Consider the following 121,896-nt stretch of genomic DNA (forward strand, 5'->3'; position numbering starts at 1 on the left):
GACCCCAGTCAGTTGCTATGTAAATCAATCCTTTGAATATCCACATTTCAAGTGAAGGAGATCTCCGCTGTCATCACTCTCGCTCCTCACTTTTGTGTGTGTGAGGCATGTCAAGATCTCTCTTGAGAGGTGGATGTTCACCAGACCGGACCATTACTGAGAGCTGTTTCTCTTTGCCCTCTGTCCACATTGAACAGGCCCCATCGTCTCCGCCTCTCGCCCCGGCCCCGGATTACCATACAACTCTCCGGATTCAACGCCATCGCAGAACCCCCTCTCGCTGATGATGTCTCAGATGTCCAAGTACGCCATGCCAAGCTCCACGCCGCTCTACCACGATGCGATTAAGACCATCGCCACTTCCGATGACGAGCTGGCCCCAGAGAGGTCCATGTCCATGATCCAGCCCACCAGCGTCTCTGGTGAGTGAGAAGACAACTTGTGCTTCCAAAGCAGAGGGCGGTGAATCTGTGGAAGTCACTGCCGCGGGCGGTGGTGGAGGACAAGTCAGTGCATGTATTTAAGGCGGAGATTGGCAGATTTGTGATTAGTACGGGTGTCTGGGGAGATGGGGAGAAGGCAGGAGAATGGGGTTGAGAGGGAGAGGTAGACCGGCCATGATTGAATGGCGGAGTAGACTTGATAGGATCGATGACCTAATTCTGCTCCTAGAACGTACGAGCTTGTGAAAGCATCTCTTGTGGCCAATGTTGTGCTTCATGACGGCGATGTTAGAAATCTGTCAATTTGTACACAAATGGAAATGGTGTATGAGCAAATCATCTCTGCCATTAAAATTGGTCCAAAGATAAATAGACAAAAGGTGCAGGAGTAGGCCATTCGGCCCTTCGAGCCAGCACCGCCATTCAATGTGATCATGGCCGATCGTTCTCAATCAGTACCCCGTTCCTGCCTTCTCCCCATACCCCCTGACTCCGCTATCCTTAAGAGCTCTATCTAGCTCTCTCTTGAATGCATTCAGAGAATTGGCCTCCACTGCCTTCTGAGGCAGAGAATTCCACAGATTCACAACTCTCTGACTGAAAAAGGTTTTTCTCATCTCCGTTCTAAATGGCTTACCCCTTATTCTTAAACTGTGGCCCCTGGTTCAGGACTCCCCCAACATTGGGAACAATGTTTCCAGCCTCTAACGTGTCCAACCCACTTAATAATCGTATACGTTTCGATAAGATCTCCTCTCATCCTCCTGAAGACCGAGCTATGTCCCAGGTACTTCTTCCCTTACCGACATCTTTGCTCTGTAAGCTGTCCTGGGCCTGAACAACAGAATCCCCATCCTCACAATGGGTTTACTGTTACTTCTCCTTCTATGTTTATGATATTGTTTACGGTGCACTATGTTTATATATTCTGTTGTGCTGCTGCAAGTAAGAACTTCATTGTTCTGTCCGGGACACATGACGATGAATCACTGTTGATTGTCCCTTGATGATGCTTCGATAAACCTGATTAAGTATCTCGTTGCCTGCCATAATTTCTTGTTCAGTTTCATTTGGGTTCTTAGTAGGGTTGCCAACTTCCTCGCTCCCAAATAAGGGACAAAGGGTGATGTCACATCCGCCCCGCGCCCCCACGTGACCTCACCCAGCCAGCGGCCACGTGCTCCCGCTCCACCAATGGCTGCCGCCATTGGTGGAGCGGGATCACATGGCCACTGGCCGGGTGAGGTCACGTAGGGCGTGGGGCGGTGACGTCACCCTTTGTCCCTTATTTGGGAGCGAGGAAGTTGGCAACCCTACTAATACGGGACCAGGGCGGACACGTTAGAGGCAGGAAACATGTTCCCAATGTTGGGGGAGTCCAGAACAAGGGGCCACAGTTTAAGAATAAGGGGTAGGCCATTTAGAACTGAGATGAGGAAAAACTTTTTCAGTCAGAGAGTTGTGAACCTGTGGAATTCTCTGCCTCGGAAGGCAGTGGAGGCCAATTCTCTGAATGCATTCAAGAGAGAGCTAGATAGAGCTCTTAAGGATAGCGGAGTCAGGGGGTATGGGGAGAAGGCAGGAACGGGGTTCCTGATTGAGAATGATCAGCCATGATCACATTGAATGGTGGTGCTGGCTCGAAGGGCCGAATGGCCTCCTCCTGCACCTATTGTCTATTGTCTATAAAACCGATTTGCCCCAAAATACGGGACAGTTGGCAACCCTAGTTGCTATAAATTGTGACCGGGGGGGGGGGATTTTAGTCGTGCACCATGGAAGTTAGATTTAAGATGGCCGCCGAGAGGAATGGGACTTGTGTGTTAACTCCCCTTTCCGATTGCTTTGCAGGGATGAGCGGAGGGCAGAATCCACAGCAGCACCTGGTGTCTCAGAGCGTAGTGGGGCCTGGACCTGCCAACAGCCCCCTGGCGCTGGGCATGGTGGGGCAGCCCCTGTCCCACGAGCCCCCGGCATCCATGATGCCATCGCCGGGCATGATGGGCCCCAGCCTGGGCCTGCACGAGGGCCACGGACCGGGCATGGGCGTGCAGAGCCCCATGATGGTGCACCCGTCCCAGGACTCGCTGGGCCAAGGCTGCGGCCCTCAGATGCTACCTCAGAACCCCATGGTCCTCCAGCGGATGCAGCACCAGCCCCACAATCCCCTGCAGTCTCCGGGCTCGGGGATGCAGCAGCAGCAGCAGGTCTACCCTCCAGGGATGGCCATGTCCCACGACGACGGGGTACCTCCGCACAGCGTCGCCCCCGGGCCGGCCCCCGCCCCATCACAGCAGCAGCAGCAGCAGCCTCAGCCCCCACCTCCGCACCTGATGACCAAGATCGTGCCGGGACGCTTGGTCGCCGAAGCCTACCATCTCTCGGGGGTGGCCTCGGTCCTCAACGACCCCGAGCTTCAGGACGTGATCCGGCCCTCGGCCAGCGGCATCCCGGAGTTCAACCTCTCGCGCATCATTCCCTCGGAGAGGCCCAGCAGCACGCTGCAGTACTTCCCCAAAGTAGAACCCCAGGCGCCCAAAGCCCCGTCTTCCAACCCCCACCTCATGAACCTTCAGAGCATGATGCTGGAGCAGGGGCCTCCCAGCAGGCCCAGCCTGGCGGGGCAGCAACACCAGCAGCAGCAGCAGGTGCAGAGAGGCCTGAGCATGCACATATTCCACCCGGGGCAGGTGCCTGGGCCCATGATGGCAAGGACAGGCATGCCAGGCCAGCACGGCATGATGGGCAACAGCCTGCACCAGGTCCTCATGTCTCCACAGCAGAGCCTGATGGCCCAACAAAACATGATGCTCCAGGCCAAGCAGAGAAGCCTCTCTCTGTCGGGGGACATGTATGGGCAAGGGGGACACATGCTGCCCCCTCAGGTGGGCGTGCTGGCTGCACTGCCCCACCAAAGTATGATGTTCCCCCAGCAGTTAAGACAGAGGAGCATGTCCTTGGATACACCCATCACCTTTGTACCAGGGCCAGGGAACGCTGCCAACATGCCCTTCTAAGCTCTTCTCGTCGGCTTTTCGTACAATTAGGGTTTATGCAAGTCACGGAGCAACAGTGGTGGGAAAAATACAAATGATAATTTTATTGCGAAAAGTGGGGCCCAGAAAACTGAGGAGACGAAGAGTTTATACCGAGGAGGGGCTGGGAAGTGGGGGGGAGGGGGGGAGGGAGGCGTGGGAGTCAAAGATTATTTTTTAACAGAGTGAGCTCGGCCGAAAGACTTCCAGACATTTGCGTTTTCGATTTTTTTTAAATTTCTCTCTCTCTCTCTCTCTCTCTCTCCCCCTCTCTCTCTCCTTCTCTCTCTCCCCTTTTGGTTTCCTCGCCCGCTGTTGTGCAAAGGGATTTTATTATTGCTGTAAATATTCCGCCTCAGTCTGTGATTTTGTTTTTACGGTTCCTGTAACTCTGTGTTTTCGCTAGAGAACCATCTAGAACTGTGACTGGGAAATTCCAGGAAGGATCTCTTCCACAAGAAGGGTCTGCCGGGCTCGTCAGGGTGTTGGCATGGTCCTGAGGTCAGCAGGGTGGTGGTTGAGGGGGGGTGGAGTGTGGTCATAGGGTCCCGGCCCCAGTCATCACTATCCCCACTGCCCACACCTGCCCATTCTCCCAGCACCCCTCTGGGTCAGCCTGACCACAGGCCGAGAACGTACCTACCCTTCACACCGAGCCTGTGTTTCAACGCAGGGATACGGTGCGATGAGGGATTAGCGACGTTAGCTCTCCAGAGCTGAGGAACCACACAGTGTTTCCCTGGGTCCGATTCGATCAAGGTTTATCTCTGTCCTAGGGTAGACGCAGCCTCACGGTTACTGGGGTCCACAGGGCAGTAGGTTGGGAGGGGGAGAAGGGAGGAATGGATCGGGGGGAGGTTCACTTGCAACGCAGCAGGGTTTCCAGAGACCTGCGTTGGAAATAGATCCTCTTGGGTGGAAGCCAGACCTCCTTCCCATCTCTTCGGATCTCCTGAAAGGAGTGGGTGAGGTTAAACCACTCCCCCAAAGAAAAACAGAAATTTAAAGAGCTCTGGTGGCAAACGCTCCAGTGAGTGGTTCGCAGGGCAGCCACACTGGGCTGGCAGCTCTGCCACCTGCTCAGAAGGAACTGAGGAATCAACAAGGTGGTCGGTCCTCACCTGTGAGCACACCTGGATGGATGGGAAGGAGAGCAAGTGGGTGGAGGGCGCTTCACTGATAGGGGGTGGGGGGGGGGGCGGGGGGAGGGGATGGGTTTAAAGGAGAGGTGAATGGAATCACGGGACACCTGCCCGAAACATAGCACAAATCCGGAGGAGTCCTCAACTAAAGCACGAGGACTTGTCAGCCCAGAATTACCCATCAATTGATTCGTCAGAAGGGTTTGGCGTTTCTACTGTAGCTCTCACTGAATGCAGCCCCAGCTCCCGGCTGCCATTACAAGCCCGTTGCTTGACCCAGCCTGCAATGTCTGCCCCTCGGGCTTGGTGTTTCACCCGCTCTCTGCAAGGCTTTTACGAGTTTTGTCCGAGAACGCGCTCTGACATTGGGCGTTGGGGACTTGCAGGGCTGGGGTTGGGGGCATGATCCCATTGTACATCGTTCTCTGGAGATGTACCCGAGGGAGGGGAAGCTCTCAGAGGGAAGGGGACGTGGTGGGAGGGAGACTATCATGAGATTGGGGTTCGTCGAGGGAGGGTTTCTTGGACAGATTTAACCGTCACAGGTCTTCATTTGAAACTATTTTTTGCACCTTTTGGTCCAGAGGCTGGTTTTTGTTTTTGTTTATATAATACAGACATTCATAAAATAAATGAAATTTTAAAAAACTGATTTTGCAAGGAGAAACATTCTTAATGAGAATTGAAAAGTGTTTTTGATTGTTTTTAAAAAAAATCTATGGACCAGATGTGTAAATGGAGGCCAGGAATCTCCTGCTGCTGGGGAAGAGGATCTCACGAATGAAGAGAAACTTCCCGGGAAGTAAAAAGATAATAAAGCAACGAAGTGTTACATCTTCAAGTGTCACAATATCACCCATTCCTTCTCCCCGGAGATGTTGCCTGTCCAGCCGAGTTACTCCAGCTTTTTGTGTCTCTTCCATTTAACTATATTGACATGAATTTGCCTTTTGTACACCAAAACCTCGTGGTTAATAATGGAGCCTTTGAATAAATGAAGCAATTGATGTACACGTCCTGACACCCAGCAGTGAAACATCACCAACAACATGTACAGTCAAAGTAATTATTGTCAACTCCTACTCTGTTTTCAGTGTTGAGTCTTATTTATTTGGATGCGGTACTCTTTGATTGTAAAGCTTCCGATCTTATTAATCAGCCTACTCCGTGGCCTGTGTTCCCTTTAAGAATAATTAGTGATGCTTGGCCTTATCTTCTGATGTCTTAATCAATCAGTCATTTACAGATTGTCAATGTGTTTCTACGACATTTGAACAAATATTCCATTATTGTTCCTTCCACTGACATTAACTGTGATATATATGGGTGCCACACCTTGATGCTGGGAAATGAGTCATGGGAGGTCAGTTTCCACCACAGGGCATAATCTTGAGTCATTGCAAGGGTGCAGGTGGTGGAGAGATGTATCCGTTTGGTTCCACCGCTCACAGCAGAGATTTTGTTTTTAGACTCTTGTACTTCCCGTCTTCTCACAATGCATCAGTCCTAAAGAAAATACCGCTGACCATCCAAAACAAAGGCAGAAAGTGTTTGAGCCACCCAGCGGGTTCGGCAGCATCGGTGGAGAGAGAAATACGAATGACTGGGTCAGGCTGATGTGGAGAAAGGAACTGCAGATGCTGGTTGAAACCAAAGATAAACGCAAAAAGCTGGAATAACTCAGACTGTAGAAAGGTCTCGACCCAAAACGTCACAATAGACAATAGGTGCAGGAGGAGGCCATTCGGCCCTTCGAGCCAGCACCGCCATTCAATGTGATCATGGCTGATCATTCTCAATCAGTACCCCGTTCCTGCCTTCTCCCCATACCCCCTGACTCCGCTATCCTTAAGAGCTCTATCCAGCTCTCTCTTGAATGTATTCAGAGAATTGGCCTCCACTGCCTTCTGAGGCAGAGAATTCCACAGATTCACAACTCTGACTGAAAAAGTTTTTCCTCATCTCCGTTCTAAATGGCCTACCCCTTATTCTTAAACTGTGGCCCCTTGTTCTGGACTTCCCCAACATTGGGAACATGTTTCCTGCCTCTAACGTGTCTAACCCCTTAATAATCTTATACGTTTCGATAAGATCTCATCTCATCCTTCTAAATTCCAGTGTATACAAGCCTAGTCGCTCCAGTCTTTCAACATATCAACATATCAGTCCCGCCATTCCGGGAATTAACCTAGTAAACCTCTGCTGCACACCCTCAATAGCAAGAATATCCTACCTCAAATTTGGAGACCAAAACTGCACACAGTACTCCAGGTGCGGTCTCACTAGGGCCCTGTACAACTGCAGAAGGACCTCTTTGCTCCTATACTCAACTCCTCTTGTTATGAAGGCCAACACTCCATTGGCTTTCTTCACTGCCTGCTGTACCTGCATGCTTCCTTTCAGTGACTGATGTACTAGGACACCCAGATCTCGTTGTACGTCCCCTTTTCCTAACTTGACACCATTCAGATAATACTCTGCCTTCCTATTCTTACCACCAAAGTGGATAACCTCACACTTATCCACCTTAAACTGCATCTGCCATGCATCCGCCCACTCACACAACCTGTCCAAGTCACCCTGCAACCTCAGCATCTTCCTCACAGTTCACACTACCACCCAGCTTTGTATCATCTGCAAATTTGCTAATGGTACTTTTAATCCCTTCATCCAAGTCATTAATGTATATTGTAAATAGCTGCGGTCCCAGCACCGAGCCTTGCGGTACCCCACTAGTCACTGCCTGCCATTCTGAAAGGGACCCATTTAACCCCACTCTTTGCTTTCTGTCTGGCTGGGTGAGGAGGTCACGTGGGGCGCGGGGCGGTAACGTCACCCCTTGTCCCTTATTTGGGAGGGAGGAAGTTGGCAACCCACTAATACGGGACAAGGGCAGTCCCCATACGGGACAAACTAATTTAGCCCAAAATACGGGATGTCCCGGCTAATACGGGACAGTTGGCGAACCTGACTCTTACCACATACTTCAGGAATGAGTATCAGGCTTCAGCCCAGGTCTCAAGATGATGAGCTACTTGGAAGGAAACCTGTAAATAATTGTGTTCATGTCTTCCTGCTGCTCTTGTCCTCCATGGTGGCAGAGTCTTGGACTTGGGAGGTGACCATCTGTTCTAGTTTAGTTTTGTTATTGTCACGTGTACCAAAGTACAGTGAAATGTATTTTTTGTTGTGTGCTATCAGTGGAAAAACTATACATGATGAAGTTTCTCAACCCGAAACGTCACCTGTTTCTTTTCCCCAGAGATGCTGCCTGACCCGCTGAGATGTTCCAACATTTTGTGTCGATCTTCAGTGTAAACCAGCATCTGCAGTTGCTTCTATAGACATGATCACAATCAAGCCATCCACACTGTGCAGATACAGGATAAAGGGAATCATTTTTAGTGCTGATTAAAGATAGTCTGAGGGTCTCCAATGGGGTAAATGGTAGCTCAGGACCGCTGTAGTTGCTGCCGTTCAATAATTTCATAGCCGATGCCCTAGCTCGACTTTGCATTCATAAACGCTGCCCGTATTCCTCAAGTCATTTCCTTAGTGTTGAAACACCCAGCACATTCTGACTTGAAACTACTAACCGCCCAGAGCCCTTGCGAAGTCGAGAATAACTAAAGAGTCAATTCTCGGTATATTTTTTTAAATCTTTATTTCTGATGCAAGTGGCCAACCCTTTATCAGGGAGATCATCCTGCCAACACCCATTTTAGAAAATACAGACTTTGCACAATCTCCCTTTTAGGACTATCGCTCGTGAACCTCATTGAACTTTGTTTCAGTTCTTTCCAGGATTAATATACCCGGGCAAAGCAGCAATTCACTTGCGTTTTTTGCAACCCAATTTCCAGCATTTGGTGTCCACAACGTGGCCTCCTCCAAGTTGGACAACCCAACACACAGATTGGGTGATTGTTTTAGTTTAGTTTCAAGGTACAGCACAGAAACAGGCCCTTTGGCCCACCTTGTCCGCACCGATCAGCGATCCACACACACTTGCACTATCCCACACACACTAGGGATAACAATTTGCAATTATACCAAGCCAATTAAACTCCAGACTTGTACGTCTTTGGAGTGTGGGAGAAAACCGGAGCTCCCAGAGAAATCCCACACTGGTCACGGGGAGAAGGTACAAACTCCGTACAGACAGCACCCGTAGTCAGGATCGAACCCGGGTCTCTGGCGCTGTGAGGCAGCAACTCGACCGCTGCGCCACCGTGCCGCCATAAATTGATTTTCAGGGCTAGTTTCCTGCCACTTTAATTCACCAGCCCACTCCCACTCTTGTCGATGACCCCCTGCACTGCTACATCAATGCTCAGTCCAAGCTCACGGATCTGTGCCTGATCTTACAACTGGGCACGTTGTAACATTCTGGACTCCCCACCTCGAATTCCCAACTTTAAACAACTCGCTCTTCATAAGTTCTTAAGTCATAGGAGTCAAGGTGAACGTCGATGATCCAGGCCACAAGTATCTCATAGAAACATAGACAACAGGTGCAGGAGTAGGCCATTCGGCCCTTCGCGCCAGCACTGCTATTCAATGTGATCATGGCTGATCGTCCAAACTCAGTACCCCGCTCCTGCTTTGTCCCCATCTCCCTTGATTCCTTTAACCCTAAGAGCTGTGTCTAACCCTCTCTAGTGAGTGAGCCCGCCCGCAGCAGACAGACAGACAGGGAGGGAGGGAGGTTGTGCTTCCAATGCACCTTTCACGCACAAGTGTGGCTCTCCGTACATCTGGACCAATAATGTGCTTTGTGAGGTTGATGTTAGAAATGTGCCATTTTGTGCACAAACGGAAATGGTGTCGTAACCAAATGTTCTTCCCCAGTGAAATTGGTCCAAGGATAAATATTGAGCTGAACATCGGAGCAATGTTCCAGACACTTTTTCCCTGATGAACATTTATTCTCTTAAAGCTGCCTTGGGCCAAAGCTACAGATTCCTCCCCTTCACTGCAGGTGGCTTTTTACTGTCATTTCTCCTTCACAAGTCCATAAGGTCCAGCAGCAGAATTTGGCCATTCGGCCCATCAACTGTACTCTGCCATTCAATCATGGCCAATCTATCTCCCTCTCAACCCCAGTCTCCTGCCTTCTCCCCATAACCCCAGACACCCGCACTAATCAAGAATGATGTCAGGGCTCTGAAGAAGAGTCTCGACCCGAAACGTCACCCATTCCTTCTCTCCAGAGATGCTGCCTGACCCGCTGAGTTACTCCAGCATTTTGTGATACCTTCGAATTGTACCAGCATCTGCAGTTATTTTCCAACACAAGAATTATGTCGATCTCTGCCTTAAAGTACGTTCTGCCCATATCAGAGATGACACTTCTGCCTGCCGTCATTTCTGTTTATTTACTTTACTGCTGTTGCATCTAAAGTGTCCCAGCCACAAAACCTTATCATTGGCAACTCGTTACATAGAGAAAGAGGCTTAATCTGATTTTATAAACTGCGGCATTACATAATCTGAGTTAACCCTATCAGGGATATTTCCTCTAGTTTACAGATGGATCCTTTGTTCAGCACTTGGGCTAGTCATGGTTGCAAATGCTTCAGTTTTTCACATCAGAAGCAGACCTGGTCCTAGATCATGGAGGATGGGGATTTGCATGGAGTGCCTCTTCCCTTTAACAGTTTAATTGTCCGCCAGGACGGCATATTAAGGATGTAATCCCGAGGCTTTTTCGGGTGCTGGTGAGGCCATATTTGGAATATTGTGAGCAGTTTTGGGCCCCGTCTCTGAGGAAGGGTGTGCTGGCATTGGAGAGGGTCTAGAGGAGGCCTAGGGAAATGATCCTGGAGTGATTGGGTTGACATGTGAGAAGCTTTTGATGGCACTGGGCCTGTACTCGCTGGAGTTTAGAAAGATGAGGGGGGATGTCATTGAAACCTACCGAATAATGAAAAGCCTGGATAGAATGGATGTGGAGAGGATGTTTCCCATGAATGGCAGAGTCTAGGACCAGAGGGCACAGCTTCAGAATAGAAGGACCTACCTTTAGAATGGAGATGAGGAGTAATTTTATTATCCAAAGGGTGGTGAATTTGTGAATTCATTGCCACAGACAGCTGTATAGGCCAATTGAATGGGTATTTTCAAAGCGGAGATTGATAGGAAGGGTGTCGAAGGTCATGGGGAGAAGGCAGGAGAATGGGGTTGAGAGGGAAAAATAGATCAGCTATGACTGAATGGTGGAGTGGACACAATGGGCCGAATGTCCTAATTCTGCTCCTATGTCTGGTGGTGTTATGTGGCAGGTTTGCAGAGCTGTGATCTGATGTGCCAGTTGTCTGCCGTTCAGCACAGGTCTTGTTGCTTCTGCACCAGGCTGCCATCTCATGTATTAGAGCAGCCGATGCTGTTCCTACCCTGCCTTCTCCATTCGTCATTGACCCCTTCAGGGTTGATGCAGGCATCTTCAGTGTGAAGACATCTTCAGTTGTCTCCCCAAGGGGTGTCATTGTCTCTCCTTCAGCACCTGGCCAGCATCTCTGCCATGGACAGACTGGCGGGGACAAGGTGGGCTAGTTTTATGGGAAAGAAAACTGCAGATGCTGGTTTAAATCGAAGGTAGACACAAAATGTTGGAGTAACTCAGCGGGACAGGCAGCATCTCGGGAGAGAAGGAATGGGTGACGTTTCGGGTTGAGACACTTCTTCAAAAGAAGTCTGAGATTTTAACCAGCATCTGCATTTTTTTCCCCACCAGCTTTTTGTGTCTATCTTTGGTTTAGATACCCAGAGAGTTGTGAATCTGTGGAATTCTCTGGAGGCTGATTCACTGGATGTTTTCAAGAGAGAGTTCAATTTAGCTCCGAGGCCTAAAGGGATATGGGGAGAAAGCAGGAACGGGGTACTGATTTTGGATGATCAGCCATGTTCATATTGAATGGCGGTGCTGGCTCGAAGGGCCGATTGGCCTACTCCTGCACATATTTTCTGTTTCTGTGTAAACCAGCATCTGTTCCTTCCTACACAGTCTACATTTCCCAATTTATTTCCTGTTGTTTCGCTCAATGACACGCCCACACTCCACGTTTCCTGGATTTGCCACTCTGGTGTGAGTTAAGACGTGCGTTTGCACTTTCCCTGGGTGGAGTGTCAGAACCTCACCCACTCCCTGAGCCGGGAACAGCACCTGCCCAGATCTAAGGCCAAATGTGTTACCTCTGCCCCCAACACTCTCAAGATTACATGAGTGTGCATTGTATCTCTAAGTCATTTCAGGTTTCTCGTCTGAATTCAAGATCTTGAGATACCACTCACTGGAGATGTGCTGATCAATAGTGGGATCAGCTTCATGCTGTCTTATCAGATCTGACACCGGGTAGTGAGTGAAAACTGAAGCAACCAAGTGCACTGCAACAGAGACAGGGTTGGAAGGCATTAGATAACAGCTAAACTCATCTACTTTGCTCCCCACTACTTCCTTTGTTTTGATTAGCATCAAAACTTCAAAGGTTTATTATTTTTTCTTGCAATGACAGGCTGTGAATCTTTCACAAACTGTTATCCACACTAACCACACAGAAGACAGACACAAAGTGCTGGAGTAACTCAGCGGGTCAGACAGCATCTCTGGAGAGACCGAATGGGTGATGTTCCGAGCCGGGACCCTTCTTCAGACTTTTAGCTGAATTGAGAAATTAGTCTGAAGAAAAGTTCCGAACCGAAACGTCACCCATTCCTTTTCTCCATAGATGCTGTCTGACTCGCTGAGTTACTCCAACATTTTGTGTCTATCTTTGGTTTAAACCAGCATTTGCAGTTCCTTCTTACACATTGCAATCTTGCATGGGTCTTACAATGTACTAATGGGTCTTACAATGTACTAGTACATGGATAGTACAGGTTTGGAGGGATATGGACCAAGCGCAGGCAGGTGGGGCTAATGTAGCTGGGACATGTTGGCCGGTGTGGGCAAGTTGGGCCGAAGGACCTGTTTCCACACTGTATCACTCTGTGACTCTAATGCTAAAATGGTCCTTTTCCGTCTGCTCAGCTCGAGAATTGAGGACAACTGGCTTTCACTTCAGTTCTGTGGGGTGTGAGGTGGCTGTTTGGGCCATTGTGGGGCCTGCAGTCTATGGCACTTAAGGTTGCCAACTGTCCCGTACTAGCCGGGACATCCCGTCTTTGGGCTAAATTAGTTTGTCCCGTACGGGACCGCCCTTGTCCCGTATTAGTAGGGTTGCCAACTTCCTCACTCCCGAAAAAGAGAAGGATGAGGGGGGATCTTATTGAAACATATAAGATAATTAGGGGATTGGACACATTAGAGGCAGGAAACATGTTCCCAATGTTGGGGGAGTCCAGAACAAGGGGCCACAGTTTAAGAATAAGGGGTAGGCCATTTAGAACAGAGATGAGGAAGAACTTTTTCAGTCAGAGAGTGGTGAAGGTGTGGGATTCTCTGCCTCAGAAGGCAGTGGAGGCCAGTTCGTTGGATGCTTTCAAGAGAGAGCTGGATAGAGCTCTTAAGGATAGCGGGGTGAGGGGGTATGGGGAGAAGGCAGGAACGGGGTACTGATTGAGAGTGATCAGCCATGATCGCATTGAATGGCGGTGCTGGCTCGAAGGGCTGAATTGCCTACTCCTGCACCTATTGTCTATTGTCTATTGTCTAAAGGATGACGTCACCGCCCCGCGCCCCACGTGACCTCACCCAGCCAGCGCCCACATGCTCCCGCTCCACCAATGGTAGCCGCCATTGGTGGAGTGGGAGCACATGGCCGCTGGCTGGGCGAGGTCACGTGGGGGGCGGTGATGTCACCCTTTGTCCCTTCTTTAGGAGCGAGGGAGTTTGCAACCCTACCAACACGGGACCAGGGCGGACCCGCGCGGGACAAAACCAATTGGGACCAAAATACGGGACGTGCTCCCGCTCCACCAATGGCCGTCAAAAACCAGATGGCCGCCATTGGTGGAGCGGGAGCACGTGGCCGCTGGCTGGGTGGGGTCACGTGGGGCGCGGGGCGGTGATGTCACCTTGTCCAGTATTTGGGAGTGAGGAAGCTGGCAACCCTAGTGGCACTAGTCAGGTGGAGGCCCCTGAGATGCAGATGTGGGAGGTGGCAAGTGTTTCATCACTGTCACTGGGCATCTGTGTGCTCTTGACTCCTGGGTCTCGGTGCCACCCAGCCACTGCTCCTTCATTTGGAGTGGTAACGGGACAAGAATGTTTGCAAGCCCGTGTGGGAGCCAAGGATGTGTTGAGAACATCCGTTAAGAATTTCCTCTCATCTCCAGGTAATTGTGTGTCCCATCGTTGGAGCATCTTGGTCGGCGTGGGCAAGATGGGCTGAAGGGCCTGTTTCCATGCTAGCCCTTGGTTCTTCCCCCCACATCTGCTGCCTGAGCTGCTGGGTGTTTTCTATATATATATTTGTATGGTTTTGCTCTAAATGCCTCAAGCTGATTTAAAAACAGAAGTAGACAAAACACATGGTCAACAGTGCGTGGAAAGTAGAGAGGTTCGGGGTGAATGAGAAGGATGAGTATGTTGTACATTTCCTGAACCAGCAGATGTTACATGCCTCCTAGCTCCACGCTGGACTGCATACACACCAACGATCACCATGCATGTAGGCAACTATAAATGACACGGAAACTGACTAAAAAACACAAGCAGACAAGATGCATGATCGGCAGTGTGTAAAATGTGGAAGAGATTCAGCTGGGTGGCAATGGGGTAGGGGGAGGGGGGAGTAAGGGGGTGAGGAGAACATTCATTGACTATTTCATGCAACGGCTGTCGAGAAGGGTTGGGGTGTCGTGGTACACCAGTCATTGAAAGTAGGCATGCAGGTGTAGCAGGCAGTGAAGAAAGCGAATGGTATGTTGGCATTCATAGCGAGGGGATTTGAGTAAAGGAGCTGGGAGGTTCTGCTGCAGTTGTACAGGGCATTGGTGAGACCACACCTGGAGTATTGCGTACAGTTTTGGTCTCCTAATCTGAGGAAAGACATTCTTGCCATAGAGGGAGTACAGAGAAGGTTCACCAGATTGATTCCTGGGATGGCAGGACTTTCATATGAAGAAAGACTGGATAGACTCGGCTTGTACTCGCTGGAATTTAGAAGATTGAGGGGGAATCTTATAGAAACTTACAAAATTCTTAAGGGGTTGGACAGGCTAGATGCAGGAAGATTGTTCCCGATGTTGGGGAAGTCCAGAACAAGGGGTCACAGTTTAAGGATAAGGGGGAAGTCTTTTAGGACCGAGATGAGAACGTTTTTTTTCACACAGAGAGTGGTGAATCTGTGGAATTCTCTGGCACAAAGGGTAGTTGAGGCCAGTTCATTGGCTATATTTAAGAGGGAGTTAGATGTGGCCCTTGTGGCTAAAGGGATCAGGGGGTATGGAGAGAAGGCAGGTACAGGATACTGAGTTGGATGATCAGCCATGATCATATTGAATGGTGGTGCAGGCTCGAAGGGCCGAATGGCCTACTCCTGCACCTATTTTCTATGTTTCTATGACTTGGCCAATCAAGTCAGAGCTACATTGTACAGATGTTGGATTGGCCAAAGATCATAAGTGAAAGGAGGAGAATTAGGCCATTCGGCCCATCGAGTCTACTCCACCATGGCTGATTCTCTCTTTCCCTCTCAACCCCATTCTCCTGCCTTCACACCATAACCCCTGACACCCGTACTAATCTAGACTCTGTCAATCTCCACCTTAAAAATATCCATTGACTTGGCCTCCACTGCTTTGTTTTCTGGCACTGTGGGTTATTCTGCACAGGATTGGATGGAAAGATTTCACAAGATCATATGACAGAAGAGCAGGTATTTATTTCACAAAATGCTGGAGTAACTCAGCAGGTCAGGCAGCATCTCAGGAGAGAAGGAATGGGTGTTGTTTCTGGTCTCGACCCGAAATGTCACCCATTCCTTCTCTCCTGAGATGCTGCCTGACCTGCTGAGTTGCTCCAGCATTTTGTGAAATAAATACCTTCGATTTGTACCAACACCTGCAGTTATTTTCTTACACTGACATAAGAGCAGAATTAGGCCATTCAGCCCATCCATCCTCTGCTCCGTTTGTACATTCTCCCTGTGACCGACCGGGTGCTCCGGCTTCCTCCCACACTTCAAAACGTGCAGATTTGTAGCTTAATTGGCTTCGGTAAAATTATAAATCGACCCCAGTGTGTAGGACAGTATGAGTAGTGTATGGGGTGGTCGCTTTTCATGTTTATTTTTTTAATTTTTAATTTAATTAATTACAGTGCATATAACAACAACAGTAAATCCCATCCCTCCCCTTCCCTACATAATCATGAAAACAAACAAACAAACAAATAAATAAATAAATAAAAATACATTTTAAAAAAACATAACTACAATGTGACAAAAAAAGACAAAATCACAAAAACATGAGTCAAGGTAATTTTCACAAGTCAAATATTTCAGTATTTTCACTGCTGGATTCACAGGAGGTACAAAAGCCTGTGGCATTGAGGGGATAGTTTTACTTGTCCTGAATATGCTGCAGCACTGGGTTCCATATGTTGAAGAACTTCCGAGGGTTGCCAGACAATTCATATCTCAGCCTCTCTACGTGTAAGATGCCCATTCATTCTCTTAACCAAGTCTCAAACTGAGGAGCAGAGTCTGATTTCCATAGTTTCAAAATACATCTGTTGGCAATTACCATACCATAAACCAAGATTGTGCGAGCATTATGGTCTAGCTTCTCAAGCGTTGTGGAATACCCGAATAGAGCAGTTTCAGGGTCCGGAGTTAAAGTGACGTTTAAAACAGTAGAGTACCATTGAAATAAAAGACACCAAAAGTTGTGAAGTTTTGGACAAGTCCAAAAGTGGTGAGTGAGTGTACCCTCAGCGGTCTTGCAAAGGTGAGAGACCAGGAAAGATTTTATGCAGTTTAACCTTAGAGTAGTGTAATCTGTGTCTGAAGCTCGGTGCAGCCAACGCCAAGGCCCTGTGGGGGAGGACCACAGTCTAGGGTCCTTCCGCTGCTGGACATGGGGGGGGGGGGGGGTGGCAGGGTGTGGTGGAGAGAGACGCCCCTCCAAATAAGGGATATGTATGTAAATGTATGTAAATGTCTAAGTAAATGCCTGTATTGAATATGTAACCTCCGGAAATGTCGGATGGGTTTGTTTAAAAAAGATGTTTTGTAAATGATATTTATTACTTGAATAAAGTATTTTTTGATATTAAAAAAAAGTGTAATCTGTGTCTGTGTATAACCTTGAATTGAATCAGTTGTAGCCTAGAATTAATAGAACAGGATTTTATACTTTTCAGTACTACCTTCCAGACATCGTCATCAATTTCAATGTTAAGGACTTCTTCCCAGGTTTGTTTTATTTTTAAAGTAGATTTATCTAGTTTGTTTGAAAAGATACCTACAAAAGATGAGATTAGGTTCTTTGCTTCCGGGGGACCCAGCAAAATTTTGGACAATGAGTCGTCTTCGGGCAGGGACTCAAAAAGCGAATTGTTTTATCATCATATCATATCATCATATCATATCATATATATACAGCCGGAAACAGGCCTTTTCGGCCCACCAAGTCCGTGCCGCCCAGCGATCCCCGCACATTAACACTATCCTACACCCACTAGGGACAATTTTTACATTTACCCAGCCAATTTACCTACATACCTGTACGTCTTTGGAGTGTGGGAGGAAACCGAAGATCTCGGAGAAAACCCATGCAGGTCACGGGGAGAACGTACAAACTCCTTACAGTGCAGCACCCGTAGTCAGGATCGAACCTGAGTCTCCGGCGCTGCATTCGCTGTAAAGCAGCAACTCTACCGCTGCGCTACCGTGCCGTACCGTTTTGTCGAACATAATTTCTCAGCTGTAAGTACCTGAAGAATTGAGTTTTGGGCAATGAGAAATTGGATTGTAGCTGATCAAATGATGCAAAGTGTCTATTTATGTAAAGATCTTTTATTGTAACTATCCCTTTACAGCTCCACTCTGAACGCTGTGTCTGTAAATGATGGGGGGAAAGCGTGGTTATGCCAGATTGGGGCGTGCATTGACATATTCGGAAGCTCACAAGCTTTCCTAATTTGGTGCCATATTCTCTGAGCATTGGACAGAGTGAAGTGATCCTCTCTAAGAGAGGTGAGAGATCTGGGTAATGAAAAAAGGAGAGCAGGGAGAGAAGTTTTTGGGGTTAAGCTTTTTTCAATCGCCAGCCAAGGGGGCAGGTCATATCCAACTCCCCGTTCATATGCATACTGCCAGTATACCATGATTCTAACATTGGCCGCCCAATAGTAATATAAAAAGCACGGTAACCCCAGTCCCCCCTGTTCCCTCATTTTTTGAAGATAAGCTTTTGAGATCCTGTGTGCTTTATATCCCCAAATAAATGGCATAATGATAGAATCGATTAACTTAAAGTAGGATTTGGGGATAAAAATAGGGACATTCTGAAATAAATACAGAAATCTCGGCAGGGAGACCATCTTTACTGCGTTCACGCGGCCAATCAAGGAAATAGGCAACGTCGCTTTTCAATGTAGACCCGGTGGTTCCGAAAGGCCTGTTTCTGCGATGTATCTCTAAAGTTTAAAATCTAAAACAGGCTTAAGGGGCAGAATAGCCTCCCTCTGTTCTTCTATTTGAATGCTTTAAAATATCTTTGGAGTTTTTAAGGAAGTTATGGTCTTAAATAAAATGAGCAATGACGTTATTCTTTTTGACGAAGGTAGACACAAAATGCTGGAGTAACTGAGCGGGACGGGCAGCATCTCTGGAGAGAAGGAATGGGTGACATTTCGGGTCGAGACCCTTCTTCAGGCTGAGAGTCGGGGGTGAGGGAAACTAGAGACATGAATGGGTAAGGTGTAAAAACAACAGATCAAAGCAGACAATGGTCAAGGGAATATACAATGGGTCATTGTTGGCTGGGGGGAAGGTGACAATGAGGCACGCAAATAGGAAATGAATCAGGAGGTCTCGGGTGCTTGTTCTGGGGGCGCAACAAAAACTTTTCACTGTACCTCGGTACACGTGACAATAGCCCACACTGAAGGGTGGGGGAGGGATGGAGAGAGAGGGATGGAGAAAGCAAGGGTTTAAAGTTAGAGAAATCAATAGTCATACTGCTGGGGTTGTAAGCTGCCCAAGCGAAATATGACATTTAGATTTATTTTGCAGCCTGATTTATTTTCCATAGGTGTTTTCTTTGGTCTTTTGTTTTTTACAAAGTGGCTCATTGCAGCTTGCAGGTGCATCCCTCATGTGGTGGCAATGAGCTCTTGGCCCAGTAGTATCGTTACATGAAAAACATCCTTAACGTTCAACTGCTCTCATTTCCTGCTTAAAAATTCAAGTTGTAATCAAAGTGTTTAACGCAAAAAAATATTGTTGTTTTTAGACTCAATTCCGATGAAATTTCACTTAAAAACATTAATTCCGTTTCTCTCTTCTTCTGTTGCCTGAACTGCCGAGCAGTACCAACATTTTTGATTTGATCTTGTCCTCTCTTTCCATTAACAACACAACTATGAGTGCCCTTCGAGGTACCATGTGCAGTGTTGTGGAGCAAAATAGACCATCACAAAAATCACTTCATAAGGTCATAAATAATAGGAGCAGAATTAGGCCATTTTGCCCATCAATTCTACTCTGCCATTCAATCATGGCTGATCTATCTCTCCCTCCTAACCTAATTTTTAGATTTTTTAAAATATTTTTTTTTAGATTTAAAGATACAGCGCGGAAACAGGCCCTTCAGCCCACTGAGTCCGTGCCGCCCAGCGATCCCCGCACATTAACACTATCCTACACACACTAGGGACGATTTTTTAAAACATTTTACCCAGTCAATTAACCTTTAGGTCTTTAGAGTGTGGGAGGAAACCGAAGATCTCGGAGAAAACCCACGCAGGTCATTGGGAGAACATACAAACTCCGTACAGACGGCGCCCGTAGTCAGGATCGAACCTGAGTCTCAGGCGCTGCATTCGTTGTAAGGCAGCAACTCTACCGCTGCGCCACCGTGCCTTCTCCTGCCTTCTCCCCATAACCCCTCACCCGTACTAATTAAGAATCTATCTCTGCTTTAAAAATATCCATTGACTTGGCCTCCACAGCCAACTGTGGCAAAGAATTCCACAGATTCACCACCCTGTAAAGAAATTCCTTCTCATCTCCTTCCTAAAGGAACGTCCTTTAATTCTGAGGTTTTGACCTCTAGTCCTAGACTCTCCCACTCTCCCATTCAGTTCTTGAGTCAAAACAAAATAATTTTTATTCCATTGATCTCCCTTCTGCAGGAGAGAGAGTGGCATGAACACATACAAAGCGATCGGCACCTTCCCACTTTACAAAGCATGGCATTTTTTAATATGCATTTTGGAGGCCAATGTATAGAGGTTCGTAATCCAAAGCAAAAAATTGTATGGTCTGCTGCTTCTGATATTACTTTCCCTTTGTGACCATCAAGTACCTCGGACACACTTGCATCCGATCAATATCTGATCATAAGAAGACATTCCTTTGAATAAATTAGCCAATACTTGATTGTTTACCATGTCCTTCAGGGGGCTATTTGTACTCATAAGGCTGGCTCTACCCAGCACATTCCTTCTGGTCACTGTCTGTTTCCAAAAGCAAGGGCGTGCAACGGTAGAGTTGCTGCCTTACAGTGCCAGAGACCAGGGTTCGGGCCTGACTACAGGTGCTGCCTGTATGGAGTTTGGAGTTTGGAGGTTCTCACCAAGACCTGCGTGGGTTTTCTCCGGGTGCTCCGGTTTGTTCCCACACTCTAGACTTACAGATTTGTAGGTTAAATGGCTTCTGTAAAGATTGTAAATTGTCCCTAGTGTGTTTAGATAGTGTTAGTGTATGGTCAGCACGGACTCAGTGGGCCGAAGGGCCCGTTTCTGCGCTGTATCTCTAAACTAAAAGACTTGTCATCTTATATTACTGCAAAGATTAGTTGCCTCAAAACAAACTGACAGGAGCTGTTCCTTTCAGGAGAACCATTAACGTTTCATCCACATTCTTTTGGTCATCCACGATCCTTCAGTTGACTTTAGTTTATTGTCACGTGCAGTGAGGTACAGTGGAAAATCCTGATAGCAAACCCAGAAAAACCATTGAACATCTGGAGGGAGCAGGAATAGGCCCTCCCCCATTCAATGTGATCCATTCTCATTTGTACCCTGGTCCCTTTCTCCCTCTATTCCTTCATCCCATTGCATTAAGATATACACTGATCAGCCAAAACTGTATGAGGCGAAGTGAATAACATTGATTATCTTGTTACAATGGCACCTGTCAAGGGGTGGGATATATTAGGCAGCAAGTGAACAGTCAGTTCTTGAAGTTGATGTGTTGGATGCAGGAGAAATGGGCAGGAGTAAAGACCTGAGCGACTTTGACAAGGGCCAAATTGTTATGGCCAGATGACCGGGTCAGAGCATCACTGAAATGGCAAGGCTTGTGGGGTGCTCCCGGTCAGCAGTGGTGAGTACCGACCGACAGTGGTCCGAGGAGGGACAAACCACAAACCGGCGACAGGGTGTTGGGCGCAAAAGGCTCATCGATGTGCGAGGGCAACGAAGGCTATCCCGTCTGGTCCGAACCTGACAGAAGGTCGACTGTGGCACAAGCCACAGAAAATTTTAATGGTGGTCACGGGAGGAATGTGTCACAATACACAGTGCATCGCACCCTGTTGCGTATGGGGCTGCACACGGAGAACCAACAGCATATTAGGCAGGTGGTCATAATGTTTTGGCTCATCAGGTCATAATGTTTTGGCTGATCGGTGTGTAAGTCCACCTCCTTGAGTACATCTAACAGCTTGGCCTCCACTCCACTGGATGGAGAATTGTTCACCATCCTCTGGATAAATACATTTCTCCTGGTTTCAAATCAAAAGGGCCTACCACACACCTCGAGGCTATGATCCCTGGTTCAGTGCTCTCCGGACTCGGGGTACAATACTTCTGCATCTAGTCCAGCCAGTCCTGTTGGCTGTTTATAGGGTGGCAATGAGATCCTCCCTCATTCTTTTACTCAGTGAATATCGGCCAACCTAACCCAATTTCTTCTCATCCGTCAGTTCTGCCATCTCAGGGATCAGTGTTGTAAACCCTCACTGCGTTATCTCCATGGGAGGAGCATTGTTCCTCTGATCAGTTATCTAAACTGCCCGCCAAACACCAGGTATAGTCTCACCAAGGCCCTGTGCAACTGCAGCCGCACATCCTTGCTCCTATATTCGGATCCCAACACATCACCTTCTTCCAAGAAGGGTCTCGACCCGAAACGCCACCTATTCCTTCTCCCCAGGGATGCTGAGTTACTCCAGCATTTTGTGTCTACCTTCTGCCGACCGTTTGCTTCACCTGAATAATTGCTTTCAGCAACCGTGTTTACAAGGACATCCACGTCTCATTATGCTTCCCCTTTCTCCAGTGTAGAATCCAAAAATCCAGGCACCTAGTGTTTTACGCATGTTTGATTTACTAGTCTAATTTACGTTTAATTACTATTATTGATGCCTGGTAGACTTGCACATCAGCTTTCAAAGATATCTTGTAAGTAAGTTCAGTTTTGCTAATCGGAAAGAAAGTGCAAATGAGTGCCTACATCTATTGCATTATATGTTTAAATGTATCTGCCTTTGGGATATATTTTCCCAATTAGAGCACAAACAGGTAATTTTCTCAATTTTTTGCTCCTCCGGTTAGCATCAGATAAAGCATTGCACAGATGGTAGGGAGGACTTGGTAATGTTGTATGATGTGATTTACCCTCACTTATTTCAAATGGCTGCGTAATTGCGATAGGTGTCTGGCATATGTTGGACTTATGACTGTTTTCAAGCCTCTAGCCCCCCTCCTCCCCCCCCCCCCCCCTCCCTCTCAAGGGCACTGTAGACTATTTTTAACAAATATATCTATCAAGTCTTCTCCGGTGATACATACAAAATGCTGGAGCAACTCAACGGGTCAGGCAGCATCTCTGGAGAAAAGGAATAGGGGACGTTTCGGGTCGGACCCTTCTTCAGACGGAAGTCTTCACAGGTGTTCCCCTTGGGGTCCTTGTTCAATGCCAGGCTATCAGTACAGCAGAGTTACTACACAGACTGCTATAATGCTGTGGCCTCTGAGAAAGAGTGGTTATCTTGAAGATAATATTCAAGTGGATTGATCTTTTAGCTCAACAGGAATGATTTACGTCTACTATAGGTTTTTACATTGTTATGTGTAAGTTGACTCTACACAAGTGATATTCTGAGTTTGTTAAAGTTGACGTATTAGTGGAAGTTTGTAAATAATGTGTGGCAGAAATTTCAAACAGAAGAACCTGTGGCCGCCAATGTATGAGCTACACACCAGCAAAGTTAGAGGGCCACATGTACACAAAGAATTCAAGACTCTGAGCAATGTAGGATATGTCCTTCATCACTGAATAACAAAATGCATCAACAATGCAAGTATATTTTTATTGAGATTAAATCACAAAGCTTTAAGCAGTTTCCTATAGCCTATCTATGCAAATTCTTGCCATCAGCTTACAATCATCGCTCCCTTAGTGGTAGTGCCAGCATTACCTTCCAAACAGGCAGAATTACGCACTCTTTCATCGTGTGATGTGTTTATGGCAGACGCAGGTGACTTCAAGGCCAAATGGCAATTCCTGTTCCAGGTTAATGGCAATAAACCAATGTGTTCTGTATGCATAAGGATTCTGCATATTCATCAAGAGATTTTCACAAACATCATTGTAGACACTGCAACCAATTTCCTGCCTTGAGGCTGTTTGCAAAAGTTCTATTGAAGTTTCTTCCATTTTGGTGATGTTTGATGATATTAACCATTTTGTATTTCCATGCATCTGTAAATTCTGGGTGCTTTTCAAAGATTTCCACTGTTAATCGTTTTATGAGATCATTTTCACCCAAAACTGTGGCATACTTACAAGCGGTCATGATGCTTTGTTTAATTACCCAATTTACTTCATAACTCAACAGCCCCTTGTCTGCCTGCACAGTGGACAGTTGTAATCCTACTGAAGGAGTGAACATTTGTCTATCATAAACATACAGGTGCTGGGCTGATTAATGGGACTTAATGACAGCAACTTTTCCTAATATGCAGAAGATTCCACAATTCCCACATTAGCCTCATTAGTCATCCCAGAATTGACATCCTTCGAGTGGAAGCCAGTCGTTCTCGATCCCAAGGGCCTGGTGAGCAGAAAGAAGGAGCTGCCAGAGGAAGGAGTTGGGGCATTTACGATAACGACATTGAAAAGACTGTTTTTCCCCCACAAAATGCTGGAGTAACTCAGCAGGTCAGGCAGCATCTCAGGAGAGAAGGAATGGGCGACGTTTCGGGTCGAGGCCCTTCCTCAGACTGATGTCAGGGGGGCGGGACAAAGGAAGGATATAGGTGGAGACAGGAAGATAGAGGGAGAACTGGGAAGGGGGAGGGGAAGAGAGGGACAGAGGAACTATCTAAAGTTGGAGAAGTCAATGTTCATACCGCTGGGCTGCAAGCTGCCCAATCGAAATATGAGGTGCTGTTCTTCCAATTTACGGTGGGCCTCACTATGGCACTGGAGGAGGCCCATGACAGAAAGGTCAGACTGGGAGTGGGAGTGCTCAGCCACCGGGAGATCAGGTTGGTTAAGGCGGACTGAAAGACATTTGAACAGGTACATGGGTAAGAAGGGTTGAGAGGGATATGTGGGCAAATGGGACTAGCGTGAATGGGGCATGGGCAGGTTGAGCTGCAGAGCCTGTTTCTGTATTGTGTGATTATGAAAACAATCTTTGTTTGGCAAAAGTTTGAAGTGCTACAAAATCAAAGCCGGTATCTGGATTCCAAGACGCAAACTATCAAATGCTAAAAATAGGCTCAAGGGACTCCATACATTCATTTGATAGAACCCAAAAAGTTGGAGTAACTCAGTGGGTCAGGCAGCATCTCTGGAGAGAAGGAATAGGTGATGTGTGGGGCTGAGACTCTTCATACTGAGAGCCAGGGGGAGAAGGGGAACGAGAGATATGGAAAGTACATAGAACAAATGAATGAAAGCAATGATGATCAAGGGAAGGTGGAGCTCACAATGGTCCATTATTGGCTGTGGGGAAGGTGATAATGAGTGTTACAAATATATTCCGTTGTTCTTTGTGTAGCAGAGGGAAGAGAGGCAGTCATCCCTGGGGTGTCACTCATCCATTTTGAGCGTCTCAGAGCACCTTTAATAAAATCAACTGTGAAGTCCCCTTGATTAACTCAGCGGGACCAGCAGCATAGCATTTCTGGAGAAGGAATGGCCCGAGATGCTGCCTGTCCCGCTGAGTTACTCCAACATTTGGTGTCTACCTTTGATTTAAATCAGCATCTGCAGTTCTTTCCTACACATGTGAAGTCCCCTCTGTTCCTTGAGGAATGTGGAGACTATACCCATTGGTATCCTATTCTGTGATTAACGAAGAATAAAATCCTGTGGGAAGTGCCCACATGTGCATTGGAGACAATTTGTTTGATGTACAATATCATGTTGGAAAAATCATGACAGAGTATTTACATTTGTTTTCACGCGTAATGAGACAGGTTTATTTAGTGATCACAGTTATACCACCAGGTGACGCCAGCAATGGCTGCCTCGCCAACAGTCTGGCCGTCCTTTCCTTCATTGTGTTTAAATTGAATGTATTAAAATGTATGTTTTTAGTGTTCTTTAGCTTGTTTTATGTGGGGTGGGGGTGGGGGGGGGGCGGGCTGTTGGGGGAAACAAATACATAAATGAGGGAGAAAGTGAGCTAAAGTGGATTGGGAAAATTAGGTACTAAAGAAACATTTAAAAATTCTTAAAAAGAGTGCCTTTCCTTTGAGAAATGCTAGATCCGTTGCGAAAACAGCATTTAAAGTTGGTATTAGATTAAAACATGGCTTGTAATCTTGTAAAGAAGTTCATCAGTTTTAGGAGCAGAATTAGGCCATTCGGCCCATCAAGTCTACTCCGCCATTCAATCATGGCTGATCTATCTTTCCCTCTCAACCCCATTCTCCTGCCTTCTCCCCATAACACTTGAAGCCCATACTAATTAAGAATCTATCTATCTCTGCCTTAAAAATATCAATTGACGGCCTTCACAGTCGTCTGTGGCAATGAATTCCACAGATTCACCACCTTCTGGCTTGAGAAATTTTAGAAATATCTCTAAATTAAAAACTAAACAAATTTTGATGCTGAGAGGGTTGCTTTGGATGGAGAATTCAAAGAGAATTCAAGGGTCAGTCTGGACAAGGGGTTGAGCATTCAATGATCAGGCAGGAGAACTCTCTTCACTGATGCTTGTGAATGTGTGTAATTTCTCATCACAAAGTATTGTGCAAATTCAGACAATTGAACCCAGAGATTTATTTATTGTTTTACAATCCATGGATTTGAGGTCAAGAAGGGTTATGCTGAAGAGAACAGCAATGATCTTGTCAAATGATCTTGTCAATGGACCATGTAGTCTACTTCAGCTCCGGTTAAAAATGTTTTTAAGGATAAGTGGAGTTTTTTTTTAATCCATTGAGCTATTAATTATTATGATTTACCTGAAAAGATGGAGGAAGTGGATTTAATAGATATTTTCAGAATACTTTTATTTAAAAAAGGAAACTTATGGTATGTGGGTATTGTTGGAAAGGCCAGCATCTATTGTCCATTCCTATCTTCCCTTAAGAAAGTGACAGTGAGTTCCCACCTGGAACCATTACATTCAATATTGTGTGGAGAAACTCCAGTGATGATGACCAGATGGTGAAATATTTCTAGATGAAAAAGGTGTTGAATTGGATCAGCACCTGTCAGTGGCAGTGCCCCATGTGCCAGAATGACTTTGTTAGCCGATGTTGTGTCTTATAATGATTTTTATAACCCTACCCTTGAACCAATTTTGTCTTCTATCGTATTTGGGCATCTGTTTGCCAAAGATAGATGACCAACTTCTGACTCTCAATCTTTCTCCCCGTGACACTTAAAGTTCAGTGAAATTCATGACTCGTTTTTAAAATCCAGACTCTCCCCTTGTTGTTGTTTATTACTATTCCCTATTTTGCGGTTGCTGGGCTGTTTTAAATATTGGACCAGGACGTGGTATTGTCAAAAGCAGAACTACTCCTATTCCTGTCGGCAATTTTCTGGTGGAGGAGGTTGTCCAAGGTGGTCTGACTAATGCAATGCAGTTCCCTGAAGAGTTTCAGGATGCTGACTCTGAACTTCATCCCAATAAACACGTAAAGAACTGGATTTAGGCAGCTGTGGATGAATCCAGTGCTCTCTGACACCACAATGATAAACGTGAGCTTTCTGTAGAAATCGCAGTCTGGTGTAATCACGTGTTGATTGCACAATGTCTTTATGAAATTAGCCACGTTGTAGGGGGCCCAACAAATGCAAAACATCACAGTGACTGTGAGCACAACTTTAATGGCTTTGTGCCTGCCGAAGGTCTGGGTCTTGTATAATGTCTTGATTACCATTGCATAACAGTAGCACATCACTGTGAGTGGTAGGGCAAAGCCAATTCCATGGTCGAGAAACTGCTCAAAAAGCAGCCATTCATGGGCCGTAACTGGTAGATAGGTGCATTTGGTTTCATTTTCATGATCATTATCAGCGTGCAAGAATATTAGATTAGGAATCTGTAGAATGAAACCTATCACCCAAATAGCTGAACAAATCAGGTGGGCATACTTGGCACTGTGCCTTTTATGTGTCTGGACAGCATAGACGATCGCCATGTACCGGTCAATGCTGATGCACGCCAGCAGTAGGCTGTTGCAGACGAGGTTGAGTTTGTGGATGGAACCTAGTATTTTGCAAAGGAAAGTACCAAAGAACCACTGAGAAATACGCTCGATGGCAAAGAAGGGAAGGACCAAGACCAGAAGAAGGTCAGCCACCGCCAGGTGAAGCAAATAGCTGTCGGTCGGAGACCTTGAACGCTTGTAACGCAACAAAATCGCCAATACCAGACTGTTTCCAATGGTCCCCAACAGGAAGACCAGGAAATAAATTATTGGCATAATAATCTTTTGGAAATAGTGCGGAGTTTCGTCTTCTTCTGGACAGAAAGTTGTTTCAGAAGTCGGAGTGGTCTCTTCATTGTCATAGGATAAGTTTCCATACTGAAAGAAGTAAAAGACACAAACAATGAACATCAAAATTGTTCTGGAAATATTCATCTTACAGATCTGAATGTCAAATAGAACATCACATAAATAAATTACTCCATTTTCTCCCCCAACAAGATTATTTAAAGGAAAGTTCTGATGAGGTTGTCAACCTGAAATGTTCATTCTCTTCTGTAGACACAAAATGCTGGAGTAACTCAGCTGGCCACCCATTCCTTCTCTCCCGAGACGCTACCTGACCCGCTGAGTTACTCCAGCATTTTGTGTCTACCTTCGATTTTAACCAGCATCTGCAGTTTTTTTCCTACACATGTTCATTCTCTTTCTCCCTCTATAGATCCTGCCTGATCTGTCAGATAGTTCCAAGTTATTTATGCTTATTCCAGGTCCCAGCTTAGACCCGTTGCTCTATGAAATCCTGTTCTGGGGAGAATAAATGGCTCTTATGAATCTTGTAGTTAGAATGGAGGAACTCAGCCACAATTCCAAATATAATAATTGAATCCTGTTCAAATCTGCAACTGCCTGGAGGTTGGGTGTGAGTAAAGTCGTAAAGTCAAGGCTCCCACAAACCAATATTTGGTGCACTTAGTCTGAAGAAGGGTTCCGACCCGGAACATCACCTATTGATTTAGCCAGAGACGCTGCCTGATATGCTGAGTTACTCCAGCACTCTGTATCTAGATTGGTGTACTAATCTGGATAGTAGTCTTCTCATCACCAAACAGTCATGCCTTACAAACGTGACTGAGCTTTTAGTGGAGGTGACAAAGGTGATGAGGGCACGGCAGTGGACCTTGCCTACATGGACTTTAATTAGACGTTTGATAAGATCCCTCATTGTAGGCTGAAGATTAAAATGCATTAGCTCCATAGTAACTTGGTACTTTGGATTCAGAAATGGATTACCCATGCAAGGCAGAGAGGAGTGCTGGAAGGGTGTCTTTCTGGCTGGTGATCTGTGACCAGTGGTGTTCTGCAGGGATATGTTGTTTCTGATATATATAAAAGACTTGGGCGAAAATGTAGATGGGTTGGTTAGTCAGTTTGCACGCAAAGGTTGGCAGAATTACTGACAGTGAGAAGGCTGTCAAAGAATACTGCATGATTTAGGTCAGTATGGGTGGAGAGACAGCAGATGGAGTTTTCTCTGGGCAAGAGTGAGTTGTTGCACTTTGGGAGATCAAATGTCAAGGGAGAGTTACTGTTAATGGCAAGACCATGAAATGCATTGGTGTACAGAGTGACCTTGGGGTCCAAGTCCACAACCCCCTGAAAGCAGCAACACAAGATGAAGAGTGGTAGAGAATGCACTCATTGATCAAGGCACCGAGTAATAAAGACAGGATCTCACGTTGCAGCTTTATAAAACTTTAACTAGGCCACATTTGGAGTATTGTGTGGAGTTCTGGCCACCCCATTACTGGAAGGATGCGTAGAGGGCGCAGATGAGGTTTACGAGGATACTGCTTGGATTAGAGGATATTAGCTATCAGGAGAGGTTGTAGAAACGGATTGTTTTCCGTAGAGCGTTGGGGCTGAGGGGTGACCTAATAGAAGTTTATAAAATTATGAGAGGCACAGATAGGATAGACGATCAGAATCTTTTCTATACTAAGCTACAGAGAGAGATTGAACAGGTTGGGTCTTTATTCTTTGGAGCGCAGAAGGTTAAGGGGGGACTTGATAGAGGTTTTTAAAATTTTAAGAGGGACGGACAGAGTTGACGTGGGTAAGCTTTTCCCTTTGAGAGTGGGGAAGATTCAAACAAGGGGACATAACTTCAGAATTAAGGGACAAAAGTTTAGGGGTAACATGAGGGGTAACTTTTTTACTCAGAGGGTGGTGGCTGTATGGAATGAGCTTCCGGTGGAAGTGGTGGAGGCAGGCTCGATTTTATTATTTAAGAGTAAATTAGATAGGTATATGGATGGGAAGGGATTGGAGGGTTATGGTCTGAGAGCAGGTAGATGAGACTAGGTCGGAGAAAGTGGTCGGCGTGGACTGGAAGGGCCAAACTGGCCTGTTTCCGTGCTGTAATTGTTATATGGTTATATGGGATGGAATTATCAAATACTAGAGGGCATAGCTTTAAGATGAAAGGAAGAAAGTTGAAAGGAGATGTGCAGGGCATGTTTTTATACACAGAGAGTGGTAGTCACCATGGATGGTGACTGAAGCAGAAACAATTAAAGCATTCATGACGCTTTTAGATTCTCAATTCGCAAATTCTCAAATTTATTCCTTAAATGTTTTCCATCGGGAGTGGTTGAGGAGGAACCTTGGGTTTACCGTGTGAACATGAGACAGAAATGTTGAAGGAGACGATAGAGGACTAAGGCCAATGCAGCACACAGGAATTTGCTTGGGATCGATACCGGGCTTGACAAGTGTGCAGAGCTGAAGCCTCTGGATATAGGCTACCAAAGCTGCTTCACAAAATCCTTCAAAATTCATTGGAAGGATAAGTGAACCAGAGGTGGGGTGGATGCAGATGTAATAGTGGCATTCAAGCAGCTTTTAGATAGGCGTGTGAATATGCAGGGATTGGGGATGTAGATCATGTGCAGGCAGACAAGTTTAGTTTATCTTGGCATTATATTCGGCACAGACAATGTGGGCCAAAGGGCCTGTTCAAGTGCTGTACTTTTACATGTTCCAACATCAGGTGATGATTTAAAAAATTGAGCGTGCGATCGACCTTTGGGGAGGAAAGCTTTATTATGCTGAAAAATGACAAATGGAACTTCATCCAGAGAAACGTGAGATAATGCATCTAGGGAGGTACCTTGCCATGCGGAAAAATGGTGAAAAAAATTGAGTGATGCCGAAGAAAAGATGGTTCTTGGAGTTTTTAGCCCCCGACTTTAACCGTGGCAGGGCAGATCAATGTTGGTTAAATCAAAACAAACAGGAGGCTATCCTTTATTAGCCGAGGCAGAATAATAGAAAGATAGAGAGATAATGCGCTCAGGTTTAAGGTGAAGGATAAAAGATTTAATAGGAATTGGAGGGGTAACTTTTTCACACAAAGGGCGGTGAGTGTATGGAACGAGCTGTCAGAGGAGGTAGTTGAGGCAGGGACTATCGCAATGTTTAAGAAACAATTAGACAGGTACATGGATAGGACAGGTTTGGAGGGATATGGGCCAAACACGGGCAGGTGGGACTCGTGTGGCTGGGACATTTTGGCCGGTCTGGGCAATTGGGTCAAAGAATGTAAGACTCGATAACAGTGGACAAGTTATTAGGTACAAGGGCAGATATTTAAAATGGAGGGGAACAAGAAACAATATCATCCAGAGGGTGACAGAGGTCAAGAACTCTACCTGAAAAGGTGATTTAGAGACAGAAATCACTACCATATTTAAAGAGCACTTGGTGTGTGCTTGAAAAACGGTCATGCAAGGGTGTTTAGCCAAGAAGGTGGGTTAAAGTTGGGAAGACCTTGTTTTTTTTGATCAGCAGATATTAAATGGGCTGAATGATCTCCTTCTAAACCAGAAGAGATTTTATGGATCTAATCTTGTAAAGAATATTATTAGGCCTGAAAACTGGGAGTGTTTTAGAAGCCAGCGATGAATGCCAAAAAGATTGATAAAAAACAGAGAAAACAGAGATAAGAATAGACTAAGAAGGAAATGGAGTTTCTGCATGTACTGGAAAAATCCAACAGCAAGAGCATGTATGGTCACTTAGCTGACATATGAGAATTGATCATGAAGAACAAGGAAAATAAATTTAAAGTCAATTTTTAAACACTCTTTAAAAGGCTATTAAAGAGTATTTTGCCTGCCTCTTCACAGTGGAAGTCACCAAAGCATACCAAACACAGGAGATAATAGGATTAAAAAGGGATGGAAAAAATTATTATCACCAGATTGATTTCTGAAACAGAGTATATGTCTTAAGTTAAATGATTGCATTGATTGGCATACACTTTCTCACGCTTAGAAAAATATGTGATTTTATTGAAATAGTCAGAGTCATACAGTGTGGAAACACGCCCATCGGCCCAAAGACGTACCGGTTTATAGGTTAATTGGCTTGGTATAATTGTCCCGAGTGTGTGTAGGGTGGTGTTAGTGTGCGGGGATCGCTGGTCGGCGCAGACTCGGTGGGCCAAAGGGCTGTATCTCTAAGACTAAAGCTAAACTACAGGCACCATACTGAATTCAATTTGTGAAGTCAAATATGATACATCGCTGGTTCTTGTTTATCCATCCTATTAATCACATCCTCAGAGTCTAATAAATTTAATGAATACCACTTTCCTGATAGAAGACTACATTGACTTTGTTTAATTATGTAATGATTTTCTAACAGTCCTACTAGGACTCAGAGTAACTCAGCGGGACAAGCAGCATCTCTGGGGAGAAGGAATGGGTGATGTTTCGGGTCAAGACCCTTCCCCCACCCAAATCGCACCAGCTTCTTGCTAAACAGCTAACAATGGCCTGTTTCCTTTATCATCGTTACTTTTTTGCATATCTTTCATTCATTGTTCCATATCTCTCTACATCATTGTCTATATCTCTCGCTTCCTTTCCCATGCCTTCCAGTCCGAAGAACGGTCTCGAACTGAAACGTTACCCATTCCTTCTCTCCAGCGATGCTGCCTGTCCTGCTGAGTTACTCCAGCTTTTTGTATCTGTCTTTAGTCAATTCCTTTCTTTGATCTTGTGTATTTCTGGTACTGCAGATTTTGTCATTCTTCATCTTGATTTAATGTTTTCGCATTATGTCTGACATACTCTTTCTTGATTGTAAATACTAAAATAATATATATTTAAAATCGGGCTTTTCCAAACTTGGAGCCAATGTTAGGGTATGACCAACAGCATTTTGAGTAGACTGAAGTACATGTAGTGTGAAAGATGGGAGGCCAGCTAGACATGTGGTCAAGTAACAAAGTCTGGAGAAAACAGATGTATTAATGAGGGTTTCAGCAGTACATAAGCCCAGACATGGCCAGACTAGCTAGACATTACAAAGATGGAACAGGCAGTCTTGGTTTCAGATATAAGATCATAAGCTTATACCTATGAAACAATGCAAGATTTTTCCAAACTAAAAAGCTTTACCTTACACTAAACGGTATCCCCTTATCATGTATACACTGTAAATGGCTCGATTGTAATCATGCATTGTCTTTCCACTGACTGGTTAGCACGCAAGAAAAGCTTTTCTGTACCTTGTGACAATAAACTGGACATAAATGCAATTCCTGGTAATAATACACAGATTTGTTATCACACATCTAGCAGCACAAACTTGCAATGTGTGAGATCAGTTCATATTATATAGTATAATACTTAAATATACCCAATATATTTGCACGTGGACTACCTATACTCCTGTAAGTCACGTAATGGAGATCACAGGTTTTGACAATAAATCTTAAAGAATTATGGCTATGATTTCTTTACCTGTTATGGGATTATATTGCACGTGGTTTAGCAAGCAAGCTATATTTACAAATGAGAGGAATGGTAAAATTGGGGACTTTTCACCCTCAAGTTTATTCCATTATGCAATGAGAATGTGCTGACTAGTATTTTAACTCCATCCGCCCATTTAAATTCCATGAAATGGTTCTGTTGGTGTAAAGGACTAAATGCAATAATACAACCTGTTGGAAGGTCAAATGTAATCCCAATGCATTACTTTAGCAATGAACAATTCAAAGTCTGGCAAGTAACTGAATGGGGAATAAACCCATGAACAATACGCCCTTCAGAAATTTGCTCAAATCATTAGTCACATACCAAAACCATCGATGTGAATAAAAAAAAGTTAAACTAAATTGTTGCTTTCAATATCTAATAGTCGCTCTTTGCAAATGTGTATCATTTTCATTTCTCACACTTACAATCGGTTATACTGCAACAATTAAAGGTTTTTGAAAGTTAACTTAAAAGGCAATTAGAACTTTTTTGTCACAACTTGTTATCAATAACATTCATCATGGTCCATTAAAACCAGATGAGGATTACTTACAGGATAGAAGTCATTCGCGTCTAACCTCATTTCTGACATTTATACCAAGGCATTCAACTGCATTGAAGAGACGGTAACTCAACAGAGAGTTTCATTAATGTATGGATGTCAACTTTGAGAATGCAGACGTTCCACTCAAATGATAAAAATCTAATTAGATTGTCTGATTTTTTTGAACTCAAGCGACATCCTTCCTGTTAGTCAAATTTAAATATTGTGAAGTTTCCCTTTTTTATTTCTTGATTTGCATAATCAATATATATTATAACCAATCCCATTGTCAGCAGCAGGTCAAATTAGGAAACATTTAGCGTCCTGTACAACTTCAAACTATACTCAAATACCTTACGACCAGTGAAGTTAATCTGATATCAGTAGTAGCGAAAACACTGGAATCTATTATTAACAAAATGGTAACGAGCAAATAAGAAAATAATAATGTTGGGCTAAATCATCTAAGATTCATGAAAGGAACTCCATGTTTCAGGTCAAGACTCTTCTTCAGGCAGAGTCAGGGGAAAGGGAAGCCTGGAACAGTCTGTCCGGAAACGTCACCCATTCCTTCTCTCCAGAGATGCTGCCTGCCGCGTTAAGTTACCCAAGCTTCTTGTATCAAAATCTGAAACTTCAACAGCAAAAGATAGAGCAATATAGATATGGTGGGCTAGTTGATGTGGTCCATTTAGACCTTCAAAAGGATGTTGATAATGGGTCACATAGGCAATAATTAAATAAAATTATATTGGTGTGGAAGTGAATTCGTTAAGAGAGAAAACAGTAGGAATAAATGGTCACGTTTGGTTGATGAGGCTGAGGCTATTGGGGTTTTGCAGGGTGCAGCATAGTGCTGGGACCCTAGCTATTAACACACAATAATATATACATTATAACCAAAGATAGACACAAAAAAGCAACTCAGTGGGTCATAGAAACATAGAAACATAGAAAATAGGTGCAGGAGTAGGCCATTCGGCCCTTCGAGCCTGCACCGCCATTCAATATGATCATGGCTGATCATCCAACTCAGTATCCTGTACCTGCCTTCTCTCCATACCCCCTGATCCCTTTAGCCACAAGGGCCACATCTAACTCCCTCTTAAATATAGCCAATGAACTGGCCTCAACTACCCTCTGTGGCAGAGAATTCCACAGATTCACCACTCTGTGTGAAAAAAAACTTTCTCATCTCGGTCCTAAAAGACTTCCCCCTTATCCTTAAACTGTGACCCCTTGTTCTGGACTTCCCCAACATCGGGAACAATCTTCCTGCATCTAGCCTGTCCAACCCCTTAAGAATTTTGTAAGTTTCTATGATCCCCCCTCAATCTTCTAAATTCCAGCGAGTACAAGCCGAGCCTATCCAGTCTTTCTTCATATGAAAGTCCTGCCATCCCAGGAATCAATCTGGTGAACCTTCTCTGTACACCCTCTATGGCAAGAATGTCTTTCCTCAGATTAGGAGACCAAAACTGTACGCAATACTCCAGGTGTGGTCTCACCAATGCCCTGTACAACTGCAGCAGAACCTCCCTGCTCCTATACTCAAATCCCCTCGCTATGAATGCCAACATACCATTCGCTTTCTTCACTGCCTGCTGCACCTGCATGCCTACTTTCAATGACTGGTGTACCACGACACCCAGGTCTCGTTGCATCTCCCCTTTTCCTAATCAGCCACCAAATCGGTCAGACAGCATCTCTAGAGAAAAGGAATAGGTGATGTTTGGGGTCAAGACCCTTCTTCAGACTGAGAGTCGGGGAAAGGAAAACGAGAGATATAGACAGTGATCTAGAACAAATGAATGAAAGATATGCAAAAAAGTAACGATAATATAGGAAACAGGCCATTGTTAGTTGTGGGCAAGGTGAAAACGAGTTATAGACAAACAACATCATAATTTCACAAGGTTGAAATAGGTTGATTCTTGCAAAGACGGTTTTGTTGACATTTCTTGCCATCATGTCCATTTGTACGCTCTGCAAACTCCTCCCTTTGCAGTAGTCTCTTTGCAGCTGGCAGGAGATGGCTTATTTTGCAGCACTGAGCTTCGGCCTGGTTTCCTGGAGGTCACATACAGTATCTGTTGGCACGTTTATGAAGAACTTGCCAGGTGGAAATATATGCGCTGTGCAAGATGAAACATTCAGAAGTGAACATTTTACTTTGCTGTTTCACTCTGAAACTTTCACTTGCAATGTTTCTCACTATCGGCAGGCCCTGGGTTATAAAAGCCCAACTGATGGACAACCGTACATATGAACAAACTCCCATAATATTACATTGAAAATTCCAACGTACATAAGTTTGAGGTTTTGCATTTTGGGAAGCCAAACAAGATCTACAAGGACCTTCACAGTGAATGCCAGGGCCCTCGGGAGTGTTGGAGGGGGGAGCTAGGAGTGTAGGTGCATAGTTCCATGAAAGTGGTGCACAGAAAGGCAAGGTGGTCAAGAAAGCTTTTGGTACATTGGCCTTCATTAGTCAGGGTATTGAGCATAGAAGTTGAGATGTTGTTACAGTTGTACAAGGCATTGGTGAGTGCATTTGGAGTATTGTTTGGGTCACCTTGTTATAGGTAGGATGTGGTTAAGCCTGAAAGGGTTTAGAGAAGCTTTACGGGAATGCTGCCAGGACTTGAGGGCCTGAGATAAAAGGAGAGTTTGGGCAGGCTAGGACTTTATTCCTTGGAGCTCAGGAAGATGAGGGGTGATCTTATAGAAGGTAGACACAAAATGCTGGAGTAACTCAGCAGGACAGGCAGCATCTCTGGAGATAGGGAATGGGTGATGTTTCGGGTCGAGACCCTTCCTCAGACTGATGTCAGGGGAGTAGGCGGGACAGAGATAGAATGTAGTCAGAGACAGTAAGACTGGTGGGAGAACTGGGAAAGGGGAGGGATGGAGAGAGAGGGACTATTTGAAGTTAGAGAAGTGAATGTTCATACCGCTGGGGTGTAAGCTACCCAAGCGAAATATGAGGTGCTGTTCCTCCAATTTGCGCTGGGCAATTGGACAATGGAGGAGGTACTTATTGATCAAGAGATAAAAATAACCATGCGCAGCTGCTTTAAATCAAGAAGAGATTGTTATTTACCCTTCAGACTTGCATAACCCTTTTACTTTGTCTTGCTATTATTCTAAATAACCATTAATACATTTTGCTGCATTTCTAAGTTGGTCTTTGATCGGATAGACTGCCTTCCCGAGGCAGCAGCATGCAATGTAGTTGGAGTTGATGGTGGGGAGTCTGGTCAGTGTGACTCTGCAATTTCTTGTGGTCTTGGGTGGAGCTGTTTCTAAGCAAAGCTGTGATACAACTCAATAGTATGCTTTGCATGGTGCATCTAGAAGTTGATAAGAGTTGATGGAGACATAGTAAACTTCATTGGTACTCTGAGGAAGCAGAGGCATTGTGTGCTTTGTTGGTTATTGCGTCAATGTGGTTTGTCTGGGACAGATTGTCGGTGATATTTACATTTTGGAACTTGAAGCTCTCGACCATGATCGCATTGAATGGCGGTGCTGGCTCGAAGGGCTGAATGGCCTACTCCTGCACCTATTGTCTATTGTCTATTGTCTATTGACCATATCCTCTTTAACACCATTGTCTAAAAAACTGTTACAATGGTTTTGTTTCGTTGGGTTGCTGTTAATTACTTAAATTATTGCATCGTATGGGAGGCGCATTCCCAATCTCGTTGTACCCCTGGGTACAATGACAATAAAGATATATTGTATTGTATTGTATTGTATTGATGCTGATTAGGCCGTGAACACCAACAAGCCTCCTTCAGTCAATAACTAGCTCCCTCGTCTTGCTGGCATTGAGGGGTGGGCTGTTGTCATGACACCATGTCCCTCTATCTCCTTCCTGTTCTCCGCCTCGTCATTGTTTCAGATTCAGTGGTGTCATCTGTAAACTTGTAAATGGATGGAGTTAGAGCAGAATTTGGCCACACAGTTGTGAGTGTATAGGGTGTAGAGTAAGGGGCTGAGAACCCATCCTTGTGTGAGGTGCTGAGCATTATTCTGGAGGATGTTTTGTCATGTACCCTCACTCACTGTGATGGTGATACTCACTAGCTCCCAAAACTTGGCCTTTAGGGCACTGTGACTCCAGGAAGATGAAAGGCTGCCATGTCTTGTTAAGAAAGAACAATCCATGGGAATACCCAACATACTTAGAATTAACCATTAGAACAATCCTCTGCTGCTCTGCTATTATACATATTGACAGAATGCATTTCTCTAACATTTGTCTGTTGAGAATGGGAGTTGCAATGACCACACGAGGGCAGGCAATAAGCAATTTTGGGACACCCGCAATGGCAGAAAATCCTCGCGTCCTGCCTGCTGCTTCGGACAGATGGAGAAGCAGAAGATGTCTCAGCTTGTGGAATAGAGTGTTGATTACCTGTCTAATGCAGCAGCCATCAACAGACAATGATACACATCATAAAAACAGTAGCCATGGGCTTGAATGATCCTGAGATCAAGCATAAGGATGGATTACCTTGACCTCAACTGTGAGAGTAATGCAGGCATGTGCATTAGGCGATACTTGAGATTTCTTAGAGTAATACTTTGTGCATAGTCTGTGGATAAGAGTTTTGCACCCATTGATCCTTAGGTAGGCAAGGTGATGCCTTCTCTCTTGTATGCCTCCTGTGATGTGATTCCTGTGAGCACGTGGTGTCTGAGAGGTCTCTTTAGTATCCATGAAGAGGACAGGCTTTTAAAGGTACATAGTGACTGCAGCAACATGTTTGATGATGCAAAGAACAATCAATTTTCAGTGTGAGCAATTAAAAGTCTGATGAAGGGTCTCGACCCGAAACGTCACCCATTCCTTCTCTCCCGAGATGCTGCCTGACCTGCTGAGTTACTCCGGCATTTTGTGAATAAATACCTTCGATTTGTACCAGCATCTGCAGTTATTTTCTTATATATAGAGCAATTAAAAGTGATCTGTTCGCATGTAGGAATCAGTCTGGCTATCAATGCTGGTTTAGTGCAATAGACCCATTAAGTAACTTTTTTGAGCTTTTGTCGACAGCAATAACTGGCTCATTTAACAATTGAATAATCAAAATTATTTTTCACATTAATATCTGAAAAATTGTCACTAATCATGAATTTTGGCGTAAACTGATGATTGATGTCAAGTGGGCAAGTTTGGTGCTGGAAGAAGGGAAATTATGAAAAATCTCACCCAAAACAAAGAATCGATATCAGTGACTGGCACTAAGACACTCCACATTCACACAGCTTTCATTTCACATTAACACAACTCTTATCTGCGCACTGCTGCTTTTTGGCATCGTGCAAACAATTTTTTAGTATGTGGATTTTTATCTGCATCATAAGAGAGGAAAGAGATGCTGACCAAGGAAATTCCGTAATGGGCTGCAAGGCACTGAAGGCACAACTGCCAATAGTGGGGTCTTGAAAATCAAGGAGGCGCAATAGTCCGTGATGAAAGGAATGAAGAGATCCCGTGTGCTTGCAGTGCAAAATGTCACAAAGATAGGAAGGAGAGAAACCCTTTGTTCAAAAAGGATTTGTAATTTTAAGACTGACGACAAGCATAAGAATTTGTGCTGTACAATAACTGATAACTGAATCTGTTGTAAATACTCTGAAGAGCAGGCATTATTGTTGGAGAGGAAAACAGTTATTTCAGAGTGAAATGCATTTTATGCTTTTCAAGATCAGTGTGTGCATGGTAAACAATGATTTAGATTTAAATCTCCCGTAATAATATGAACAATGTGGTTAGCAATGAATTATGAGCTCTGTGTACTCATTATGTTGTCGTCTGTAGGAGATTTAATTTCAGGAACATTGCTGTTCAAAAAACTCTCTTTGTCACCCCCTTGTGGATTCACAATTGGTTATTTCACAGTTGACAGAAATTAGGTGTCTTCTTTTGCACAATATTTTCTTAAATAAAAAGATAATAAACACAAAATTGAATTCTGCCTTACCGCACAATTCTCCCCCTTGTCAGAGGATGAGCAAATGAAATGGGGCTATTAAAGAGATGCTTCCATTTTGCTGTGTTCTCATTACACTAATCAGCTGAAACTTCAACAGCAACAGAGATTTAATTTTAAAAAACAACATAACATAAAGAAATACAACAATTAATCACTGATTTTCACTGAGGATTCACAAAGTATTCTAATAACAAACACAGGCATACATTTAAACACCGATAGGACTTAGTTGCACATCCAAGTACATACGCCACTGGATAATGGCAACGTAGGAGGGATTAAGGAAGATAAACACAAAATGCTGGAGTAACTCAGCGGAACAGGCAGCTATCTCTCCTGGATAGAAGGAATGGGTGACGTCTTGGGTCACTTTCTTCAGGAGGCTTGCTTGACGATAGAAATTGAGGCTCTACTCAAGAAAAAGAGGAGGCATGGGACAGGCAAAGGAAGCTGGGATCAAAAGTAGCCCGGCGTGAATTTTGGGAACTGAGGAGCAGGCTTAAGAAGGAAATCAGAAGGGCAAAAAGGGACAGGAGGCAGCTCTGGCAGGTGATGTTTGGAGGCTGAGATTAGGTAGGCTCAGGTAGTTATTTGTGTAAATATTCTGCGCAATGCTGCAGAATCTGTATTTTCTGCATTATCACAATTTAAGGAGGGCCTTAGTAATCCTGTAAATTCGTTCTTCTGCAGTAGTTGCCTTAGGTTGGCACAACTAATCATTTGTTTTCATTTCCCTCTAACTTACCTGCTTTAGACTAAACAGGATTCCTGGAATCTTGACTTTCTCGCTATAGATTTGAAACTATCATTCTTTGTATTCATTTAGTTTTAAAATATGGACAATTACGAATAAGCTAACATTTATTGTTCAAACATTGTTGACCCGAAGGCATTAAAAATCAACATCACAAACTGCAGTTATATATAGACTGCAGAGTTTTTTCCTTAATACTTAATTGTGGAAAAGTTGACAGAAAGACCAGATGGAGATTTTTTTCAATTATTAATTGATTCTTATCTTCAGTAAGACGGTGGCAGACACAGCTAGAGCTGAGTAATCACCAGTGTTCCTGTTTAATTGATTTCACCACTGAAATGATCTTTGGATCATTTGAAACAATACATGAATGTCCATTTCCCTGCAGTGATTTGCATAATGACACAGTTGAGTTCTATCTTGACTAATCTCAGAGCCTACAGCCACACACAAACGAGTTTCTCATTTTGCCTCAAGTCTTGAATGCACCAAAGAACTACAGAGATCAGATTAAAAAATGGGACTTTCAATTAATTAGCCGGCAAGGAAAGTAACAAGAGTCTGTGTTAGCTGCTATAATCTCGGCTTCTAATGCTGATTCGTTAAGGATGAGACTGTCAGAAACCCTCAAAACCCTGTATTTATGCCAACACACAAACTGTGTGGATTGGAATGCTCACTCATTATTAGAACCCCTCAAATGATTAACTAGGCAAGTGGTTAAGATACAGCTTCGCCTCAGGCAACAGTCCTCTTGAATCAAACGGCTGTAAATTCAAGTCCCTCTCTGATGCCTTGAATTAATAATCCAGGCAATTAATAATCCAGTGGTCAGGGATACCTGCATGATCAGACATGATGCCTTTCAGGTATGGTGTTAAAATGACCCTTCATATGCCTTCTTAGTTGGATTATACAAATTATCAGGCAGCGCACTGGAATATACGGGCGATACTCCAGGCATGAGTATGACTCTTTTCCAAGAAGCTATTTCAGAGCACCATAAGCCAAAAATGTAAGGCCATTCTCATATTGATACATGTCTAACTAGTTGCATTTTATGTACGAATAGAATTTAAAACTTCTTTATGACTGCAAATGCCCTTTCCAGTTCAGGCTATTCTTTTGTTCTAGAGTTTTATAGATGTTTTAGAGATACAGCAGGGAATTAGGCCCATCGACCCACTGAGTCCACACTGACCATCGATCACCTGGTCACACTAGTTCTATGTTATCCCACTTTCTCATCGATGCCCTACAAGGTCCCACATAGGAGATTAGTGGGCAAAATTAGAGCACATGGTATTGGAGGTAGAGTACTGACATGGATAGAAAATTGGTTGACAGACAGAAAGCAAAGAGTGGGGATAAATGGGTCCCTTTCAGAATGGCAGGCAGTAACTAGTGGGGTACCGCAAGGCTCTGTGCTGGGACCGCAGCTATTTACAATATACATTAATGACTTAGATGAAGGAATTAAAAGTACCATTAGCAAATTTGCAGATGATACAAAGCTGGGTGGTAGTGTCAACTGTGAGGAAACTGCTATGAGGTTGCAGGGTGACTTGGACAGGTTGTGTGAGTGGGCGGATGCATGGCAGATGCAGTTTAATGTGGATAAGTGTGAGGTTATCCACTTTGGTGGTAAGAATAGGAAGGCAGAGTATTTTCTGAATGGTGTCAAGTTAGGAAAAGGGGACGTACAACGAGATCTGGGTGTCCTAGTGCATCAGTCACTGAAAGGAAGCATGCAGGTACAGCAGGCAGTGAAGAAAGCCAATGGAATGTTGGCCTTCATAACAAGGGGAGTTGAATTTAGGAGCAAAGAGGTCCTTCTGCAGTTGTACAGGGCCCTAGTGAGACCGCACCTGGAGTACTGTGTGCAGTTTTGGTCTCCAAATTTGAGGAAGGATATTCTTGCTATTGTGGGTGTGCAGCGTAGGTTTACTAGGTTAATTCCCGGAATGGCAGGATTGTCATATGTTGAAAGACTGGAGCGACTAGGCTTGTATACACTGGAATTTAGAAGGATGAGAGAGGATCTTATCGAAACGTATAAGATTATTAAGGGGTTGGACACGTTAGAGGCAGGAAACATGTTCCCAATTTTGGGGGAGTCCAGAACAAGGGGCCACAGTTTAAGAATAAGGGGTAGGCCATTTAGAACTGAGATGAGGAAAAACGTTTTCAGTCAGAGAGTTGTGAATCTGTGGAATTCTCTGCCTCAGAAGGCAGTGGAGGCCAATTCTCTGAATGCATTCAAGAGAGAGCTAGATAGAGCTCTTAAGGATAGCAGAGTCAGGGGGTATGGGGAGAAGGCAGGAATGGGGTACTGATTGAGAATGATCAGCCATGATCACATTGAATGGTAGTGCTGGCTCGAAGGGCCGAATGGCCTCCTCCTGCACCTATTGTCTACTGTCTACACACTAGGAGCAATTTACAGAGACCGATTAACCTACAAACCCGCAAGTCTTTGCGATGTGGGAGCACCCGAGGAAACCCACATGGTCACAGGGAGAATATGCAAACTCCACACATACACCACCCAAGATCCAATTCTAACTCTACCAGCTGTGCCACTTTCCTGCCCACGTGTGTTTATGGAAGGAGAGTGGAGTTTTTAACCCGCAATCTGACCAATATCATTATCAGTGACAAGAGCAGAATTCGGCCATTCGGCCCAACAAGTCTACTTTGCCATTCAATCATGGCTGATCTATCTCTCCCTCCTAACCCCATTCTCCTGCCTTCTCCCCATAACCTCTGACACCCGTACTAATCAAGAATCTATCTTGATGGGCAAAAAGGGGGAGCATGGACATAGTGTCCCGGGGAGTCGAGCGGGCCCGATCCACCTGCCCGACACCGTGCTGCCGCCAAAGACCGGAACCCGCCCTAACTCACTCCACAGGCCTCGCAGGGGACTGCGGTGAAGCCGGGCGGTGAGGCCTAAATGGGCCGAAGGAGCCTCAGCGGAGGTGGCGATGGGAGCCTTGGCGGCGGCAGCGGGGCCTCGGTAGCTGTGGGGCCTCGGTGGCAGCAGCGTGGGCCTCAGCAGCAACGTGGGCCTAGGCGGCAATGGGAGCCTCGGTGGCGGTGGGGCCTCATTGTCGAGCATGAGGGGGGAGGTCAAGACAATGGGGACCCAACGTAGGGGGACCGCCGTGAAGAACAATGGGGAACCGATGGGGGGGAGGGGGAAGCCCTGAAGAACAATGGGGACCCGGCGGGGGGGAACCGCTGTGAGGGACAGTGGGAGAACAAAGGGGGACCCTGTGTGGGGGAGGGGGGACACTCTAGTTTAGAATCCTCTGTCCAGGGCATGTCTGTGTTTGTTTGTTTGTTTGTTCATTTGTTCCGGTGAAGGCGCTGTGCACATAGTGGCTTGTCTTTTTCTTTTTGTTTTCACTTTCAATTTCAAGTTTTCGTGTACCTTGTGTGTTGTGACTGTCGGCAGACCAATTTCCCTCCGGAGATGAATAAAGGTTTATTGTATCGTATCGTATCTATCTCTGCCTTAAATATATCCACTGACGGCCTCCACAGCCTTCTGTGGCACAGATTCACCACCCTGACTAAAGAAATCCCTTCTCATCTCCTTCCTAAAAGAACGCCCTTTAATTCTGAGGCTATGACCTCTAATCCTTGACTCTCCCACTGGTGGAAACATCCTCTCCACATCCAATATTCATCCCTTAAACCACTATCGCTAGACAAATGCAGATTAATTAATCATTACCGAAATTGATGTTAGTGCAACTTTGCCTGGCCTTGCCCATTACTCTCTATTACCTTTCTCAAGTCTACTGCTCTACCCTGAGATGCCCGCATTATTCCAATGAGATTCCTATGGATCCCAATGTAATGCATATCATTATAGTGTCTCAGCCATCAATTATCTTGGGCCTAATTCCAGGATTTCTGTCCCTAAACGTTTTTATCTTCAGTTTGTGTCTTCTTGGTGTTACTACCTAAAGTAATTCACCTCTGAACATGCTTTGAGTCATCTTATCCAACATTTCTTCAAATACAAACAGGCAATGCTGGAAGTACATTGCATGCCAGGTAGAATCTCTGCAATGAGATAAACAGGACTAATGTTCATATCTTTCAAGCAGAAAAAGCCCATTTTTAAACACATACATCAGTAGCAGGCAGAATGTTGGAGTCTGTTCCTGAGGAAGTGATAACAGGATACTTAGACAATAATAGTTGGAATAAGCTTGGATTTATGATAGGGAAATTATATTTGGCAAATCCATCAGAACCTTTTGAGGTTCCATTATAACTAATGGAATAGATAAGAGCGAACTAGTTAATGCAATGAGTGGAGACTTTCTTGCTTTTGCTAAAGTGCCACACAAGAGAATTTAAAACAAAATTAGAGTACATGACATTTGAGATGCACTGGCATAACAAAGATTGGTTAATAGACAAAATCAGAGCGTAGGAATAATCAAGTCTCTTTGAGGTTGCAAGCCTCTGAATATTGGGGTGCTGCAGAAATTGGCACTTGGCAAAAGTTGTTTACAATCTGTATGAATGATCAGGATGAGGGGTTTGAGTGTAATATATCCAGGTTTTGTAGATGGTACAAAGCTACTTGCCATGGTAGGCGGAGAAGAAGATCAATGGAGGCTTCAAGGAGATGTAAACAGGATAAATAGATAAGAAATGATTCGGCTGCTGGAAATATAACGTGGCAAAATATGAGGTCATACATTGGATTTTAAAAAGTGGAGTATTTTTAAATAGCAGAAGATTAAAATATGTTGATGTTTAGAGGGAATTAAATCTCTCTGAAATGTGAATCATTCAAAGTTAACATGAAGGTCAAACAAGCAATTAGGAAAGCAAAATTAATGTTGGCTTTTGTTGTAACAGGACTTGGACACAAGAGTAGACACATCTTGCTCCAATTAAAGTTGGGATCACATCTGAAAATGTTGTACACAAGATTAGTTTCCCTACCAAAGGAATAATATTCTTGAGATAAACGAAATGTAAAGAAGACTAATCAGTTTGATTAGTGATGCATTTGTCATACATAGGAGAGATTAAGTAGGCTGAGCCCATGACATGACAAAGTTGAGGTATTTGCTGACGGGTCTAATGTAAGGGGTCAGCCACTGATAACAGAAACTGGAAGAGGGTTGTGAAGATTTAGTCACATCCAACAGGGTGCATAAATTTATATTCACCTATACATATTTAAAACACCATAATGACCTCTTTAAACACTGATTCAGATAGCTTTATTGTTCCAAGGAACACATCCTGACCTGTAAGCAAGATATCAATGTATTTAATTGCAAATTGTTGTTTCAGCAGTAGCTGTTCCTAAGGTTATTATATTGTACCCTTTTGTTTGTATTTTCAGTTTTTCTCCCGACAATGAATTATAGGCTATGTAAGAAAATAACTGCAGATGCTGGTACAAACCGAAGGTATTTATCCACAAAATGCTGGAGTAACTCAGCAGGTCAGGCAGCATCTCAGGAGAGAAGGAATGGGTGACGTTTCGGGTTGAGACCCTTCTTCAGACTGATGTCAAGGGGGCGGGACAAAGGAAGGATATAGGTGGAGACAGGAAGATAGAGGGAGATCTGGGAAGGGGGAGGGGAAAAGAGGGACAGAGGAACCATCTAAAGTTGGAGAAGTCGATGTTCATACCACTGGGCTGCAAGCTGCCCAGGTGAAATATGAGGTGCTGTTCCTCCAATTTCCGGTGGGCCTCACTATGGCACTGGAGGAGGCCCATGACAGAAAGGTCAGACTGGGAATGGGAGGGGAAGTTGAAGTGCTCGGCCACCGGGAGACCACTTTGGCCAACGCGGACCGAGCGCAGGTGTTGAGCGAAGCGATCGCCGAGCCTGCGCTTGGTTTCCCCGATGTAAATAAGTTGACATCTGGAGCAGCGGATGCAATAGATGAGGTTGGAGGAGGTGCACCTCTATCTCACCTGGAAAGACTGTTTGGGTCCTTGGATGGAGTTGAGGGGGGAGGTAAAGGGACAGGTGTGGCATCTCGTGCGGTTGCAGGGGAAAGTGCCCGGGGATGGGGTGGTTTGGTAGGAAGGGACGAGTGGACCAGGGAGTTACGGAGGGAACGGTCTCTGCGGAACGCAGAGAGGGGAGGGGATGGGAAGATATGGCCAGTGGTGGGGTCCCGTTGTAGGTGACGGAAATGTTGGCGGATGATTTGTTGGATCCGCTGGCTGGTGGGGTGGAAGGTGAGAACGAGGGGGATTCTGTCCTTGTTGCAAGTGGGGGGGGGAGGAACAAGAGGGGAGCTGGATGTAGAAGAGACCCTAGTGAGAGCCTCATCTATAATGGAAGAGGGCAAGCCCTGTTTCCTGAAGAATGAGGACATCTCTGACGCCCTAGTGTGAAACACCTCATCCCGGGCGCAGATGCGGCGTAGACGGAGGAATTGTGAGTAGGGGATAGACTTTTTGCAGGAGACCGGGTGGGAAGAAGTGTAGTCCAGATAGCTGTGCGAGTCAGTGGGTTTATAGTAGATGTCAGTCACTAGTCTGTCTCCTAGATGAGATGGTGAGGTCCAGAAACGGGAGGGAGATGTCGGAGATAGTCCAGGTATATTTAAGGGCAGGATGGAAATTGGAAGTGAAGTGTATGAAGTCAATTAATGGTTAAATCAACTTTGATTCCATCTTCTTACATAATTGCTGCAAAATCTATTAAAATGGGAAAGGGGAAGAATCTTGTATTGCTGCCAATAGATAAATTTGGATAGGCCACATTTGAAATATTGTGTGTAGTTCGGGTCACCACATTACAGGAAGGATGTGGAGGCTCTGGGAAGGGTGCAGAAGAGATTCATCGGGATGTTGCCTGGATTAGACAGTATTAGTTATAAGCAGAGGTTGAACAAACTTGGACTGCTTTCGCTGGAATGTCAAAGGTTGAGAGATGACCTGATAGAGGGATATAAAATTATGAAAGGCAATAAGGTAGATACTCAGTCTTTTTCCTCAGGGTGCAAATGCCAAATACTAGAGGATTTATATTTAAAGTGATATGGACAAAGTTTAAAGAAGATTTATGAGGTTAGGTTTTTGTTTTGCACAGAGTGGTAAGTGCCTGAAATGTGCTGCCCAGGGGAGGTTGTGGAAGTAGATATGAGACCAATATTTATGAAGCCTTGACAGGCGAATCCACAGGCGGTGGATGGAGGGATATGGACCATGTCCAGGTAGCAAGGATTACTGTGAGCTGAAGGGTCTGTTCTTGTGTTATACAGTTGTATGTAACATATGTGTTATACGATATGATAGGATCGATACGATAGAACTTTATTTATCCCAGGAGGGAAATTGATCTGCCAACAGTCACAAACTGCATGAAATTAGAGTGACGAGTGGAAAGGCTTGGGGGATGTGCAAAGATTGGGGGGGGGGGGGAAAGGGGAGTCAGTCTCAGTCTACCCCACGACAGAAGGGGTATCCAAGTGTTATGCTGATATCATGTCTGCACATATTATTCAATGGAGACAGAGAGATCCAGAAAATGGAGAGAAGTGTCAGAAATGGTGGAAGTGAATTTGACATGGGGTAGAAGGTGGGAGCGAAGGTGATAACATTAGCATCTTCTGCACGAGTGCCGGAAGAAGCAGCAAAGCAGTTGTCAATGGAATGGAGAAAGAATTGGGGAGTGGTACCAGAAAAGGTTTGGAACAGGGTCTGTTAAAAAAACAGTAATGGCTAGAGTTCATGCAGGTGCCCATGGCTATACTTTTGATTAGTAGAAAGTGAGCAGAGTCAAAGAGCAGTTGTACAGGGTAAGAACAAGTTTGTCTAGGCAGATGAGAGTGTTGGTAGAAGGGATCTTTGTTGCAATAAGAAGCAGAGGGTGTTGCTATCTTCCTGAAGGGAGACAGAGGTTTAAAGATTGGACTTCCATAGTGGAAATTGAAAGTTGTCAAAATGGTGGAGAGCATGCACGGTCCTGTATGTTCCTGGGAAGAAGCTGGTCAAGAGGATAGGATAGAGTCAAGGTAAGGTGAGATAGATTCAGTGGGGCAAGAGCAGACAGTAACAATGGCCCAGGCAGTTCTGTTTATGGATTTTGGGTAGAAGATAAAACCGAGTCTGAAGAAGGGTCTCGATCCGAAACATCACCCATTCCTTTAATCCAGAGATATTGCCTGTTCCGCTGAGTTACTCCAGCATTTTGTGAATATCTTTGGTGTAAACCAGCATTCTGCACTTCCTTCCTACAGGTAACAATGGCCCACCAGGACACTCCTGTTTGTCCCGTACATCAATGATTGATGGCATCGTAAAAAGAGCACAAGGGAGCATAAAACGTAAAATGACATTGACAGATTAAATAACAGGAAAAAAAGTATTTCAATCGAAGCAAATGTGAAGTCATCCATTAAAGAAATGATCACAGATTTTTAAAAGTGAAAAGACGGAAGTAGCAGAAGTCTAAGGGAATTCCATGTACACCGTCACTAAATAGTGACAAAAATGAAAGATTGATTAATTGATTGATACTTTATTGTCACATGCACCTGGTGCAGTGAAATTCTTTGTTTCACAAACAATACAAGTGTGCAAAGGGCCGCCATGTACAGGGCACCAACAAAGGTAATGAGGAACAGATATTAGTCTTTAAACATGGAGGCGTATAGGAGGCTGCTTTGCTACAGCTGTACTAAATCTGGTGACATCACATCTCCACACTTAGTTCTCCCAGTCGCAGTTGACATGGAGTATATCAGCATTGAAAGAATCTAGTGCAGAATCATCAGAATTGTTTTTAGAATTCCATGCACTAACTTGTCCAGAAAGAATACATTAGCGAGGCTTTTAATCACTAAAATACAAAAGTTTGACGGGCCAAATTAAAATAGACTCTTTTTTTGTTTACTTAGGGTAGTAACGAAAAAGGAAAATAACCTGAAAATTCTGAGAAAGAATTATTCAGGCCATACTGAGAGAAGCTAGCTGCTGCATCATCATGTGGAGCTATGGAACCGTCTCCCACACACAAAAAAAAATAGTTAATGCAAATTCAGATTATAATTTTACATTTGAGATAGATTGATGTTGAGGACTGAGAAATGTGGAGGAGTTCTGGGCGTTCGGTTTGGAGAGAAGCCGATGTTTTTTTTGTCCTGGGGATGATTAGGATGGTTGTGGGCAGGGCAGGGCAGAGCTGGTATTTAACACTGGGCTGTTTTCATTGGGCGTCGTGCTGCTGTTGCTGGGGTCCGGAGAGGAAGAGGCCGGCGCTGATTAGTGCAGCAATGGTGGCTTTGTTCACAGGGGAAGCTGCAAGCAAGCGTTGGATACAAACAGGAGGAAAGGCTGAAACGAAAACTCTGTAGGAATTGGGAAAAGGCTTACGACTCCCCTGGCATAAATTTAATTTTTTTTTTTAAAACAATACAATTTTTTTAAAGATAAAAATAAAAATAAATTAAAACTCCCCTGGCATCTGGAGTCATTTGTTGCAGGAAAAGTATCAGAAGATTTTCGTTACAGTGGAAGATCAAGGATATTTTTTGTCATTTTAAATATTGTGGTTACCTTAACCCCTGCCATATTACAAACTGCAATCAACTTAGAGTCTTACAATGTGCAGGAAGGAACAGCAGATGCTGGTTTACATCGAAGATAGACACAGAATGCTGGAGTAATTCAGCGGGACAGGCAGCATTTCTGCAGAGAAAGAATGGGCGATGTTTCAGGTCGAGGGTCTGAAGAAGGGTCTCGATCTGAAACGTCCCCTATTCCTTTTCTCCAGAGTTGCTGCCTGTCGTGCTGAGTTCATCCAGCATTTTGTGTCTATCTTTAGAGTCTTACAATATGTAGAAACAAAGAATTGCAGATGCTGTTTCATATCACAGATAGACACAAAGGCAGCATCTCTTTCGACCTGAAATGTCACCCATTCCTTCTCTCCAGAGATGCTGCCTGTCCCACTGAGTTACTCCAGCACTTTATGCCTATCTTCGAGCTTTACAGCACGGAATTAGGCTCAAGATAGACACAAAAAGCTGGAGTAACTCAGCGGGACAGGCAGCATCTCTGGAGAGAAGGAATGGGTGACATTTCAGGTCGAGACCCTTCTTCAGCTTTTTGTGTTTATCTTCGGTTTAAACCAGCATCTGCAGTTCCTTCCTACATGGAATTAAGCTCTTTGGCCCAACTTGCCTATGCCAACCAAGATCCCAATTGCCTGCATTTGGCCCATATCCCTCTAATCCTTTCCAATCCATGTACCTGAAAAATATCTTTTGAAATGGTGATTATTGTAGCCTCAACTACCTTCTTAAGCACTCGTTCCATATAGCTGCAGCCCCCTGTGTAAATGTGTTCCAGAACTAGCTATGTTAACATTTTTTGCAATAAGCACCATCAGCTGATGCAAAGTGTTTTTTTTGCTAGCTAATTGAATCATCCTAAAGTGTAATTTCCCCATGCGATCTCTGGTGTATATGAAACCGGTGCTTGCAACATGCTCGTTACTTGATTATTTTCCTTCTGTTGCTCAAATGGCTTTGTTCTATGTTGAAGGGAACATTTCAGATTTTTAAAAAAAATTGGTGTAGATCGTAACCTTCTCCCTCATCACTATCATACTGCCGTATCACCAGACGCTGCCATGTATTTGTCATCCAAATATGCTTTTCTCATAATTAATTGGTTCGCTTTAATAAACAGCAGTCATGCAATTTTCAATTACCTTTGTGTTTTGTATCTATGTTACTTTGTTGGCCGCTACTCAGTCCAACAGAGCCAAAAACGCCTAGGGAAGGCAAACTTCGATAAAAATGGCCAGAACACTCATAAACAGAATCATACATGAGCAAAGGAGGAAATGCAGAGTGCAGAATGTAGTTCTCAGTATTGTAGCGCATCAGTTCCATACACAAAGTCTAACGTCCTTAATGGGGAAGAGTTGAATCGGATGGTACCCTAGCTTATGGAACGATCGTTGGGAAGCCTAATAACAGGGGAAGACACTGTTCCTGAGTCTGGAGGTGTGCACTTCCGAACTACTGTACCTTCTGTCAGGCGGGAGCAAGAGGAAGAAGGAATGACAGGGATGGGACAAGTCCGATTATGTTGGTTGCTTTTATGAGGCAGCGTGAAGTGTAGTTGGAGTCAATTGTGGGGTGTTTGGTCTGTGTGATGGACTGGGCTGCATCTACAACCCTGCAATTACTTGTGGTCATGGCAGAGCTGTTACCAAACCAAGCTACAATGCAACCTGCCTCTTCCATGGTGCATTTGTAGAATCTTCTGTAGAGGTCTGACAGCAGTATTAGGGTACGAAAGCTATTGAAGTTTAAGAACTTTCCCAAAATTGCGTAAAATGGTTGTGTTAGAATCGGAGACTTACATACCATTGTTGACTTGCATGGGAATTTATTTTTTTAAGTTCATTGAACACAATCATCCATCCTAGTGTCCATATGCACCGTGGCTGCTTGTTTACCTGTCTTGTTACCTGCATTGCACACACTGAAGTCCCTCACTTACTGGAGATGGATCAGTTTCTTTGAACCTTGTGGCACTTTGACAGTTGTCATTGCAGCTGATCAATATGCAGCAGCAACCATGGAACAAATTTAGTAGCAGGACACAGGAATATACATATGCCTTCAGCACTGATGCAACACAACACGAAGTAGCAAATTTCATCTCCCTCTGCTGCCTACTTTAGTGGAGTGTAACAGCAAACTGGAGGTGGAATGCTCCAGTGAACACTGATTCCATAAAAGGGAAAGAAATGGATCTCCAGCAAAAACTATAATGGGAAAGATGAAAAGGAGAGAAGTATGGTTTAAGAATTGGAAGAAAGATAGCCAGGACACAGAACAATATGGAGAAAAACATACAGTACTAAAAGACAACCAAGGTTAAAGCCTTCACCATTGAGGTTATGATATGCAGTAGTCTGACAAATACATATTTTGATTGTACTGATTGTGGTTATTAATTAGTTATTAAAAGTTTGTATTTGGGTTTATGTAACTTGCACACAGGTGACCTTAAGAAGATGCTGATCCATAGCAAGTAAAAGCATGTATTCGATAGGAGTAATTCTCCTCATGCAACAATTACAGAATATCACGCCCAGGGGGATGTCAGAATCAGCAAGTAGGTGAAAAACAGCAACTTAAGGTGAAAAATTTCAAAGACAAGAAGACTTAAGTGCATGAAGTTGCACACTTGAATTTGTATGCAATTATAAGAAGCATTGAACAGATCAAGGAGTATCCATGGGGAGAAATATAAAACTGACTTTTCAGGGGAAGAATCCTTCATCAGACCTGGAATCCTTCATCAAGAGTGGGAAAAAAATACACTTCATAGAGAGGAAGAGGTGAAGAAAACAAATGTATGTCTGTGAGAGGGAGCAGACTAATTATGTCAAGGTAACAATTAGTTTAAAAAGGGAAGTTAGAAACAGAAAAGAATAGAATCAAATTAAAATTTAAAGGAACAGCAGCATCTATGGAGACAAAAAAAAATCAAAATTAAAAAGTGTTCATCTGAAATAGCTAAATTCAATATTAAGTCCATTAGGCTGAAGTATGTTCAAACAGAAAATGTAGTGTTTAACTTAAGTTGGGCATCATTGGAGCAATGTCAGAGGCCAAAGCTAGACTGGGAGTTGGGTGGTTAATAGTGGCTCAATACACATGGCTTCCCTTTGCAGGATTTACACAAACTTATTTTTAGAAGGCTCATAATGGATTTTGACTATTTAGTCCACAAGTGTGACCCTGTGTTTTCTGTCACCTGTCACTTTAATTCTCCTTATTCCCTATTTGATTATTCTGTCTTCAGCCACCCATTCTGATCCAATGATTTCCAATGTAAGATCAACTAAAAACATCCTCTGTTCGAGCATGTTGCTGCCCTCAGAACTTGATAATGAATTTAACAATTTCTGTTAGTAGCTGCTTTTTCCACTTTCAATTTATTTCTATTTTCTTTTACTTTTCAAGCTGCTATTTTATAAAGTGATTGTTACGTTGACAAATTTAATCTGCACTCCCTTTTCAACATTCCCTTTGCTGATTACAGCACATGTCCCTTCTGCACTTAAAACACTGTTTTCACACTTTTTTCCATTTGGATGAAGAGTTCTCGACCTGAAACACAAATCTTTTCCCTCAGATGCTACTTGACTTGATATGTGCTTACAGCCTTTTCTATTTTTGTTTGAATTCCTACCAACTGCAGTTTTATGGCTCAATTACTGCGTGAATTTATAACTAGTCAATTTTATAACTGTTTATATATTGTGCCATTGTAATTAATTAATTCCATAAGTTCACATGTAAACAATTACTTGGTTATATGGGGTTCACTTTATTTTAAAGGGGAAGATGTGAGGTTTTTTTAAACATGTTTAAAATTACCTTTAAGAATTGAGTGTACCAAGTGGTTTCACCTTCAAGCACTGTTGAACTGCATACTGTTGTTCAGTTTGAGAATAACTAATAATAATAATGCATTTTATTTATATAGCGCTTTTCTTATACTCAAAGACGCTTTACAGAGATTTTGAGAACATAGGGAAATGAATAAATAGATAAATAAGTAAATAAATAAATGAACAGAGAAAGGAGACAGAAGGTGAGGTGACCTTCAGTGGTTGAAGGCAGTACTGAACAGGTGAGACTTCAGCGATGTTTTGAATGTGGTGAGTGTGGAGGAGTCTCTAACGGTTTGGGGTAGTGAGTTCCATAGGGTGGGAGCAGCGATGGAGAAAGCCCTGTCCCCCCAGGATCTGAGTTTGGTCCGGATGTGGGGGGATAGGAGATTGGCAGCGGCAGAGCGGAGGGTGCAGGTGGGAGTGTGCCTGTGGAGGAGGTCGGTCAGGTAGGATGGGGCCAGGTTATGGAGGGCTTTGTAGGTTATGAGGAGGATTTTGTACTGGATTCTCTGGGGGATGGGGAGCCAGTGGAGTTTATAAAGTACGGGGGTGATATGGTCACGGATCGAGGTGTGTGTGAGTAGACGGGCAGCGGAGTTTTGAATGTATTGAAGTTTATTGATGATTTTTGAGGGTGCGCCATAGAGGAGGCTGTTGCAGTAGTCCAGACGGGAGGTGATGAAGGCGTGGATGAGGGTTTCTGCAGCTGTGGAGGAGAGGGATGGACGGAGACGGGCAATGTTTTTGAGGTGGAAGAAGGCTGTCTTTGTGATGTGTTTGATGTGTTTGTCGAAGGAGAGGGTTTGATCAAGGATGATTCCAAGATTCCGGATGTGAGGTGAGGTGGATACTGGGAGACCATCAATGTTGAGGATGAAGTTTTGGTCAATAAAGCAATGGTCAATAAAATTGTCAATGGTCAATAAAACTATGGTCAATAAAGCAAGAGCTACCCTCTAAGTGTTAGAAATGTAGTGATTCCAAAGAAACTACTCCAGTTCACGTAATTTTGAATGACATCACTTTTATTATTTTCTATTACAAAATCTATTGCAGGAACACAGAAGCAATGAAAGGCCGATGGTCATGATCTCACTGAATGACAAAATAGACTTTAGGAACTGATCATTAATTAGCTGCACAGAGCCACAGGAACATATGTACTTTCTGAAATAGAGTCACTGTTACAACGCAAGTTACACAACATACAACGTGTGCAAAACAAACTACCACACAACACAATATAACAACAAATACAGTGTTTAGTATTGAGTAAAAATCTTTACATTTTTCTTTTTCTTTTTCCAAAGCACTTTACATGCAATGATGTAGCTTTGTGGTATATGTAACAGAAGAAACATGATAACCAATGTGCACAAAGCAAGTTCTCACCATCAACAACGCAGTTATGTGAAGCATTGGCTCAGGAAAACAGCATCTATCATCAAGAATCTCCACCATTTGGGCTATGCCTCCTCTCACTGCTACTGTTAGGCAGGAGGTACAGAAGCTTGAAGTGCTATATCACTAGGTTCAGAAACACCTACTTTTCTGCAGTCATCAGGTTCTTGAATCAACCTCTGCAACCCTAATCATAGCTCAGCAATGGAACACTATAGATTACTTATTGGTTTAGTTTATTATTGTTTTATTCACAAAATGCTGGAGTAACTCAGCAGGTCGGGCAGCATCTCGGGAGAGAAGGAATGGGTGACGTTTCGGGTACGTCACCCATTCCTTCTCTCCCGAGATGCTGCCCGACCTGCTGAGTTACTCCAGCATTTTGTGAATAAATCGATTTGTACCAGCATCTGCAGTTATTTTCTTATAATAGTTTATTATTGTCTTGTGTACAATGAAGAGCTTTTGTTTGTGTACTATCCAGTCAAAGACTATACATGAATACCACACCTTACACACACTTGCATACCCTTGCACTACCATAGACTTGTTTTCTAATTGTGTTCCGCATTTATGTCTTGCTTTTGCAGTCTTTTTAAAAATTTCACTGTCTTCTTTAATTTAAGCATTATATATGTTTTCTGTATTGTCTGAACCTATGCGCCTGTAATGCCATTGCAAGCAAGATTTTCATTGTATCTGCATCTTGCTGTACTTGTGCTCGACTAAACTTGTATTTATTCAATATAATGTGATAATTAGCCAGCACACCTGGGATTTCCTACAGGCAAAGTCTCAAGTAAACATCTCATCTGAAAGACCACACCTTTAATAATTTTTAAAAAAACCTTCAGCATTTGCAATATATTTTTCTAATCCTAGATTATTCTTCCCAAGACTTTGAAATGTATCCTATGTGTAGAACTTCAGGAGGTCTTGCGGTACATCCTACGAAATAAGACCAGTATATTGAAAAAATCAAGTTGGTATAAAGTAAAAGCACACAAAGCCAACAGCTGACAGATGCTGTGCTAGATCTTTGTTAGAACAATCACAAATTATTCCCACTGCCTTCCACATGGTTTCCATTGACCTCTCTGTCTTCCTCTTGACTGTGTGTCACGGTTTGAAGTCTTCCCTTATCACAACACGCTTCACGCTCAGGCAACCTTTAAAGACTGAGCTGTTATCGAACCACAAAATGGGCAATGTGGGCAAGTTAAATAAATCTCCACTCCAACTCATTTTGAAGAGACCCTTTTGAAGAAAAGTGGAGCCACCAGGAGAGGGCGCGAACGTAGAACAACAAAGGTCACCAACAAAAAACAAAAAAAACAACATAGGGGGGGGGGGGGGAATAAACAAGATAAACGAGAACAAACCACGCGAAAGAGAGAGAGATAAACACGGAGTTGAAAGCAATAATAATACCTTCTCAGCGTATCAGGGAATAAAGTCAATGGCCAACATGCAGCTTGACAAGAGGGCGGTCACGTGACAGAGTTTGCCCTTTCCTCCCTCCTCCTCCTCCCCCCCCCCCCCCCCCTTTTTCTTCAACCGCCCTAAACTTAAATTAAAAATTCGAAATCACTTCATTATTTTCTGTCGTGTACGGTCGATTTTGGGGATTTCATGAGGTAAACAAGTGTTTTTATTTAAAAAAAGCGGGTGCGATTGCTTTAATAATTGATGCGATGCCCGCCGATGACGTTGAGGGCTGAGAGTGGAAGCGCCATGTTGGAATCGGGCAGAGCTGACAGACAAAAAAGAGAATAAATATAAGACAAAATCGGTCCGAAATCGCCGCCATCACGGGTTCGTTCACAACTATTTTCTCTCGAGCTAGTCTATCGAAGCGTCAGGGCCAAGGATGGACCTTTATTTTTGAGAACCGTAGCCCCCCTGGCTATTATTTATAAAGCTGCGTAGGGAGTTGATTATTTTTTCTTCTCTTCCGTTTGGCCGTTGCTTTGGTGCAAGGGGGGGCAAACAAAAAGTCTTTGGCGTTGTTTTTGCTTTAAAAAAAAAATGCGTTTAACCTTCTTGAGCTTCGCATTGTGTTAAATTGATTTTAAAACGCCCGTTCTTGTCGACGGCTGTTTGGGGGTTTTTTTCGGAGGGGGGGGGGGGGGGGGTTTAAAATGTCTGGAAAAAAAAAAATGATTGCTTAATTTGTGCTGGGATAATTCTATAGAGGGGGACATTCATTGTGGGGACATGTTTGGGTTTGCGCCGTCTCATTCTCTCCGAGGTGACAGGACACTAGAGGAAGAAGCCCAGGCAGCAGTAGCAGAGATGTGTTGTAAATATTGACCCATTTACTCTTCCCTCTCCTCGCCTTAAACCCCAGTTGCTTTCTTCTCTGTCTGGCAGCAAAACCAATTGTGTGTTTTTTTGTTTTGTTTGTGTGTATGTGTATTTTCAAGTGAGTTTTTTTTTTTTGTTGTTTACACTTGTGTGTTTTCTAATCCATCTTGATTTCCGCCTCTAAAGACTAAGTCACTGTAATGTGACGTGCGATGTGTTTTGAGAATAACATGCACTTTTTTTTTTGTTAAATGGCTTAATTACCAGAAATAGTTCGAAGCCATTAATTTCTTGAGTTAATTTCGAATTGTTCATTTTTGTGTAGGATTAATCTGTCGTACAAATAATTCACTCTGCCTACTGCTTACTCTGTTTAATTCTGTTAAGTTTTTGTAATTTAAATTGACGAATACTTGACGGATAATTTAAAAGTAATTAAAATTTAATCTGGTTTTATTATTTGTCAACACAGGTTGTGGATTTTTTAAGTATGCTTTTAATGAGTGGATTCATGGGATATATTGGGGAGAGTAATTGAAGCTAGGTGACATTTTGCTTTTAACTGTTGGAAGAAACATCCAAATGATTAATTTTATCTGCTTTTTTTATTTCCATTTTTATTAAAATATATATTTAGGAGGGGGTGGAGTTTTAATTTGAGGAGGATTTTCCTGTACTGTATTCTGCAGTTTCTTATTCAAAATTTGTGCTCACTTAGGTCCTACATTACAGTTTATCTTTGGGGAGTGGGAGTGGGGTGGGGGATAGAATACATTAGTTCAGGAGTCCTGTGGAAATTTGGCAAGTTCCAAATGTTATTGTACAGTCATCCTATCAAACGCTTATCAATACCATATGCTGCAGTTTGTTGTTCTGATTGGCAGTTCTGAGTTGCCCTCCCATTCTGTATAAACTGAGGGCAGATTTAATAATAATATTGGGTTTGGTCCTAATGAAATTGGACAACTAAAACTTTTGTTGGACAAATAATTCGGTAGGTAAGTTAAGTAGCGACGAGGAATCTGACAAAATACTTATCAGCTTTTGATTCCATATTTTATGATATTCATGAGTTTCAATGCACTAATTGTATTCTATCCACAAGATGAAAGGCTATTTTACAAATTCCGAAAGTAAAGCACATTCCTTGGTGAAAGTAGTTAGCAGTTTGAGTGATTAGGACTGGATTGTTTGTCTAGGTATATCAGTGTAATTATGCTGCTGTTCTTGCATTGCAATTTGTTTCCATTGGGTTTGGTTTTAGGAGCATCAGCAGGATTTTTTTTTGGTGGTAGTGGTCATAATCCAGTTAGACTTGACATGCACTGGTATCTTGATTGGCTCTACCCTGCAGAGCACTGATTTATTGTAATCGTTCAAGGTCTTTCAGTCTTAATGCTTGCAGGTGAGTGCAACAGTAGTTGCCAGCTCTTCAGCTTGTTGCCATAAAAAATTCTGGGCTGGGGAGAACTGTTCAGCCAAACAAAAGAGGGTGAAAACAGCTTCCATCACATCCAACAGAAGTTGATTGATTTTTTTAAAACTAGAATCTGTGCACTCTGTCAACAAAAGGTATTGTCATTCCTCAGCAATGGATAACACTTATCATGGCGAACGTGTAGCCTTGAGCCCCACATTTTGTCTCTGAGAGGTTGTACCACTCGCCTTGGGTGTTGCATTGATGATGAGCCATGGACATTTCTTTCCTATAGGGGCACCATTGATGGGGGAGGGATTTATGCCATTTTCCAGTCATAGCAGCAGGGACAACAGAGACTTGTACCAGCAAGCAAAAGATAATCCTTAATGAGTTATTATGCAATATGAAGATTCTCATCCTGAGAATTCATCCTGACCAATAAACAAGGTATCATTTGTGTTATAGAACAAGTAATATGGATGTGAATGGTCTAATTTGAGGTAGACTGCAAAATTATTTAGCAGAAGAGGACAATATTCAAAAAGATTCACAGGGTTTGTGTTAAATGTGTTCCCTCAATGTAAAGGGTTTAAACTGACATCTGGAGCTTGATCCCATGTGCAGGTTGGTTAAAATAATAAGCTCCTGGCAGCTGGAAGGAAGCAAAGAATGATGTTGGTGGTATTGAAACATTTGGCTTGAAAATGTGGTATGAGGTAAAAATCCCCATCAGTCGGGCGTCTGCTTGAAGATCCATACCACCAGGACTAGAAACCTGCCTTTGCATGATGCTATGTTTTTTGTATGAGAATGGGATACATGCGTGCATCTTATCAGTACAATGGAATAGGGCACAGTCAAGGACTTAAAGGGTGAATGCAAATTTCTGTTGAGAATGGCAAGTGAGTTGAGGGACTTAAGTGGTAAGACCAAAGAAATTTAGTTTGTTTCTCTGAGCAAAGAAGGTAAAGAACACATTTTTGACAGATGCCGAAAAGCATGAATCATTTTTTTCCCTTGGCCGTAGAATCAGTAAGATGGATTTAATGTGATTGGACTAGTAGATGCAATCGGTGATTTTAGCAATGTGCTCATTTAGAAAGGACAAAGAAAATGGAGTTAATAGTTTTAGGAATAAAATTGTATAAATTGGCAAGATGAGTACAAGGAGAAAGACTGGAGGAGCACAGTTAATTGGATATTGCTACCAACAGACTGATTATCGGTGCAATGACAAAATGGCCCTTGTTAATTTGTAATTCAATATTTTTCACTGACGGTGCATTCTAGTGATATGATTTTGAAGATGTTTGTTATTTTTATTGGCTAATGACTTGAGACTCATCAAATAATTGGTATAAATTCAGAAATTAATTGTCTGACATTTATTTCATTGGATTTTTTAAGTAAAATGAGAACGATGGTTGGAAATTTGATTTAGACTTCAAAATTACTGTAGTACTGTGCCCAGTGAATAGGTAATTTTCTTTATGCCAATTTTCCCTTGCAATTGTAAAGAATCATTTAAATTTGATTTTTGTTTTGCTTAATAGTATTTTGACTCTGCAATATTTGTTTTAGATAAGTTTGGACAAATTAATGAAATGAAATAATAATGTTTTATGAAATGAATTGCAAAATCAAGATGGCTGGATATGTTGTTCCTAAATATTTTAAGGTCTTTAAATGTCCCTTTCATTTATTTTTCTTTCTGAAAGGTTTTTGTGTTTACCCCCAATGCCAAGAATTTGGTCTTGTCTGATTTCAAAATAGCAGATTTTCCAACGATTTATCAGTGTTGGGCCATAGGCACTGGTTTTTAGCCTAAATTAATTTCTGGCGATGTTATTTTAATAGCAAGTTGTAATGTAGCATTTTTCAATCGAAGATAGACACAAAAAGCTGGAGTAACTCAGCGGGACAGGCAGCATCTCCGGAGAGAAGTATTGGGTGATGTTTCGGGTCGAGGATTTATGAGAAACAAGAGGCTTAGAAAAACAGAGGCAGTTAGAAAAACAGGCAGTCTGTGGTAGGCCATAAGATCTCATGTCTGCTTTGTCGATGTATCAATAAAATTATGACGTATCCTTTTTCATGTGCAATTATCATTTTCCTTGATTCACATTTTCCTAATCTTTCAACCTGTGTTGAAGGTATTCGACAACTGAGGTTTTGCACTTATCCACATGAGCGACTTTTCAAAGATGAATAATCACAGTGAAGAAAATTTGTTTCACTTTGGTCTTGAATTTTGTGACTATAATTAGACAAGCGAAAGGAATTGCTTTAAGCATTTACCCTCTGTAGTCCTTGTGGAATTTTGTGTTACAATAAAATTGCATTTCATTTTTCTGAGCCAATCAATCCTGCCCAATCTCCTGGAATCATCTAGCCAAACTATATTGCACCATCTCTAAGTAAACAACCTTCCTTGGATTAGAGACCAACCAAAAGCCCTGCCAATTTTTTTTTTTGTATTCTTGAGCTCTACCCTTTTTGCAATAAAGACAATTGTATAATTTACCTTTCTAATTGCGAATGTTTGTTTGCCCATTATCTTTTTTTTAACCTGAGGTCTCTGGTTATTTGCCATTTTTGCCCACTAAATCGGCCCAAATTCAGGGTGTGTAACATGGAGGTTTGAACCAGCTGCACACCCAAATGTTGTACTTGCAGTTCCACGCCCCACACTTTTTTGGATAACATCTTGATTCCTAAAGCCAGCTCTTGATCTTCAAGACCCTGACGGGCACATGGCCTTCCAGTTGAAATGGAAGATGTCCAATGATGGCTGAAAGTCTAGAATTGTCTCTTAATACTATTAAAATTCACCAGTAATTACCTTTTTTTAAAAAAGAGGTTACATAGATTTAATTTTAAATTGATTTAAGTTTTTAAGTTAACTAAATACATTTTAAATAATTTGATTTAAAAAAAAAAAAAAAAAAAATGTAAGTCATCTGAATCTTGCCCCACTCCCTCGGAGCATTGAATAGGGAAGACTGATTCTATACCTGGTTGAACTTTCAGGTTGAGCAGACAGGTTTCCGTCTGTGTACCTGCTGCTTAACTGATTTATGGTATTACTGGGCTTCATGAACAGTCCTTTGTTAGAGCACGGGGTGAGGGCCTCTTTTGAAAGTTCAGGAAATAGGAATTGGCTCAAGTGGTTCTCAGAAGTGCGTTGGGCTATCAGTCTGGCTTTCCAACAAGAACTGCTTGCAACTTTGATCTAGATATTTATTCAGTGGTTACCTTGTCTATATACCCAATTGTACCTTCAAATACTAAATGCTGTTTCATAAAATCATGCTGCCTCCAGCCAATATTGTAGTGGTGTGTCTTGCCATTTCTTTGGGGAAAGATTCCAACTGATGTCGGGCTAACCTTTTGGGATCTTAATCTCTCAACTACTTCATTATCATTTTATTCTGCCCTTGATTGGCCGTCTAATTTTGATGTTAAGTTCATAAACTTATTTTAAGATAGTCGCATTTTTTTGTTCCTATTAGTTATATTTGGTTTTTTTTGCCAGAAACATGAATTGTAAAGGCAGAAAGTCAGTCCTTTTTAAAATGGCCTCTTTGGCTGAAAAAACACATCCTGAGTTTTGAATGTGCACTTTTCTGAACTAATGGATTTTGAAGAACTAGTGCAGACTTTTTAAAAAAAATGCTGAAAATAATTCCATTTGGGCAGCATCCATTGTGGGAGAAATGGTTGACATTTCAAGTTGATAACTTTTAATCAGAATTACAAAATCAATCCAGAAAAGTTACGGAAAATGAAGGTTTGGTGAATGGGTCACATACTCCCAGGTTGCTTTGTCTTAGTTGCTGGTAACATATTGTTAATGTGTTCCATGTATAAATGGAGGAGACAAATTATGATATTGGATAAGTATCATGCAGTATATGAAATTCAGAATTGACTAAATGATTCCTTCTCTCCAGAGATGCTGCCTGTCCTGCAGGGTTACTCCAAATTTGTGTGTCTATCTTCGATTGTTATGTATGCTGGAGTAAAAAGAATAGTTGAATTTGGTGTTGAGGAAATACAGTACATCGGAATCTGTACATCAGTTGTTCCTAATTCAGAAGTATTCTGAAAATTAGGAATGGCAGCATGAGAATGGATCATGAAATACAATGCATAAACACCATGTAGTGGGATTGTTGAACTTCCTAATGATGTGAACCTTTTTTAATTAAGATTGCCAAAGATGGTGGGGGGGACTCTTGTTGCTATTAGTAGGTTTAAATGCTTGTTTCTAAACTTATTTTTTTAAAGCTGTTTAATTGCTTACAGGTGGAAGTGAAAACATTCAATACCTTTTTTTGAAAAAGGACTTATGCGGAAGAATATTGTCTACGAAGCATCAGTGCAAGTGACTGCTTGACTTTTTAAAAAGACTCATACGAGTGCTTGCTTTGATTGCAACGGGAGGACTCGTATATATTGAGCGAACTTTATTATCTCTTCATTTGAAGAGGTTTAAACTATTACAGTTTCTGTATGAACATTGGGCTGTAAACTGAACTTGCATATACATATATATATATAAATATATATAAAATGACCACAGCCAGGACGGAAAATCCCATTATTATGGGTTTGTCTACTCAGAACGGGCAGTTGAGAGGCCCACTGAAATCCAGTACAGTCCCAGGAGGTGTGCCACCACAGCAAGTCGCACAGACCAATCAACAGCTACAGCAACTAAAAAATGCCAGCACACTTAATGGCACTCAGCAGCAAGCACATACAACCAGCAGTACTATCAAGTAAGTATCTTTTAAAATCTTTGAAAGATAGCTTTATTCTGATTGTGAAGGTTTGTCACGTTTTTTTTGTTGAATTATTTTCTTAATGTATTTAATTTGCCTCATGATTTACTGTGTATTAGTATGTAAATTGCCAAAGGATTTGGGTATTTAGCTGGAATGTCCTTTTGGAAATGTAATAGCCGTTGTAATATACCAAAACAAGATTGTCAATTTGCGACAGGAAGATCCCACAGATGTAATTGAAATAATGCTCATCTCGCAGTCATAAGATTTGTACAGCCTAGAAACTGGCTCCTTGGCCCAACTCATCCATGCTGACCAGATTTTATAGCAAAGCTAGGTCCATTGCCTGCAATTGGTCCATAGCTCCTGAAACATTTCCCATCTATACCTGTCGAAATGTATTTTAAATATTGCCATTGTATCCACCACCACATATTTCTCTAGCAGCTTGTTCCATATATGCATCACCCTCTGTGTGGAGAAATTGCTTTGCAGGTCTCAATTTTTCCCTCTTGTCTTGAATCTATGGCCTCTAGTTCTGGACTCCTACCTTGGAAAAAGACAGTGGCTTCTCATGATTTCATTAGATCTCTATAAAGCCACCCCTCAGCATCCTATGCTCCAATAGGAGAAAGTCCCTGTCCCTACAGCCTCTCATTATAACTCAAGTCCTTGAGTCCTGGTAATATCCTGGTGATTCTTTTCTGCATCCTCTGTAGCTTAATGGTCTTCAGCAGTGTGACCAGAACTACACGCATTACTCCAAATGTGGTCTCACCAATGTTTTGTACAGTTGTAGGATGACGTCCCAACACCTGTACTTGATGCATTTGCTGATGAAGGCAAAAACGCCAAATGCTTTCTTCATTGTCCTGTCCACCTGTGCCACTACTTTAAAGAAACTGGATCTGTAATTAAAATCTCTGTTCCACACAGCCCCAGTCTTGTCAGAGTTCAGCTCCATCTGCCATTCTTGGCCCACATCCCTTGATGATCCGGATTCTTTTGTAAACTTAGATAGCTTTCTTTGCTGTCATTCTACCATTAATCGTGCTGTAATCTGCAAATTTATTCAGTGCATTAACTGCACTGCCATATAAATCATGAATATAGATGACAAACCACAGTGGATTCATCATCAATCCCTGTGGCCCAACTCTGGTCACAGACCTCCAATCAGTAAAATAACCCTCCACTACCAAGCTCTGACTCCTTCCACAAAGCCAATTTGAATCCTAGTGTCTTTCTTGCCCTGGATCCTCTATGATCTTGGTATAGTGTTGGCGGTTAATGGATAATTATTGGCAATGGTGTCAACATGATTGATTCTATTCACTCTACTTGGGTAATATTGCCCTATTCAACATCTTTTAATAATTAGTTATGGCTATCATTTTTCCTTCCCTATTTTGTCCCCTTTAAATGGTGATCATTTCTTATGTGATCATTCCTTAAGTTTTTTTTGCTCATTGTCATGCCAACACTCTTGACATTGCAGTTACTTAATTACCCTTCTTAATATCTGACTGCCTTTTCCCTGTTCTGTATTATTTTCCAAATACCATCTGTTTGGTGCTTTTTATCTAAGAACCTTTTGGAAATAGTTTTATGTAACCACTGATTTTTTTTAAAAAAACAGTAATTTGAAATTGTTGGCATGGACAAGGTTGTAGGAGAGTTCTGTTTCCCAAAGATATCTCAATATTTTTAAGCTATTTAGGTGAATTTAAATTGCATATTATCATCCAGTTTCTTTTTAAAATATGGAAAATAATGTGCATCACTCCCAGCGTAAAATTATTTTTCCTGTCAAGATTTTGGCTAAATGTTTTTATTTCATTCCATTAAACTATTTCTGACATTTGAGCTGTGAATTATGTGAAGCACTGCCAGTGGTACTGTCTGATTTCCTTCATTTGCCATAACCATATGTAATAAGACTTTGAGGAAGAGTAGGGGTAGAGAGCCAGTAGTTGCACAATTCTGGAATTTCCAGAAATGAGAAAACTACAGGTACTCCCCAGGTTACGATGGTTCGACTTGCGATAGTTCGACTTTGCGATGGTGCAAATGGCAGGGACCCGTAGCGAGCCGCCGCTCACTTCTGGACTCATGATTGCGTGTTTTCAATGCATTTCGACTTACGATACTTTCGGTTTCCGATGGGTTTCTTGGAACGGAACCCCATCGGAAGCTGAGGAGTACCTGTATCTACAAATGCGAGAAATACATAGAATTTAAATTATGCATTCTATAATTTGAGTTGTAAAAATATCTATTCTGCTAAAAGCAGTAATAATTTTCCTTACTTTTTTTTTGGATACCCATTACTGTGAAAGGCAAAGGATCGGGCATATGCATGTATATGGAAGATCCTGAGAATTTTTTTAAATGTAAAAGCTCATTATTTTATCGGTTCCAATCTTCTCTTCAGCACTTTTCTTTGATTTGTAATTATAGTGGTTAAAACTTTGAGTTGAGCATCTTCCTTTTGTGCCTTAACAAAACTTTGGGGTTAACAAAATGGGGCTTAATGTAAGCATTTTGTCTCATTTTCTATAGACCAGGTGATGACTGGAAGAAAAGTTTAAAGTTGCCTCCAAAAGACAGGCGGATGAAAACTTCGGTAAGAAGCCTACTATTTTTCTCTAATTTAGACCATTCTAAATTGCCTGTTTGTTGCCTTTTTAAATTGTCATAAATCAGGACATTGTGAGTATGACTTATTTTTCTAGATGGAATTTGTTTTCCCACATTCAGTCCAACCTTGATGGTTAATGACCAATCTTGAAGGCCACTCTGTAATTTATCATTATGATACCTTGAAGTTGGAGGAAACATGTACGTGAATGTGGAAACTTTTATTTTTAGTAATTGGACTGTTGCAGCTTAATAATAGTTACTTTTGTTAAGTCTTGTCTCCATAAGTTAGGGCAACAGATAACGTGATTATTAGTGCTTCTCTGACCTTGATTTCTACAACTAATTTCTGTCAATTTAGGGCAGGCAATTATATTGGCTCGATCATTTATCCATGTATCAGAATATGACATAAAATTCCACAGCTAAGGTTTTAATGGGCTTTTCTAGTAACCAGTTTTGAGAAGATTTTATATTACCGAAAGAATCCTTGGAGCGTAGGAGAATTAGAGATAATCTTAGAGGTTTGTAAATGAGGGGAATAGAAAGGGTGAGTGGACAGCTTTTTACCCAGAGTAGGGGAATCAAGAACCAGAGGACATAGATTTAAGGTGGGAGGGAAAGATTTAACAGGAACCCGAGGGGCAACCTATTCACACAAAGGGTGGTGGGTATATGGAACAAACTCAGAGGAAGTAGTTGAGGCAGGTATTATCACAGCATTTAAAATACATTTGGACATGTACATTGATTCAAAAGATCTAGAAGGATATGGGCCAAACACCATTTATCCACTGCCACTGTAAATTTGGCTTTATAGTGAGAAGTATTAAAAGCAACTTTTATTTTTGTGTCATGCATAAATTAATAATGTTTCAGAAAGTACCTCTGTGATAACTGCAAGGATTTCATTGTTTGGTTTTGACATTTTCAAGTTTTATTTTACTCCTGTCTTACATATTAGCTTCCAATCTATTGCTATTAATCACATGGTAGCCCAAATGATAGAATTCCATATTTTAACTATTGTAACATTGTATATTGATGTGCTGCAAAATCAGCCTTGTTATTTATTTTGATCTTTAGGATGTAACTGCCACAAAAGGAAACGAATTTGAAGATTATTGTTTGAAGCGCGAGTTGCTAATGGGCATTTTTGAAATGGGTTGGGAGAAACCATCTCCAATCCAGGTATGGTATATCCCCTTCATCTTGTATTAGCAGCCTTGTAACAGCCTTGTATTCAGCTCTTCAAGCTCTTGCCTTCTCCCAGGGAAGCAATCCCACTAGTCTTATTCGCCCTCCTTATTTCTCCAAGTTTTGCAACTTACTTGTCCTTGCACATGCCCATCAATTCCTGATTTTTTTTGTTTTGTTTGCATGAGCCAATTGGTCTACCAGCACATCTTTGGGCTGTAGGAGAAAACTTGCAATCATTGCACACCCAGCTTCTGAGATTTGACCAAACCCAGATCACAGGAACGGTGGTGCTCAAAGGATGGTGAGATATTGTACAGATTGGCTATGGTGCATGATTTTTTTTTTTTGATTTTAATATTCTCAACTCTGTGTTTCTCAGGAGGCAAGTATTCCAATTGCATTGTCTGGCAGAGATATATTGGCCAGAGCCAAAAACGGAACAGGTAAAAGTGGAGCCTACCTCATTCCATTACTTGAAAGGCTGGACCTGAAGAGAGACTACATTCAAGGTTTGAATGATTTCTGTATACATCCTCGATTACAGCTACGTCCCCCCAATGTCAGCTCTTTCAGTAATTCCAATTAATTTAGACAGATGATAAAGGGCAGGCTGGAAAACCACTGAGGGCACCATCCTCTGAGCAATATTCAGTTGTGAGTGCTGATCAAGTAGAGGTTTTTTTGGGTTTGTAGCCAGAATGCAAACTGTCACACCATGGGTAGCTCATCTGGATAAGGAAAGGAGAAACTGGCCAGGAGGCAGGACAAAGTATGGCAGTTAATAGGAGAATACAGGTGAGGGGGGGGGGCTGATAGACAGATGGATGTCAGAGATGAAAAGACGGAAGTGTGAGACAAATGGATTGAATTGTGAAGCTAGAGGAAGGAATGTAGGTGGAAAGTGAGGAGGGGAAGAGAAATGAGTGCAGGTGGGGCATGGGGAGAGGGATTTGAGGAGGGGGGGTGTGTATGTTCAGGAACAGAATTGTTCTTGTGCGTCAAAATAAATTCTGGGTGGTAGGTTGTCTCGTTTATGGCAGATTGAACATGTCAGTTTGATGTTTTAAACAAAGCAATCTGAATTTTGCTGGCTCCAACATCGAAAGATTCATGTTCCAAGAACTTAGACATTGCAGGCAACATAAAATCCCCTGGAAGGCAGCTATAAAGTGAAGTCCCCATTGTTGAATACGCTTGACTTTTTTGCAATTAATTGAAATGTTGTTGTTAATTATTGAACATTTTCATTTGATTTATCAATTAATATCAGCTATACTGATGAAGATGGGTCAATGGCAACCTAGTTTTTATTTTACTTTCCATTAAAGCTATGGTGATTGTGCCTACCCGAGAACTGGCACTGCAAGTCAGTCAAATCTGTATCCAAGTCAGCAAACACATGGGTGGTGTAAAAGTGATGGCTACCACAGGAGGAACCAATCTCCGGGATGACATCTTAAGACTTGATGAGACAGGTGGGTATATAGCTCGATAAACTAAGATTGTCAGGTGTTTTTAATCATCTTCAGACTGAAGAAAGGTCTTGAGCCAAAACATCCTCTATTCCTTTTCTCCAGAGATGCTGCCTGATTTGCTGAGTTCCTTCAGCATTTTGCCTATCTTTGTTGTAAACAATATCTTGTTTTTGTTATATCTTAATATTTATTAATTCAGGTTTTTTTAAATGTTGGGTAATGGCAATTTAATGCTGAAAGGACATCGAGTTATTAAAATCAGCAGCTGGAGATGACCATTTAACATTGTATATCTAATTGTTTATTCTGACAAATTAATATACCTTATTAATATATCAGCATTAAGCATCTTAACTGCTTAGTTGAGCAATCCACAAACCAGACTCTTACCATGTGTGTTATAGTTGCATTAAACAAGATTGCTAATCTAGTTCATCTAGTGTCCTTTGTCTTTCATTGTGAATGTGTACTTGAAACTGCTGTTAAGAATTTGTTTTGTTAAATACAGTCCATGTGGTGATTGCAACACCTGGAAGAATCCTGGACTTGATTAAGAAGGGTTTGGCTAAAGTGGACAACATACAGATGATTGTACTTGATGAGGTAACTTAGTTAAAAATGCAATTTTCTTCTGATAACATTCTAAAAAAAGATTAACTTGGAATTTAGAATGACTCTTGGGTGCAGTTGTATATTGTAGTAGTTTTATTCATCTAGAAGTCTTGATGCACTCTGAAACTAATATCTTCACACAGAGTGCTTATGTTTGATTAAAGTTTACAAGTAGATAATCCTCTGTCAAGCATTTTTGGAGAGAAACAGTTGGGTTTTATTAATTGATTGACCGTTGAAGGTGAAGGCCACCATATTTCACCTTTACCAGCCTATCCACAGGATGCTGCCATTTACTGTATATTTTCCTCTTGCATTTGACTTTACAAAATGCAATACCTCGTCTGGATTAAACTCCATTTGATAGTTTTCCAATTAATCTTTTATGGCATCTTTTGACAAACATCCTCGCTGTCTACAACTCAACTCATTTTCATGTAATCTACTGCAAATCTGAAATAAAAATAGAAAATACTTGCAATATAAAATACAGATCTGCAATACTTTTTCCATAGTGTTACCGGACCTGAATGTTTCCAGCATTTATGTTTACATTTAGTTGGGTTTTATTACTGGATTTTATCAGATCTTGGTACAATAGCAATGGAATTTACATTTGGCTTGTGATTAAAGCTGGTATTGGTAATAGTGGCCATCACTATTATTGTAATTAATGTAAACCAAACTGTTTGTAAAAACTTGTATTTATGTAGGTTTGCTTCTACCATCCCAAAAGTTTAATGGTTCTTTTAACTGTAATAATGATATGAAAGCAGCATTGAGGAGCTTTGGGGATATATTTATTTTCCATGCATACTGCATCTACTTTATCTCAATTACTGTATTCAAAATATTTTTTTGGAAAGTCTTGCTTTGTACATTAATAAATTGATACTGTGTGTTTCTCTATTTCATTAGCGAGCCTGTTCATAATGTGACCAATTACTGAAAAGTCAGCAAGCCTGAAGGGTCGTCCCTTTATTATTAATATTTTGTCCTATTCATTTTTTTGACCTCTAAGTACCTGGTTTAGCAATTCTGTTCTGCAGTCGCAAAGTTGTAACACTGAATCTTCCTGGATTATTTATTTAGGCAGACAAACTACTGTCACAAGACTTTGTACAGATGATGGAGGATATAATTTCTACATTACCAAGAACCAGACAGATACTGCTTTACTCTGCCACGTTCCCACTCAGTGTACAGAAATTCATGGTAAGAATTTACTGCTTGAAACCAGTTTCATAAAACTTGCTTCAGTTTAAAACATGTTTCTGCCATCCTAGCATGTAGGTCTTAATTTTTGCTATTTTAAGGTAAACTCGGGCAGTATACTGTTGCCATCTGCTTACCATAATTTTTTTTTATGCCGGGAAGAAAATTGAAGATAGTGTGGAACATGTTTTCTGCAAGTTATAATTGGCACCATTGTTGACATTTTGCCAAGAAGCATCATGAAAGGAAATGTAAAAATAGTTCTTCATTATACAATTGCATAACATAATGCTGATGAAGAACTTGCATGTTATTTGTAGAACGCTTACCAATAATAATTAAGAGCCTGGTATTTTTATTGTAGTTAAAGGATGATGTGGAGGACATCCTTTGGGTTATTATTCCATTTTGCTCCTGTATGCAAATACCTGAGTAAAGCTGCTGTGAGAACATTTCAGATCTGTTGCAAGCATCTGAAAGAATGTCCATCAGTGATTTATTATTGAATCTCCATTTTGAGTTAACATTTAATTTAGTTGGGCTGCTTTATTACATCATTCTTAAACTGATTTTAAGCAGATAATCTGAAGTACAATGCACTGATTTGTTGTCTTGGCAGAATTCGCATTTACAGAAACCGTACGAAATTAACCTGATGGAAGAGCTGACATTGAAAGGAGTAACCCAGTACTATGCCTATGTTACTGAACGGCAGAAAGTGCACTGTCTCAACACACTCTTTTCTCGGGTAAGAGGGTGCAAGTGTTCGATTTTCAACATTAACTAAGAGAATAGTTTGATCTTTAGCTATGTTGGAGTTGTACAGCATAAACAAGCCCAGCAGCCAACAACCATATTTTGATTGAAATTGAAGCATGTGTTCTGAACACAAATGCAAAATGAAAGTTGATGTCAAGAGTAGTTTAAGGACAGTTGCTTTATCAAAGGTAATGTCTTCTGATAGTCTGAAGAAGGGTCCTGACCTAAAACGTCACCTATCCATTTTCTGCAGAGATACCGTGTGGCCTGCTGAGTTAGTCCAGCAATTTGTGTATTGGAATAAACTAGCATCGGCAGTTCCTTTATATTACATAATGTCCTCTGATATTTCATAGAGTAGATATGCCTATTTTGAGCAGTAATCAAATGATTGTTGCCTCTTGACACATTTTATCAAAGGCTTGCACCAGGAATTACTTTCAGATTAATTTTTTGCAGCGGAAGGAGACCCAGTGAGTGAAAGTTAATATGAATCGTTCTACAGCATGATATTGCAGGATGCAAGTCCATTGGGATCTGTAGGAAACTTTGAGTGTTCTGTACAACCAGAAGTCAGAGTAGCATTGTTCGTGTTTATTACTTACTCTCTGTTTTAAGAGCGGCATTGGCAAGATTGAAGATCAAATTGGCTGCATCTCGATGTGGTTAAGATATTGATTGAATAGTGACAGCTGAGTGAGAATGAAACAAGGCAGTTATAAATCGGTTTAGCATCTTGACAAACTGTCTTGCATTGTACTAACAGATTTTATTACTTTCAGCTTCAGATTAACCAGTCCATTATATTCTGCAACTCTTCCCAGCGAGTGGAGCTGCTGGCCAAGAAAATCTCTCAGCTGGGTTATTCCTGTTTCTACATTCATGCTAAAATGAGGCAGGTGAGTTAAAAAGAACACAAATTGAAGATGTTTGCTCGTATGAACTGATGACAACTGTTAGGTGGATTTTGATGCAAAGTTTTTTTTTAAATTGCCTGCAATGCCCGTTGTGATCATATAAATTTGTGATGTGCTATAATATGTTGAATTGTTTTAGAAGGGCATGGGGTGGGAAACTAAATTCATTTCATATTTTCTGGAGGATCTGGAACCAATCCAGTTATATAAAAAATTAAGGGGGCCAAGTATCTTGGTTTTCTACTCTTTCTCTCATCTCTCCATCCCCAAAGTTATCCCCTATTTGCTCCTGGGTGGCAATGTTCCACAAATGTCTGTTTTCCAGTACTTGGAAGAAATGCCTTGAACGCGTGGAGATCACGTTTGGAAAATAATTTGACCATCAATGTTTAATATTACAAGCTTTTATTTTCCTATAAAATACTCAAACAAGATTTCTCGTAGTGATTGGGACTAGATTTTGTCTGGTAGGACTTGGTAAGCTTGACTTAAAATGGAAGAATTTTAATAGGGACTCCTTTATATAGAGAATAGACACAAAAAGCAGCAGTAACTCAGCGGGACAGGCAGCATCTCTGGAGAGAAGGGAGGGCATCTCTCCAGAGATGCTGCCTGTCCTGAATTACTCCAGCTTTTTGTGTCGATCTTCGGTTTAAACCAGCTTCTGCAGTTCCTTCCTACACCTTTATATGGAGACGATTAAAAACTTTGATTCTCGCACTTTGTGCTCTTCGTACTGATAATGTGAGGAATACATTATACTATAAATAACCACATTTCTACTTTAATATGTTTTTAAATATACGGTTTTATAAATTATTTAGAATGAACTTCATTTAAGATGAGTTGTCAATTCTTTTCAACAGGAACATCGTAACCGTGTGTTTCATGATTTTAGAAATGGAATGTGTCGCAATTTGGTTTGCACTGGTAAGTATTACAGAAAATCATTTTATTGCAGCGTTAAATTTTGGTTGGCTGCTGTTGACTTTTGTGAAACTTCTTTAGTCATTTTATGTGTATTCTTAGATTGTATGGTTTTCATCTGGAAGGGGAATAGTATTCTAGTCATGTACAAAATAAGAAATATCATTTGATCATCTAAGAGAATCTAATTTGTAGGCTCTAGTTTATTAATTCTCAGACAATTAATTACTTAATTTGGTTTGTTAAAAAAGGAGGTGATAACCATTTGAGTAGATTTACGCTGATTACTTTTAAAACCTAACGGGTAAAGCTCCTAAATTGAGGATACTGCTGGTACTTTGGGTTTCATATTATATTGCCAAACCCATAATCATCCTGGATGTGAGCCCACAATGCAAATAGTGTGGCAAATATATAGGTGCACTCTTTTTCCATTGTGGGATTTCTCATAAAATATCTTTTGGCCTTAAATACATCTGATGAGTAATAAACATACTATTGATAGGTAATAGGTCATATTCTTATTCCACAGTGTCTTCCATTTCCCTCCCCTTCTACTCATCGGATACATTTTTAACCTCGCTGTCTTTTTCCAGATCTGTTCACTCGTGGTATTGATATCCAAGCTGTGAATGTTGTAATAAATTTTGATTTTCCAAAGATTGCGGAGACCTACCTACATCGCATTGGCAGATCAGGTGAGAATAGACCTTTTTATTGTTTTACTTCATAATTCCAGCTTGGCATTGCAGTCAATTCCCGGGTTAATCTTTAGCTATTCTTTCTTCCTTGCTAGTTCCTGTATGCTTTTTTTATGGAATGTGTTTGTCAATGCTTAATATGTGTCAGCAACACCCTGATTGGGGGTTTGGCAGTGTGATAAAAAATTGTGTGTGAACCCAATATTTCCAAAATGATCGAATTAATCAACTGATAGTTTTGTTCCAAATTTAATGTGTTCAATTTTTGTCTTCAGGACGGTTTGGCCATCTGGGCCTGGCAATCAATCTAATCACATATGATGACCGCTTTAATCTGAAGGCCATTGAGGAGCAGCTTGGAACAGAGATCAAGCCCATCCCTGGCAGCATTGATAAAAGTCTGTATGTTGCAGAATACCACAGTGAGCCAGACGGAGACGATAAACAGTAACTTCAAATTAATTTGGTTAGTATTTGAAAGAATTTTAACAGCAACCACTGGTAATGTGATGGTCAGGATTAAGTAGCTATGTTTAAATCTGGAATTGATCCCTAAGTTATGCATGCTATAAAGTGTTCTGCTAGTCATTTCCCTTTCCAGGTGTCTTATGCCATTTGGGTTCATCTGAAGAAACAAGCCAGGATTCTCTTTATTTGAATTCCTGTTACTATTTGTAGGAAAGGCAGAGTGACCTTACAGTAGGCATCTTGCCTTTTTATAGGCAACTTCTTGGCTCATGATGTCCCACGACCCCTTTGCCTTCCAATCAGAACCACCTCTATTGCCCACTTAAGTTCCATGAAATTTGCTGAGATCTGTTTTCATTTCACAACCTCTGCACCAAATTACATCCCATTCTCAGTGACTTTGTATTTCATATCAATTCACCAAGGTCTCTCATTTATCTTCCAACATAATCTTCTCCAGTTCATGAGCACAGTATTTTGCCATTTTATTACTTCATCTTCTCATGCTCATGGAGAGCCCTACCTGACCGCTTCCTTGATTTGCTATGGCTTACATTTTTTTTAAAAAACCTTCCAATTCACTTTTTGTTCCAAAAATGATTGGTAACATTGTGCCAAACACCAAATTTTACCACAACTGATCTCGCAGCCATGCAGTAAAGTTGCCTCTACTTTTAGGATATCTTGTTCTCCATTGATCCATTTTCTTTCTTAATTCAGCTGTTCTCATGCAGCTTTCTGCTCCTTCAATTGCAGTGTAAAGTCAGACATCTATCTAGCTTTTGCCTTTATGATATCTGATACGATCATGAATGAATGAATGAGTTTATTGGCCAAGTATGCATATACAAGGAATGTGCCTGGGTGCTCCACTCACAAATGACAACATAAACATAGTTAACAATTAAGAATAAAGCATAACCACATCAAAACAATAAGGATACAATATTACAGTCTAAACATGTGGGTGAAAATAAACCAGAGCAAAAAAGAGACTACAGACTTTGGTTATTGAGTAGAACTATCACTCGTGGGGGAAAAAAAGCTGTTTTTATGTCTGGCTGTGGCTGCTTTGACAGCCCGGAGTCGCCTTCCAGAGGGAAGTGCTTTGAAGAGTTTGTGGCCAGGGTGAGAGGGATCAGAGATTATCTTGCCCGCTTGCTTCCTGGCCCTTGCAGTGTACAGTTCGTCAATGGGGGGAAGGTTGCAGCCAACAACCTTCGCAGCTGTGCGAACGATCTGTTGCAGCCTCCGGATGTTGTGCTTGGTGGCTGAGCCAAACCAGACCATGATGGCGAAGGAGAGGACGGACTCAATGATAGCAGTATAGAATTGGACCATCATTGCCTGTGGCAGATTGTGTTTCTTCAGTTGCCGCAGGAAGTACATCCTCTATTGGACCTTTTTGACTGGAGTCAAATGAGAAGCAACATCGTCTTCAACATCCACCCACCAAAACTTACTAAGTCCAGCATCGTTCTAGAATGTAGATTTACTTAAGAGTTGCTCCTCACTGCTAACCATCTCTGTCCTCTGCAACATTTGTGAGGAGGTTCTTTAAGATTTGAGTCATCTGTCTTTGCCCTTCCAAAGATTCGGCCAAATGTCTGCTTTCCCCACTGTTTTATCACTTCCCTAAAATTGTATCTTTTTTCCTATTCATTCTCCTCTCAGTAAATCGATCTTGCCTAGAAGACGCAGCCACTGGCTCACTCAATGTTAATACTACTGAATTGCTAATATTTCCCACAGCAGATTGTGATAATGTTGCTAGTTCCCCCCTCTCTCTCTCTCTCTCTCTCTCTCTCTACCCACTTTCACTGTTTCCTACACCCATCCCAAGCTGCCTGCAATTCTGCCTCCATGGTGGGCTCCCGGGTTAGTGCTGCTGCATTGTCACTGTCTAGTGCATTGCAATCCTGACAGCTAATTATAACAGTGGGATGAAGTTTTATAAAATTGTATAAACTTTGGGTGTTTTTATTCTAATTCTGGTAGGCATGTTGATGGAAGTGGGATAATTTGGAATATGCTACAGAACTTCAGGGAATCTAGCCATGTTTTGTGTACATTTTGAGACCCCAAAGTATGGCAAAGGATGAACAGTGGTATTTACTCATACTTTAGTGTTTACTTTAGAGATGCTCTGAGGAAATGTTTTCCCCCCAGAGAATTGAAAATTTGCTGAAATATCCACCATGGGGCAATAGGAGCAAATCATTAAATGTATCTATGTAGAAGAGGGATATTTCTTTTTGCTAAAAGTAACAAAGGTATTGATGGTGGGAAGGCTGCTAAAGAGCATGATCAGCCACGGTTTGTGTTGATTGGCACAAGCACGTGGCTGAATTGCCTACATCTATTTTATCAAGAGCCTGGTTTATTAAGAATTGTCAAAAACATCATGACATTGTCCTTCAGTTCTAACAGTCTGTTTTTGTCTCCTCAGGCCCAATCACAGAATACAGAAACTGAAGATTTTTTTTTTTTGCCTTTTCCGGAACACATCATTTCTTGGGATACCCTTCTCTTTTCTTTGTCTAAGACAACACCAAACTCCCATTTTCCTTTGTTTGATGACACAAAGTGTAGTTCCTGATTTGTGAAGGACCATTTCTTCCTGAGCTCGTATGGTTTGCACTGTGTGCAGGGAGTGGACAAATATTGCACTAACTGGCACGGGAGATCTAGACTTAGCAGCACTGAAGAGCTGAACTGAACAGTGAACAGCACACTTTGTTATATTCTTTTTCCTTCCTTCCCCTCCTTTTACCCTTCCGTTTTTGCTGAAGCCACTGACCAGGATATTCATCTGATGGCTTCTCAACTTCTCCCAGTGCACGTACTCGTCAGTCTTGGGCTACAAAGATTTTATGGTATTTGTATAAAGTGCCTTAAGGTGATGCAGGACCATATGAATACCATCCCTATGTTATAGTCATCCATTTTTTTGAGGGGGAGGGTGGGGTGTTTAGGGGGGGTGGGAGGGATTGGGATGGAACTTAAGATTTATGTGACATTAACTTCATCTGTTTCCATTGGTGAGAGTAAAATGGAATGTATTGGTGGGGGAAGTGAAGAATCTGCAAGATTTTAGATATTTTTAATTTTTGAAAGGGACTATTTTCTTGGAGAAGTTGAGCTGGAACTCCAGATGAGATGTCATCTTGATGTATATATGTTAAATATGTTGGGGCTAATTTTGTTGCATTTGCGCTCAGAAGGAAAGCTTGCATTGTGCATTTTAATTTTGTTCACGGAGGTTGCCCAGAAGACTCCAAGCATGACCCTAGCAGAACACTAAGAATCCCACACCTTCCCTACCTTCCATCTCTTAGACTTGAATGTAGACTGTTCTGCAGCAACTGCACTTGGACTCGGAAACTTCTAAACACAGGCATCCATTTTCCTTCTGACAGCAAGATGAAGTGTGTCCCACAAAAGATTGATGTGTATACACCTGTAAACATGTAAATACGTTTTTTCTATCATCTTGTTACCTTTGATAAAAATAATTACTAGTTACTGGGGCTGGTAGGAAATGGGTAGCATGTTGCTGTGAACTAAAGCTGTGAAGGGCACTGTTGCATGCAGCACCAACATCATTGCTGATTTCTGTCAGCTCAATGTAAATACATCAAACAATCTATAATTAGAAGTTGGTAACATGGGACACAATCTCCATTTATGAATTGAAATATTTGGATACAGTGACGACACAAAACCTTTGACGACCAGTCAGTTAGCACTGAAGTGATTGATAAATGAGATCTTTTTAAATGTAAATCCTCTTCACTTCCTCCCCCATTTGCTAAAGAAAAGGTACCATCTTGCTGTGAAGCAAGAAAAACAATTAACCAATTAAGGAGCAGCAGCCAGCTGAATCGAGACCTTATACTCGTGACTGAAAACTTTAAAAATAAAGAAAAATGGGTGTAAGAATTGTACTGGCAACTAATGCAGTACTTGCCCCAGCCATCCATGGCTGTAGCCATCCATCCCTTTCGAATGTTAAGGTGATTGGAACAACTCGTTTTTATTTGGACATACGCATTCTGTTGCGATTTTCACCACCAGGAACTCTGCTGCCTATCCATTGGGGTTCAAGAGGATTATGGATTTGGAGGGGGGGGTAATTAAAAAAAAAAAAAAATCCCAGTCCAATTTCTCAACATTTTCAGTGTTTCCACTTTTGAGGAGCTGGTTTTGTTACATGCTGCAGGAACGTCTGTAAAATAAAAGAGCTTGGCACAGTCCAACCCACATGGTGATGGTCTGAGCAGCATATTGCTCTAATCCCATATAAATTGCATGTTCCCATTATGTGATCGACAGTCACTGTTTTGATGTGGAGAAGTAGGTCCTGCTGGACTCTAGTATTGTCCGCTCCAGTCAAATACACCCATGTAAGAAATGTGTATATTTCACGTTATTTGGACCTCTGGAATGAATCCTGGAGCCACTTTATTTGGACACACATTATCTCTTGTTTCACGCCTTCCCTGCCCAGTCTGCCCATTATCTAGATCTCATCCAGTTCATAAAGTAGGTTTTACGCTGATATTTGGAGATTTTATTTTGTAACAATAATTGTGAAAATGATAGGATGCCATTACCTCTACTTTTGAACCCTTTTGAGCATTGGTAATGGTATTGTATCTAAAAATTCAAGATTTTTCCATAGGTGTTCAGGTGTATATTGATTTAACTTCAGTTATACAGACATGTTCTGTGTCCATTTAAATATTTTTAGTATATGATCTGACTGACACATTGGACAATAGTTTTTTTTCCTGGAAGCAAATGACTAATCTTTGTGGTGTTGCCTGTTGCTGTGCCCCTCACAGTGTGCTGGTCGATTGGCCTGATGTACAGGCAGTGTGAAGCAATGGGTCAAAATAGTTTGCAAATATCCTCCAGCCTGAGTAACAACTGTCTCAGAGGCACCTATACTTCTGCACTCGCAAACCATCTTAATTTGAAATCTAAATGCACGGTCATTGCTGGAAGAATCCTTTTGAGTTCTGAAATCCTGCTGATCAATGATCAGCAGGCTAACTCTGTGTCCCCATTGAATTTTATGCTAGCCTGTGTACTGAAGTCCAGGGAAGAGAAACTGCAGTTTGGATACTTTGAAATGAATTCTATTTCAAAACTAATCTTGCTGTAGTTATGATGCTGGCAAACACCCATGAGTCCATAAAACCTGGAGGTGACTTATTTGGAGTGTTGGATTGCTGGTGGTTCATCCTCCTGAAATTCCAATCAGTTATGTTATATGGGGCCCCAGTGATGGACCATTGGATTCTTCCATTATTTACTTCCTTTTTGCTTTGTGAAGTGAACATCCATTTTGCAAATACTTGGGAATTGGTATGAGAGAGTGCAGAAGTAGTTCAAGACTAGAATACATTGAGTGTAATCCATGCATAAATAGGCACCTTGCACTTAAGTGCAATAAACATTTTGTGCTTTATATTGCCAACTATTTGTTATTGGGATTTTTGAGTTTAACAAATTTGCACCTGCTTTTCGATGAGTAGATTCTAGGCATGTGTAGGTGCCTCTTGGACAGACATCCATTTTGTTAATGTGCAAAAATTATAGGGTTTACAAGATTTAAAATGCTGTAAGATAGTGTCAGTAGCAGAAAGCTGTGTTAATGGAAAGACTTGAGCATGGGTACCAGCTGTGTAAACACCTCCAGTTCTACAGGTACTTCATTTTAAAACAGCTGTTATGGCAGGTTGGGATTAGGGAGTGGGTGAGAGGAAGAATTGTATTGCGACTTTCTTCATCCACAGTTTAAAAGATGAGGGGATTGTTCCATACACTCACTTCCCACCTTGTAAATAAAGACCAGACGGCAGTGTGCACATCAGACGCAAAGCTTGTGTTGGACTTTGAGCGTATGCACTGCCATCATTAACAAACAAACTTGGTGCCATGGTTTAACAATCCCTTCTGAAGCACAGATAAGTTGAAAATGTGTAGTAGTATTAAATGCTTGGCGCCTCCTTTTAAGGGTTGGCACTTAACTAGACTATCCCCTTAATGGCTACAGGTGTTGGTAGCTATCGGGGGATGGCAAGACTATGTCGGAGTATACAAACCTGTATAAAATTGGGAAAGATGCTTTGTTACCGTTGTTGAGTGTAATCAGATCTCTGCCTCAACAATGTTTTTCTAATTTGTAAGCCAGGAAAGTAGCAGGTCACAGCAGATGTCTACAACAAACTGCTTTAAGAACTTAGTCGTTTACAGCTCTTGTATTAAAAAAATAAGAGTTAAAGTCTCCATCTTCACTGAGTCGTTTTAAGTGGAAACATTCTACAAAAGGGTTGTGCTGTGAAATACTAAGTTTAATAGCAGGTGACTGGCTTCTTGAGAATTTTGCAATATTTTTTTTTGGGGGGGTGGGAGGGGTTAATTTTTTAATGTTTATAGAATGAGATGAAAGCATCTTTCCCTTATTCTCCGCGGCATCTTTCTGATGTGTGAAGTAACTAAACATTGGCTTGCAGTGTCATCAATAAGCCCTTCACACATGAGCTGAAAGTCATCTCATTCTATTTATATGTGTGTTATTGGGTGGGTGGTTCTGCTGTTCCAAGGACTTCATCTGCACAGACAGTGAGCACTTAAAACCTGGCATACCTGTGGTGAGATAAGTGAGGAAACTTCAGAGATAAAATCTCTGGATGCTGAGGTGCCCCATTGTGGCCATCTGACGTCAAACCATTTTGTTAATATACACCAAATATGGTCAGTTATTTTAACTTTAATTTTTATACCCACATCCTCTTTTTTTTTTAGTTTGTTTGGAAATGTGATGGTGTATGTGGTGGGAGATCTTTAGGCAGGATGGAGCTCTTAATTGTGCAGATGTTGTCCTTGGAGGGAATGGGATTGGTTGGGGTCAGGAGTTATTGAAATAATGCCATATGCATATGGATCTTTACCAAAGGGGGGGGGGGAGGGTGCAACAGGGCTGGGTTGAAAACAAATTATAAAGGCAAACCTGTCCCATTTCAGTGTTCAAGAAAAAAAAAATCTTAATGTTTCCCCAATTTGAACAAAGTTCCTTAAATTGGCGGCTTAAAATTAAAGCATAATTTAAACCCATTGCATTAAGGATACTGAAATGATAGGACTGTTAAATGGTGACACGTGGAAACAAATAGTGTTGCAAGTATGAAACAGAGTCTACTTTAAAAAAAAACATTTGATTTCCTATTATGAGTATAATTGGCTTGAATATTCCAGTGAAATAAAAATAACTTTACTTTTGAACCAGAACTTTTCTTTAAAGCTGATGCTGTATGGACCGGTTATGAAGAGATTTGGATACTTATTCAGAATGAGTTGAGAGATTGTTTAGAGAAAGCTACAGAGTTGCATTTTGTTCATTTCAATAAAAACTCACTGGAATCTAATTGTGTATCTGTGTTTTAATTGATGTGCTTGAAACCGAATGAGCAATAAACTTTAATGCAACTGTTACTGTGCGAGACAGAACTCCCAGATTTCAATGTTTGGCCTGAGTCGCAGTACCAAACTGAGCATGGGAAGTGCTGTTGTATATTTGTTACCCTGGATTTGAGAAAGATGGATTTGAATTTCTCTCCTTTGAATAACGAGTTTCTGGAGCTGAATATGCCTGAAGAAGGGTCTCGACCTGTAATGTCACCCATTCCTTCTCTCCAGAGATGCTACCTGTCCTGCTGAGTTACTCCAGCTTTTTGTATCTGTCTATGTGATTCAAAAATATTGTTTGAGAGAACTTGGCAGATACCTAGTATGCATTCACCATGAGGAACAAACATCTTAAAAATGGCGAAAGGTTGAAAACAAAATCAAAACTTTGCAACAAGTGATATATCTAGAAACACTTACTTCTTTCCCACCCGACCCCCCCCCCCCCCCATCTCCAGGGTAAAAAAAAATTGAACTCGAATGAATTTATGTACCTTTTTGTTGCCATTTTCTTATTTGGACTTTATCTACTTTTGCTATGTCATAAATTACAAGGAAATATTGTTTTCAATGTCTTGCATATTTGCCATTTTTATTTCTTTATGTTATACAGACCCTTTGGCCCAACTCGTTCATGCCAACCAAGATGCCCCATTTACACTAGTCCTACCTGATCCTGTTTGGCCAAATCTCTAAATCTTTCCCCATCCATGTACTTGTTCAAATGTCTGTTATTGTTCCTGCCTCAACTACCTCCGCTCACAACTTGTTCCATATACACACCGCCCATGGGGGGGTGGGGGAGGTTCCCCTGCAGGTTCCTATTAAATATTGCCCCTCTTGCCTTAACTATTTCCTCTGATTCAATGTTCCCCTATCCTGGGAAAAGACCCTTTGCATTTGCATTATCTCCCTACTGATTTTATGCATCTCGATAAGATCACCTTTCTGGAATGATATGTGCCAAGGAATAAAGTCCCAGCCTGCCCAACCTCTCACTGTATCTCAGGCCCTCAAACATGGAACATCCTTGCAAATCTTCTCTGCTTCCTTTCCAGCTTAATGGCATTATTATGTGAGTGCCTTGCATGAGAGAATGCATTGTTTTTAGGATCTCCCCTTGCAATAGGGGCATGCAAACTTTTTTGTCCATAATTTATTGTAGAACATCTGCCAAAGGGAGTAAAGTGTAAATTTCAAGTATTGGTGTTTGCATATTTTGTGCCAATACTTTTCTGCTGGACATTCAAGTTTTCAGGTATTTTTGAATCTTCAGAACCATGAAAATGCAATGCAAACAGAATAGCCTTGACTTTGTTGGGAACAGCAAATAACCTGAGCACTGGTTTGAGTACTTGCTCAAGGCTATGAACCACAGCACTTCTGACAACTTTGATTGGATTCTGCTAATGGGAGTATTTGTCAAAGTAGTGTAAATGAAACAGTTTATAATTTGAAACCACCCTTTTTAATATTAGATGCATCTTTTTTATTCTGTTTTCCTGTTTCTTGAATGAATTTATTTTTGTTAGCTGTGGGATTGATTTGAATAATCTGGAGATTGCATCAGCAATTTATTTTGCTATGGGAGTATATATTCTGAAACTCATCCTACATGTGTATCCTTCAGCATGGCTGCCTGGATCTTAACTGTGAGACAAAATGAAGTGTAATAACACTCACCATCTTGCTGCCAGGGATATAGAGGCTGGGAGGACAGCCTAAATGTAAACCTAATGGTACTTGGGAGCAGTGCTGCAACTTGGGGCAGTTCTCAAAAATGTTGAGATTTCAGCACAAATGGAAAGAGGATTTTGCAGGAAAATTAAATGAGGTTTAATGCCGTTCATTGGAATGTTTCATTTTGATAGTTTTAATGTTACCTTGAACTTTGAGAGGAATGTTGTCTCCTCCCTGTTATTTGGAACTTTGTACTTTGATTTCCTGCTGTGTTCTTTCAATGTTGCTGAACAAACTTGGGCTCTTTCATTTGCAACATTCGTTAATTATGGCTGTGAAGTCCTGGTGCTTGCTTTTGGCAACTGTTTTATCATGCAAAAATGGATCCATGGGACTTCCTCCTTGTGACAGGTATGCATTTTAATTTTAGTCTATTAATACATAATTACAAGGTAAAACAGTTCAAAAACAACACCCTTTGACTCACTCGGTAGCTTTCTGTTCGAATGATGCTCCCTTGAGCCCATCCTATTTTTGATGCTTGTAAAGGTTCCCTGAAATCTATATTTTTGACGAGATTTAACATTCTTAACTCTTTATTATTGATATTCAACTTTTTTACAATTAGCTCAACCAAGTTTAAAATGGAACAACTGGAAAATCGAGTTCCCACTTTGGATGTAATAAGTGATGAAAAGGAACAAATTGTATGTTTTGATCGTGTTCCATTTGCTTATTTGTGAACTGAATATTTAATATTCTGCAAATGATGTAATGTGGAAACCTTGTAAAGTGACTGTACAAATTAATGCATGATGTATTTTGATAATCTGGTGTATTTTAGTTGGTAAGTGGTCATTTAGAAACAGATTAGTGTTTCCATGTATGGCTGCCTTTGGAAAACCTAACCCACTGGCTATCGCAATAGAAGGGAGACCACACTTGGTCATTTTAATATATAATGTACAACGGCTCGGAATAACCCTTTCAAATCTTGTTTGTAGTGTCACCATGGCAAGCTGAATTGTAATTTAATTGTGGTCAAACTGAGGTTCTCTGCAAAATGAGCAAAAACTGCAAGATATCCTCTTCGTTCAACTTTAAGAAATTTAGTTCTGTATTTAAGATTTGAGATAGACACAAAATGCTACAGTAACTCAGTGGGTCAGGCAGCATCTCTGGAGAAAAGGAATGTGTGACGTTTTGGGTCGAGACCCTTCAGACTGAGTTGGAGAGAGAAACTAGAGGTATGAAAAGGTTCAGAACAAATCAGAGCTGGTACTGATGACCAAGGAAAGGTGAAGCCCGCCATGGTCCAATGTTGGCTGTAGAGGATTGAATTGAATAATTGAATTGAATACATTTTATTAGCCAAGTATGTATACATACAAGGAATTTGCCTCTGTGCTTTGCTCGCAAGTAACAACACAATATACAGTAAACAATTAAGAATAAAACCTAAAACATTGTTTAAACATGTGAAGAATGAATAAAATACCAGAGCAAAAGGAGGTTACAGACTTTTGGTTGTTGAGTAGAGCTACTGCTCGTGGGGAAAAAAGCTGTTTTTAAGTCTGGCTGTGGTGGCTTTGACAGTCTGGATCACCTTCCAGAAGGAAGTGCTTCAAAGAGTTTGTGGCCAGGGTGAGAGGGGTCAGAGATGGTCTTACCCAGATGTGATAACAAAGGGACATATGGATGCAATCAGTGGAACTAGCAGGACGTCTAGGGTGGGGAAGGGGTGGAGAGAGGGAAGGCAAGAGTTACTTGAAATGAGAGAAATCCACATTCACACCTCTGGGTTGTGAGCTGTTAAGTTTAAAGGAGAGTAGGAATTAGCCTCTGATTCAGAAGGGATCTCATGAAACACCTGGTCAGCTCAACGTTCAACCATCGGTATTATTGAATAATTGGATAGTTGATAGAATTTTACTAAATGGCATTAAATGAAGATTTTTTTTTTCTGCCAACATCTTCGAAAGAACATTAGAGGTGGAATTACTTCTGAGCTCTGGTGTTTTTCACATGTGCTCTCCTAGAAAGAGCAGGTGCAAACAGTCCATAATTTAAGTTTGAGCCAACTGAAGTTCACAGAAGTCATGAACTTGTATATTTATCCATGCTCTTGAACATAGATGCTACTCAACTAAAATGAGAAATTAATATCTGTCGCAGGAATGTTGTTGAGGCTTCATCCAATTTAGTTTAGCTTAGAGATACAACATGAAAACAGGCCCTTCATCCATACACTACTAGTTCAATCCTGTGCACCAAGGACAATTTACAGAAGCCAATTAATCCACAAACCAGAACGTCTTTGCAAGGTGGGAGGAAACCGGAGAAAACCCACGCAGGTCACGGGAAGAACGAACAAACTCCATGCAACCAGCAGCAGTGGTCGGGATTGAACCTGGGCCTCTGGCACCGTGAGGCAGCAACTGTGCCGTTCTGTGGACTTTAACATTGATTTGACATTTAGACCACAAAAGTAATGCAGCCAGGTTATTCAATTGTGGGTTACACACGAATAAGCATTGTGTGAAATGTCACCATCTCAAAACCTGTACATCAAAGCTCAAAACAAATGAAACGGGTGAAACCCTTATTTGAATGGACAACGAGCAGGAACTTGAGTTAATGACTATAAAATGATGAATGTTAAATATCATTTGAGCTTTTTCCATGAGAACAATTAGTCCTGTCTGTGACAGGAGAGATAGTATGGGGACTCTGGAAGGAGCAGCGTAGATAGAAAAGTGTCCGTCAATGAATTAATTGTGCATCTACACTGCTAGTCAGATTGCGAATTGAGTATATAAAGCAGGTGTCCAAATGCAATTGTAGCCTATTTTTGCATAATGTAATTTTTTTATATGGGCCAAGTGATTGTAAGCAGGTAGTTTGAACTGAATCTCGATGCTAGTGCTTGTACTGGCAAATGGGTTTTGGGGCAAACTTTAAAATGATTTTAAATGGCCCACCCCAAGAGTCATGGCAATGAACTATTTGGGTTCTGCAGGCAGAACAGTACCCTCGCCAGAATATAATTATAATCTCTTCCAGTTGTTATGCTCGTCTTTGATAGTAAGCGCTGTAATATTAATGCACATTTCTGCAATTTCATCTTTTTTCTGAAGCCGTATATATTGTACTGGAGAGCTTCTGGAGCAAGTGCAGATGGCTAAACTTTTCGACGATGACAAGTATTTTGTGGATATGAAGTTAAAGATGAGTCCAGGTAGGAGTCATCTGACATGACAGATTTTCCTTTGCCAGTTTCCAATGAATTCTGCTTGTACAGATTCCATCAAATTGCAACTTTCATATCTGTGTTCAGTTACTCGCAATAGAAATTGCAGGCATAGGCTTTGCGGTCGGTCGCTTGAGTGCTCTGCTGTTGAGCAAGAGTATAGTTGATATTCATCAAATCAATCTTCCCAAACTGTCCCTGTATCCCGTGCTTCCTTTCTCAGATCTAAAGATTCCTCCATCTGAAAAACCGAGGACACCTTGTCCTCTGTCTACAGGCGAGCAAGTTACAAAGGATATAATTTACTGAGTGGTAAAACCACCTTTCAACCCAATTTTTAAATAGATTACTACTTATCCTGCGCTTCGAATTGCTAGTTCTAGACGCGCCATGAAATGTACAAGCATTTATCTTGCAGATCAATAGGTGCAGGAGGAGGCCATTCGGCCCTTCGAGCCAGCACCGCCATTCAATGTGATCATGGCTGATCATTCTCAATCAGTACCCCCCCCCCCCCCATTCCTGCCTTCTCCCCATACCCCCTGACTCCGCTATTCTTAAGAGCTCTATCTAGCTCTCTCTCTTGCATGCATTCAGAGAATTGGCCTCCACTGCCTTCTGAGGCAGAGAATTCCACAGATTCACAACTCTGACTGAAAAAGTTTTTCCTCATCTCAGTTCTAAATGGCCTACCCCTTATTCTTAAACTGTGGCCCCTTGTTCTGGACTCCCCCAACATTGGGAACATGTTTCCTGCCTCTAACGTGTCCAACCCCTTAATAATCTTATACGTTTCGATAAGATCTCCTCTCATCCTTCTAAATTCCAGTGTATACAAGCCTAGTCGCTCCAGTCTTTCAACATATGACAGTCCTGCCATTCCGGGAATTAACCTGGTAAACCTACGTTGCACGCCCGCATGTAACTTGGCTCAATTAACTTCTTGTCAAGGGAATGCAGGATTAGACTTCTTGATTTCTCCTCATTGAATAATCCCCTCAACATAGAAATTGACCCACGTAGCCAGTCTTTCTTATGCCATCTCTAACGCAATTTAATTTCCTGGATAATAGCAGTACAATTGCAAGTCATATGCCTGATATGATTTCTCAAAAAACATTATGTTTAAAAAAAAAAATCTTTTATACAGAAACAAAACTGCTGATGCTGGTTTATACCAAAGATAGACACAAAGTGCTGGAGTAACTTGGCGGGAAAGGCAGGATCTCTGGCGAACATGGATAGGTGACATTTTGGATGGGGACCTTGAGACTGAAGAAGGGTCCCATCCCAAAACGTCACCATCCATCTTCTCCAGGGATGCTGCCTGACCCACTGAGTTACTCTAGCACTTTGTGTCTATCTTTACTTTTATACTCTTTTTACATGAGTAAGGCTAACATTTTGCCCTCCACATTACATACTTTACAAAAATTCAGCTTTTCCACTTTTCCAGCAAATTGATAAATAAATACCTGACGTGACCATTAAATTTCATCAGTGAAACATACCTCCTGGACCCACTTTTACTGTTTCCTTTGTCGTCATTAGCAGTGCTTTGAGCTGTTGTAATTTTTGTTCACAGATTGGAGGGTGGGCTGAAGTCTTTTTGTTGCAAAATGATCTCATGGGCTATTTAACTCAACATTCCGAGAGGTAATTATCTGAAGAAAAATATCCAAAGATATTTTTGCTTTACTTTGGAAACTTTGAGGGTTTTGTTTCTCTTGTTTTCCCAGATCTGAGGATTTGTGCTTGTGTAGTTTTGGAGCTAATTGCAAGCTCCTTGGGATTCGGCTTGCTGCAGGCTTCAATCTGTGACTGATGAAACATTTACCATTTCCGAGCAAGAATTTGTATGCAGTTACAAAGGATTTGTGCAGGAAATTGTCGCAATAAACGGTTTAAGGCTAATATTTGGCACTCTGCCCCTGTTGACTGGCATAGCCAGCCATCTTCCAATATCATGACGTTCATTGCTGAAACAATATAAATTGTTTCCTCAAAGTCTTGCTTTGCACGCATTTAAACCATCCCTAAGTGACCATTCTTAATAAGTGATTCTAAGAACATTTCATAAGACATAGGAGCAGATGTAGTTTATTTAACGCATTGATTCTATTCTGCCATTCAATCATGGCTGATCTATTTTTCCCTCTCAACCCCATTCTCCTGCCTTCTCCCCATACCCGTTGACACCCGTACTGAACAAGAATCCGTCCACCTCCGCTATAAAAATACCCATGTGCGTCGGATACAAAACTGGGATAGCATAGAACTTGTGTACGAGTAATCGATGGTTGACGTGGACTTGATGGGTTGAAGGGCCTGTTTCCATGCCGTATTCCTAAACTCTACCGTGCAATTATACATAATGCTGATTGATGATACACAATGCTGGAGTAAATCACCGGGACAGGCAGCATCTCTGGAGAGAAGGAATGGGTGATGTTTCAGGTCGAGACCCTTCTTTAGGCTTCGTTGATAAAGATAACTTGCATTTTATGCCCTGCTGCCTCACACAAGGCAGACCCACAGATCTAAAGTTTTTTTCAAATTTGAATGTAATTTTGGATTTTTTTTTTCCCTCCCCTATTGAAAATGTTAAGATGTCGTTTGGGAAGCTTTCCAAAACCTCACCACTTCCTCATCTGCCGGAAAGCTAACAAAGCAGCAACTGTACAATTTTGTCCAAGAATACTTCGAAGCTCCTGGACAGGAGTTTGAGGCATGGACACCAGATGACTGGAGTGACAAGTAGGTACAAAAGTAGTGCGTTACCTCTTGTCTTCCCAGCTCAGTCTTACAGCTGAGCTAAAAGATCTTGATCAATGACAAAGCAGACAATAGGGCTAAAGAGCCTATTTCAAGATCCGGGTTCGATCCTGACAATGGGTGCTGTTTGTACGGAGTTTGTACGTTCTCCTTGTGACTGCGTGTTTTTTTCCTCGGGTGCTCCAGTTTCCTCCAGTTACACTCCAAAGACGTACCTCCAAATTGTCCTTAGTGGTGTAGGATAGATTTAGTGTATGGAGTGATCGCTGATCGGCGTGGACTCGATGGGCTGATGGGGCTGTTTCTGCTCCATATCTCTAAACAAAATAAACTGACAGACATCCGAAGAAAAGCAAAAATCCTGTGACGAAAAACAAATTCACAAGTTCTCATTGTCCATGGGATCCTTATGGCTGCAAAATGGCATTCACCTCTGCTTGCTCAATTTTCCATCCGCCAGAATAACATAAAACTTCAAAATATCTTTTCCTTAATTCCAATAAGGCACAGTATAAATAAAAATCATGTGCGTATGCACTCGAAGTCTGATTATGAAATCGGCTGCATAAAATGTCAATGAAGCATAATAACTTGTAACTGTGTACTCTAGAGTACAAAGGTACACTGATAAGTTACTGAAGAGAGTTGGCACATGGACTTGCACCCAGACTTGTTATGTTAGCGTATAAGAAAATAACTGCAGATGCTGGTACAAATCGATTTATTCACAAAATGCTGGAGTAACTCAGCAGGTCAGGCAGCATCTCGGGAGAGAAGGAATGGGTGACGTTTCGGGTCGAGACCCTTCTTCAGTCTGAAGAAGGGTCTCGACCCGAAACGTCACCCATTCCTTCTCTCCCGAGATGCTGCCTGACCTGCTGAGTTACTCCAGCATTTTGTTATGTTAGCGTTATATTTGCCTGCAATAAGTCTGGCTCATTGTTGTAAATGGAGTAGATATGATGCAAAAGAAATGCAAGAATAAAACGCAGTACTGCGGGCGCCAGGGGTTACTGGGAGAAGGCAGGAGAAAGGGATTGAGAGGGAAAGATAGATCAGCCATGATTGAATGGTGGAGTAAACTAGATGGGCCGAATGGCCTAAATCTCCTCTTACATATGAAATTTAAAGAATCCGATATGTTTGTAATCTGGAGCTCACTGGTCAACATTGGCACTGGATTATAAAATTCTCATTAGTTGCAGAACTTTTATGTGACTTATTTTTCCCTATCTTTAATCACTCCTGTACCCTGCTTGGTGCGTACTCAAATTTAATGAACCCGCAATTGCTGGCTGTACCTTTTTGGTTGTTGTCATGTGCATCTCTGTTCCCCCACATTAAAATTCTTCTCTCAGGGGTTCCTTTAAAATGTATTTCCTTGATTTCGATTAATAAACCCAGTATCCCTCATGTGACTGACGAGCTATCAAAGTCTTTAAAATGGTTGGGAAATTTCACTACATTTACAGTTAACTTTATTTTTTAAGCAATTTGTGGTACAGTTCAGAGGCATTTATGGAGACTTATAGATATTTAAGGTTAGGCTTGCAACTAGATTGGACACTAATAAAATCGAGAGATACAAAATACTGGAAGGAAAGCATTGAGAAGATGAACCACCAGAACTAATTTGTGGAATCGAAATAAATAGATGAAAAAGAGAAACAATTTAGGGTGGTAGGAAGTGAAGACTGGTAATCAGCATGAGCAGTGCGTGAAGTCCTGGTTATAAATGTGGAGCACAAGTCCCAGTTTAATTAAAACTTCACTCTTGTAGGCCGCAAATCCTCCAGAGGATTTCGAATCCGGATCTGCGACTTTGGGCTGAAGAATTACACGCGCTCTGGAAATCTCTCGGGAGAAAGGTACATGTGGCATTGTATGTTTACACTGGTCACTGATTTCTCTCTGAACAGATTACAAAAGGTGAGGGAGATGATATCTGAAAATGTGATCCTGTAGTTGCAACTTCAAGAAGTATTCAGCCCCAGTAGCTCCCAGGCATATTCAAGTCTTAAGAAGGTGCCTGACTCAATGCCATCCAAGACAGACACAAAAAACTGGATAATTCAGCGGGTTAGGCATCAACTTTGGAGAAAAGGAATAGGTGACGTTTCGGGTCGAGACCCTTCAGTCTCCAGAGATGCTGCCTGTCCTGCTGAGTTACTCCAACATTTTGGGTCTACGTTCGGTGTAAGCCAGCATCTGCAGTTACTGGTGTAGGAAGGAAATGCAGATGCTGGCTTACACCGAAGATAGACACAAAATGCTGGAGTAACTCAGCAGGACAGGCAGCATCTCTGGAAAAGAGTGGGTGATGTTTCGGGTCGAGACCCTTCTTCAGACTGGCTCTCGAGAAGAAGGGTCTCGACCGGAAACGTCACCCATTCCTTCTATCCAGAGATGCTGCCTGTCCCGCTGAGTTACTCCAGCATTTTGTGTTTATCTGCAGTTTCTTCCTACTCGAAATCTCATCTGTCCATTTCCCTCAATTTGTTGCCTGACCTGTTGAGTTCCTCCAGCAAGAGGAAGATTACACGGCCACTATAAGGCATGAATTCTGAATTGCATCCTCTTGCATTTTTATCCAGAAATTTAGAAATCAATGATCCACCCCATCCCTGACTCCAGTTCCTTTGGACACTGGTGTTTTGACATCATGGCATTGTATGGTCTGTGTACATTACACTTCTGGACAGCAATCAAGTATATTGCACAAGACAATCCAGTCATAACATTGAATTACATCATTTGAAACATTCACCTGGATGAATCATAGTCTCAACCTAAATAGTAATTGAGCATAGTTTTAAAACTGACAAGGATCCAGCAAAACCAGAAAAATGATTGTGACTTGCTTACTGGTATGAAGGAGTGCTTCTGTTGGGAGAGAATGAGTAAATGAACTTACTCCACATCACAGAGGATCTGACATGGACAACACACATTGCCGCACTGGTGGGTAAGGCAAGGCAGCGCCTTTACCACCTTAGACAGCTGAGGAAATTCAGAGTCTCTCTGAGGATCCTTCAGTGCTTCTACTCTGGGGCTGTAGAAAGCATCTTGTCCGGCAACATCACAATCTGGTTTAGGAACAGCTCTGCCCAGGACAGGAAGGCTCTGCGGAGAGTAGTGCGTTCGGCTGAACGCACTATGGGAACTACACTCGCCCCCCTGCAGGGCCTATACATCAGGAGGTGCAGATCCAGAGCCAGCAACATTATGGGGGACCCCGACCACCCCAGCAACGGACTGTTCCAGCTGCTACGGTCAGGCAAATGCCTCCGCTGTCACGCTGTGAAAACAGGATGAGACGGAGTTTCTTCCCACAGGCCATCAGGACTCTCATATCACCAGGGACTTATTTAATTTACTGTATTAATTTATTTTTTGTGATTAAAAATAAATAAAAATCTATTCTGTTTTGTAGTTTAGCACAATCCGCAGGCGTTGGCACTTTCATTTCACTGCACATCTTGTATATGTATGTGACAAATAAAGTTGACTTGACTTGAATCTCATCAAGCTGTATTTTAGAAGAATGAGAAGGAATCTTATTAAAACGCACAGGATTCTGAAAAGGTTTGTGGGTGCTGAGAGGCTCCACTCTGGAGCTGGTATTAAGATGAGAGGTTTGCTATTTGGACTTGGATGAGGAGAAATTTCTCTCCTTGCCTCCTTGTGGAGGACTTCTCTTCCTCCAGAGAGTTGAATAAGTTCAATCATACACAGATGCACAGATACATGGACACTAGGTGCAGAGGTAGGCCATTCGGCCCTTTGAGCCAGCACCACCATTCAATGTGATCATGGCTGATCATTCCCAATCAGAACCCTGTTCCTGCCTTCTTCCCATATCCCTTGATTCCGCTAGCCCTAAGAGCTCTATCTAGCTCGCTTTTGAATGCATCCAGTGAATTGGCCTCCACTGCTTTGTGAGGCAGAGAATTCCACAGATTCACAACTCTCTGTGTGAAAAGGTATTTCCTCATCTCCGTTCTAAATGGCCTACCCCTTGTTTCGTAAACTGTGGCCCCTGGTTCTGGACTCCCCCAACATCGGGAACATGTTTCCTGAACATGTTTCCTGCATCTAACGTGTCCAACCCCTTAATAATTTTATATGTTTCTTTTAAGATCCCGTCTCATCCTTCTAAATTCCAGTGTATACAAGCCCAGTCGCTCCACTCTTTCAACATATGACAGTCCCGCCATCCCGTGAATTAACCTGGTGAACCTACGCTGCACGCCCTCAATAGCAAGAAAGTTCTTCCACAAATCATCTGAATATATTGAAGGCTGAAATTGATGTTTAGACATAAACAATTGAGAGAGATCTGATAGGGTGAAGACCCTTGGCACAGAAGCAACGATGATCGTATTGAAGTTGGCGCAGGTTCATGAGTCCTATCTTTACTCCTTCTGTTTTGTTAGCTTGGGCTTAATTGGGGCGATACTTGTACCATAGGGTCGTACCATCACAACATGATTGTAAGGTTTCATGTTGGATTTAAACAAATGTCATTTTCTCCAAACTTCATGATGTCTGCCCTTTCAGATTAAACAGGATGTACAGTTCCACCCAGAGCTGCATTCCCAAATTTACGTGCCTAATCCATTGATTGTACCTGGCGATCGATTCAGGGAATATTATTACTGGTAAGAGCTCATGGAAATTTTCACCATTGTGGTTTGTGGTTTCTGCAACATTACCTGAGCTTCATTATTCCAAAGGAGTTCCCAGTCAGAAATGTCGTCATTTCCTTCTCTCCACAGAAGAGTTATGTGTTTGCAGAGTTCCTCCAGCACTTTTGCTCATAGGTTCCAGGAGCAGAATTCGGTCGTTCGGTCCTCAATGATGGCAGATCTATCTTTCCCTCACAACCCCATTCTCCTGCCTTCTCCCCATAACCCTTGACGCCCTGACTAATCAGGAATCTGTCAATCTCTGCCTTAGGGCGGCACGGTAGCGCAGCGGTAGAGTTGCTGCTTTACAGCGAATGCAGCGCCGGAGACTCAGGTTCGATCCTGACTACGGGTGCTGCACTGTAAGGAGTTTGTACGTTCTCCCCGTGACCTGCGTGGGTTTCCTCCGAGATCTTCGGTTTCCTCCCACACTCCAAAGACGTACAGGTATGTAGGTTAATTGGCTGGGTAAATGTAAAAATTGTCCCTAGTGGGTGTAGGATAGTGTTAGTGTACGGGGATCGCTGGGCGGCACGGACTTGGTGGGCCGAAAAGGCCTGTTTCCGGCTGTATGTATATGATATGATATGATATAAAAACATCCATTTACTTGGCCTCCACAACAGTCTGTGGCAATGAATTCCACAGATTAACCACCCCCTAACAAAAGAAATTCCTTCCTAGAAAGGTCACCTTTCTAAAGGTACGACCTTTTATTCTGAGGCTGTGGCCTCTGGTCCTTGACTATCACACTAGAGGAAACATCCTCTCCACATCCACTCTATCCAGGTCATTAACTCTATTCACTCAATCCAGGATTGCAAAATCTGCAGTTTTGTGTCTGTCTTTATTCTTCAGCACTTGTTAAAATTATAAACTTTCAGAGTAGATTTCGGCCATTCAGCACATTAAGTTTCCTTCTATTTGTGAATCATTTAGAAAATAGTCGACGCCTTTATTCCTTCTCCCAAACTGCATGACTGTAAACGTTGCTACGCTGTATTCCATCCGCCACTTCTTTACCCCCTCACGCTGTCCTTCTGCAGACTCCCTGCTTCCTTAGTACTCTAGGGCGGCACGGTGGCGCAGCGGTAGAGTTGCTGCCTTACAGCAAATGCAGCACCGGAGACCCGGGTTCAATCCTGACTACGGGTGCTGTCTGTACGGGGTTTGTACGTTCTCCCCGTGACCTGCGTGTGGGTTTTCTCCGAGATCTTCGGTTTCCTCCCACACTCCAAAGACGTACAGGTTTGTAGGTTAATTGGCTTGGTGGATGTGTGATTTGTCCCTAGTGGGTGTAAGATAGCGTTAATGTGCGGGGATCGCTGGTCGGCGCGGACCCGGTGGGCCGCATGGGCCTGCTTCCTTGCTGTATCACTAAACTAAACTAAACCTGCCCCTCCACCTATCTTTGTACCATCCACAATTGACACAATTACCTTTGCAACTCTGCCATTTTAGTGCGGCAAACATTACCTTGATTTTCAAAAGTCAAGAATGTTTGATTGTCTTATGTACTGAAGCAGAACCATGATTTTTTTTTCTTGCAGCAGCACAACAGCTATGTAAACATGGCACCCAACAGATGATATAATAAACATTTAAAAAAATGCTGAATAAACAAAAGAGCCAACATTGTGCCAAGAACCAAACATAGCGTGAAGACCCGAGTGCAACCAAGGTGGTGCAGAGTTTAGTTGGAGGTTGTGTTCAATAGCCTGATGAGTTGGGAAGAAGCTGTCCCTGAACCTGGACATTAGTTTTCAGGCTCCTGCACCACCTTCCCAATGCAGGAGTGAAATGCGAGTGTGGCCAATAGACAATAGGTGCAGGAGTAGGCCATTCGGCCCTTCGAGCCAGCACCGCCATTCAATGTGATCATGGCTGATCATTCTCAATCAGTACCCCGTTCCTGCCTTCTCCCCATACCCCCTGACTCCGCTATCCTTAAGAGCTCTACCTAGCTCTCTCTTGAATGTATTCAGAGAATTGGCCTCCACTGCCCTCTGAGGCAGAGAATTCCACAGATTCACAACTCTCTGACTAAAAAAGTTTTTCCTCATCTCTGTTCTAAATGGCCTACCCCTTATTCTTAAACTGTGGCCCCTGGTTCTGGACTCCCCCAACATTGGGAACATGTTTCCTGCCTCTAACGTGTCCAACCCCTTAATAATCTTTACGTTTCGGTAAGATCCCCTCTCATCCTTCCAAAGGGCCAGGCTGGTGTGGCTACTGCCTTTTTGAGATGATCACATTGAATGGCGGTGTTGGCTTGAAGGGCCGAATGGCCTGCACCTATTGTGTATTGTCTATTGAGATAGTGCCTCTTATAGAACCCTATGATGTTGGGGCTGTCAGTACCCGAAGGGCCGAATAGCCTCCTCCTGCACCTATTGTCTATTGTCTACCCCTGATGGATTGGGCAGTGTTCACCACTCTTTGTCATCTCCTTCAGACCCATTTCCCTCTGGGGATGAATAAAGTTTTATCGTAATCCTGGGTGTACGTGTTGCCAAACCAGGGAGATGAGACAAGTCAGTATGCTCAGAAGATGGACACAAAAGGCTGCCTCCAAAACATCATCCTCCGGCATTTTTGCCGCCTCCAACGGGATCCCACCACTGGTCGCATCTTCCCATCCGCACACCTTTCCGCAGAGACCGTTCCTTCCGCAACTCCCTGGTTAACTCGTCCCTCCTGCCCAAACCACCCCCTCCCCGGGTAGCTTCCCCTACAACCGCAGGAGATGCAACACCCGTCCCTATACCTCCTCCCTCGACTCTGTCCAGGGACCCCGACAGTCCTTTCAGGTTAGGCAGAGGTTCACTTGCACCTCTGCCAACCTCATCTACTGTATCCGTTGTTCAAGATGTGGCCTCTTGTACATCGGCGAGACCGAACATGAACTGGCTGGTCATTTCGCTGAACACCTTCGCTCAGTCTGCCTGAACCTACCCGATCTCCCGGTTGCTAAACACGTTAATTCTCCTTCCCATTCCCACACTGACCTTGTGTCTCCATTGTCAGAATGAGGCTCAACACAGATTGGAGGAACAGCATCTAATTTCACTTGGGCAGCTTACAGCCCAGCGGTATGAATATTGATTTCTCTCACTTCAAGTAACCCCTGCATTCCCTCTCTCTCCACCACTCCCCCACCCAAGTCTTTCGTTCTCATTGAGCTACAGCTAACAATGACCTGTTCCCATCATTATCTATACTTTTTTGCATGTCTTTCATTCATTTGTTCTATATCTCTCCACATCATCGTCTATATCTCTCGTTCCCCTTTCCCATGACTTTCCGTCTGAAGAAGGGTCTCGACCCGAAACGTCACCCATTCCTTCTCTCCAGAGACGCTGCCTTTCCTGCCGAGTTACTCCAACATTTTGTCTAACCTCGGTTTAAACCGGCATCTGCAGTTCCTTCCTACACAAGTCAATATGCTCTCTACTGTACACCTGTAGAATTTCATCAATGTGTTTGTCAACATACCTCAATCTTCTAAGGAAATGAAAGTGCTCTGATCCTTAGTAAATTTTGCTGAAAAGGGAAACATAGAAAATAGGTGCAGGAGTAGGCCATTCGGCCTTTCGAGCCAGCACCGACCGCCATTCAATATGATTATGGCTGATCATCCAAAATCGGTACCCCGTTCCTGCTTTTTCCCCATATCTCATGATTCCTTTAGCCCTAAGAACTATATCTAACTCTCTCTTGAAAACATCCAGTGAATTGACCTCCACTGCCTTCTATGGCAGAGAATTCCACAGATTCACAACTCTCTGGGTGAAAAGGTTTTTCCCCATCTCAGTCCTAAATGGCCTACCCCTAATTCTTACACTGTGACCCCTGGTTTGGACTCCCCCAACTCCCGCAACATCCGCCATTCAACCATGACTGATCTATCTCTCACTCCTACCCCCATTCTCCTGCCTTCCCCCCATAACACCTGACATCCGAACTAATCAAAATCAAGAAATCTAATCTGCCATGATATCGTACGTGTAGGATTCTGAAAAGGCATGTTTGGAATAGCTACAGTTCATACAAAAATGCAAGATCAGTGAGTCCCATGGCATTTGTCTCCTGTTACTGATGACCTTGTGCCACTGCATAGATTAAACTAGTTTAGCCTCTGCTGAAATGGCTCTGGATCAGAACAGATGCAGGGTGGCGCAGCAGTAGACTTGCTGCCTTACAGTGCAAGAGACTTGGGTTTGATCCTGACTATGGGTGCTGTCTGCACGGAGTTTGTACGTTCTCCACATGATAATAGACAATAGGTGCAGGAGTAGGCCATTCAGCCCTTCGAGCCAGCACCGCCATTCAATGCGATCATGGCTGATCACTCTCAAAAGTACCCCGTTCCTGCCTTCTCCACATACCCCCTCACTCCGCTATCCTTAAGAGCTCTATCCAGCTCTCTCTTGAAAGCATCCAACGAACTGGCCTCCACTGCCTTCTGAGGCAGAGAATTCCACACCTTCACCACTCTCTGACTGGAAAAGTTCTTCCTCATCTCCGTTCTAAATGGCCTACCCCTTATTCTTAAACTGTGGCCCCTTGTTCTGGACTCCCCCAACATTGGGAACATGTTTCCTGCCTCTAATGTGTCCAATCCCCTAATTATCTTATATGTTTCAATAAGATCCCCCCTCATCCTTCTAAATTCCAGTGTATACAAGCCCAATCGCTCCAGCCTTTCAACATACGACAGTCCCGCCATTCCGGGAATTAACCTAGTGAACCTACGCTGCACGCCCTCCATAGCAAGAATATCCTTCCTCAAATTTGGAGACCAAAACTGCACACAGTACTCCAGGTGCGGTCTCACCAGGGCCCGGTACAACTGTAGAAGGACCTCTTTGCTCCTATACTCAACTCCTCTTGTTATGAAGGCCAACATTCCATTGGCTTTCTTCACTGCCTGATGCACTAGGACACCCAGATCTCGTTGAACTCCCCCTCCTCCTAACTTGACACCATTCAGATAATAATCTGTCTTTCTATTCTTACTTCCAAAGTGAATAACCTCACACTTATCTACATTAAACTGCATCTGCCATGTATCCGCTCACTCACACAACCTGTCCAAGTCACCCTGCAGCCTTATTGCATCTTCCTCACAATTGATCTGCTTGGGTATCTCCAGTTTTCTCCCACACTCTAAAAACCTACAGATTTGTAGGTAAAATTGGCTTGGTATAATTGTGAAATTGTTGCTAATGTATGTAGGATAGTGTAAATGAGCAGGAATCGCTGGTCGGCATGGAGTTGGGGGGCCGAAGGGCCTGTTTCCGCGCTGTATCTATGAACTAAACTAAGCCGAAGGTAAATGCCGAAACAGGAATGTGCACAATGCGACTGGCACCTTAAAACTGCCTAATGACATTACGTTACTACCCATCTATATACTAAAACTCTCGTTTGTTATCTTGTTTGTGACTGAACTTCAGCCAAAACGGTACACGATAGCGTGACAATTTTAGGCCCACCTTACTCACCATTGTCACTTTGGTGATAATGCAAGTAGTTTTATTGAAATCGGTGTTATATTTTTAAAGTTATTCAGATTTTAAAGTTTAAAAGGAGGGGAGCGGGGAGTGGAGGAGAAGGGAGAGAGGAGGAGGGGAGGGCAGGGTGCTGCACCAATGCAGGAGAGGTTTAGGCCTAACGGGTCCACTTTGTCTAGTCTTTGTTTAAAAATCAAACTAGATCAATTTGTCAAAGGCTCTGCCTGTGCAGAATAGAGATTCAGTATTCATGCTAGTACAGCTGCTTCTAACAGGCTCAGTAAATCGCAAAAATTGACGTATCTATTCAGCTTAGATCGACACAAAGTGTTGGAGTAACTATGTGGGTCAGGCTGCGCCTCTGGAGAAAAAGGATGGGTGACGTTTTGGGATGGAACTATTATTCAGCTTGTCTAGTGTGCTCGTAGAAACATCACAGTTGATTCTACTTTGAGTGGAATGCTTCCTAAAGTATTGGGAGTCATGTCAATTATTTTTTCTTCAGGGACTCTTACTGGATAATAAAAGGACTTCTGATCTCCGAGATGAATAAAACGGCAAAAGGAATGATTGAAAACTTCCTGCACCTCATCCTCAGGTAAAACTTGAGAGGCAGTGTGTATATTTCACCATCTACCCTGGTCACACACTCATTTCACCCCTGCCATCAGGAAGAAGGTACAGGAGTCTGAAAACTGTAACGTCCAGGTTCAGGAACAGCTGAGATTTTTATGTTATGTTGACAATGTTTGTTTAGAGCAAGACAATAGACAATAGGTGCAGGAGGAGGCCATTCGGCCCTTCGAGCCAGCACCGCCATTCAATGTGATCATGGCTGAACATTCTCAATCAGTACCCCGTTCCTGCCTTCTCCCCATACCCCCTGACTCCGCTATCCTTAAGAGCTCTATCTAGGTCTCTCTTGAATGCATTCAGAGAATTGGCCTCCACTGCCTTCTGAGGCAGAGAATTCCACAGATTCACAACTCTCTGACTGAAAAAGTTTTTCCTCATCTCCGTTCTAAATGGCCTACCCCTTATTCTTAAACTGTGGCCCCTTGTTCTGGACTCCCCCAACATTGGGAACATGTTTCCTGCCTCTAACGAGGTCACATATGACCGGTCACATGTGTACAGTACAACACACTATACCTGTAATGCTTTCAGAATTAGAAGAGATGTATTCCACAATTTTTCACATTTGTGGTCACATGCGTGACTAAGAATGGCCCTCCCGGCCCTATCCCTTTGTCAATCACAAACTGTAGCGACCATAGAGAATGGTCCAGGTCGTCGAACCCTCGGATTGGCCAGCGAGGTCACGTGGGAACGCGACCGTGGGGATTGGTCCAGGGAACGACATCGCTGATTGGCCAGCGATGTCAGGTGCGCGTTTGGCGCCCGATTTAGCCAGTTCGGCGAAGTCTTCAAGGAAGACAGTAAGTTTATATTGGTTGTCCTGTAACTTGTTGTTTTGACTCTGTATTCGTGTATTGCGGCTGCAATAAACTTCGTCTACAACTAGCAAGTTTCGGACTCGCCATATTGGTGACCCCGAACGTGATCTGGACGATCACCAACTGAGCAGGAACCCGACGCCTCGTTGACGATGACCGAGCAGGGCACACCGGAGTCAAGCGCGGCAGACGTTCATCTTCCGTTATTTTGGACGTACGCACCGCAAGCTTGGTTTATCCACGCCGAGGCTCAATTCCACATAAAGAAGGTGTCGGACGATTCCACGAAGTACTTCTACCTCGTCAGCGCTCTATCGCCGGACACAACCAAGCGCGTGATGCGGTTTATCATAAATTCACCTGCGGAAGACAAGTATGTAACCATGAAGAAGGCATTACTGCGAACCTTCGGGTTAAATAAGCATGGTGGTGCGGCAAAACTTCTGCACCTACCGGAGCTTGGAGACCAACTGCCTTCCGTCCGCATGGCCGAAATGATGGTGCTAGCCGGTGAGCATACGGATTGCCCGATGTTTGAACAGGCATTCCGCGAGAAACTTCCCGAGGATGTCCGACTGCTGCTTACGGATTGTTCTTTTAAGGACCCCGAAGCATATGCAGCGAAAGCGGACGCGCTCATAGCGGGAAAAAACAAGGCAAGTGATTCAATCAACAAAGTCTCGACATCGGTGACCACGCCACAGCGACGGCAAGATGGCGCCACATCTCCCGCCAATTCTCCGAAAGCCCGCCAAAAAGATCCGCACAAGCGCGGCTGGTGCTATTATCACCTACGATGGGGTAACGAATCCCGCAACTGTCGTTTGCCTTGTACCTTCGCGGGAAATGCCTCGGCCGATCGTACATAGGGGCAGTTACGATTGGCCAGAACCGGCGCCTCTATGTCCATGATCGATTCACGGACACAGAATTTTTGGTAGACACGGGAGCCATCGTCAGTATAGTGCCGCCGACCGACCTCGAAACCAGATCGGGTAAGACAGGTCCCACCCTCATCGCGGTTAATGGCAGCCCAATTCGCATTTTCGGTACACGGAAGATGTCCCTTGTGTTAGGCCTCCGCACGTACGAATGGCCATTCATCATAGCCGACGTCAAACAAGCGATCCTGGGCGCAGATTTTCTCTGGGCTTTTTCACTGGTTCCTGATGTCCGCGGTAACGACCTCCGAACCGCTGCTGAAGACGAGCACGTCGCTCCGGCAATCGCCTCCTCGCCCAGCCCTACTGTCCAGGCCGTCGTCGCGGCCCCCGACTCGTATGCTGCGATTCTGGCAGAGTTCCCAGAGCTGCTCGTCCAACGTTTTGACGCACCTTCAGCTAAGCACGGTGTGGTCCATCACATCCGCACCGAAGGCCCTCCCGTTTTCGCTCGGGCCAGGAGACTACCGCCAGACAAACTGGTGGTGGCACGGGCGGAGTTCAGGAAGATGGAGGAAATGGGAATTGTTCGTCAGTCTGACAGCCCGTGGGCCTCGCCGTTACACATGGTCTCCAAGGCATCTGGGGGGTGGAGGCCATGTGGCGATTATCGGCGTCTCAATGCTGTCACCACGGCTGATCGCTACCCCATACCGCACCTACAGGACTTTTCATCTGGACTGGAAGGAGCGGTGGTGTTTTCCAAAATCGATTTGGTGCGAGGATACCATCAGATTCCGGTGCGACCGGAGGACATACAAAAAACTGCAACTATTACTCCGTTCGGGTTGTTTGAATGGTTGCGTATGCCTTTCGGTTTAAAGAACGCGGCACAGGCTTTCCAGCGACTGATGGACCGCGTGGGTAGGGGTTTACCCTTTGTGTTTATTTATTTAGACGACATCCTGGTAGCCAGCCCCTCAGTGCAAGAACACCAGGCCCATTTGCGGACCGTGTTCCAGCGGCTCCAAGACCACGGGCTCATTATTCAACCCTCCAAATGTCAATTCGGCCTGCCTGCTCTCGATTTTCTAGGACACAGAATTACCCCTGCCGGCGCTGTCCCTTTGCCAGAGAAGGTGGAGGCTATCCGGGCTTTCCCCAGGCCCACCACAGTAAAAGGGCTGCAGGAGTTCATAGGCATGGTTAATTTCTACCATAGATTCGTTCCGGCAGCGGCGCGAGTCCTGCGCCCGCTTTTCCAATGCCTTGCAGGTAATCCGGTAGAGTTGTTGTGGTCCCCGACCGCAGAGTCGGCTTTTACGGCAGCTAAGGCAGCCTTGGCAGACGCCACCATGTTGGTCCATCCGAGCCCCTCCGCCCCCACGGCCCTGACGGTTGACGCCTCTGACGTGGCGGTGGGTGGGGTTCTGGAGCAGCAGGTTGGTGGCCGTTGGCAGCCTTTAGCGTTTTTCAGCCGGCAACTAAATTCGGCCGAGCTGAAATATAGCGCATTTGACCGAGAGCTTCTAGCTCTCCATTTAGCTGTCCGTCATTTCAGGTATTTCCTCGAGGGCCGCCCATTTGTGGCATTTACGGACCACAAGCCATTAACATTTGCTTTTTTGAAATTGTCTGACCCATGGTCGGCCCGCCAGCAGCGGCACCTGACTGCTATCTCCGAATTTACCACAGATGTCCGTCATATCGCGGGTAAGCTGAATGCCGTTGCTGACGCCCTGTCTAGACCTGCTTTTCCCCCTATTTCGGCGGTGGACTGCGAGGTGGATCCCCAGGAGCTCGCGGAGGCACAGCTCCTGGCGGATACCGTTTCGACGTACCAGTCCACCACTTCGGGATTGAAGTTGGCCCAGGTAGCTTGTGGGTCGGAGGGCACGAAAGTCTGGTGCGATGTTTCTCTTCCTCGCCCCAGGCCGGTAGTACCGCCCTCCCTTCAGCGCCGGGTTTTCGATGCCATTCATGGGCTGGCGCACCCGTCCATCCACTCCACCTCTGCCTTGGTGGCAGCGAGGTTTGTCTGGCATGGCCTGCGGAAACAGGTAGCGGGGTGGGCACGTTCCTGCGTGCCCTGTCAGACCGCTAAGGTCCAGCGCCACGTCCAGCCCCCCGTACAGGATTTCGAAGTCCCAGCTTTTCGTTTTTTCCACATCCACGTGGATTTGGTCGGGCCTTTGCCTTCCTCCCGGGGCTACACCCACCTCCTCACGGTGGTGGATCGGTTCACCCGGTGGCCAGAGGCTTTCCCATTGTGTGATATATCGTCAGCGTCTTGTGCTAGGACTTTGGCCCTTCATTGGGTAGCTCGTTTCGGGGTCCCGGCAGTTATTACAACTGACAGAGGACCACAGTTCACTTCGTCCCTCTGGGCCGCGCTGGCGGAACTGTACGGGTCCAAATTACAACCCACAACTGCATATCACCCCCAGGCAAATGGACTCGTAGAAAGGTTCCACCGCCAACTTAAGGCGTCCCTCAGTGCAAGGCTTGAAGGCCCGGACTGGGTAGACCAACTCCCTTGGGTTCTTTTGGGCATCCGGACTGCTCCTAAGCCAGATCTCGGTGCGTCGTCCGCAGAGCTGGTATATGGCTCGACCCTTCGAGTACCCGGAGATCTGTTTCCGGACCCTTCAGCCCTGCTCCCTACAGTCCCAGCAGCGTTAGCATCTCTCCGGGAACGGGTGGGCTCCCTGGCTCCAGTACCAACTTCGCGTCATGGGTGTCCTATGGTACATGAACCGTCTTCCCTGAAGGACTGTGAGTTTGTTTTTTTTGCGTAAAGATGCCCATCGCGCCCCGTTGCAGAGAGTCTATCAAGGGCCGTTCCGGGTTTTACGTAAGGGAACGGCTACTTTCACCTTAGACATGGGCGGCAAGAGTGAACTCGTCTCGGTGTCCCGGCTCAAACCTGCCCATTTGGACCCGGATCAACCGGTCCTGGTCGGTCAAACCCCTAGAAGAGGCCGACCTCCGTTAGTTCCGCCCAGTCCACAAACCCCCGTTCCGACAGTTCCTCCAGGACCCCCCGTTTCGGCAGTTCCCCTAGAACCCCCCGTTTCGGCAGTTCCTCTAGGACCCCCTGTGCCGGTAGTTCCTCCAGAACCTCCCGTGCCGGCTGTTCCACCAAGTCCAGAACCTCCGGCTCCTGTGGTGCAGGCTGTCCCTCTCCGTACTCGTTATGGTCGCGAAATCCGGCTCCCTGCTAGGTTCCGCACCTCGGGTTCTGGGGGGGGTCATGTAGCGACCATAGAGAATGGTCCAGGTCGTCGAACCCTCGGATTGGCCAGCGAGGTCACGTGGGAACGCGACCGTGGGGATTGGTCCAGGGAACGACATCGCTGATTGGCCAGCGATGTCAGGTGCGCGTTTGGCGCCCGATTTAGCCAGTTCGGCGAAGTCTTCAAGGAAGACAGTAAGTTTATATTGGTTGTCCTGTAACTTGTTGTTTTGACTCTGTATTCGTGTATTGCGGCTGCAATAAACTTCGTCTACAACTAGCAAGTTTCGGACTCGCCATAAAACCATGTTTTCCATCCATTTTCTCTTCCAAGCTTGATTGGACTCTTAGTTCCTCAATCCTTCAAAAACATTTGCTCAGAATTTTGTGAGCTTCGTTTGGGACAGTCTACTATGTAAACATGCAATTATAAATGCAAATTGTTGCTTAAACCCTGATGCCCTGGATCTATGGTCAAAACCTCTCTCTGTAGGATAAATTAAACTTTTAAAATATTTTTCTGGAGACTTGTTTTTTTACTATAAACCCTTGTAGTTTTTCTTTTCTTCAGTTTCAAGTTCAATGCTTTCTCATTTGGTTTCAGTTTTATTTGCAGCTTCTGCCAATCTCAGGGACTGCTATTAAACACTGCAAGCATCTGTCAAATAAGCCTGTGTGAGGCTGGGGCAAGAAGGAAGCAGACTGCAATGTGTTAGAAACATAGAAAATAAGTGCAGGAGTAGGCCATTCGGCCCTTCGAGCCTGCACCGCCATTCAATATGTTCATGGCTGATCATCCAACTCAGTATCCCGTACCTGCCTTCTCTCCATACCCCCTGATCCCTTTAGCCACAAGGGCCACATCTAACTCCCTCTTAAATATAGCCAATGAACTCGCCTCAACTACCTTCTGTGGCAGAGAATTCCACAGATTCACCACTCTCTGTGTGGAAAAAAAACTTTTTCATCTCGGTCCTAAAAGACTTCCCCCTTATCCTTAAACTGTGACCCCTTGTTCTGGACTTCCCCAACATCGGGAACAATCTTCCTGCATCTAACCTGTCCAACCCCTTAAGAATTTTGTAAGTTTCTATAAGATCCCCTCTCAATCTTCTAAAGTGTTACTTAGTGACTTTTTTGTTTTTGCAGATTTGGCTTCATCCCAAATGGAGGGCGCGTGTATTATCAGAGAAGAAGCCAACCACCATTCCTGACACTGATGGTTGAGAGCTACATCCTTGCTACAAACGATACAGCCTTTTTGGAGTGAGTTATTTGTCAGCTGTAGACATGCAAGCATGTTGTCAAGCTGGAAAGGGGGCCGAGAAAATTTACGAGGATGTTGCCAGGACTAGAGGGTCTGAGCTATAGGGAGAGGTTGAGTAGGCTGGGACTCTGTTCCCTGGAGCGCCGGTGGATGAGGGTTGATCTTACAGAGGTGTACAGTCACAAAATGCTGGAGTAACTCAGCAGGTCAGGCAGCATCTCTGGAGAGAAGGAATGGTCGACGTTTCGGGTCGAGACCCTTCTTCAGTCTGAAGAAGGGTCTCGACCCAAAACGTCGACCATTCTTTCTCTCCTGAGATGCTGCCAGACCTGCTGAGTTACTCCAGCATTTTGTGACTAAATACCTTCGATTTGTACCAGCATCTGCAGTTATTTTCTTATATTACAGAGGTGTAGAATATATTGAGAGGAATAGATCGGGTAGATGCACTGTTTGTTGCCCAGAGTTGGGGAATTGAGGATCAGAGGACATGGGTTTAAAGTGAAGGGGAAAAGATTGAATAGGAATCCGAGGGGTAACTTTTTCACACAAAGGGCTGTGGGTGTTTGGAACGAGCTGCCAGAGGAGGTAGTTGAGGCAGGGACTATCCCAATATTTAAGAAACAGTTCGACAGGTACATGGATAGGATAGGTTTGGAGGGATATGGACCAAATTCTGGCAGGTGGGACTAGTGTAGCTGGGACATGTTGGCCAGTGTGGGCAAGTTGGGCTGAAGGGCCTGTTTCCACGCCGTATCTCTATGACTCTGACATGACTTGAATGTGGGTTATGGCTTCCTACACTGTTGTCAACCCCCTCTAGGTAAGAAGGATAATGGAAGTGATGAGGGAGGCAGAAAACCTCTCGCTATCAGAAGCATTGTACTCTATTTGCGGGCAAACCCAATGTTTTATAAAGGTGTGTCACGACTTCCTTGCCATTGTACTCACTGCCTCTGTAATTACAAAGCCCAGGATCCTGTATATTGCTTTAATCACTTTCTCAAAACTGCCCTGCCACTTCCATTAAAAGAATTCCACATACCCAGTACCTACCTGTTCTTTTACGAATTGCCCTCAAGTTTATGTAAGAAAATAACTGCAGATGCTGGTACAAATCGAAGGTATTTATTCACAAAATGCAGGAGTAACTCAGCAGGTCAGGCAGCTTTTCAGGAGAGAAGGAATGGGCGACGTTTCGGGTCGAGACCCTTCTTCAGTCTGATGTCAGGGTGGCGGGACAAAGGAAGGATATAGGTGGAGACAGGAAGACAGTGGCAGATCTGGGAAGGGGGAGGGGAAGAGAGGGACAGACGAACTAACTAAAGTTGGAGAAGTCAATGTTCATACCACTGGGCTGCAAGCTGCCCAGGCGAAATATGAGATGCTGTTCCTCCAATTTCCGGTGGGCCCCACTATGGCACTGGAGGAGGCCCATGACAGAAAGGTCAGCCTGGGAATGGGAGGGGGAGTTGAAGTGCTCAGCCACCGGGAGATCAGATTGGTTAACGCGGACCGAGAGCAGGTGTTGAGCGAAGCGATCGCCGAGCCTGCGTTTGGTTTCGCCGATGTAAATAAGTTGGCAGCCTCAAGTTTATAATTGATGCACATTCTTCCTGCCCAAAAAAAATGTAGCACTTCTCAGCGTGAAATTTCTTCTGCCACCTATTGACTCATTGAAACAGCTGGTTTGCACCTCCTTGAAATCCACTGCTATCTCTCTCGCAGTTCACTTTGCACCTAAGTTTCATCACCTGCATGTCTGACTGTTGTGGGTGCAAAGTGCGCATCCAAATCCATAATGTATGAAGTAAGCCACTGGTCCTGATCGTGGACAAATGCTGTACATCCCTGCTATCTGTGAAACTGCCTTTCAATGCCGCCGTTCCCTGTCATGGCCACTTGTTTACCCATTTTGGGGCTGTCCCATTTTCTTCCTACTTTATGCAGTTCCACTACCAGCCTTTAAGAAAAATGTCCCCCAAAAAAATTCTTCCCTAATCTCAAAATCATTTGGCCTTGACAACAAGCTTATAAATCGAAGGTGGACACAAAATGCTGGAGTAACTCAACGGGTCAGGCAGCATCTCGGGAGAGAAGGAATGGGTGACGTTTCGGGCTGAGGAAGGGTCTCGACCCCAAAACGTCATCCATTCCTTCTCTCCCGAGATGCTGCCTGACCTGCTGAGTTACTCCAGCCTGCGTCTACCTTCGATTTAGACCAGCATCTGCAGTTTTTTCCTATGCTTATAAATCTTCCCCGCATCCTCTCCTTTGCTATTGCATCTTTCCTGTAATGTAATAACCAAAACAGTACATTGATTGAAGGACAGAAATCCTATGCCCGCCCGAGTCCTGGCCGACCAGCGATCCCCATTCACTATCTTATTTACATGTATGAAAAGGTACAGGACAGGCCAGAGCTGGAACCAACGACCAAAGAACCCACAAAGGGCTCACTTCCATTAGGTGGAACATTTCCATAAGATCACCCCTCATCCTCCTGCGCTCCAATGAATAGAGTCCTAGCCTGCTCAACCTCTCCCTTTTGCTTAGGCCCTTGAGTCATGGCAACATCCTCAAGTCTTCTTTGCACCCTTTCCAGCTTGACTCTACTATTTCTACAGCTCTACTAAACGATTAACGAATCTTCCCATCATTAACACACCTCTCAGACGTTACCTGTTGCTGAAACAATGTTGGGTCTAACCTTGGGTTGCCAACTTCCTCACTCCCAAATACGGGACAAGGTGACATCACAGCCCCACGCCCTATGTGACTTAGACGAAGGGATTAAAAGTACCATTAGCAAATTTGCAGATGATACTAAGTTGGGGGGTAGTGTGAATTGTGAGGAAGATGCAACAAGGCTGCAGGGTGACTTGGACAGGTTGTGTGAGTGGGCGGATACATGGCAGATGCAGTTTAATGTAGATAAGTGTGAGGTTATTCACTTTGGAAGCAAGAATAGAAAGGCAGATTATTATCTGAATGGTGTCAAGTTAGGAGGAGGGGGAGTTCAACGAGATCTGGGTGTCCTAGTGCATCAGTCAATGAAAGGAAGCATGCAGGTACAGCAGGCAGTGAAGAAAGCCAATGGAATGTTGGCCTTCGTAACAAGAGGAGTTGAGTATAGGAGCAAAGAGGTCCTTCTACAGTTATACCGGGCCCTGGTGAGACCGCACCTGGAGTACTGTGTGCAGTTTTGGTCTCCAAATTTGAGGAAGGATATTCTTGCTATGGAGGGCGTGCAGCGTAGGTTCACTAGGTTAATTCCCGGAATGGCGGGACTGTCGTATGTTGAAAGGCTGGAGCGATTGGGCTTGTATACACTGGAATTTAGAAGGATGAGGGGGGATCTTATTGAAACATATAAGATAATTAGGGGATTGGACACATTAGAGGCAGATAACATGTTCCCAATGTTGGGGGAGTCCAGAACAAGGGGCCACAGTTTAAGAATAAGGGGTAGGCCATTTAGAACGGAGATGAGGAAGAACTTTTTCAGTCAGAGGGTGGTGAAGGTGTGGAATTCTCTGCCTCAGAAGGCAGTGGAGGCCAGTTCGTTGGATGCTTTCAAGAGAGAGCTGGATAGAGCTCTTAAGGATAGCGGAGTTAGGGGGTATGGGGAGAAGGCAGGAACGGGGTACTGATTGAGAGTGATCAGCCATGATCGCATTGAATGGCGGTGCTGGCTCGAAGGGCTGAATGGCCTACTCCTGCACCTATTGTCTATTGTCTATTGTGACCTCACCCAGCCAGCGGCCGTATTTGGGAGTGAGGAAGTTGGCAACCGTACTAATACGGGTCAAGGGCGGTCCCATACAGGACAAACTAATCTGGCCCAAAATACAGGATGTCCCGGCTAATACGGGACAGTTGGCAACCCTAGTCTAACCTGCCTCCTTTGCCTTGGATCTGATTAGGGTTTTAAGTCTCAGGTTGGACTTTGTCAAATGCCTACATATGTTTTGATGCAGATAACCATCATTGTATTGAACAATTACTTGCATTTTTGACCTTTAATTAAAAAAATTGTGTATGGTTGTATGTGATTACATTACCCATAAGCTTATTTATATTGTGTATGGTTGTATGTTATTACATTATCCATAAGCTTATTTACATTCTAACTTTTTTTATTTTGCTATTAGTGTGTGATACTAATTGTTGGATTGTCTTAAAACCAAGTTATTCTGTCCTTTTTAATGAAGGAGATCTGCCATCTTTGCTTAGTCTGTGCCAACATGCCACTGCAGTCTTCATTGACATGGTTGATTCTCAACTGTAGTGGTTGAAGAATCCCTACCACCTGTTCCCATGATATTCTGGGTTGGCCGAGAATGGTCCAAGTACTTGGTTTTGCCAGTGCTGCAACAATGACTATAATTGTTAATTGGTTTAGCTGAGAGATACAGCGCAGAAACGGGCCCTTTGGCCCCCTGAGTCTGTGCCGACCAGCGATCCACGCACACTAACATTGTCCTACGCACCGGGGACAATTTACAATTATACCAAGCCAATTAAACCTGTACGTCTGGAGAATGAATGAATGATTCTTTATTGGCACATGTGAGAAAAAAACAGAGCTCCCGGTGAAAACCCATGCAGGACACGGGTAGAACGTACAAACTCCGTACAGACAAGCACCCATAATCAGGATCAAATGCGTGTCTCTGGCGCTGTATGGCAGCAACTCGACCAAATTAGGCCCCTAATTGGCTTGGTAAAATTTACTCCAAGTAATTGAATCAAGATTGTTGTTCATGCTTGTATCCTTAATGTCTCCACGCTTTAGAGTAACTGGTTATATCTTTTTCAATTAGGGGATGCATTGACCTCTTAGAAAAGGAGTACGAATTCTGGATGACGAATCGATCTGTGTCTTTCGACGTAGAAGGCAAAACTCATTCTCTGAATCGGTATAACGTTGGAGCAACTGGGCCCAGGTATCGGAACCCCGTTACTTGTTTTACCATGCAAAGCACTTTGCTTAAGCACGACGAAGAATAGAAGAGAACTAGAGGACACGGGCTTAAGGTGAAGGGGGAAAGATTTAACGGGTATCTGAAGGGTAACTTTTTCGCACAAAGGGTGGTGGGTGTATGGAATGAGTTGCCAGAGCAAGTAGTTGAGGCGGGGATAAGGGGGAAGTCTTTTAGGACTGAGATGAGAAAGGTTTTTTCACACAGAGTGGTGAATCTGTGGAATTCTCTGCCACAGAAGGTAGTTGAGGCCAGTTTATTGGCTATATTTAAGAGGGAGTTAGATGTGGCCCTTGTGGCTAAAGGGATCAGGGGGTATGGAGAGAAGGCAGGTACGGGATACTGAGTTGGATGATCAGCCATGATCATATTGAATGGCGGTGCAGGCTCGAAGGGCCGAATGGCCTACTCCTGCACCTATTTTCTATGTAAATCTATGTAAACATTTAAGTGACAATTAGACAGGTACATGGATAGGACGGGTTTGGAGGGGTATGAGTGAAACACAGACAGGTGGGACTTGTGTAGATGGGGCATGTTGCCGGTGTGGGCATGGTGGGCTGAAGACTCTGACTAAGAGTATGGCAACCGAACCACAGAGGCTTTTTGTATGAATTTCCTTCATTATGGCATAGCATTGTGAATAAAAAACATTTACCGATTGACAAGCAAATAGGCGTTACCAAGGTAGACCATTGTTTGGGAATTTGGATCTTCTGATGGGCCTTTATTTCTATTTTTGTTGAAATGTATTGCTTTTCAACAGGCCTGAGTCTTACAGCAAGGATATAGAATTGGGACAGAATCTAACAGAAGGTATGGTTTTTAATATTCATGAAATCAATCTTCATGCTGCTCTATGATGTTGTGGAGGGAGCTTTATTCAATCTGGAGTGCATTCTGTAACCTAACGGTTACATTGAATGATCATCTCACCACTAATAATTTAATGTTGTGATGTACGTAGGGTCGCCAACTGTCCCGTATTAGCCGGGACATCCCATATTTTGGGCCCAACTGGTTTGTCCCGTATGGGACTGCCCTTGTCCCGTATTAGTAGGGTTGCCAACTTCCTCACTCGCAAATAAGGGACAAAGGGTGACGTCACCACCCCGCGCCCCACGTGACCTCACCCAGCCAGCGGCCACGTGCTCCCGCTCCGCCAATGGCGGCCGCCACGATCACTCTTATACCAGTTCTACGCTACACACTAGGGACAATTTACAGAAAAGCTAATGAACCTACAAACCTGCATGTCTTTGGATGTTGGCAGGAAACCAGAGCACCCGAAGAAAACCCACGTGGTCACAGGGCAAATGTACAAACTCCGTACAGACAGCACCTGTGGTCAGGATCGATCTTGGGTCCCTGATGCTGTAAGGCTGTAAATCTGCCACCGTGCCACCTTTAATCGACATTTATTGTTTAATATTGTAACTGCTCACTTGATGCTGATTGTTTGTTGACCTCCTCAGATGCCCGAAGACAACTCTGGGTGGAGCTGAAAACAAGTGCTGAGTCTGGCTGGGATTTCTCATCGCGCTGGTTCATTGATTCCAATGGAGAGAATAAAGGAACATTAAAAGACACACAAACCACGCACATCATTCCTGTTGACTTAAACTCCATCCTATGCAAGAATGAGCAAATCCTGGAACAGTTTCATCAGCAGCTGGGTCAGTACTATTAATGAGTTTAGTTTAGAGATGCAGCGCGAAACAGGCCCTTCGGTCCACCGATTCAGCGCCGACCAGCGATCCCTGCACATCAACGCTATCCTACACACCAGGGACAATTTACAATTCTACCAAGTCAATTAGTGTAGTGAAGTGTAACGAGCTCCATTTCTACCACCAATAAGACCATGCATACAGTCCGAGGATAGACGCAAAATGCTGGAGTAACTCAGCGGTCAGACAGCATTTCTGGAGAACATGAATAGGTGTCGTTTTGGGTTGAGACCCTTCTTCAGCATCTGCAGTTCCTTACACATACTTACTGACCCCCCTGCCCACGTCAGAGTCCCATTGTTAGACCCCTTTATATTGTCGGTGGCTTCGTCTGATTTCATCCCTCTGCCAATATCAGCTTCCCCAATGCTGTTGTCTGTCTTTCAGGTAACTCTGTGAAGGCCAAGTTCTATAAGGAGGCCAGGAGCAAACGGATTAATGCTGTGCATGAGGTTTTATGGGACAAAGAACAAGGAATTTGGTTTGATTTTAATTTAATAAGCCGCAAGAAAAATGATGCATTCTATGCTTCCAACATGGCTCCTCTCTGGGCTGAATGCTTTGAGCAGGAGTCAGGACAGCTCACAGAGATGGTCATTAAATACCTGGAGGTAATCCTACTCCCATTACTTTACCCTTGTTATACGTCTTGTGTAGATGGATAGAGTCGGGAAAGGGCAGCTGTCAGCCTTGAGTGAGCAAATGCTGTTGATGACGATGGTATCACATGGGCATTTGAGAGATGTCGTCATTTCCAGTTATTTGCTTTCCGAGGAACCACAGTTTTAAGGTAGACACAAAATGCTGGGGTAACTCAGCGGGTCAGGCAGCATCTCGGGAGAGAAGGAATGGGTGACGTTTTGGGTCGAGACCCTTCTTCAGACTGATGTCAGGGGAGGGGGCAGGCAAAACATAGAATGTAGTAGGAGACGGAGAGCAGGAGGGATCACAGAGGGGGAGCAGTGAGAGAGGATGTTGCTAAACTTGTGTGAGAGAAGAGGAGAACCTCTTCAAAGTTGACATACCTTAAGGAGAATTCACAGTGGAGTGGCAAAATGTGTAGGGGAAAAAAAGCTGCAGATGCTGGTTAAAATCGAAGGTAGACACAAAATGCTGGAGTAACTCAGCGGGTCAGGCACCATCTTGGGAGAGAAGGAATGGGTGATGTTTTGGGTCGAGACGTTTTGGGTTGAGAGCCTTCTTCAAACTTTTAACCAGCATTTGTGGGGTTTTTTCCCCCTAACCACAGTTTAAGGTTTGGTTTAAGGTTTAGTGTGCTTACCAAGTTAGTGCCGACCAACGATCACCTCCTACACTAACCTACACACACTAGGTGCAGTGAAGAGCTTTTGTTGCGTGCTAACCACGGAAAGATTATACACGATAACTATCAAGCCGTCCACAGTGTACAGATACATGAAAAAGAGAATGCCTTGGCCATTAGACACTGGTATTTGGATGGACTGTTTACTTTAGACTTTATTATAGACTTTAGAGATACAGCGTGGAAACGGGCCCTTCAGTCTCCAAGTAAGCACCGACCAGTACACTAACCTAAACACACGAGGGAAAATTTTACAACTTGCCGAAGCCAATGAATCTACAAACCTGTATGTGTTTGGAGTGTGGGAGGAAACCGGAGCACCCAGAGAAAACCCATGCGGTCATAGGGAGAACAAACAAACTTTGTGTAGATAGTCAATAGTCAATTTATTTGTCACATACACATAAATGTGCAGTGAAATGAAAAATTACCCGCAGTTCAACAATAAGACCAATAAGAATAAGCAATAAAAATATGCAATAACACATACAATCATAAACCAACACCAAACAAAAGAAACATCCATCACATTGCACCTGTAGTCTAGATAGAACCCGGGTCTCTGGTGCTGTAAGGCAGCAACACTACCATTACACCACTGTCAAGTCAAGTCAAGTCAATTTTATTTGTATAGCACATTTAAAAACAACCCACGTTGACCAAAGTGCTGTACATCTGATTAGGTTCCAATGGGAAAAAAAATGAAACGTACAGTAGCACGCAAACAGTTCACAGCGCCTCCTCAATGAGCCTCAAATGCTAGGGAGTAGAAATAGGTTTTGAGCCTGGACTTAAAGGAGTCGATGGAAGGGGCAGTTCTGATGGGGAGAGGGATGCTGTTCCACAGTCTAGGAGCTGCAACCGCAAAAGCGCGGTCACCCCTGAGCTTAAGCCTAGACCGCGGGATAGTGAGTAGCCCCAAGTCGGCCGACCTGAGGGACCTGGAGTTAGAGAGGGGGGTTAGAAGATTTTTGATGTAGGGGGGGAGTGTCCATTTAGGGCTTTATACGTGAATAGGAGGAGCTTGAAGTTGATTCTGTACCGTACAGGGAGCCAGTGGAGAGAGGCCAGAATCGGGGTGATGTGGTCCCTTTTACGGGTACCCGTCAGGAGTCTCGCTGCGGCGTTTTGGAGCAGTTGCAGGCGGGACAGGGAAGATTGGCTGATCCCAGTGTATAGGGAGTTGCAGTAGTCTAGGCGGGAGGAAATGAAAGCGTGAATGATTTTTTCTGTGTCGTCGAATTGGAGGAAAGGTTTGATTTTAGCTATGGTTCGAAGTTGGAAGAAGCTGGCTTTTACCACAGCGTTGACTTGCTTATCAAATTTTAATGCAGAGTCAAATATCATGCCGAGGTTTTTGACATGCGGTTTGACTAGGCAGGATAGACTTCCAAGACTGCCTGTTATCAATTTGATGGAGTCGGGGGGGGCCGAATAGGATGACCTCAGACTTGCTCTCATTTAATTGGAGGAAGTCTGTGCCATCCAACATTTTATGTCCTCAAGGCAGTGTAAGAGGCTGTTTAAATTTGACTGGTTGTTGGGTTTCAGGGGGAAGTAAAGCTGAGTGTCATCGGCATAGCAGTGGAAAGAAATGCCATGCCTTTGAATGATTTGGCCAAGGGGGAGCATGTATAGAGAGAAGAGAATGGGGCCTAGGATGGAGCCTTGTGGAACTCCGCAGGAGAGGCTAGCTGGAGCAGAGGACTAACTGCCTATGTTGATGGCGAAACTCCTATCGCCCTGCAGGAGAGTTGGTTGGTGGGGTGGGGGATGGGGAAGATTGCAGACCTGCAAGTTGTAGATGGGGAGATTGGTTTGGCTTGCGTTGGCTCCTTTTGGTACCAGCTGTTGGAAAGAGGTAGCGAGTCGATGGTTCCTACCACTGCCCATTGTGCATCCAGCTAGAGTTATTGGAGGTGCTGCTCAGCATGGATGCTTCTCACAGCCGGGAGTCGCATGTTGGGTGATGGAAATAAACTGCATGCTGTGTGTGTGTTTTTCTCGTGTGCCTTTTATTAAGATCTGTACTTCACTTTTCAGGTGAATCACCTCCTTTGGTATCGGTATGGAGTCCCAACCTCACTGATCCAGAGTGGTGAGCAGTGGGATTACCCCAATGCCTGGCCACCACTCCAGCAAATCATCATTGAAGGTAAAGCAAAATGTTATATGAGTTTGATCTTATCTGCACCAGCGAGCCCTTCTTCACTGGTTGGCTGTTGCTCATGTTGGCTCATGTTGTCATCCATGTAAGGATCATCAAGTGTTTATCCTCTACTAAATAATTTGAATAGCTTTTGTAAATCTTTCTTTTCCCTTCTGTCATGTTTTGAGAATGTGAAGGGAGGACTGGATTGACTGGATAACTATTTGACCTGAACGCTTTATTCATTTTGAATTTTTCTTTTTTCGGTAATATAGGTCTGGCAAAGTCTAATTCTGAAAAGGGCAAGAGAATTGCATTGGAACAAGCACAGAATTGGATTCGGTCAAACAGGAATTTGTACAAAACGCACAAAGCCATGTTTGAGAAGGTGAAGTTGATTTTTGTTGTGGTTTTAACAACTAAGCCCGAGTCTTAAAATGTTTGTGCCACACTGGTATGGGCCGCAACCCTCTAATTCAGCTGTGCCGTGCAAACCTCTCCTTCCTCAGCGATTGTGCAGTCTCTCTGCTGGACACTCATTCTTTTTCTGTCCCATGGTTCCGAATTTAGACAGAATCAGATGTGCAAAGCCTGCAGAATTCAGGACTATGGTGCCGTGCTTGAGATGTGAAGGTTGGGTGGTTTCAATAGACAATAGGTGCAGGAGGAGGCCATTCGGCCCTTTGAGCCAGCACCGCCATTCAATGTGATCATGGCTGATCATTCTCAATCAGTACCCCGTTCCTGCCTTCTCCTCATACCCCCTGACTCTGCTATCCTTAAGAGCTCTATCTAGCTCTCTCTTGAATGCATTCAGAGAATTGGCCTCCACTGCCTTCTGAGGCAGAGAATTCCACAGATTCACAACTCTCTGACTGAAAAAGTTTTTCCTCATCTCCGTTCATCTCATTTCCTGGGATGATGTTGAATAGCCATGTTTAATATACATGGGGCAGGGGGGGTACTTGAAATTGGAGAAATCCACCTTCATGTGGCTGGGTTGTAAGCTGCAAAAGTGAAATAGGAGGTGCTGTAAACAGCCCCAGCGACTTGTCTAATCTTGAGTTCATCTCACTTGATAGTATATTAATTGATAAGGAGTGAACTTTACCATTGTTAGCCACATTTTACCCGAGTAACCTATTTTGATTTTGCAGTATAATGTGAATGATGACAGTAAACCAGCTGGAGGTGGAGAATATGAGGTGCAGGTCAGTTTGTTTCCAAATTTCCTTCTGGTTCTAGCTCATTTTGAAATGCTTTAATGTTAATCAGTCATGAGAGCGATACAGCGTGGAAACGGATTCTTCGGCCTAACTTGCCCACATTGACCAGCATATCCCATCATCTACACTAGTCCCACTTGCCTGTGTTTGGCCCACATCCCTCTAAACCTGTCCGATCCATGCAGTCTTTCATCCTTTAACGTTGATCAGTTCTGCAAGAGTCAGAGCAGATGGAAGAAGTTTGGGGCCCATGTGCCCACAAGCAACACCTTTCATGGAAAATGATGGTAAAATTCCAAATGCCAAAAAATCCAGGAAATGTTATCATTAATAATAGAACTTCCTCTGGTCTGCCCAGGCCCGCTGTCAGGTTTGGTTTTTCTATATTTATTATAATATGGAATAACACTGTTTGAGTCGATGCCTGTTTTCTGGCCAATCACTGTAACCGATTCTCTTCATCTTCCCCTCAACCCTCACCAGTTTCTAAACTTCACAGGCAAGTTCCAGCAGTGAATTATCCTAGCAACCTGCAAGTCTATGGGATGAAACCAGAGCACAGTCATATGGAGAAAGTGTAAATTCCATATAGAGACAGCACCCGAGGCCAGGATTGAACCTGGGTTGCTGGTGCAGAGACTGCAGCTTTGGTAGCCGTGCCCAGAAATTCCATAAAGAAAATGCATTTGGCCCCTGTTTGGACGAGCCTTTTCAGAGCTTTTGTCATAGTTGCACTCCAACTTGCTCCTTCCCCATGGAACTGCATTTCCCCCCAATGATGTTTAATCCAAATCTCCTTGAAATTTGTCATTAAATCTGCTTTCATTTTCTTTCTAGCCAGTGCGTTGCAGCTTGCATAACTCACTATTTAATCTTGAAAAGAAAAAATCTTTCCTGTCTTTCTTAGCTATTTTTCTATAGTTGTTAGCCCTCCTGCCTGCAGATATAGCTTTTCCTTATTCTATGAAAATTCATGATTTTGAAAAGTTTTATTAAATGCCTCTGACATTTCCCTGTTATAAAGAGAACAAACACAAAATTCTCCACTAAACTGAAGTCCTTGTTTCTGTTTTGAATCCTGCAAATCTCCTCACAACACATGTAGTCAAACCAGAGCAGGGCCTTTACAGTGAATGGCAGGGCTCTGAGGAGTGTTGTAGAGCAGTGGGATTGAGGAATTCAGGTACATAGTTCCCTGAAAGTGGTGTCGCAGGTAGATAGGGTGGTCAAGAAAGCATTCAATACATTCGCCTTCATCAGTCTGAGCATTGAGTATAGAAGATAGGCACAAAGTAACTCAGTGGTTCAGGCAGTATCTCTACAGAAAAAGGAAGGGTGACGTTTTGGGTCAGAACCTTTCTTTTGGAAACTGAATACCCTAATTGAGTAACGAAGTTGGGATGTTATGGTGCAGTTGTACAAGATTTTGGTGTGGCCGCATCTGAGGCATGTCAGTTTCAGTCATCCTGTTACAAGAAGGATGGTGTTAAACTAGAATGTAAAGAATTATGAGAATTTTGCCAGGTCTTGAGGGCCGGAACCATAAGGAGAGGTTGGGCAGACTGGGACTTTATTCTAAGGTAGACACAAAATGCTAGAGTAACTCAGCAGGTCAGGCAGCATCCCAGGAGAGAAGGAATGGGTGATGTTTTGGGTGGAGACCCTTCAGGTTAGAGGGGAAAGATTTAATAAGAATCTGAGGGTGGGGTGTATTGAACGAGCTGAGGCAGGTACTAAAACAACTTTTAAAAGACATTTGTACAGGTACGTGGATAGATAAGCTTTAGAGGGATACTAGACCAAGTGGACCCGTTGGGCCCAAACCTCTCCTGCATTGGTGCAGCACCCTCTCCTACCCCCCTCTCCCCTCCCCATTTCCCCTTCCCCCTCTCCATCCCCCTCAACCCCCCTTATCCACCTTCCTACTCACTCTCACACTCACTCACTCACTCACTCACTCACTCACTCACTCACTCACTCACTCACTCACTCACTCACTCACTCACTCACTCACTCACACACTCACACACTCACACACTCACACCTCCCTCCCTCCCTAGGAGATAGATTTAAACTTCAAAATGTGAATAACTTTTAAAATATAACACCGATTTCAATAAAACTACTTGCTTTACCATTAAAGCGACGACGGTGAGTAAGGTGGGCTTAAAATTGTCAAGCTATCGTGCTCCATTTTGGCTGTAGTTCGATCACAAACAAACGGGAGTTTTAGTATATAGATGGGCCAAATGCAGGCAGATGGGACTAGTGTAGATGGGCATCTTGGTCGGCATAGAGAAGTTGGGCCAAAGAGAGTGTTTCTGTGCTGTATGACTATAATTATCTTAAACCTTTCCTGCACTCTCAAGGACATTCACATCCTTTCTAAAATGTGGTGACCACAATTGGAAGTCGTATTCAGTTTATAACCCAACAAATGTTTCGTACATGTTCAACATTCCCCTTTTTGTTTTTATTCCCTTTTCTTTATAAATCCTGTTATAGGTTATACTAACCACTCTCTAACTGTGTTGTTCCAATTGGTTTCTTGTTTAACTCAATTATCTGTCCACAGGTGGGATTTGGATGGACAAATGGAGTAGCTTTGCAGCTCTTGGATGAGTATGGAGACCAGCTCCTATCGGGAGCCATGGAGTTGACGGGAATCCCTTTATATGTTATACTTCAAATCTCTTTACTGTTCTTTTGGTTCAAATAAACCAGCTGTTTCATGTATTTTGAATTTTTATGACTGTTGCAGGTCAATTTCCCTCCTGGGATAAATAAAGTTCTATTGTACCGTATCGCAATATGTATTCATCAAAAAGTTAGAATTTAACTTCCATTGCCAATCAACCACAGCTTGTCCTAATTGGGTATGGTGAAGGATTCAGCTTAGTTACTGAAGTGAGGAATGCAAATTACAGCAGTGGTTCGACACGAAAAGATGATTCTGTGATACGTGCATGGAGGTGTGATTGTGCTAGCAAATTTGTTGCTCTCTGACCTGTTAACCACTTCCTGAATATTCTCCTCTAAATGTTTGCAGTTGTATGGTGGATATTCTGTGCTCTAAGTGCAAATGCAGCAATAAAATAAGTTCAACACTTATCAAGATTGATTTAATGTTTTAATTGCACAGTGAGGAGATGCATAATATACGGTTGAGATTTAGATCTTGGGTACATGTGATATTAAAATGCCATTGGTGTGGCTTGGGAGCATTGGGGAAAATCTCCTGTGTTTCACATCTCAGCTGATGGGCAGCACCTCAACCTCCCAATGAATGAAAATGAAAGCAAGAAGATGTCAGGGGTTGTGGGGAAAAGGCACGAGAATGGGGTTGAGAGGGAAAGATAGATGAGCAATGTTTGAATGGCAGAGTGGTCTTGATGGGCTGAATTCTGCTCCTATCAATTTTATGAACTTGTGAA

The 121,896-nt window shown here is 43.3% G+C and overlaps 4 protein-coding genes across 9 annotated transcripts in view; 3 read left to right on the forward strand and 1 right to left on the reverse strand.

Annotated features, from left to right (window-relative positions):
* Nucleotides 1-5,257, forward strand: part of bcl9l (bcl9 like) — a 157,062-nt gene extending 151,805 nt beyond the window's left edge. For 2 of the 4 annotated variants that reach the window (XM_078426555.1, XM_078426558.1), the window contains 2 exons: nt 198-422; nt 2,295-5,256. In XM_078426555.1, the coding sequence (XP_078282681.1) occupies nt 198-422; nt 2,295-3,460 (1,391 nt within the window). In that variant the 3' untranslated portion in view covers nt 3,461-5,256. Of the gene's footprint in view, nt 1-197; nt 423-2,294 lie in introns of all 4 variants that reach the window. The other 2 variants (XM_078426556.1, XM_078426559.1) reach the window with 2 other exon arrangements.
* A 20,948-nt stretch (nt 5,258-26,205) lies between these two features.
* LOC144608627 (C-X-C chemokine receptor type 5-like) lies at nt 26,206-37,307 on the reverse strand. The gene is made up of 3 exons (XM_078426600.1): nt 37,198-37,307; nt 33,831-33,891; nt 26,206-27,799 (listed from the first exon to the last, which is right to left on the reverse strand). The coding sequence occupies exons 1-3, from the start codon at nt 37,305-37,307 to the stop codon at nt 26,744-26,746; spliced, it is 1,227 nt and encodes a 408-aa protein (XP_078282726.1). The 3' UTR covers nt 26,206-26,743.
* Nucleotides 37,308-57,076: 19,769 nt separating this feature from the next.
* ddx6 (DEAD (Asp-Glu-Ala-Asp) box helicase 6) lies at nt 57,077-82,259 on the forward strand. 3 transcript variants are annotated; one of them, XM_078426775.1, is made up of 14 exons: nt 57,077-57,207; nt 63,428-63,903; nt 66,472-66,535; nt 67,636-67,740; nt 68,129-68,258; nt 69,078-69,224; nt 69,733-69,827; nt 70,929-71,051; nt 71,671-71,799; nt 72,593-72,709; nt 73,594-73,657; nt 74,251-74,352; nt 74,631-74,821; nt 77,273-82,259. In XM_078426775.1, exons 2-13 carry the CDS (start codon nt 63,695-63,697, stop codon nt 74,804-74,806), a joined length of 1,461 nt encoding a protein of 486 aa, XP_078282901.1. In that variant the 5' UTR covers nt 57,077-57,207; nt 63,428-63,694; the 3' UTR covers nt 74,807-74,821; nt 77,273-82,259. The 3 variants fall into 3 exon arrangements, with proteins under 3 accessions (XP_078282901.1, XP_078282902.1, XP_078282903.1); XM_078426776.1 differs by having other exon boundaries at nt 57,177-57,317; XM_078426777.1 differs by lacking the exon at nt 57,077-57,207 and adding an exon at nt 57,609-57,694.
* Nucleotides 82,260-84,175: 1,916 nt separating this feature from the next.
* Nucleotides 84,176-121,556, forward strand: treh (trehalase (brush-border membrane glycoprotein)). The gene is made up of 15 exons (XM_078426908.1): nt 84,176-84,390; nt 87,117-87,217; nt 89,839-89,986; nt 91,785-91,872; nt 94,565-94,665; nt 100,714-100,806; nt 106,931-107,047; nt 111,875-111,997; nt 112,800-112,849; nt 113,509-113,709; nt 114,151-114,374; nt 117,131-117,242; nt 117,512-117,624; nt 118,394-118,447; nt 121,038-121,556. Exons 1-15 carry the CDS (start codon nt 84,200-84,202, stop codon nt 121,179-121,181), a joined length of 1,860 nt encoding a protein of 619 aa, XP_078283034.1. The 5' UTR covers nt 84,176-84,199; the 3' UTR covers nt 121,182-121,556.
* The last annotated feature ends 340 nt before the right edge of the window (nt 121,557-121,896 follow it).

The sequence above is a fragment of the Rhinoraja longicauda genome, chromosome 32, assembly GCF_053455715.1.
Source record: "Rhinoraja longicauda isolate Sanriku21f chromosome 32, sRhiLon1.1, whole genome shotgun sequence".
NCBI lineage: Eukaryota > Metazoa > Chordata > Chondrichthyes > Rajiformes > Arhynchobatidae > Rhinoraja > Rhinoraja longicauda.

Excerpts from the sequence above, each read along its gene's own strand:
- LOC144608627 (XM_078426600.1), bottom strand. The coding sequence starts at position 37,307 with ATGGTCGAGAGCTTCAAGTTCCAAAATGTAAATATCACCGACAATCTG. Across the intron at positions 33,892-37,197 it reads AATGCCTCTGCTTCCTCAGA|TCTGTTGAGTTACCGTCTCT; the intron begins GTACCAATGAAG and ends TTAATGAAACTC. Across the intron at positions 27,800-33,830 it reads GTATAAATGTCAGAAATGAG|TATGGAAACTTATCCTATGA; the intron begins GTTAGACGCGAA and ends TACTTCTTTCAG.
- ddx6 (XM_078426775.1), top strand. The coding sequence starts at position 63,695 with ATGACCACAGCCAGGACGGAAAATCCCATTATTATGGGTTTGTCTACT. Across the intron at positions 68,259-69,077 it reads GAAGAGAGACTACATTCAAG|CTATGGTGATTGTGCCTACC; the intron begins GTTTGAATGATT and ends TTTCCATTAAAG. Across the intron at positions 72,710-73,593 it reads TTCATGCTAAAATGAGGCAG|GAACATCGTAACCGTGTGTT; the intron begins GTGAGTTAAAAA and ends TCTTTTCAACAG.
- treh (XM_078426908.1), top strand. The coding sequence starts at position 84,200 with ATGTTGTCTCCTCCCTGTTATTTGGAACTTTGTACTTTGATTTCCTGC. Across the intron at positions 87,218-89,838 it reads GAAGTTAAAGATGAGTCCAG|ATGTCGTTTGGGAAGCTTTC; the intron begins GTAGGAGTCATC and ends GAAAATGTTAAG. Across the intron at positions 91,873-94,564 it reads GGAAATCTCTCGGGAGAAAG|ATTAAACAGGATGTACAGTT; the intron begins GTACATGTGGCA and ends CTGCCCTTTCAG.